Below are 144,179 nucleotides of genomic sequence, written 5' to 3'. Positions count from 1 at the left end.
AAGGACTGAATAACATGTTTGTGTACATTTATTTTACAACGCTCACGCAGCATGTTAGGCAGAAGAGGCATTTACGGCTTCATATCATCAATGAGCTGGGCATATTTAAGATACATATTTTAAAAATAAATGTCAGATTTGACTTTTCATAGCAGGTTAGGAGAATTAACGTAGAATGTTAGGAATATTGTGTTAATATTAGGGTTAGCTAAAATGACAAAAGCTGGATCCCTTCTAGCCGTACTGCAGGCCCGTACATTGTTTCACACAATATGATTGCAAACGTGAAGTTCATTGAAAGTCAGCTGCAGCAAAAAAAGAAAGATTGAAAAATTACATATATTAACGCATTTCTTTAGTTAAAAGAAAGGTGCCGCTGATAATACTGCCATCATCGTCGAGGCAGAGGGCACGATGGAGACGAGCCCAGACACAGGGTAATTCCACTGTAAAAAAAAAAATGAAATTCAGAGCTTTCTAATATCGCTCAGATATAGAACAGCCACTTCTAAACATACCTACTTTTAACTTAATTTTTGACTGATAAGTTTCTATGGGATAATAGCAGTAAGGTCAAATTCAATGTTTCATCAAATAATTGTTTATGTTTTGGTGACGGCCCCCCCCACCATCAACAATTCCACAACTACTACCTTATACACACAAGTGTAAAGGGATAAAGAATATGTACATAAAGATATATGAATGAGTGATGGTACAGAACGGCATAGGAAAGATGCAGTAGATGGTATTGAGTACAGTATATACATATACATATGAGATGAGTAATGTAGGGTATATAAACAAAGTGGCATAGTTTAAAGTGGCTAGTGATATATGTATTACATAAAGATGGCAAGATGCAGTAGATGATATAGAGTACAGTATATACATATACATATGAGATGAGTAATGTAGGGTATGTAAACATTAAATTAAGTTGCATTGTTTAAAGTGGCTAGTGATACATTTTTTCCATCAATTTCCATTATTAAAGTGGCTGGAGTTTAGTCAGTATGTTGGCAGCAGCCACTCAATGTTAGTGGTGGCTGTTTAACAGTCTGATGGCCTTGAGATAGAAGCTGTTTTTCATTCTCTCTGTCCCTGCTTTGATGCACCTGTACTGACCTCGCCTTCTGGAAGATAGCGGGGTGAACAGGCAGTGGCTCGGGTGGTTGTTGTCCTTGATGATCTTTATGGCCTCCCTGTGACATCGGGTGGTGTAGGTGTCCTGGAGGGCAGGTAGTTTGCCCCCGGTGATGCTTTGTGGTGCAGACCTCACTAACCTCTAGAGAGCCTTACGGTTGTCGGCGGAGCAGTTGCCGTACCAGGCGGTGATACAGCCCGACAGGAAGCTCTCGATTGTGCATCTGTAGAAGTTTGTGAGTGCTTTTGGTTACAAGCCAAATTTCTTCAGCCTCCTGAGGTTGAAGAGGCGCTGCTGCGCCTTCTTCACAACGTTGTCTGTGTGGGTGGACCAATTCAGTTTGTCCGTGATGTGTACGCCGAGGAACTTTAAACTTACTACCCTCTCCACTACTGTCCCGTCGATGTGGATAGGGGGGTGCTCCCACTGCTGTTTCCTGAAGTCCACATTCATCTCCTTTGTTTTGTTGACGTTGAGTGTGAGGTTATTTTCCTGACACCACGCTCAGAGGGCCCTCACCTCCTCCCTGTAGGTCGTCTCGTTGTTGTTGGTAATCAAGCCTACCACTGTAGTGTCGTCCGCAAACTTGATGATTGATTTGGAGGCGTGCATGGCCACGCAGTCGTGGGTGAACAGGGAGTACAGGAGAGGGCTACATTTAGAAATCTATGTTATTCAATTATTGCACCCACCACACTGCTCGAACGCGCCAACGAGCACCTGCATCGCCAAGGGCTAAAATAGAAGTCAGTTCTATTTCTGACACAGATCACGCTGCAAGTCCTGCCTCCAATGTGACGCTGCAAGTCCTGCCTCACATTGGTGCGGCTGGCTTCCGGGTTGGATGGCGCCGTGTTAAGAAGCAGTGCGGCTTGGTTGGGTTGTGTATCGGAGGACACATGACTTTCAACCTTCGTCTCTCCCGAGCCCGTACGGGAGTTGTAGCGATGAGACAAGACCAACCAAAAGTGGTTATCATGGAATAGGCTGAGGGTTCATCCACTGAAGTGAATACTTGCGTGTTGATCAGAGTGAGCAGGGCTTAAAGATCTGACAATGCTCTCTAGTTTACCTCAGACATTTCCTGTATCTCTATAGGGTCGACGATGGACAAATTCTTCACTGTTGTGACTGGGAATACTCTGGGGTCTCATGAGGAATTAATCAACCGTCTTGCTGCCAAAAGACACTTAACTGAAGTGACTTCACTAGAGGAGAGTGATGTCATCCTGGCTTTCTGTCCCATTGTCTCTCGTGCTGGGACTGATATTGAAGCAGCACTGCAGCAGATTCCAGGTAATCAATATCCATGAACATTGTCAAAACGTTAATGATTCATTAATCAGGTATGTTTACGTGATTATTGTTACTGTTATACCCTCTCTCTTGACAGCTGGTAAACCTGTCATTCTGGTAGTGCTGCATCACACCTTCAATCCAGACTACACTGTACCTGACAGTAGCAGACTAGTGACCAGAGGTGATGTAAAACTCACAGTGGACTGTCTCTTCCATGAGAACCAGGGACTACTGGAGTGTCCTCGCAATGAAGAAGCAATTCTAAAGATTCTGGACAGGCCAGATATACAGCCAAAGGTAGTTTCTGGTTCTTGTCAGCAAACAACTTATTATTAAATACAATACACATTCAAAAGCAGAGATTTGACACCAATTTTTTTTTTTTTTTTTTATGTGCTATTGTCTTTAATAATATTCATAATTTGAAAACTAGTATTTGAATAAATTATAATAAATGATTCATTGTTTTGGATGAATGAGTAACAACCTCTCCTTCTAGACAAGTAATCCTGCTGCTCCAGAGAAGACCAGACAGAGACCCCCTGCTGTTTCAAATCCACCTGAAGGTACAGTCAGCACATGGGGATTCATTTTGACACTTTATTTACACTATGCATTGTCCTTCAGTGCTCACTCACTGCTGTTTTTTTCTATTGTTTTTTAGATGCTGTTAACGATGCTGACGAACGTCCTCCAGGTCTCAAGATCTCTGGGATTACAAAGCCACCTAAACAGGTTGGCATGAAGGCTACAGCCATGTCCATTTTCTTCTAGGCATTCTGTTGATATTTGATAACTAATAGAGTTACCTCATAACATATCGACATTAGAAATCACATTGAATGACACATAAATGTCTGCTTGTGGCAATTTATTTTGGACTTTTGAAATGAATATTCCCCCCCCAACAATTAACACAGGGTCTTTTCTATTATTTTTTAAAAGGAAACTAAACTTTTCTTTCTGTTGCAGCAGGACTATCCAACAAGTAAGTAGTGTTATAAATGTAACATTAATATAATATGTTGCACAATAAATAGGTGTCATAGGGCCTTTTGAAACAGTTATCTACTGTCAAGCAGGGTGTTCCCTTCAAGGTAATCAATATCCATGAAACCATGTTAAAAGTGGTTATCATGGAATAAGCTGAGGGTTCATCCACTGAAGTGAATACTTGTGTGTTGATCAGAGTGAGCAGGGCTTAAAGATCTGACAATCCTCTCTAGTTTACCTCAGAAATTTCTTGTATCTTTATAGGGTCGACGATGGACAAATTCCTCACTGTTGTGACTGGGAATACTCTGGGGTCTCATGAGGAATTAATTCATTGTCTCGCTGCCAAAAGACACTTAACTGAAGTGACGTCACTAGAGGAGAGTGATGTCATCCTGGCTTTCTGTCCCATTGTCTATTGTGCTTGGACTGATATTGAAGTAGCACTGCAGCAGATTCCAGGTAATCAATATCCATGAAGAACATTGTCAAAACGTGAATGATTCATTAATCAGGTATGTTTACGTGATTATTGTTACTGTTATACCCTCTCTCTTGACAGCTGGTAAACCTGTCATCCTGGTAGTGCTGCATCATACCTTCGATCCAGACTACACTGTACCTGACAGTAGCAGACTAGTGACCAGAGGTGATGTAATACTCACAGTGGACTGTCTCTTCCATGAGAGCCAGAGACGACAGGAGTGTCCTCGATATGAAGAAGCAATTGAAAAGATTCTAAAGGCTCTTGACAAAGGTCCTGAGGTAAAGCATCAATGTATCTACTTACCTTCTAAAATAAGGGTTCAATAATATAAAAGTAAAAATCAATACCTTCATTGTGAAGGATGGAAAATCTGTGTGGGTGGGGTTTAGACTTTTGGGACTCTTCCATAGGTTCCATTATGCAGACCAAGCTAAATGAAGAAGGAAAACAAATAGGAGTTGACGATATAATGTGAAAACATGTCCTTTTTGTGTTTGTTTGTTTTTTACAGAACAAAGATCAGTGGGCCAGACTGGTATGCCAATACTTTGTAAATTACACATTTCTAAATAACATATTATACTGTATTGACCCATTTTCATATAACTAACTTTGAGAAATGTGTTCTGTATGTTAATGATTCATAAAAATGTTTGTACTGAAAGTAAAACTAATATACAGATGTAAGCCTAGATAAGTAGTGCAGATATAAAACTCAACTTATTTGGCATCTTTCTAATACATGATTTTCTTATCTTTCTCCAGAGGAAGATTCTCTGGATCTGCGGTGTTATTGGTGTAGGCTGGGGCATATACACTTCTTATAGAAGGATTAAAGAAATATGCTTTCACTTTTTGCAATAAAACGGTTCCAATCTAAGGTAATTACACAGCTGTAAGAGGAGTGCCAGTTGTATTTCACATCAGATATCAATTTTCCAATGTGATATCCTTGAAAAATAATAAAGGAAGATAGAGGACCAGCGAATTGCTTTGTGTCATCTTTCCCACCAACACAGACACAAATGATAAAATAAAATAAAATTGTATCAAATAAAATAAAATGTTATTTGTCACATGCACCGAACACAACAGGTGTAGTAGACCTTACAGTGAAATGCTTACTTACAAGCCCTTAACCAACAATGCAGTTAAAAAAAGAAAAAGGTGTTAAGTTAAAAAATAGATTCAGTTGAAGTCGGAAGTTTACATACACTTAGGTTGGAATCATTAAAACTCATTTTTCAACCACTCCACAAATTTCTTGTTAACAAACGATAGTTTTGGCAAGTCAGTTAGGACATCTACTTTGTCAGTGACAACAATTTATTATTTCTATGTTTATTTATTTATTTAACTTAAAATTCACTGTATCACAATTCCAGTGGGTGAGAAGTTTACATACACTAAGCTGACTGTGCCTTTAAACAACATAAAAAATCCAGAAAACAATTTCATGGCTTTAGAAGCTTCTGATACGCTAACTGACATCATTTGAGTCAATTGGAGGTGTACCTGTGGATGTTTCCTCCTTCCTCTGACATGCCTAGTATAGAGGTCCTGGATGGCAGGAATCTTGGCCCCAGTGATGTACTGGGCCGTACGCACTACCCTCTGTAGTGCCTTGCGGACTCCATAATTCTTAAATTAAATTAAGAAGTTTGGAACCTCCAAGGCTCTTCCGAGAGCTGGCCGAAGGGCCAAACTGAGCAATTGGGGGAGAAGGGCCTTGGTCAGGGAGGTGACCAAGAACCTGACGGTCACTCTGACCGAGAACGGGTGTACAATGCTTTAAGGAAGTGGAGCCAAGTATCCATTATCTCTCATGTAAGCTTGCCACCCATTTAGGAGAAGCAAGCAGCTCTTTGTGTAAGAAGTATACAATGACTGTGTACGAATCAAACTTTGAGTTTCCTCTCCGATTTATCCCGAGTGTGATCTCCCTTGCAATTGCTTGAACAAACTCTTATTAACTGGATAATGAGCTCTGCCTGGTCCTTGATACGAGATTTCCTCAACAATGTTTACTATGTTACGTCTAGTCTATGAGACCAGGCTGATTCATTTGCTCTACTAAGTTACGTGTGGCAGTGCTGGCACCTTTCCATCCTTCCCTGCTCCTTCAGTAATCAAGGTACAGGCCTAGTCCTACAAGCTAGCCACCTTGCTTTTTGGTTGTGTCCATTGTGTGGCTCTCACTAACTCTGTTGTATCAAACAAAATAAACATGTTATTGGTCACATGCACACATTTAGCAGATGCTATTGTGGGTGTAGCGAAATGCTTGTGTTCCTAGCTTCAACAGTGCAGTAGTATCTAACAATACAGAAACATCTAAAAGTAAAGGAAAATATAAGAAATATATGAATATTAGATTGAGCAATGTTGGAGTGGCATTGACTAAAATACAGTAGAATAGAATACAGTGTTTACATGAGATGAGTAAAGCAGTATGTAAACATTATTAAAGTGACTAGTGTTCCATTATTAAAGTGGTCAGTGATTCCAAGTCTATGTTTATGGGGCAGGGTTGCGTAACCTGCTTCATCACTAGCCAATGCCGGTTAGTGATGGCTATTTAACAGTCGGATGGCCTTGAGATAGAAGCTGTTTTTCAGTCTCTCGGTCCCAGCTTTCATGCACCTGTACTGACCTCACCTTCTGGATGATAGTGTTTCCCAACTCCAGTTCTCAAGTATCCCCAACAGCACACATTGTTGGTGAAGCACCGGACAAACTCACTTGATTCAACTCATTGAGGGCTTGATGATCAGTTGACCAGTTGAGTCAGGTGTGCTTGTCCGGGGCAACAAGAATGTGTGCTGTTGGGGGTACTGGAGGACTGGAGTTGGGAGTCACTGCTCTAACATAAGAGGTTAGTCAAATAAATCAGTGATGTGACTGACGGGGAGTAGAAATTCTTAATCTAGTCCGAAATATTTCCCCTGAGGGGCAAGAAGTTATGGCAACAAAGAGGAGGAGAGATACCTTCCACTGTTCTGTTCTAGCCACAACATGCTCTTCCCCACACACACACACACTCTCACACACATTCCTTGCTGCTGCAGACCTTAGCCTGATTCCCAGTCTGTTTGTGCCATCCTGCCAACTCCTTGTCACTCACGGTGATGCCAATGGTTTGGCTTGACAATGACAGCAATGGAGTTGGCTACAGACACCTAGCCAACTCACACTGCATTACAAACACACACATTAACACCCCCCCCCCCCGCCCTCTTGGCCCTCCTCATGGTGGACTACCACCTGGCTATCTTCATCACTGTGATGCTGGTCAGGAAACTCGTGTGGACCAGAGTGTCAGAGGTACTACACCTTCTATGTATCTCTCTCTCGCTTTATCTGTCGCTATGGGTCAGGAGACTCGTTATTACATTTGAAAGGACAAAAAAAGCTATTACATTATTGGCAGTTATTACATTATGGACTACTCTATAATGGAGCTAAGATTGTCCACTCCTTGTCAGTCATCAGTCTTTTACATCTTGTTTAAATGCCAGTAGATTACCTAATGACATATACACTGAGTATACCAAACATTAGGAACATCTTCATAATATTGAGTTGCACCCCCTCCCCCCACACCTTTCGCCCTCGGAACAGCCTCAATTCGTCGATGTATGGCCTCTACAAGGTGTCGAAAATGTTCCACAGGGATGCTGGCCCATGTTGACTCCAATGCTTCCCACAGTTATGTCGAGTTGGCTGGTGCACCATTCTTGATACACACAGGAAACTGTTCAGTGTGAAAAATCCAGAAGCGTTGCAGTTCTTGACACAAACCAGTGCGCTTAGCACCTACTATCATACCCTGTTCAAAGGTACTTTATTTAAAAAATATATATATATTTAAACTTTATTTAAAACTTATTCGGGATCGGTGGCTTCCCATGTGATGGTTGAGCTAATGTAGGCTAATGCGATTAGCATGAGCATTATGCATGAGCAACAAGAACATTTCCCAGGACATAGACATATCTGAAATTCTTGTTAATCTAACTGCACTGTCAAATTTATAGTAGCAATTACAGTGAAAGAATACCATGCTATTGTTTGAGGAGAGTGCACAATTTTGAACTTGAAAAGTTATTAAACAAATTAGGCACATTTGGGCAGTCTTGATACAAAATCTTGAACAGAAATGCAATGGTTCATTGGATCAGTCTTAAACGTTGCACATACACTGCTGCCATCTAATGGCCAGAATCTAAATTGCACCAGATCTAATGTGTTATATTCTCCAACATTCCTTTCACATTTCCACAAACTTCAAAGTGTTTCTTTTAAAAATGGTACCAAGAATATGCATATCCTTGCTTCAGGTCCTGAGCTACAGACAGTTAGATTTGGATATGTCTTTCTAGGCGAATATTGAAAAAGAAGTGTCCGATCCTTAAAAGTTAAATTCAGTTAAAACAAATCCTTATATACAATGAATGCCTACCCTGGCCAAACACCCTAACGCGGACGAGGCTAGGCCAATTGTGAGCCACCCTATGAGACTCCTGATCACGGCCGGTTGTGATAAAGCTTGGGATCGAACCAGGGTCTGTAGTGACCCCGCTAGCACTGAGATGCAGTGCCTTAGACCGCTGCGCAACTCGAGAGCATAAAGATGCACTATGCAGAAATCTTTCTGCCATTTCCTGGTTGCTAAAATGTACCATATATACCAAATATATTTTCCATAACCAAAAATATTGTACTTTCAGCTGTTTGAAGCTGGTTTACAAAACCAAAAGTATAAGACGCAAAAACGAAACTTAAGCACGGGAAGCATAGATATAACATTTCTATGTGAATTTAGTTGGGTCGCCCAAAAAGTGACATACACTACATGGCCAAAAGTATGTGGACAACCCTTAAAATTAGTGGATTTGGCTATTTCAGCCAAACCTGTTGTTGACAGATGTATAAAATCGAGCACACAGCCATGCAATCTCCTTAGCCAAACATTGGCACTAGAATGGCCTTACTGAGCTCAGTGACTTTCAACGTGGCACTGTCACAGGATGCCACCTTAGCAACAAGTCAGTTTGTGAAATTTCTGCACATCTAGAGCTGCACTAGACAACTGTATGTGCTGTTATTGTGAAGTGGAAACGTCTAGGAGCAACAACGGCTCAGCTGTGAAGTGGTAAGCCACACAAGCTCACAGAACGGTACCGCCAAGTGCTGAAAGGTGTCGCGCGTAAAAATGGTCTCTCCTCGGTTGCAACATTCCCTACAGAGTTCCAAACGGCCTCTGGAAGCAACATCAGCACAAGAACTGTTCGTCGGGAGCGTCATGAAATGGGTTTCTATGGCCGAGCAGCCGCACACAAGCCTAAGATCACCATGGGCTATGCCAAGCGTTAGCTGGAGTGGTGTAAAGCTCACCGCCATTGGACTCTGGAGCAGTGGAAACGCGCTCTCTGGAGTGATGTACCACGCTTCACCATCTGGTAGTCCTACAGACAAATCTGGGTTTGGCGGATGCCAGGAGAACGCTACCTGCCTGAATGCATAGTGCCAACTGTAAAGTTTGGTGGAGGATAAATAATGGTCTGGGGCTGTTTTTCATGGTTCGGGCTAGGCCACTTAGTCAGTGATGTAAAGTACTTAAGTAGAAATACTTGAAAGGACTACTTAAGTAGTTTTCTGTACTTTCCTTTATTTATATTTGACAACATTTACTTTACTACATTCCTAAAGAAAATGATGTACTTTCTACTTCATACATTTCCCCTGACAGCCAAAAGTACTCGTTACATTTTGAATGCTTAGCAGGACAGGAAAATGGTCTAATTCACACACATCAAGAGAACATTCCTGGTCATCCATACTGCCTCTGATCTGGCAAACTCAAACACATGCTTCGTTTGTAAATGATGTCTGAGTGTTGGAGCGAATCCCTTGGCTATCTGTACATAAAACAAATAAGAACATGGTGCCGTTTGGTTTGCATAATATAAGGAATTTGAATTGATTTATACTTTTACTTTTGACACTCAATATATTTTAGCTTTATTTCCTTCGTTTTGTCATTATTTAGTATGGTCAGGGCGTGAGTTGGGGTGGGCAGTCTATGTTTGTTTTTCTATGATTTGGGGATGTCTATGTTTCGGGGGGGGCAACTCCATATTAATGTCCATGATTTGGAATGAGATGTTTGACGAGCGGGTGTCCACATACTTTTGGTAATGTAGTGTATTTCAGCTCTAAATATTTTGTCTTGCCCATTCACCCTCTGAATGGCACACACACAATCCATGTCTCAAGGATTAAAAATCCTTCTTTAACCTGTTTCCTCCCATTCATCTACACTGAAGTAGTTTAACAAGTGATGTCAATAAGGGATCATAGCTGTCACCTGGATTCACCTAGTGACTCTATGTCATGGAAAGAGCAGGTGTTTTTAAAGTTTAGTTCCATATGACAAAAGTTTGCCAAAGGAGAGCTAAACTATCACTTCAATCCAGGCTCCAACAAGGAACTTCACTGCAGTAAAAAAACACAGGCCAGACTCCAGCCTGGCATTGGCTGGACTTCGAACCAGTCCTGCAGGTCTCTAAGTTCTCTGTGTACCATGATCCCTGGTGCTCTCTAAGTAATGATCTCACACACAGTGAATCTGTTCCTTGGCCAGTCAGTGTATAATGGCTAATCCCATACACACACTGACAGTTTGGCACACGCTCAAAGAAACACCAATCCCAGGTAGCCATTTCCAATAATACGAAATCACTGACAAAGTGGAGTAATACTGGCAACATAATGTAATATACATTGAAATGGACTGGATTTATGTCTCTTTCATCTGAGAGTGGAGGACTGCCGTACCTGAGTTGGTAAACACAAATTGTGGTAGGGCAAGAGCACAGAGGCATCCTATGAGATGTGACATGTGTTTGAATTATTTTGTACAAAATGAATCCCATCATTCTCCTTTTTTTGATGTAATCACTGATCTGACATGAGTTTACTGGTGGATTTACTGGTGTAAGCCATGAAATGAACACCTATCCAATTATGTTATACATACATACAGTACCATTCAAAAGTTTGGAAACACCTACTCGTTTTTCTTTATTTTTACAATTTTCTACATTGTAAAATAATCCAAACCCAATGTATCACTGCTTGGATTCAAGTGACACTGACAGAAGATCGACTAGGGGTATTTAATTGCCACTGGTTTAGACCTGCTGACACATTGGCTAAAATGACTGCTGACTACTGTAGTTTTACTGCAACATTTATGGACTATTGTAGTTTTACCTCCCTAATTTTTCTCTTTTTCCAAATGTTGCAATTGACTGGTTGGTATCTCTGCTTGGATTCAAACGTCCTGCTACAAACGGTTGAGATATGAAGGAAGGTATTGCACTGATGTGTATTTGTATTTTATTGACAGGCCAGGGGTGATCCATAGATCAGGGCGGGGTGATAAATAATTGCCTACTCGACATCCTGCTCTGCAACATCATTGAAAACAACCCCCATCTAAGCAAAAATAAAAATAAACGACAGGGTAAATATAAAGAAATATGTAGGCTTACATTTAACTTATTCTACTGTGGGCTACTGCTTATTATTGTAGTTGCACGAAAGTGAACATTTTAGATTGCTCCATATTTCCAAATGGTTTATGTTATGCAGTATATTGTGTAAATAACAAAATGTTCCTATTACATAAAACAGAGGCATATATTTGAGGTTGATATATACCGTGCTCGACTCTCACAACACAAAGAAGCGATTCTGGAGAGGATGTTGCACAGAGGTCCAACGTGAGAGAACACTTGTGTTTCTGGGAAAGAGACCAGATGACATTAACATCATAGTTTTGTGTACAATGTGATCAGATGTAATACATGATACAGTATAAATACTACTCTGAAATTCTTCACTGTAACAACTGGGAATACTGGGATGTCTCATGAGGACTTTACAGGGTGTCTCATTACAGGAAGAGGTTTAACTGAAGTGACTATGGAAGAGAATGATGTTATCCTGGCTTTCTGTTTCATCGTCTGTCATGCTGGGAGTGATATTGAAGTAGCACTGCAGCAGATTCCAGGATTTCAATATGAATGCTTGTCCTAGATTTAAGGATCTGATACTTACTCCTTTCAAACCACATGTACTGCAACCTACACTCCTTTCAAACCACATGTACTGCAACCTACACTCCTTTCAAACCACATGTACTGCAACCTACACTCCTTTCAAACCACATGTACTGCACTCCTTAACACAATAATTCTGTACCTTAATATATTGTAATTATCTGTTTTCCTGAATGATTTATTGTTCTTGTCTGTCCCTCACTCTCTTGACAGCTGGTAAACCTGTCATCCTGGTAGTGCTGCATCATACCTTCAATCCAGACTACACTGTATCTAACAGTAGCAGACTAGTGACCAGAGGTGATGTAATACTCACAGTGGACTGTCTCTTTCATGAGAGCCAGGGACTACAGGAGTGTCATTGCATTGAAAAGTAGTCAAAAAGATTCTGAAGAGGTTCAACATATAACCAAAGGTAAGCCATTTCACTTGTATTCCACATGATGGCGATAGAGTTGAATACTGGTGTATACTTATTGTTGACACAAGAGACACATTCTCATTGTTTTCCATACAAACATTCACATGTTACCTACCCTCTTTTCAGAAGAATCTGCTGCTCAGCTGCTGTGCCTGTTGATGTTGCTGTTCCACTGACAATGATATAATCACTCGCCTTGTGAATCAAGATGACTGACACTGGATTATACACCAGTTGCGGTCAGAGCTGTTTATGATGAGGGAGGAGGATTTTTTGTTGTTGTAATGAGCATGGCCTTATTTCTATTACAGCATATTCCATTCATATTCCATTCACCCAGCTCAATGTAACGTCGATAGGTTTAGGCTACAACATTATCCTCAAATGTTCCATATACCGTACCCATCATGAGGTTGTTATAACCAAGCCTGTATGAAAGTTTACAACGTAGCTGCACACAGGTCAAGAGAAAATGTTGAGGTGACAGACAGTGACATATTCAATACCGCCGTGCACACTTTTTCCTGCATCTAGAGTTTTTATTGGACAAATTCAGGTATGTTTATCCCTGTTTCGTTCCATTTGCTTCTGTTTAAGAAGTGTTTTTCAACAGAGTCGGCGGAATGAATACACCCCTAATCACGTGTAAACAGTTCACTCACCTTTTCTCTTAATTTGTGGACTTCAATGCATCAGCAGTATGTGACTAGGCAAAATAAAAATTCAACCCAAACCATATCCTAAGCGCTACACACAGTCTACATGTCACACCCTGATCTAATTCAACTGTCTTTGTGATTGTCTCCACCCCCCTCCAGGTGTCGTCCATCTTCCCCATTATCCCCTGTGTATTTACACTTGTGTTCTCTGTTTATCTGTTGCCAGTTCATTTTGTTTTGTCAAGCCGACCAGTGGTTTTCCCTCTGTTCCTGTCTCTCGATTGTTCCTGTTTTCTAGTTTTCCCAGTTTTGACCTTTTCTGCCTGCCCTCACCCTGAGACTGCCTGCTGTCCTGTACCTTTGCCCCACCTATCTGGATTACTGACCTCTGCCTGCCTGCACCTTTGCCCCACCTATCTGGATTACTGACCCCTGCCTGCCCTTGACCTGTCTTTTGCCTGCCCCTGTTGGATCAATAAACTGTTGTTATTTTGATGTTGTCTGCATCTGGGTCTTACGTGAAACGTGATACTACATCGTTGCTAGCATATTAGCAAAAGTAACGTCCTAGTCAACATAGCTAATAGAACCAACGCGTTAGTAAACCCCTTACAATCATGCAGTAACCTTACAGTCATTAAGCAGTATAGCAGTTACACCAGCGGACCCCGGTGGAAATAAATGAATAAAACCAAAAGCTTAACTTGACTTGGAAGAGTTCCAACATAGCATCCCTCTTGCAACATGTCAGTTCATGTTGCAAGAGCTCTGGTAGGTTGGAGCACGTCCTCCGGAAGTTGTCATAATTACTGTGGAAGTCTATTGAAGGGGGTGAGAACCAAGAGCCACCTAGGTTTTGTATTGAAGTCAGTGTACCAAGAGGAGGACGGAAGCTAGCTGTCCTCCGGCTACACCATGCTGCTACCCTGCAGAGTGCTGTTGAGGCTACTGTCGACCTTCATTGCAAAACAGTGTGTTTAAATAAATTATTTGGTGACGGGAATATATTTACTTTCGTTTTCTAAAAAGGATAACTTAAATGTCTGACCATTTAAAAAAAAAACGAAATTCACTAGGGAGGATAGTCCTCCCCTTCCTTCTCTGAGGAGCCTCCACTGTATACATATAGTTTACACTACAGTTTGGACTGCAGTTGAACAGATACTAAACACTATCCTGACAATGACATATTTCATCGAGCACGACATCGACTGAAGCTATATTATATCAACTGAAATGAAGGAATTTGATATGTATATGATATGTATATTTTGTGACATTGAGACATTAGGGGGGGGGGGGTGATGGGCACAAATACTCTAAAATATTTGCATTGACAATCAAAAAGCTAGTATAAGCTATTTGAAAGCAACCTGTTTACACATGCACATGGAGGGCATCAGACACATGTGAATCATTACATAAATTTGGTAAAAAAATTAGAAATGTTGACATATCAGTTATATTCTTGCAGGGCTCAACCCTCACAACAGGATTGCTCTTAATGTAAGGCAATAGCATTGTAAGGTCAATGACTAAATTAAGCAGATTTTTTTGGTCACCATGGGAGTTGCTGTGTATACAGCAATATACAATATATATACAGAACATAAAACAATCTGTTTTGTCAGAAGCAGTTTGGACGTATCCTATTTTATATATAATGTAAATCCACGTGATATACTGACCCTTTTAGTTTCACTTTCTTATTATAAGAATTCAGTGAGTTCAGAGAATATTTCAAGAGTGAAAGTAAATGCTTCGACAGACACGGTGCAGAAGCAGGTTCGTTATTTCATTGAATCTCTTTTCATGAATGCAATGTTCAAATTGTTATTGCTTTGTCTATCTTGATGGGCTCATTGACATTAACAGCATTTAGAAGTTCAGTATGCACCTTGATGTTCTGCGGTAATGCACACTGTATCGGACAAACTGTCATTTGAGCGTCTTGCTTGTGTTCTCACGCATCTGCTTTTGTATTACATTGAAAATCAGATGATCTTTGTGAGGCAGCGTCAATTAAAATTGAAAATGGGCAACAAGGTAAAGAATAGGACAAAAAAATCATTAATAATAACCAGATAAATGTTAACTTTGAATAATGTTTCGAACCAGCACTTAAAGTAGACCTATGTATTTCTCTTTCCAAGGTAAACTGTCTGCCACCTGCAGATGCAGATGCACCCCAAGGTAAGCTGAAGGACTATGCATGTGACACCTTCACAATCTTACCTTATTAATGCAATGAGAAAATCCAGAAACACTTGGAGGATAGTGGAAGTTGAAAAAAGTGTTTCTTTACTGTTTCAGCACATAGCCTTCCACAGGAATTTACAGATGGATTTTATATCCTATTTAAAAATGGTTGGCCAATGGGGTGATACTGATGGTTTATTGGCACGGGTGGTTTGTTTACATAGCAGGTTATAATGACTAAAGTAGCAGGTTAGGAGAATTAACGTGGCAGCGGTGGCAGACTTACCATTTCATACTGACCAAACCTGAGGTGCTCGTGGGTATATGCTCTTAAAAACCAATGAGGCGATGGGAGAGGCCGGACTTGCAGCGGGTTGAGCGTCACAAATATAACCTACTTCTTAGCCTGGACACGCAGACGCTCGCGTGCAGTGTGGGTGCAAGGACTGAATAACATGTTTGTGTACATTTATTTTGCAACGCTCACGCAGCATGTTAGGAAGAAGATGCATTTGCCTCAGGCTTCACATCATCAATGAGCTGGGCATATTTAAGATACATATTTTAAAAATAAATGTCAGATTTTCGTAGCAGGTTAGGAGAATTAACGTAGAATGTTAGGAATATTGGGTTAATGTTAGGGTTAGCTAAAATGACAAAAGCTGGATCTCTTCTAGCCGTACTGCAGGCCCGTGCATTGTTTCACACAATATGATTGCAAACGTGACGTTCATTGAAAGTCAGCTGCAGCAAAAAAAGAAAGATTGAACAATTACATAAATTAACGCATTTCTTTAGTTAAAAGAAAGGTGCCGCTGATAATACTGCCATCATCGTCGAGGCAGAGGGCACGATGGAGACGAGCCCAGACACAGGGTGATTCCACTGTAAAAAAAAAAATGAAATTCAGAGCTTTCTTATATCGCTCAGATATAGAACAGACACTTCTAAACATACCTACTTTTAACTTAATTTTTGACTGATAAGTTTCTATGGGATAATAGCAGTAAGGTCAAATTCAATGTTTCATCAAATAATTGTTTATGTTTTGGTGACGGCCCCCATCAACAATTCCACAACTACTACCTTATACACACAAGTGTAAAGGGATAAAGAATATGTACATAAAGATATATGAATGAGTGATGGTACAGAACGGCATAGGAAAGATGCAGTAGATGGTATTGAGTACAGTATATACATATACATATGAGATGAGTAATGTAGGGTATATAAACAAAGTGGCATAGTTTAAAGTGGCTAGTGATATATGTATTACATAAAGATGGCAAGATGCAGTAGATGATATAGAGTACAGTATATACATATACATATGAGATGAGTAATGTAGGGTATGTAAACATTATATTAAGTTGCATTGTTTAAAGTGGCTAGTGATACATTTTTTCCATCAACAGGAGAGGGCTACATTTAGAAATCTATGTTATTCAATTATTGCACCCACCACACTGCTCGCACGCGCCAATGAGCGCCTGCATCGCCAAGGGCTAAAATAGAAGTCAGTTCTATTTCTGACACAGATCACGCTGCAAGTCCTGCCTCCAATGTGACGCTGCAAGTCCTGCCTCACATTGGTGCGGCTGGCTTCCGGGTTGGATGGCGCCGTGTTAAGAAGCAGTGCGGCTTGGTTGGGTTGTGTATCGGAGGACACATGACTTTCAACCTTTGTCTCTCCCGAGCCCGTACGGGAGTTGTAGCGATGAGACAAGACCAACCAAAAGTGGTTATCATGGAATAGGCTGAGGGTTCATCCACTGAAGTGAATACTTGCGTGTTGATCAGAGTGAGCAGGGCTTAAAGATCTGACAATGCTTGCTAGTTTACCTCAGACATTTCCTGTATCTCTATAGGGTCGACGATGGACACATTCTTCACCGTTGTGACTGGGAATACTCTGGGGTCTCATGAGGAATTAATCAACTGTCTCGCTGCCAAAAGACACGTAACTGAAGTGACTTCACTAGAGGAGAGTGATGTCATCCTGGCTTTCTGTTCCATTGTCTCTCGTGCTGGGACTGATATTGAAGCAGCACTGCAGCAGATTCCAGGTAATCAATATCCATGAACATTGTCAAAACGTTAATGATTCATTAATCAGCTATGTTTACGTGATTATTGTTACTGTTATACCCTCTCTCTTGACAGCTGGTAAACCTGTCATTCTGGTAGTGCTGCATCACACCTTCAATCCAGACTACACTGTACCTGACAGTAGCAGACTAGTGACCAGAGGTGATGTAATACTCACAGTGGACTGTCTCTTCCATGAGAACCAGGGACTACTGAAGTGTCCTCGCAATGAAGAAGCAATTCTAAAGATTCTGAACAGGCCAGAAATACAGCCAAAGGTAGTTTCTGGTTCTTGTCAGCAAACAACTTATTATTAAATACAATACACATTCAAAAGCAGAGATTTGACACCAAAAACATTTTATTTTTACTGTGCTATTGTCTTTAATAATATTCATAATTTGAAAACTAGTATTTGAATAAATTATAATAAATGATTCATTGTTTTGGATGAATGGATAACAACCTCTCCTTCTAGACAAATAATCCTGCTGCTCCAGAGAAGACCAGGCAGAGACCCCCTGCTGTTTCAAATCCACCTGAAGGTACAGTCAGCACATAGGGATTCATTTTGACACTTTATTTACACTATGCATTGTCCTTCAGTGCTCACTCACTGCTGTTTTTTTCTATTGTTTTTTAGATGCTGTTAACGATGCTGACAAACGTCCTCCAGGTCTCAAGATCTCTGGGATTACAAAGCAACCTAAACAGGTTGGCATGAAGGCTACAGCTATGTCCATTTTCTTCTAGGCATTCTGTTGATATTTGATAACTAATAGAGTTACCTCATAACATATCGACATTAGAAATCACATTGAATGACACATAACAGTCTGCTTGTGGCAATTATATTGGACTTTTGAAATGAATATTCCCCCCCCCCAACAATTAACACAGGGTCTTTTCTATTATCTTGTCGGCAAACAACTTATTATTAAATACAATACACATTGTTCAAAGACATTTTGTGACATTTTGAAGAAGCTTGACATACTTCCTGAGGTATTGTATGATTTACAATCACAATTTTAAGTGTTTTAATTCAGTACTGTGTCACTTTGTAGATAATGTACCAGAGAAACTAATACAGTATATATTTTTTTTCAGACTAAAAAGATAGCAGGAGCCAATAGGGCTCAGGAGAGGCAAACTGTACAGCCAATGGTAGTTTATTCTATATTCTACATTTACTCTACACTTGTATTTTTATTAGTAATATGAAGATTATATTTTTCAAGTTATAAACTAGAAATCAAATCAAATATTTGTGTTACTCTAAACAGATATCTAATTCTTTCCAAATGAAGTTGAGATGCAATATGTTAATCTCTTCTCAGGAGACAAGCTGTTGTGACATTTTCTGTTGCGGTTTTCTCACCTCAAGAGTATGTCCTACAGAGGGCCAGAACAATCCCCTTATCCAAGATGAGAGGACAAGAATCTAATTGAAAAGGTATAAGATAAAGAAGCGTATGAACAGTATTGCATAAATACTGACATTGCATAAATACTGATTCATTCTGATACTTTCCATGTTTCACTGAGCACCACATACATTGTGTGATCCTTTTGCAATGCATCCAATGACTATGACTGTAATCAATTGCAGGAAGTACATTTTCTGACGATTTTTTTTTTTTTTACATTTTAGGGGGAATAGACACATGAATCTCAATCATCACTATAACATGTAGTGGTATATGCTCTTTCCAAGTCGTGTACCTGTATATTTACTGTATGTGTAGGCCGCGGATACAACATCAAACAAAAACAAGAAATGTGTGCTTAAAATACAATTTATACATTGATAATGACTGAGATGGTTATACCTGTGATAAAACAATATATTCAATAGTATAAACTGGGTAGTTTGGCTCCTGGATGAAGATTAGCTGAAAACTGTTGTATATGAGACATTTGTGCCACATTCACGTGCTGGTCGGAACTCGGAAATGTCCGTTTGCTAATTGGTTGAATGCGGCACGTGTACCGACTAGCACATGAACGCTGCCTATAAACCTGGTAGTCTGGGTCCTGGATGCTGATTTGTTTAAAGCTGCGGTATATCAGACAATATACCATGGGTATGACATAGAATTACTTGTTTACTGTTCTAATTATGTTGGTAACCAGTTTATAATGGCAATATTGCCCCTTGAGGGTTTGTGGTATGTGGCCAATATACCACAGCTAAGGGCTGTATCCAGGCACTCCACTTTGCTCTTTGCCTAAAAACAGCCCCCATGCTGCGTTCATGACCAAGTTGGAAATTACCACATACAACTGGGAAAAATCCACCTGAACGGCCCTCCAACTGGTCATTACTAGTGTGAAACTCATCCATCATCCTGATCTCCACTTTCTCCCACATGCTGGCCACCTCTGATATCACCTACTAAAGAAATTACCTCTATAAAAGCATTTTCAACAGTTATATGCAAAAACAAAAGTATTTATTTACAGTAATATGTTTACGAGCATGATAGCTGTACTTTTAGTTGATAGGTTACACAGCTCGTTGGCCATTAGCCAATCAGCGTTTCTAAACGAGTTCAAAGCACGTGAATGTATCACTGGTAAATTCCCACCTCCATCTTGGTTATGAAGGCAGCATCAGTTGTGGTGTATTGGCCACATACCACCACCCCCCCCCCCCCAGCCCTTATTGTTTAAATAATATACTGAACATGCCTTAGACATGCCTTAAACATTACTTTGTCTAATATACGAGCCAATGAACTCACAAATGCATGTAGATACTTTTTGTTAAACCAATTAATACTTGCATTGTGTCAAGCTATTTAACCTTTACTTTGTCAGAAAATGGTGTATTGTTGTGACAATAATGACCTGCTGTGCAAGAAACCAATAAAAACGAATAAATAAAGGAGGCTATTTATTTTGTCAGAGCCATAGAGACGCTTGGCTGATTGTGAGTTGAACGTTATCCCCCGCCAACCAACGGGCTGGGCTGTTATAGCCTGACACTTTCACTTTCTGATTACTAGAAATCAGGAGGACGTTTCAAGAGTGAAAATACCGACACAGAAGTGTTTACATAAATTAAGATTATATTACTTTTGATCTGGTATTTGACGAACCTATCGTCCAAAAGTGATTGTGACTACGAATTGGTCCACTTAATTTGTGTATATTATTCTAGTTTGGGCAACCGATAGTGCAGCTCTAGCGCCCATGCACTGTCGTCTTTTTAGGCTTGATATGCATTTTGTCAAGGTGTGTCAGGCAGGATAAAGAAAGTGCATATTGTTGAGGATATTATATATATAGAGAGAGGGATGCTCTGACAGAGAGGAACTGGTCTGCATCATTACAGCTCACTATTTGCCAGAAATGGTTTGTGCAGCTAAAACAGAATAATAAAAGACAATCATGCCAGTTTGATACAGGTGCAACATGTAGTGAGTAGGAGAGTGAAATAGAATATCACCAAATACCCCACTACAGGCAAGTAACACACAACTGAAGCTGTACTCATGAAAGCTAATTTGATAAATGGGGTGAAATAACACAGACTGTGTCATTAAGGGGGTTAAGCACAAGCTAGTCTTTGAAGTTGTGGAGTTGGATCAAAACCCACTACTCTCTGGTTGTACGTGTGAGCACTTAGGACTCGTAACTCACAATTCCAGCCGAGCTAAACAAAGTGGAGCAGTGCCCCAAAGAGCTGCTGAGCGAATATCATGACGTGTTCAATGATCTAGTGGAGTCTGTGCTTGGAGATGTCCTCTTCCAGTCTGGTCTCATAGACTAGACATAACGTCGTAAACGTACATCTTGGAGACTCAAATTAGTGCAACACGCCACGGAGGGGATGGACAGTAGACACACAGCGTCTGATGTCGCACAGACTCAAGTCATTGCTGCCGGTGGCACCCAACCTGCTGAAGACCTCTTAGGTTTTGGTTGTCACCAGTAGCTATGTGTGGGTAAAATCACTGGGAAGCAGTATTTGAGGTGTCACTACAGATGCGGGTTCGATCCCAGGCTGTGTCACAACCGGCCATGACCGGGAGACCCATAGGGTGGCGCACAATTGGCCCAGCGTCGTTCAGGTTAGGGGAGGGTTTGGCCGGGGTGGCTTTACTTGGCACATTGTGCTCTAGCGACTCCTTGTGGTGGGCCGGGCACCTGCAGGCTGACTTCGGTTGTCTGTTGAATGGTGCTTCCTCCCACACATTGGTGCAGCTGGCTTCCGGGTTAAGCGGGCGGGTGTTAAGAAGCGCGGTTTGGCGGGTCATGTTACTCGACCTTCACCTCCCGAACCTGTTGGGGAGTTGCAGCAATGAGACAAGATCTCATATCACTAAATGGGGGTAAAAAAATATAGAGATATTTTCGGATCTCTGTGTTTCATAATTTTCCTTCAATTCGCAAGAGGGTGAATGTATCTCACCAGAGAAAGCATCAGAGCGAGCGAAACAAAAATGTGCTAATCAGCGTTGAGCTAAACTGAGTGAGTTCAACTGTGAATGGTCCTGCCGAAAAAATCTAAGTCTAAAGGGAAGCCAGCTTGGATTTGGCGTCTCTCCTATCAAATCGCTTTGAGAGCATACTTCAATAACAGGAACAACTTGAATTGTTGCATCTCATTGTGTTGTTGTCCACCGGTGGCTAGCTAGCTAAAATTGGCTCTTTCCTGTATCGACATAGGAAAGTGGTGATCCTAACTGACCTAAAACAGGGAATTTTTACTAGGATTAAATGTCAGGAATTGTGAAAAATTTAGTTTAAATGTATTTGGCTAAGGTGTATGTAAACTTCCGACTTCAACTGTATATGAGAATGCCATTCCTTGACTTCAGCTCAGTATTCAACACCATAGTGCCCTCAAAGCTCATCACTAAGCTGAGGACCCTGGGACTAAACACCTCCCTCTGCAACTTGATCCTGGACTTCCTGACGGGCCAACAATCTGGTTCTTGGTCACCTCCCTGACCAAGGCCCTTCTCCACTGATTACTCAGTTTGACCGGACGGCCAGCTCCAGGAAGAGTCTTGGTGGTTCCAAACTTCTTCCATTTAAGAATGATGGAGGCCACTGTGTTCTTTGGGACCGTCAATGCTGCAGACATGTTTTGGTCCCCTTCCCCAAATCTGTGCCTCGACACAATCCTGTCTTGGAGCTCTACGGACAATTCCTTTGACCTCATGGCTTGTTTTTTTCGCGGACATGCATGATCCCCATTGTTCCTGTGGCAGTGCCCTTCCCCGTTCATGCCTTAGATAGTTGACCATTAGGGTCAGAGTTGATTAGGGAGGCCACCGCTCCTCTGGGCATGGTGACGCAGGGGGGTCACAAGGAGAGAATTAGTTTCTTTCTTATTGACTCTCCTGCGTTTCCCATTGTGCTAGGCCTACCCTGGTTAGCTTGTCATGACCCCACTGTTTCTTGGCAACAGAGGGCTCTCACGGGGTGGTCGTGAGAGTGCACGGGGAGGTGTTTAGGGGTTTCCGTTGGTGCTACTACAGTGGAAAGTCCAGACCAGGTCTCCACCGTGCGCATTCCCCCCGGGGTTTTGGTAAGGTAGCGGCTCACATTACCTCACTGCTGAAGGGGGGCCCGGTACGTTTGCAGTGGTCGGCTGAGGCGAACAGGGCTTTTGGTCACCTGAGTGCTCTGTTTACCTCGGCTCCCGTGCCGGCTCATTTGGATCCCTCTTTGGAGTTCATAGTGAAGGTGGACGCGTCCGAGGCTGGGATAGGAGCTGTGTTCTCTCAGCGCTCGGGTACGCCACCGAAGCTCCGCCCCTGTGCCTTCTTCCCGAAGAAGCTCAGCCCGGCGGAGCGAAACTATGACGTGGGGGACCGGGAGCTGTTGGCTGTCGTCGAGGCCATGAAGACGTCCCGTCTGCTGTTCGTGACCGGTTGATCTATTGTGCCCACACATCACCCTCCTCTGGTCATCCAGGCATCGGTTGGACGGTGCGCTGTCTGACTGGGAAGTACTGGTGGTCCACTTTGGCTAAGGACGTGTGGGTTTATGTTTCCTCCTGCTCGGTGTAAGGCTCCTAGGCAGAGGTAAGCTACACCCCTTACCTGTTCCACAACGGCCATGGTCACACCTGTCAATCGATTTCCTGACCGATCTTCCCCCATCACAGGGAAACACTACAATCCTGGTTGTTGTGGATCGTTTTTCTAAGTACTGCCGTCTCCTTCCTCTGCACGGTCTCCCTACGGCCCTAGAGACTGCGGAAGCCTTGTTTACGCACATCTTCCGGCACTATGGGGTGCCTGATGATATAGTGTCCAGGCAATAGGACCTCAGAAACCTACCCACATCCTGGTTAACTCTCTCCACCTGCCCGTTACTCTCGGGGTGAAAACCCGAGGTAAGTCTGATCGAGACCCCCAGACGTTCCATGAACGCCCTCCAGACCCTCGAAGTGAACTGGGGGCCCCGATCAGAGACGATGTCCTCTGGCACCCCGTAGTACCGGAAGACGTGGGAGAATATAGCCTCCGCAGTCTGTAGGGCTGTAGGGAGACCGGGCAACGGGAGGAGACGGCAGGACTTAGAGAACCGATCCACAATAACCAAAACCGTAGTGTTCCCCTGAGACGGGGGGAGATCGGTCAAAAAATCTACTGATAGGTGAGACCATGGCCGTTGTGGAACGGGGAGGGGTTGTAACTTCCCTCTAGGAAGGTGCCTAGGAGCCTTACTCTGGGCGCACACCGAACAGGAAGAGACATAAACCCTAACGTCCCTAGCCAAGGTGGGCCACCAATACTTCTCCCGGAGGCCCCACACTGTTCTCGCCACCCCAGGGTGACCCGAGGAGGGTAGGGTGTGAGCCCACCGAATCAGTTGGTCCCGAACACCAAGCGGCACGTACTTCCGCCCAGCCGAACACTGAGGAGGCATAGGTAACGCCCGCTCGATGTTTGAGTCCACCTCCCATACCACTGGTGCCATCAGCCTCGAGGCGGGAAGGATGGGAGTAGACTCGGTGGACCGATCCTCTGTGTCATAAAGGCGGGACAGGGCGTCAGCCTTTACGTTCTGGGAGCCTGGTCTATACGACAGAGTAAACCGGAATCGGGTGAAGAACATGGCCCACCTTGCCTAACGTGGATTCAGTCTCCTAGCTGCCCGAATATACTCCAGATTCTGGTGGTCGGTTCAGATGAGAAAGGGGTGCTTAGCCCCCTCAAGCCAGTGTCTCCACACCTTCAGAGCCCTGACCACCACTAACAACTCCCGGTCTCCCACATCATAGTTACGCTCCCCTGGACTGAGTTTCCACGAAAAGAAAGCGCAGGGGCAGAGTTTTGGTGGCATACCCAAGCGCTGTGATAGCACGGCACCCACCCCAGCCTCGGACGAGTCCACCTCCACTATGAATGCTAGAGAGGGGTCCGGGTGCGCCAACACGGGTGCATCCGTAAACAGCGCCTTCAACCTATTGAAGGCTCTGTCCGCCTCTGCTGACCACCGCAAACGCACCGGGCCCCCCTTCAGCAGTGAGGTAATGGGAGCCGCTACCTGGCCAAAACCCTGGATAAACCTCCAGTAGTAATTGGCAAACCCCAAAAACTGCTTCACCCAAAAACCGCTTCACCGCCAATTACGCACGGCCTTAATGCGGTCACACTCCATCACCACCTCTGAGGTGGAAATGCGATATCCCAGGAAGGAGACGGTTCATTTGGAGAACACACACTTCTCAGCCTTGACCTATAGGTCATGCTCCAGCAGTCTACCAAGCACCTTGCGTACCAGAGACACATGCGCGGCGCGGGTGGCGGAATAGATCAGAATATCATCGATATAAACAACCACGGCCTGCCTGTGCAGGTCCCTGAGAATCTCGTCTACAAAGGATTGAAAGACGGCTGGAGCATTCTTTAACCCATACGGCACGATGAGGTACTCATAGTGGCCCGATGTGGTACTAAATGCGGTTTTCCACTCGTCTACATCCCGAATACGCACCAGACTATACGCGCTCCTGAGATCCAGTCTTGTGAAGAACTGTGCTCCGTGAAATGATTCCACCGCCATAGCGATGAGAGGTAGTGGGTAACTAAACCCCACTGTGATGGCATTTAGACCTCTATAAACAATGCACGGACGCAGACCTCCCTCCTTTTTCTTCACAAAAAAGAAACTCGAGGAGACGGGTGAGATGGGGGGCTGAATGTACCCCTGTCCCAGAGACTCCGTGACATATGTCTCCATAGCCAACGTCTCTTCCTGGGACAATGGGTACACGTGACTCTTGGGAAGCGCAGCGTTTACCTGGAGATCTATCGCACAATCCCCTCCCGGTCGATGAGGTGGTAATTTAGTCACTTTCTTTTTACTGAAAGCGATTGCCAAATCGGCATATTCGGGGGGGATGCGCACCGTGGAACCCTGGTCTGGACTCTCCACCGATGTGGCACTGATGGAAACTCCCAGACACCTTCCAGAACACTCCTCTGACCACCCCTGGAGAACCCCCTGTCTCCACGAAATCTTAGGATTGTGACTAGCCAGCCAGGGAATCCCCAGAACCACTGGAAATGCAGGCGAATCCATAATGAAGAGACGTATCCGCTCCCTATGATTCCCCTGCGTCAGCATGTCCAGTGGAACCGTGGCCTCCCTGACCAACCCTGACCCTAATGGCCGGCTATCTAGGGAGTGCACGGGGAAGGGAGAATCTATCGACACGAGCGGAACACCCAGCTTGATGGCGAGTCCGCGATCCATAAAGTTCCCAGCTGCACCTGAATTGACTAGCACCTTATGCTGGGAAGAGGGGAGAAAATCAAGGAAAAAAATCAAGACAAATATGTGACCAACTGGGTGAGTTTGGTGCTTACTCACCTGGGGTGACCGAGAAGCGTTCCGCCTGCCATCTCGACTCCCAGACGGCCCCCCCCAGCACTGATCGGCCGTGTGTCCTCTCCGACCCCAGCTGGTGCAGGGGGAGCCTCCTCCTCTGGTACCCCTCGGCACGGCCCCTCCCAATTCCATCGGAATGGGAGCGGGGGCGCTGGGTGGTGGAACGCACAGGACCCTCTCCGAACGCCCGCGGGCAGCCAACAGATTGTCCAGCCGGATAGACATGTCAATAAGTTAATCTAGTGAGAGAGCAGTGTCCCGACACACTAGCTCCCTGCGGACATCCTCCCGGAGACTACACCGGCAGTGGTCTATAAGGGCCCTGTCGTTCCACCCAGACCCAGCAGCCAACGTCCGGAACTCCAAGGCGTAATCCTGGGCGCTCCTCTTCTTCCTCTCCTCTTCTCTTCTGCCTAAGGTGGAACAGTCACTCTCCCGCCGCTCGGCCCTCTGGAGGGTGGTCAAACACGGCACGAAAGCAGCGGGTGAATTCCGGGTAGTGCTCGTTCGCTGAGTCTGCGTTTGCCCACTCCAGAGCACGATCAGTCAGGCAGGAGACGAGGACACTCACCCTCTCCGCTCCCGAGGGAGTGGGTCTCACGGTCGCCAGGTACAGTTCTAGTTGGAGTAAGAACCCCTGAAACCCCGCATCCGCTCCATCATAATCCCTCAGGAGCGCAAGACGGAGAGCGCTGGAGCCGGTGAATGGGGAGAGAGGAGAAGGGGAATCCTGAGCTGGGGAAACCGAAGGTGGAGAGAGTAGACCACTCCTCTCCCATCGGTCCATTCTCTCCATCATCTGGTCCATGGCGGATCCGATGGAGGACGGTGGTGTGGTGGAGGACACGTTCCTCCATCGATAGGAGGGGGTTGGCAGCTGCTCCTGCTTACTCCATTCTTAATGGTGCGGGATTCTGTAATGCCCGGGGTGTAGTGGAGGAAAAAGTCAGACGCAGGAGACAGAGAGTTCAGAGTAGCGCTACTTCTTTATTCACCACAGTTGAAAATGACGCCACTCAAAACAAATGCCCCAAAGCACAGGGGAACTAAACAGTCCCAAAAATAATTCACATACACGAACAACCGTGACTTACAGGCGTGTACATGAGTACACATAAAACAATCCCGCACACCCAGCAGGCGGGGCCGGCTGGATAATAAAGCCCAACTAATTATCCTAACTAAAAACAGGTGTAACTAATGAACAGACAAGGAGGGAGGAGGGGGAAGAAAAGATCAGTGGCAGCTAGTAGGCCGGTGAAAACGACCGCTGATCGCAGTCGTGACAGTATGTTAATCTCTTCTCAGGAGACAAGCTGTTGTGACATTTTCCTCAACAACCACTGTTGCTGTTTTCTCCCCTCAATAGCATGTATAATTGGAAATTAATATTTGTCATGTTATAAACTAGAAATCAAATGTTTTTGTTGCTCTAAAAAGATATCTAATTCTTTTCAAATAAGAAATGTGTGCTTAAAATACAATTTATACATTGATAATGACTGAGATGGTTATACCTGTGATAAAACAAAACAATATATTCAATATTATTATAAACAGGGTAGTTTAGCTCCTGGATGGTGATTGGCTGAAAGCTGTGGTATATGAGACATTTTTTGCTGTGTTCACGTGCTGGACACAGAGATGACTGGTGATGAACTGGAGATGCCGAAGCCCACTGATGCCAAGGCAGTACAGAACGAACAAAACAATATATTCAATATTATAAACCGGGTAGTTTGGCTCCAAGATGTTGCTTGCCTCAAACCTTTTTGCAGCGTTCACGTGCTGGTCGGAACTCGGAAATGTACGACATGCTAACTGGTTGAATGCGACACGTGTAAAGACAATATATCACGGCTAAGGGCTGTATCCAGACACTTCACATTTTCAACAGTTCACATTTTCACATTTCCAGACATTTTCAAAAGTTATATGCAAAAACAAAACTATTTATTTATAGTAATATGTTTACGAGCATGATAGCTGTACTTTTAGTTGATAGGTTACACAGCTCGTTGGCCATTAGCCAATCAGCGTTTCTAAACTAGTTCAAAGCACGTGAATGCATCACCGGTAAATTCCCCCCTCCATCTTGGTTATGAAGGCAGCATCAGCTGTGGTGTATTGGCCACATACCACACCCCCCCAGCCCTTATTGTTTAAATAATACACTGAACTTGCCTTAGACATGCCTTAAACATTACTTTATCTAATATACGAGCCAATGAACTCACAAATGCATGTATATTATTTTTGTTAAACCAATTAATACTTGCATTGTGTCAAGCTATTTGACCTTTACTTTGTCAGAAAATGGTGTATTGTTGTGACAATAATGACCTGCTGTGCAAGAAACCAATAAAAACGAATAAATAAAGGAGGCTATTTATTTTGTCAGAGCCATAGAGACGCTTGGCTGATTGTGAGTTGAACGTTATCCCTCACCAACCAACGGGCTGGGCTGTTATAGCCTGACACTTTCACTTTCTGATTACTAGAAATCAGGAGGACGTTTCAAGAGTGAAAATACCGACACAGAAGTGTTTACATAAATTAAGATTATATTAATTTTGATCTGGTATTTGACGAACCTCTCGTCCAAAAGTGATTGTGACTAGTTTGTTTATTATCTGTGTTGGTTGACGTCGTGACAGTATTATGCGGTAAGTAGACTACGAATTGGTCATCTTAATTTGTGTATATTTTTCTAGTTTGGGCAGCGGATAGTGCATGGGCGCTAGATCTGCACTATCGTCTGTCTAGGCTTGATATGCATTTTGTCAAGGTGTGTCAGGCAGGATAAAGAAAGTGCATGTTGTGGAGGATATTATATATATATATATATATAGAGAGAGAGATGCTCTGACAGAGAGGAACTGGCCTGCATCATTACAGCTCACTCAGTGCCAGAAATGGTTTTTGCAACTAAAACAGAATAATAAAAGACAATAATGCCAGTTTGATACAGGTGCAACATGTAGTGAGTAGGAGAGTGAAATAGAATATCACCAAATACCCCACTACAGGGAAGTAACACACAACTGAAGCTGTACTCAGGAGAGCTAATTTGATAAATGGGGTGAAATAACACAGACTGTGTCATTAAGGGGGTTAAGCACAAGCTAGTCTTTGAAGTTGTGGAGTTGGATCAAAACCCACTACTCTGGTTGTACGTGTGAGCACGTAGGACTCGTAACTCACAATTCCAGCCGAGCTAAACAAAGTGAAGCAGTGCCCCAAAGAGCTGCTGAGCGAATATCATGACGTGTTCAATGGTCTATTGGAGTCTGTGCTTGGAGATGTCCTCTTCCAGTCTGGTCTCATAGACTAGACATAACATCGTAAATGTACATCTTGGAGACTCAAATTAGTAATGTTATGTTTGGTATGGTTACATAAAACAGATGGCTACTTAGGGTGGTTTGTCGGGGTCGAACGTATAAGGCGAACGTCTAGCAACTCAAAGGTTGCGATTTGGAATCTCATCACGGACAACTGTAGCTAATTAGCAGCTTTTCATCTACTTACTACTTTTTAGCTACTCTGCAACTCATTAGCATGTTAGCTAACCCTTCTTCTAACCCTGATTCCGGAAATGTTGAGCCGAATAAATGCAAGACACATTGGCGGGGAGGCACGCTATAGACAGGCAAGGGACAAACTTTTCTGGTCGAACATGAGAGAGGAATCAAGGACATGTATCCAACTGCTCAGCCTGTAATGAATATGCACGAGCACAGCAAAACGAATCAATGATTTCACATAACATCCCAGAGTGCCCATGGCAAACAGTGAGCATGGACCTTTTTACGTATATAGGAAAGGACTTCCTGATTATGGTTGATCATTACGCAGATTACTGGGAGGTGTAGCCACTGCCTGACGTGTCAGCTGACATGGTCGTCACATTCTGCAAAGTGGGGAGGAGGGGGGGCTATGAGGCAGAGCCAGCTGCCAAGAGAGTGAAAGACCTATGCAAGAGGGCAAAGCTAGACAGTATGGATGTATGGGCAGCAACACTGCAGTGGTGCAACACGCCACGGAGGGGATGGACAGTAGACACGCACAGCGTCTGATGTCGCGCAGACTCAAGTCATTGCTGCCGGTGGCACCCAACCTGCTGAAGACCTCTTAGGTTTTGGTTGTCTCCAGTGTGGGTAAAATCACTGGAAGCAGTATTTGAGGTGTCACTACAGATGCGGGTTCGATCCCAGGCTGTGTCACAACCGGCCGTGACCGGGAGTCCCATAGGGTGGCGCACAATTGGCCCAGCGTCGTTCAGGTTAGGAGAGGGTTTGGCCGGGGTGGCTTTACTTGGCACATTGTGCTCTAGCGACTCCTTGTGGTGGGCAGGGCACCTGCAGGCTGACTCGGTTGTCTGTTGAATGGTGCTTCCTCCCACACATTGGTGCAGCTGGCTTCCGGGTTAAGCGGGCGGGTGTTAAGAAGCGCGGTTTGGCGGGTCATGTTACTCGACCTTCACCTCCCGAACCTGTTGGGGAGTTGCAGCAATGAGATCTCATATCACACAATGGGGGTCAAAAAATATAGAGATATTTTCGGATCTCTGTGTTTCATAATTTTCCTTCAATTCGCAAGAGGGTGAATATATCTCACCAGAGAAAGCATCAGAGCGAGCGAAACAAAAATGTGCTAATCAGCGTTGAGCTAAACTGAGTGAGTTCAACTGTGAATGGTCCTGCCGAAAAAATCTAAGTCTAAAGGGAAGCCAGCTTGGATTTGGCGTCTCTCCTATCAAATCGCTTTGAGAGCATACTTCAATAACAGGAACAACTTGAATTGTTGCATCTCATTGTGTTGTTGTCCACCGGTGGCTAGCTAGCTAAAATTGGCTCTTTCCTGTATCGACATAATTTAAAAGGCCACTCTGCAAGGAAGAAGCCACTGCTCCAAAACCGTCATAACAAAGCCAGACTACGGTTCGCAACTGCACATCGGGACAAAGATCGTACTATTTGGAAAAATGTCCTCTGGTCTGATGAAACAAAAATAGAACTGTTTGGTCATAACGACCATCTTTATGTTTGGAGGAAAAAGCAGGAGGCTTGCAAGCCGAAAAACACCATCCCAACTGTGAACCACGGGGGTGGCAGCATCATCTTGTGGGGATCTTTGCTGCAGGAGGGACTGGTGCACTTCACAAAGTAGATGGTATCATGAGGTAGGAAAGTGGTGATCCTAACTGACCTAAAACAGGGAATTGTTACTAGGATTAAATGTCAGGAATTGTGAAAAATGTAGTTTAAATGTATTTGGCTAAGGTGTATGTAAACTTCCGACTTCAACTGTATATGAGAATGCCATTCATTGACTTCAGCTCAGTATTCAACACCATAGTGCCCTCAAAGCTCATCACTAAGCTGAGGACCCTGGGACTAAACACTTCCCTCTGCAACTTGATCCTGGACTTCCTGACGGGCCAACAATCTGGTTCTTGGTCACCTCCCTGACCAAGGCCCTTCTCCACTAATTACTCAGTTTGACCGGACGGCCAGCTCCAGGAAGAGTCTTGGTGGTTCCAAACTTCTTCCATTTAAGAATGATGGAGGCCACTGTGTTCTTGGGGACCTTCAATGCTGCAGACATGTTTTGGTCCCCTTCCCCATATCTGTGCCTCGACACAATCCTGTCTTGGAGCTCTACGGACAATTCCTTTGACCTCATGGCTTGGTTTTTGCGTGGACATGCATGATCCCCATTGTTCCTGTGGCAGTGCCCTTCCCCGTTCATGCATTAAATAGTCGACCATTAGGGTCAGAGTTGATTAGGGAGGCCACCGCTCCTCTGGGCATGGTGACGCAGGGGGGTCACAAGGAGAGAATTAGTCTCTTTCTTATTGACTCTCCTGCATTTCCCATTGTGCTAGGCCTACCCTGGTTAGCTTGTCATGACCCCACTGTTTCTTGGCAACAGAGGGCTCTCACGGGGTGGTCGCGAGAGTGCACAGGGAGGTGTTTAGGGGTTTCCGTTGGTGCTACTACGGTGGAAAGTCCAGACCAGGTCTCCACCGTGCGCATTCCCCCTGAATATGCCGATTTGGCTCTTCTCCAAAAAGAAGGCGACTCAATTACCACCCCATCGACGGGGCGTTTGTGCGATAAATCTCCTGGTAGACGCTGCACTTCCCAGGAGTCACGTGTATCCCCTCTCACAGGCGGAGACGGAGGCTATGGAAACATATGTCTCCGAATCTCTGCGTCGGGTACATTCGGGCCTCCACTTCACCCGCCTCCTCAAGTTTATTTTTTGTGAAGAAGAAGGAGCGCGGTCTGCGCCCGTGTATTGACCATCGAGGTCTGAACCAGATCACTGTGAGGTATAGTTACCCGCTACCGCTCATAGCCGCAGCAATTGAGTCAATGCACGGGGTGCGCTTCTTCACTTAAATAGATCTCAGGAGCGCTTACAACCTGGTGCGTATCCGGGAGGGAGACGAGTGGAAGATGGCTTTCAGTACCACCTCAGGGCACTATGAGTACCTCGTCATGCCGTACGGGTTGATGAATGCTCCATCAGTCTTCCAAGCCTTTGTAGACAAGATTTTCAGGGAACTGCACGGGCAGGGTGTAGTGGTGTATATTGATGACATTCTGATATACTTGAGCATGTGTCCCTGTTGCGCAGGGTGCTTGGTCGTCTGTTGGAGCATGACCTGGACGTCAAGGCTGAGAAATGCCTGTTCTTCCAACAGTCCGTCTGCTTCCTAGGGTACCGCATTTCTTCCTCAGGGGTGGAGATGTAGAGTGACCGCATTTCAGCCGTGTGTAATTGTCCGACTCCCACCACTGTAAAGGATGTGCAGCGGTTCTTAGGGTTTTCCAACTACTACCGGGGTTTTGGTAAGGTCAGAGGTGATGATGGAGTGTGATGGAGTGTGACCGCATTAAGGCTGTGCGTAATTGGCGGTGAAGCGGTTTTTGGGTGAAGCGGTTATTGGGGTTTGCCAATTACTACTGGAGATTTATCCAGGGTTTTGGCCAGGTAGCACTCCCATTACCTCACTGCTGAAGGGGGGACCGGTACATTTGCAGTGGTCGGCTGAGGCGAACAGGGCTTTTGGTCACCTGAGTGCTCTGTTTACCTCGGCTCCCGTGCCGGCTCATTTGGATCCCTCTTTGGAGTTCATAGTGAAGGTGGACGCGTCCGAGGCTGGGATAGGAGCTGTGCTCTCTCAGCGCTCGGGTAAGCCACCGAAGCTCCGCCCCTGTGCCTTCTTCCCGAAGAAGCTCAGCCCGGCGGAGCGAAACTATGACGTGGGGGACCGGGAGCTGTTGGCTGTCGTCAAGGCCATGAAGGCGTGGAGACATTGGCTTGAGGGGGCTAAACACCCTTTTCTCATCTGGACTGACCACCTCAATCTGGAGTACATCGGGGCAGCGAGGAGACTGAACCCTCGCCAGGCCAGGTGGGCCATGTTTTTCATCCGTTTTGTGTTCACCCTTCCTACAGACCAAGCTCCCAGAACGTGAAGGCAGACGCATTGTCCCGGCTGTATGACACAGAGGAGCGGCCCATGGATTCCACTCCCCGCCTCCTGCCTGGTGGTTCCGGTTGTGTGGGAGTTGGACGCAGACATTGAGCAAGCGTTACGTGCAGAGCCCACTCCCGTCCAGTGTCCCGCTGGGCGTCTGTACGTCCCGTCTGCTGTTCGTGACCGGTTGATCTATTGGGCCCACACGTCACCCTCCTCTGGTCATCCAGGCATCGGTTGGACGGTGCGCTGTCTGACTGGGAAGTACTGGTGGTCCACTTTGGCTAAGGACGTGTGGGTTTATGTTTCCTCCTGCTCAGTGTGCGCCCAGTGTAAGGCTCCTAGGCACCTGCCCAGAGGTAAGCTACACCCCTTACCTGTTCCACAACAGCCATGGTCACACCTGTCAATCGATTTCCTGACCGATCTTCCCCCATCACAGGGAAACACTACAATCCTGGTTGTTGTGGATCGTTTTTCTAAGTACTGCCGTCTCCTTCCTCTGCCCGGTCTCCCTACGGCCCTAGAGACTGCGGAAGCCTTGTTTACGCACGTCTTCCGGCACTATGGGGTGCCTGATGATATAGTGTCCAGGCAATAGGACCTCAGAAACCTACCCACATCCTGGTTAACTCTCTCCACCTGCCCATTACTCTCGGGGTGAAAACCCGAGGTAAGTCTGATCGAGACCCCCAGACGTTCCATGAACGCCCTCCAGACCCTCGAAGTGAACTGGGGGCCCCGATCAGAGACGATGTCCTCTGGCACCCCGTAGTACAGGAAGACGTGGGAGAATATAGCCTCCGCAGTCTGTAGGGCTGTAGGGAGACCGGGCAACGGGAGGAAACGGCAGGACTTAGAGAACCGATCAGCAATAACCAAAACCGTAGTGTTCCCCTGAGATGGGGGGAGATCGGTCAAAAAATCTACTGATAGGTGAGACCATGGCCATTGTGGAACGGGGAGGGGTTGTAACTTCCCTCTAGGAAGGTGCCGAGGAGCCTTACTCTGGGCGCACACCGAACAGGAAGAGACATAAACCCTAACGTCCCTAGCCAAGGTGGGCCACCAATACTTCTCCCGGAGGCCCCACACTGTCCTCACCACCCCAGGGTGACCCGAGGAGGGTAGGGTGTGAGCCCACCGAATCAGTTGGTCCCGAACACCAAGCGGCACGTACTTCCGCCCAGCCGAACACTGAGGAGGCATAGGCTCTGCCCGTAACGCCCGCTCGATGTTTGAGTCCACCTCCCATACCACTGGTGCCATCAGCCTCGAGGCGGGAAGGATGGGAGTAGACTCGGTGGACCGATCCTCTGTGTCATAAAGGTGGGACAGTGCGTCAGCCTTTACGTTCTGGGAGCCTGGTCTATACGACAGAGTAAACCGGAATCGGGTGAAGAACATGGCCCACCTTGCCTAACGTGGATTCAGTCTCCTAGCTGCCCGAATATACTCCAGATTCTGGTGGTCGGTTCAGATGAGAAAGGGGTGCTTAGCCCCCTCAAGCCAGTGTCTCCACACCTTCAGAGCCCTGACCACTGCTAACAACTCCCGGTCTCCCACATCATAGTTACGCTCCCCTGGACTGAGTTTCCTCGAAAAGAAAGCGCAGGGTCGGAGTTTTGGTGGCATACCCGAGCGCTGTGATAGCACGGCACCCACCCCAGCCTCGGACGCGTCCACCTCCACTATGAATGCTAGAGAGGGGTCCGGGTGCGCCAACACGGGTGCATCCGTAAACAGCGCCTTCAACCTATTGAAAGCTCTGTCCGCCTCTGCTGACCAACGCAAACGCACCGGGCCCCCCTTCAGCAGTGAGGTAATGGGAGTGCTACCTGGCCAAAACCCTGGATAAATCTCCAGTAGTAATTGGCAAACCCCAATAACCGCTTCACCCAAAAACCGCTTCACCGCCAATTACGCACAGCCTTAATGCGGTCACACTCCATCACCACCTCTGAGGTGGAAATGCGATAACCCAGGAAGGAGACGGTTCATTTGGAGAACACACACTTCTCAGCCTTGACGTATAGGTCATGCTCCAGCAGTCTCCCGAGCACCTTGCGTACCAGAGACACATGCGCGGCGCGGGTGGCGGAATAGATCAGAATATCATCTATATAAACAACCACGGCCTGCCTGTGCAGGTCCCTGAGAATCTCGTCTACAAAGGATTGAAAGACGTCTGGAAAATTCTTTAACCCATACGGCACGATGAGGTACTCATAGTGGCCCGATGTGGTACTAAATGCGGTTTTCCACTCGTCTACATCCCGAATACGCACCAGACTATACGCGCTCCTGAGATCCAGTTTTGTGAAGAACTGTGCTCCGTGAAATGATTCCACCGCCATAGCGATGAGAGGTAGTGGGTAACTAAACCCCACTGTGATGGCATTTAGACCTCTATAATCAATGCACGGACGCAGACCTCCCTCCTTTTTCTTCACAAAAAATAAACTCAAGGAGACGGGTGAGATGGGGGGCTGAATGTACCCCTGTCCCAGAGACTCCGTGACATATGTCTCCATAGCCAACGTCTCCTCCTGGGACAATGGGTACACGTGGCTCTTGGGAAGCGCAGCGTTTACCTGGAGATCTATCGCACAATCCCCTCCCGGTCGATTAGGTGGTAATTTAGTCACTTTCTTTTTACTGAAAGCGATTGCCAAATCGGCATATTCGGGGGGGATGCGCACCGTGGAACCCTGGTCTGGACTCTCCACCGATGTGGCACTGATGGAAACTCCCAGACACCTTCCAGAACACTCCTCTGACCACCCCTGGAGAACCCCCTGTCTCCACGAAATATTAGGATTGTGACTAGCCAGCCAGGGAATCCCCAGAACCACTGGAAACGCAGGCGAATCCATGATGAAGAGACTTATCCGCTCCCTATGATTCCCCTGCGTCAGCATGTCAGTGGAACCGTGGCCTCCCTGACCAACCCTGACCCTAATGGCCGGCTATCTAGGGAGTGCACGGGGAAGAGAGAATCTATCGACACGAGCGGAACACCCAGCTTGATCCATAAAGTTCCCAGCTGCACCTGAATTAACTAGCGCCCTATGCTGGGAAGAGGGGAGAAAATCAAAGAAAAAAATCAAGACAAACATGTGACCAACAGGGGGTTCTGGGTGAGTTTGGTGCTTACTCACCTGGGGTGACCGAGAAGCGTTCCGCCGGCCATCTCGACTCCCAGACGGCCCCCCCCAGCACCGATCGGCCGTGTGTCCTCTCCGACCCCAGCTGGTGCAGGGGGAGCCTCCTCCTCTGGTACCCCTCGGCACGGCCCCTCCCAACTCCATTGGAATGGGAGCGGGGGCGCTGGGTGGTGGAACGCACAGGACCCTCTCCGAACGCCCGCGGGCAGCCAGCAGATTGTCCAGCCGGATAGACATGTCAATAAGTTCATCTAGGGAGAGAGCAGTGTCCCGACACACTAGCTCCCTGCGGACGTCCTCCCGGAGACTACACCGGCAGTGGTCTATAAGGGCCCTGTCGTTTCACCCAGACCCAGCAGCCAACGTCCGGAACTCCAAGGCGTAATCCTGGGCGCTCCTCTTCTTCCTCTCCTCTTCTCTTCTGCCTAAGGTGGAACAGTCACTCTCCCGCCGCTCGGCCCTCTGGAGGGTGGTCAAACACGGCACGAAAGCAGCGGGTGAATTCCGGGTGGTGCTCCTTCGCTGAGTCTGCTTTTGCCCACTCCAGAGCACGATCCGTCAGGCAGGAGACGAGGACACTCACCCTCTCCACTCCCGAGGGAGTGGGTCTCACGGTCACCAGGTACAGTTCTAGTTGGAGTAAGAACCCCTGACACCCCGCATCCGCTCCATCATAATCCCTCAGGAGCGCAAGACGGAGAGCGCTGGAGCCGGGGGATGGGGAGAGAGGAGAAGGGGAATCCTGAGCTGGGGAAACCGAAGGTGGAGAGAGGATACCACTCCTCTCCCATCGGTCCATTCTCTCCATCATCTGGTCCATGGCGGATCCGATGGAGGACGGTGGTGTGGTGGAGGACACGTTCCTCCATCGATAGGAGGGGGTTGGCAGCTGCTCCTGCTTACTCCATTCTTAATGGTGCGGGATTCTGTAATGCCCGGGGTGTAGTGGGGGAAAAAGTCAGACGCAGGAGACAGAGAGTTCAGAGTAGCGCTACTTCTTTATTCACCACAGTTGAAAATGACGCCACTCAAAACAAATGCCCCAAAGCACAGGGGAACTAAACAGTCCCAAAAATAATTCACATACACGAACAACCGTGACTTACAGGCGTGTACACGAGTACACATAAAACAATCCCGCACACCCAGCAGGCGGGGCCGGCTGGATAATAAAGCCCAACTAATTATCCTAACTAAAAACAGGTGTAACTAATGAACAGACAAGGAGGGAGGAGGGGGAAGAAAAGATCAGTGGCAGCTAGTAGGCCGGTGAAAACGACCGCTGATCGCCACCCGAACAGGAAGGGGAGCCACCTTCGGTAGGAGTCGTGACAGTATGTTAATCTCTTCTCAGGAGACAAGCTGTTGTGACATTTTCCTCAACAACCACTGTTGCTGTTTTCTCCCCTCAATAGCATGTATAATTAGAAATTAATATTTGTCATGTTATAAACTAGAAATCAAATGTTTTTGTTGCTCTAAAAAGATATCTAATTCTTTTCAAATAAGAAATGTGTGCTTAAAATACAATTTATACATTGATAATGACTGAGATGGTTATACCTGTGATAAAACAAAACAATATATTCAATATTATTATAAACCGGGTAGTTTAGCTCCTGGATGGTGATTGGCTGAAAGCTGTGGTATATGAGACATTTTTGCTGTGTTCACGTGCTGGACACAGAGATGACTGGGGATGAACTGGAGATGCCAAAGCCCACTGATGCCAAGGCAGTACAGAACGAACAAAACAATATATTCAATATTATAAACCGGGTAGTTTGGCTCCAAGATGTTGATTGCGTCAAACATTTTTGCAGCGTTCACGTGCTGGTCGGAACTCGGAAATGTACGACATGCTAACTGGTTGAATGCGACACGTGTAAAGACAATATATCACGGCTAAGGGCTGTATCCAGACACTTCACATTTTCACATTTCCAGACATTTTCAAAAGTTATATGCAAAAACAAAACTGTTTATTTATAGTAATATGTTTACGAGCATGATAGCTGTACTTTTAGTTGATAGGTTACACAGCTCGTTGGCCATTAGCCAATCAGCGTTTCTAAACTAGTTCAAAGCACGTGAATGCATCACCGGTAAATTCCCCCCTCCATCTTGGTTATGAAGGCAGCATCAGCTGTGGTGTATTGGCCACATACCACACCCCCCCAGCCCTTATTGTTTAAATAATATACTGAACATGCCTTAGACATGCCTTAAACATTACTTTATCTAATATACGAGCCAATGAACTCACAAATTCATGTAGATTATTTTTGTTAAACCAATTAATACTTGCATTGTGTCAAGCTATTTGACCTTTACTTTGTCAGAAATTGGTGTATTGTTGTGACAATAATGACCTGCTGTGCAAGAAACCAATAAAAACGAATAAATAAAGGAGGCTATTTATTTTGTCAGAGCCATAGAGACGCTTGGCTGATTGTGAGTTGAACGTTATCCCTCACCAACCAACGGGCTGGGCTGTTATAGCCTGACACTTTCACTTTCTGATTACTAGAAATCAGGAGGATGTTTCAAGAGTGAAAATACCGACACAGAAGTGTTTACATAAATTAAGATTATATTACTTTTGATCTGGTATTTGACGAACCTCTCGTCCAAAAGTGATTGTGACTAGTTTGTTTATTATCTGTGTTGGTTGACGTCGTGACAGTATTATGCGGTAAGTAGACTACGAATTGGTCATCTTAATTTGTGTATATTTTTCTAGTTTGGGCAGCGGATAGTGCATGGGCGCTAGATCTGCACTATCGTCTATCTAGGCTTGATATGCATTTTGTCAAGGTGTGTCAGGCAGGATAAAGTAAGTGCATGTTGTGGAGGATATTATATACAGTGCCTTGCGAAAGTATTCGGCCCCCTTGAACTTTGCGACCTTTTGCCACATTTCAGGCTTCAAACATAATTTTTTTTGTGAAGAATCAACAACAAGTGGGACACAATCATGAAGTGGAACAACATTTATTGGATATTTCAAACTTTTTTAACAAATCAAAAACTGAAAAATTGGGCGTGCAAAATTATGCAGCCCCTTTACTTTCAGTGCAGCAAACTCTCTCCAGAAGTTCAGTGAGGATCTCTGAATGATCCAATGTTGACCTAAACGACTAATGATGATAAATACAATCCACCTGTGTGTAATCAAGTATCCGTATAAATGCACCTGCACTGTGATAGTCTCAGAGGTCCGTTAAAAGCGCAGAGAGCATCATGAAGAAAAAGGAACACACCAGGCAGGTCCGAGATACTGTTGTGAAGAAATGTAAAGCCGGATTTGGATACAAAAAGATTTCCCAAGCTTTAAACATCCCAAGGAGCACTGTGCAAGCAATAATATTGAAATGGAAGGAGTATCAGACCACTGCAAATCTACCAAGACCTGGCCGTCCCTCTAAACTTTCAGCTCATACAAGGAGAAGAATGATCAGAGATGCAGCCAAGAGGCCCATGATCACTCTGGATGAACTGCAGAGATCTACAGCTGAGGTGGGAGACTCTGTCCATAGGACAACAATCAGTCGTATATTGCACAAATCTGGCCTTTATGGAAGAGTGGCAAGAAGAAAGCCATTTCTTAAAGATATCCATAAAAATTGTCGTTTAAAGTTTGCCACAAGCCACCTGGGAGACACACCAAACATGTGGAAGAAGGTGCTCTGGTCAGATGAAACCAAAATTGAACTTTTTGGCAACAATGCAAAACGTTATGTTTGGCGTAAAAGCAACACAGCTGAACACACCATCCCCACTGTCAAACATGGTGGTGGCAGCATCATGGTTTGGGCCTGCTTTTCTTCAGCAGGGACAGGGAAGATGGTTAAAATTGATGGGAAGATGGATGGAGCCAAATACAGGACCATTCTGGAAGAAAACCTGATGGAGTCTGCAAAAGACCTGAGACTGGGACGGAGATTTGTTTTCCAACAAGACAATGATCCAAAACATAAAGCAAAATCTACAATGGAATGGTTCAAAAATAAACATATCCAGGTGTTAGAATGGCCAAGTCAAAGTCCAGACCTGAATCCAATCGAGAATCTGTGGAAAGAACTGAAAACTGCTGTTCACAAATGCTCTCCATCCAACCTCACTGAGCTCGAGCTGTTGCAAGGAGGAATGGGAAAAAATGTCAGTCTCTCGATGTGCAAAACTGATAGAGACATACCCCAAGCGACTTACAGCTGTAATCGCAGCAAAAGGTGGCGCTACAAAGTATTAACTTAAGGGGGCTGAATAATTTTGCACGCCCAATTTTTCAGTTTTTGATTTGTTAAAAAAGTTTGAAATATCCAATAAATGTCGTTCCACTCATGATTGTGTCCCACTTGTTGTTGATTCTTCACAAAAAAATACAGTTTTATATCTTTATGTTTGAAGCCTGAAATGTGGCAAAAGGTCGCAAAGTTCAAGGGGGCCGAATACTTTCACAAGGCACTGTGTGTATATATATATATATATATATATAGAGAGAGAGAGAGAGAGGGATGCTCTGACAGAGAGGAACTGGCCTGCATCATTACAGCTCACTCAGTGCCAGAAATGGTTTTTGCAACTAAAACAGAATAATAAAAGACAATAATGCCAGTTTGATACAGGTGCAACATGTAGTGAGTAGGAGAGTGAAATAGAATATCACCAAATACCCCACTACAGGCAAGTAACACACAACTGAAGCTGTACTCAGGAGAGCTAATTTGATAAATGGGGTGAAATAACACAGACTGTGTCATTAAGGGGGTTAAGCACAAGCTAGTCTTTGAAGTTGTGGAGTTGGATCAAAACCCACTACTCTCTGGTTTTACGTGTGAGCACTTAGGACTCGTAACTCACAATTCCAGCCGAGCTAAACAAAGTGGAGCAGTGCCCCAAAGAGCTGCTGAGCGAATATCATGACGTGTTCAATGGTCTATTGGAGTCTGTGCTTGGAGATGTCCTTTTCCAGTCTGGTCTCATAGACTAGACATAACATCGTAAATGTACATCTTGGAGACTCAAATTAGTAATGTTACATTTGGTATGGTTACATAAAACAGATGGCTACTTAGGGTGGTTTGTCGGGGTCAAACGTATAAGGCGAACGTCTAGCAACTCAAAGGTTGCGATTTGGAATCTCATCACGGACAACTGTAGCTAATTAGCAGCTTTTCATCTACTTACTACTTTTTAGCTACTCTGCAACTCATTAGCATGTTAGCTAACCCTTCTTCTAACCCTGATTCCGGAAATGTTGAGCCGAATAAATGCAAGACACATTGGCGGGGAGGCACGCTATAGACAGGCAAGGGACACACTTTTCTGGTCGAACATGAGAGAGGAATCAAGGACATGTATCCAACTGCTCAGCCTGTAATGAATATGCACGAGCACAGCAAAACAAATCAATAATTTCACATAACATCCCAGAGTGCCCATGGCAAACAGTGAGCATGGACCTTTTTACGTATATAGGAAAGGACTTCCTGATTATGGTTGATCATTACGCAGATTACTGGGAGGTGGAGCCACTGCCAGACGTGTCAGCTGACATGGTCGTCACATTCTGCAAAGTGGGGCGGAGGGGGGCTATGAGGCAGAGCCAGCTGCCAAGAGAGTGAAAGACCTACGCAAGAGGGCAAAGCTAGACAGTATGGATGTATGGTCAGCTATACTGCAGTGGTGCAACACGCCACGGAGGGGATGGACAGTAGACACGCACAGCGTCTGATGTCGCGCAGACTCAAGTCATTGCTGCCGGTGGCACCCAACCTGCTGAAGACCTCTTAGGTTCTGGTTGTCACCAGTGTGGGTAAAATCACTGGGAAACAGTATTTGAGGCGTCACTACAGATGCGGGTTCGATCCCAGGCTGTGTCACAACCGGCCGTGACCGGGAGTCCCATAGGGTGGCGCACAATTGGCCCAGCGTCGTTCAGGTTAGTGGAGGGTTTGGCCGGGGTGGCTTTACTTGGCTCATTGTGCTCTAGCGACTCCTTGTGGTGGGCCGGTCACCTGCAGGCTGACTTCAATTGTCTGTTGAATGGTGCTTCCTCCCACACATTGGTGCAGCTGGCTTCTGGGTTAAGCGGGCGGGTGTTAAGAAGCGCGGTTTGGCGGGTCATGTTTCGGAGGACGCATTACTCGACCTTCACCTCCCGAACCTGTTGGGGAGTTGCAGTAATGAGACACTAAATGGGGGTAAACATATATATAGATATTTTTCGGATCTCTGTTTTTCATAATTTCCTTCAATTTTTTTAATTTTAAATTTCACCTTTATTTAACCAGGTAGGCAAGTTGAGAACAAGTTCTCATTTACAATTGCGACCTGGCCAAGATAAAGCAAAGCAGTTCGACACATACAACGACACAGAGTTACACATGGAGTAAAACAAAATAACAGTCAATAATACAGTATAAACAAGCCTATATACGATGTGAGCAAATGAGGTGAGATAAGGGAGGTAAAGGCAAAAAAAGGCCATGGTGGCAAAGTAAATACAATATAGCAAGTTAAACACTGGAATGGTAGATTTGCAGTGGAAGAATGTGCAAAGTAGAAATAAAAAGAATGGGGTGTAAAGGAGCAAAATAAATAAATAAATTAATTAAATACAGTAGGGAAAGAGGTAGTTGTTTGGGCTAAATTATAGGTGGGCTATGTACAGGTGCAGTAATCTGCGAGCTGCTCTGACAGTTGGTGCTTAAAGCTAGTTAGGGAGATAAGTGTTTCCAGTTTCAGAGATTTTTGTAGTTTGTTCCAGTCATTGGCAGCAGAGAACTGGAAGGAGAGGCGGCCAAAGAAAGAATTGGTTTTGGGGGTGACTAGAGAGATATACCTGCTGGAGCGTGTGCTACAGGTGGGAGATGCTATGGTGACCAGCGAGCTGAGATAAGGGGGGACTTTACCTAGCAGGGTCTTGTAGATTCGCAAGAGGGTGAATATATCTCACCAGAGAAAGTATCAGAGAGCGCAAAACAAAAATGTGCTAATCAGCGTTGAGCTAAACTGAGTGAGTTCAACTGTGATTGGTCCTGGCGAAAAAATCTAAGTCTAAAGGGAAGCCAGCTTGGATTTGGCGTCTCTCCTATCAAATCGCTTTGAGAGCATACGTCATTAACAGGAACAACTTGAATTGTTGCATCTCATTGTGTTGTTGTCCATCGGTGGCTAGCTAGCTAAAATTGGCTCTTTCCTAAATTAGCCATGGATGGATATAGGAATTTGGACGTGTGGTTTTACTTAATTCTCCGTACTGGCCAATGATTTTAAGAGCGATTCTGATCCAAACATTTCTCTACAAGTTGGGTGAGTCAGCATGCGTTTCTACTTTCACAAAGGCGCATGCACACACGCAAACAAAAATCAGAACCATGGACAGCCACATCATATTTAGCTTATGTTTATTGGACTTAATCGTTTTGGGTATCATTCAGTTGTCACTATTAGACTAAGCAGAGGTGATTTGACGATGTTGAAGTTGAGTTGAAATGGTGCTGGAATAGTGGAGGCATCTCCTGTTTTCTTTGTGACTTGTGGTAACTCTCTGTGGTTTTAAATCAACAGTTGTTTATTGGTCTGAAAATGTTAGAAACATTGACTTCCTTAACCATGCTGTAGGTCATGTAGGTCTGTAGGTCTGTTACATGCAATATGCGTCATGGATTTCCCCAGTCAGAGGTTGCTGTTTTGTGATAAAACCAAGGTTTTGTTAATGTATTCTGCCACTGTGTCTTCTTATTGTCTCGGCCTTTAGGCCTATATATCACACTCGCAAGGCATATAAATTAACAGCAAACAACGCAATTATCACAGCACATACAGTGTAGGATGTAATATGGCTTTTCTGGTGAGGGGGGTGGCTTGGCTTCCCCAGTGAACTTATCCACACACCGCTACTGTTAATTCATATGCCTTGCGACCGTGATACCTGGTGTGCATCTGCGTAGTGGTTGTCTGTCACGACCAACCAAAAGCACTATTTTATACTGGTATTTAACTTTTGTTTCTGCCTTCTCGTCGTTAAAGCTAGTATAGGAGGGAAATGATGCCACAATCTATGTCATTAAGTGTTTCAGTAACAGGCAATCCTTTGTGTCTCTGCAGTGTCAGTATTTGACGTCCCACTCAGCCAACACTCATCTAAACAGTGACTGTTTCTCCGTGGGTCTTACCTGGCAGCGTAATAAAGGTTGATAAACAGCAGCAGGTGAGATTATATTTCTCATTTTTGCATCCACTCATGACTCTTACCTTGCCCTAATCAGTGAATTTGTTATTTGATTGCCCAGGCTTATTGAATTATGAAAAATGTTGATAAATGTACCTTTTTACAGCAAGGAACAGCAAGGAAAATGTATTCTCTGGGCACAATGTATTTTCTATCTGAAAGTGTTGTGACGTTGTATCAGAATAGGCCTACCGTCCTGAATCTGTTATCTTTTCAGGATCAGAGCAGAGGACAGCAAATCCTGTTTCCCTACAGCAGCATCAGTGTGACAAGTATGAGTCAGGTAACTACAATGAAATGATACAGTTAGCAGCTGTGTAAGCCTGTGAACAATGTTTTGTACTAATAAATAGTTTATAATTCTCTTCCTCCTAGGCAAGGACAATGAGTTTTGAAAAGCCAAACAGGAGCCTCTCACCAGATGCAGCATGTGCCCTTACAAGTAAGCAAAGATTTACATGATCTGGGTCCCAATTAACTTGTGGTAACCACCGGTTGTAGGATATCAAAGAGTCTGAGAGCAGTAGGCTATTGCAATAATCTTATATTTATTTAACACATCTACATTTCAAGGGAAGGGGAACAATGGGCATCTTGGCAAAAAGGAAGTGTCTGAAAAGGTTAGGTCGACTAGCTATCAGTTTTCAATGGTCGTGGTGCTGTCCATGGTGCTAAATGTTTGTGCGCCGGTATAGAGAGCAATCGTAATGGCGTCTTTTTGTAGGCATTAACTCCGCCATCGTTCGTTGGACAAAGCTTATTGGGAAATAAATAGAGTTTTTGTAGGCATTTTGAATAAAAGCTGAAATAAGGTCTGTGGTAAACACAGACCAGGAGATCTTCTACATTCATACAAAATATCTCCTAAGCCTGTGTTAACCTCAGACTTTGTTTACGGCGTTTATCCCAAAACCCTATTCTTTCCCCATTAATTTACCTGTTAGGAATGGCTGAACGAACCAGAGATAACTCATTTCAGTATTTTAGGACTTCAAGCGGGCGAGCTCTATATTCCTGTAGTTTGCGCTGTTGTGGTGCTGAACATTTGTGCATCAGTAGAATAGTGTCCCCAATTGGTCAATTTCACCGCAATATCACCAGGAATTAACAAAGAGTTCCGCTATCTCCAACTTTTTGCATCGCTCTGTTCGCCAAACTTATCTATCCGTGCTCATTTTGGCGAGATCCACTTTCCTTTCATTGAAAATGAATGGGCTCCGTCATGTTGTCAGTGCACGTCCATGTTAGTGGACATTGCCTGTAAGGGCACAATAAGGGATTCAAACAGGCTAGTTAGATGTCTTTATTGTAGCTGCGACTTCTACAGTACAATTTAAGTTTGCCTACAACACTGCCATTTATGGACCAGGCTAGCTGTAAGACACTTTTGAATATGCTAATGTAGTAACTGAGGTGTCACAGTTGCTTAACCCTATACTTAAATCACATGTTTATTATTCTATAGAGTGGAGGACGGAGACATTCTTCACCATTGTGACTGGGAATACTCTGCGGTCTCATGAGGAAATCAATCGCTGTCTCACTGCAAAAGGTTTAACTGAGGTGACGTCACTAGAGGAGAGTGATGTCATCCTGGCTTTCTGTCCCATTGTCTCTCGTGCTGGAACTGATGTTGAAGCAGCACTGCAGAAGATTCCAGGTAATCTTGGCACCCAGAACCAAGTGTACTGTAACAATCAGTCACCAGAGACTATTTCCAGGCGATCAATAATTCATAAAGGAACTTCTCAAAAAGTGACATCTAATTCCAAAAGCTCTTATCTGTCCCTCATTCTCTTGACAGCTGGTAAACCTGTCATCCTGGTAGTGCTGCATCACACCTTCGATCCAGAGTACACTGTATCAAACAGTAGCAGACTAGTGACCAGCGGTGATGTAATACTCACAGTGGACTGTCTCTTCCATGAGAACCAGGGACTACTGGAGTGTCCTCGCAATGAAGACGCAATTAGAAAGATTCTGGGCAGGCCAGAAATACAGCCAAAGGTAGTTCACCTTCATTCAATATGATAATTTAGATAAAGAGGAACATTGTGTCCCCAATTAATACAAATGGGAAAAAGTGAGCTTGAGTTGAGATTAGTAACGTCTAGGGAAATAACACGTAGTTGTAATACTCCTCATGCACACTGACCTGTATGTGTACTGTGTATTTTAACTCTGGTGCAGAATGATGAGGGCTGGGAACTAATCGAAAAAGAAGAAGCCAGTGATGCCCCTGAGCAGGAAAACCTAGTGGTATGTCGTCTCATTTCAGACTTTGCCACTTGGTCAAAATACGAATGACAGGTCAGAGCAGAGGGAGGTGGTCAGAGCAGAGGGGATCAAATCCTGTTTCCTTACAGCAGCATCAGTGTGACAATACAAATATGTTTCAGGTAACTACAATTAAATGATAGTTAGCAGCTGTATAAGCCTGTGAACAGTAATAAATAGCCTATCAATCTCTTCCTCTTAGGCAAGGACAATGAGTTTGGAAGAGCAAATCAGGGGCCTCTCACCAGTTGCAGCATCTGCCCTTGCAAGTAAGTTATCTCCCTGAGCTTTATGCAGTTGTTGTTAACTGTCCTCCTAATAACATCATATTTGTTTTCAGGAGCTGGAATTAAAAAGGACATTGATATTCAAGAGTTAACAAGAGATGATCTGAAGGAACTTCTGCCAGGCCTTGAGCATTTCAAACTTAGGAAGAAGATCAGTGAACTTCTAACCCAATCTAAACAGGTTGGTATAGTCCCAAAAGCTTCTATGGTTACTGTACCACTTTGTGGGATCATTCAGTATAGTTAATAGAATGAAGGTTTTTGATTCATTGTACATTTCCATTGTATGTACTAATCCCCCCATGTTTTCTGTTATTTTTGTTTCTTAGGACACAGCTAAACCTATCGATTTCATTCTTAACGAGTTTAGGGAGTTCCTTCCAGCTGTTGTCATGAAGAGTAAGTCCCTTTTCAAGGACTTTCAGCATAGCTGTCACCCAATACATTTGTGGTGTCTCTTTGGTTGTAATTGTATGCACTGGTCACTTTCTCCTTACAGATGCACTTGTTCCTGGGGGAGTGTTACATGGCTACATCCCTATTCTTAAAGATTTGAAGAAGCAGCTGGCCAAAGCCCTGCACTTCATTCAGGAACACGTTGAACTGCTTGAGAGCTACAATAAAGAAGAGCCCATGGAGGCTGAGGGCAATGCTGTGTCCCCATCAGCTGACTCTGCTATAGCAGGAAACCAGCTATCCAATGTTGCAGGTAAATGACATAACTGCTGTCTGTGTTGGTTGCAGAACAGTGGGTCTCATCCCTCATGAATCAAAAGACATAGATAATGTTATACAAAATGTTGAGAAATTAAACATTCAAGACATTCACTATTGGGACTTTAATGGAGCCCGAACAGTCTTTTCTTAGCCTAAAATTACTCTGTTAACAGCCAAAATGTACATTATTTCCAGTACATAAGCAATCTGTTGAAGGCGCTTTACCTTAAACATGGCATGTTTTTCTTCAAACATAAGAATTGTATAATGTTAAACCCTTTTACAGCTGGCAAAGCCAACCACAATGACTTGTACAGACTCACAACAATGTGCTGCAAAAACACTGGACTTGAATTCATAGTACTTTGTTGTCCTCAGCCTTAGGTGCTGTAGAGGTCCACACCAAACGACCAAGAACAGATCTGCCCACCAGTGGTAAAACTTCAAGGAACCCCCACCTCATACTTCAGGAGCAGCTGGAATAACATATGCTTCTCCAAGTACCACTGGTAGTGTGCAGTTCAGGTCGCGAGGCAAACTGGAGACCTCAAAATCATGCTCTCCGTACACTTCAGGAGCAGCTGATATTGAGCCATCTGCAACATCCTACAAAGGCCATTATCAAAGCCTAAACACTGTTCAATATAATTCATTTATAAGTCAAAAAATGATGTATCAATCACAGATAGCCCCTTTACGGAATTGGAAACAATGTGATGAGAATTTGATTTCAATTGCTACTTTCAGATAGGTCCTCATCAGTACCTGGTAACATCCAGGCCCCAAAAGAAAAATAAGGAAAATAACCTGGAAGTTGGAATTTTTTCAGCAGATATGTAACAAAACATTTGCCGGTTGAGATTCTTGAGATATGCTTTGTACTAATCGAAAACAATTTGTTCATGCATTTCCTGTCAGTCAATCTAATTGGCATAAATCCCTCCTTACCTCTCCACTCTGATAGCTGATGTGTGATGAGCTTTCTAGTGTGAAATGTCTGCAATGGAAATCCACCACTTTGCTTTTGTTTGCAACATCTTGGGGATATACTGTATGTAGTGTTGTCATTTAAATATGTTTTGTTTCAAGAAGTTAAAGTCTATTCCCAAGTGTGTGGAAAAACCCTGAACGCTCACCTTGCACTCATGAAACAAGTGGAGGATCTGGGACTTAAACGAAAGGAGACCAGTGTAGAGGACTGCCAAGTCATAATGGTCTTCTGTCCTGTTACATCTCGTGTGGGAACTGACATTGAGGCTGCCATGAGCCAAGTTCCAGGTAGGAAAGCCTTTTGGGATTACACCATGAAAGCAAAAGATTTCTAGACCGAATACAATTGTCAATACTACTTCTATCATGGGATTTCATTTTACTCAACAGGATGTGTTGGTCCATGTTGTAGAACAACCTTTTGTCTAATGATTTTTTGGGTGGAAGTACTTTTCTAAAGCTTGCATCATTTTGTCACTCAACAGGTAACACAGATGCCATTCTAGTGGTGATGCACCATACTTTTGATCGCTACTTTGTCACAGACCAGAGATCTGCATCTCACTACAACAACGTAGTAGAGAAAGTTAATGTTCTCTTCCATGACTCTGTGGGACTTCTGCATTGTAAAACAAATGATATTGCAGTGACTCTCATACATAAGGCCTTACTGAAATACAACAGCAGTCCTTAGACATTAAGCGCCCCATTGTGGCAACACAAAGTGTTTGAAGTCTGTAACAAGATTACAACGCCACCAACATTATTTAAAAACCTACATTTCGACAACTTCCACCCAGGGCGTTGGTGACTCATTCTAGTTTAGAAGAAAGCTTATCACAATCTGTGTAGTGAGCCAAATTAAATATTATCTTGATTCTCAATAAGTACAAAACTAGACTTCTCTCTGTAGAACCTCTGTTGTGAGGGAATCTTTGAAGATAAGATCCCTCATATGTATTTGTGAATTTCAGCTTGTTCTACTTTTAGTATTAGAAGCACTTATAGTTTGTTTCCTACTGTTACATTATGCCTCAATCATGAGAATGTGTTTATGAATGTTTAATCTTATTCTATGAGAATAAATCAAGTACAAGTGTTGCATAAAATATTGAATAACTTAATGATATAAGATTTTTTCTCAACTCTTCTGATATCAATAGACTTACTCATTTGTGTTGAGGAATTTCTGTCTCTGCAGATAGACTAATAATCTATTCCAAAGCTAAAATAAAGAGTGCACACGCAACATTGATTGGAACAAGTCTCAAATATTTAATATTTATCACAACACTAAGAACGTAATTGATTATAAAAAATTCTGCTGATATCAATATAAAAGATGCATAGCGGCATTCATTTCTAAACATCCTTCAAGCAATACTTTTGCATTTATAGTCACACAAAGTGATTTAGAATCACTTTTCTCTTGCCTTAAGTCTTTCCATCACAAAGTAAAGACAGGCTTTATTGACAAAACAGCAGTTTTGTCAACTGATGTAAAACCTGCTGTTAATAAAGGACACCATGATCAAAATGTCATAAGCCCACCAGGCCACAAGAACAACACTTTAGTGTCAAAACAGTCCATGTTGGTGCTACAGGCCCATGGTAAAGTAGATGAGAATGCATGTTCTTATTTCCAATGGAAGTAAGGCCATGTCCCATGATCCATCCAGTAACCGTGTCATGACACAGTGCAGATCATTGATAAATATATTATGATATTTCATGTTTCACAAATGTAATGTGTTTATAGGGACAGGCTTTACAGGAGATTGTCCTCAAATCTTCTCCCTCAACAGGAATTGGTCTGCAACCTGTTAACGTGTGCAATATGCTTAAGTGTGAGAAAACATCCTTTTACACTTTGGTATGAATCACATGAGCATTTGTCCTCATAGGACACTAGAACTACTGCCACATGCTGGAAAATATAGGCCATTAACAGTATATCACTGTTCTTTAATATATTTAACTCCTGTCTCATCACCACCACTGGTTTTATGCCCATTAGACAGTATCATATCCCTATGTCACAAGAAACCAACTGTCTTGAATTCACAATAGCTTTACAATTCTCTGACACACACATGGCATTTATCCCAGTTAACTCAACCTAGACAATCAACCATGTGATAAGTCTTGTGAATGTTAACTGGAAAGCCATGGTTAATATACTCCAAATAACACAAAAATATATACAGTACCAGTCAAAAGTTTGGACACACCTACTCATTCAAGGGTTTTTACTATTTTCTACATAGTTTTTTCAGTAATCACTATTACTCTACAAAACAGAATCATATAGTAACCAAAAAAACAAATACAAATATATTTTATTTTTGCACACTTTTGGCATTCTCTCAACTAGCTTAATGAGGTAGTCACCTGGAATGCATTTCAATTAAACAGGCATGTTTTGTTAAAAGTTAAATTGTGGAATTTTATTGTGACAAGGTATACAGAAGATGGTCTTCTACCAAATATGGCTAAGTCAAATAAGCAAATAGAATCAACAGTCCATTATAACTTTAAGAAATGAAGGTCAGTCAATCCGGAAAAATTCAAGAACTTTGAAAGTTTCTTCAAGTGCAGTCGCAAAAACCGTCAAGCGCTATGATGAAACTGACTCTAATGAGGACTGCCACAGGAAAGGAAGACCCAGAGTTACCTCCACTGCAGAGGATAAGTTTATTAGAGTTAACTGCATCTCAGATTGCATTCCAAATAAATGCTTCAGAATTCAAGTAACAGACATCTCAACATCAACTGTTCAGAAGTGACTGTCAATCAGGCCATCATAGTCAAATTGCTGCAAAGAAATCATTACTAAAAGGACACCAATAATAAGAAGAGACTTGCTTGGGACAAGAAACACGAGCAATGAACATTAGACTGTTGGAAATCTGTCCTTTGGTCTGATGAGTCCAAATTTGAGAGTATTGGTTCCAACCACCGTGTCTTTGTGAGACGCAGAGTAAGTGAACGGATGATCGCCGCATGTGTAGTTCCCACTGTGAAGCATGGAGGAGGAGTTGTGACGGTGTGGGGGTGCGGTGTGGGGGAGACACTGATTAATTTAGAATTCAAGGCACACTTAACCAAGATGGCTACCGTAGCATTCTGCAGCGATATGCCATCCCATCTGATTTGCGCTTAGTGGGAGTATCTTTTGTTTTTTAACAGGACAATGACTCAAAACACTGTGTAAGGGCTATTTGACCAAGAAGGAGAGTGATGGAGTGCTGCATCATATGACCTGGATTCCACAATCCCCCGACCTCAATCAAATTGAGATAGTTTGGGATGAGTCGGACCGCTGAGTGAAGGAAAAGCAGCCAACAAGTGCTAAGCATATGTTGGAACTCCTTTTTTTTAACATTTTTTATTTTACTAGGCAAGTCAGTTAAGAACAAATTCTTATTTTCAATGACGGCCTAGGAACAGTGGGTTAACTGCTTGTTCAGGGGCAGAACGACAGATTTTTACCTTGTCAGCTTGGGGATTTTAACTTGCAACCTTTCAGTTACTAGTCCAAGCTCTAACCACTAGGCTACCCTGCCGCCCAATCCTTCAAGACTGTTGGAAAACAATTCCAGGTGAAGCTGGTTGAATGCCAAGAGTGTGCAAAGCTGTCATCAAGGCAAAGGGTGGCTACTTTGAAGAATCTAAAACATAAAATATTTTTATATATATATATATATATATATATATATATATATATATTTTGTTTCTACATGATTCCATATGTATTATTTCCTAGTTTTGATGTCTTCACTATTTTTCTACAATGTAGAAAATAGTAAAAATAAAGATAAACCCTTGAATGAGTAGGTGTTCTAAAACTTTGGACCGGTAATGAATATACAGACATACTCTGGTTCGGGGGAGAGACGGGCAAAAAAGTGCCATTCATATACATTAAATTAACAGCAGAGAAAGTCTGGCTAGGGTCAACATCCCTCCCCTTATAGTCCACACCCTCTGTAACCCTGATGCTGTAGCCCTGCTATTGGCCCTCTGCGGTGTCCGTCACTGGCTTGGTCGGTTGAGGCGGCCCCTCCAGTAGTTGTTATAGGCCTCCTGGAACATGTTCTTGCAGCCGAGCTTGGCGTCGAGGCGGGAGCAGATGAGGAAGGAGCCGCCCATCTTGCGGTGGAGAGAGTAGGTCTCCTCGGGAGGCGGGGTGAGGCGCTGCTTCAGCATCACGGGGATCAGGTTGTGGATGCGCTCCGTGGTGCTCTGGGCTCCGAAGTTAAAAGGCTCCATAGAGGCAAAGGCCTCGCCCAGAATCATCACCGCGTCCACATGGGCGTTCACCATGGACTGAGGGAGGGGACGGACAGAACATACTCAGAGAGTAATAACCTGTATGTGTTTGTGTGTTTTTTAGTGGGTTCAGGGGGAGCCATTGTAATTAAGTTATGGGTATTCACTACTCAGTTTATGCCATGGAGTAATGAAGAGCCTTCTCAATTCATTGTCTACGACAAAATAAACTAGTACGTGGCATTGTTGATTCATGTGTTGAGAACGAATGAATTGACTCACCTTTGACTCATAACCTGTGAGGAACTTGAGATCTACTGATCTTCTCCGAACGCCCTCTCTGTCTCCCTCTGCTGCTGACTTGATGAGCTGATTAAAACAATGAATGTCACACACACGTCAAATAAATCATTTTGATCGGCTATGTTTTGTTGTGGGATAAAGCCTAATAGCTTACCTCGATGTAGATGTCAGTGAAGTCCTCACTAAATCCTCTCGTGGCTCCGAAATCCAACAGTGCAACCTATGGATGGAACAGAAGTCATGTTTAGTCATTCAACAACATGGTGCTACTGGAGGTGGCTACTGTATAGGCTTGGCAGGCTCTACAGAAGACACCAAGAAGACCCATTTAAACAGAGACAACCTTTAGGAGGGTCATCAACATTAGTTACAGGACTCTAATGATGAAACTGATAACAAGAGTTAAAAAACTCACCCTGTGTGTCTGTGGGTCGTAGAAGAAGTTGGACCAGTTGGGGTCAGTCTGCATGTATCTGAACTCAAACAGCTCCCTTAAACAAAGTTTCAGGATATTCTCACATATCTGACACACACACACACACACACACACACACACACACACACACACACACACCAAGAAAGAGGCAGAGAGAAAGAAAGATACTTTAAGAACACACATTTTTCAGTCTGCAATTTCACCACCAAGGGGCAGTAATACACTGTAGCAGGTGCTTTGAGTTCTGTAGTGGCGTTTGTCTTACACATCAAAACAAGCTTGGGCAAGCAGAAAGCACACATCAAAATCCACAAGTACACAACGTACAATAAGTAAATACCAAAATACATAATGGTGGCCTTTGTTAATGAACACAGGTGCAGCATACAGTGACCTCGTTCTTGAGCTCCTGGGAGAGTTGTTCAGCCTGGTCCAGAGGGAAGCCTGGGACCAGCTCTGTGGTGAGGACGGCGTTGCTGCTCAGCTCGTCTATTACATCTGGCACGTAGAAGAACGGGTGGTCTTTCAGCAGCTCCCTGTACCAATCACATAACCATCATCAGACGCAGGAACACCACAACACACAGCTTTGAAAACTCAGCTCTTAAGACTAAATGGGAGTATATGTGCAGTATTTATGTCATGACAATTCACAGGATATTTCCAGTGTTTCAAAAATGGCATTATGTTACTGTATGAATTTATAATAACACGGTATGATCTTCTGTTCAAACTCCACAGATGTGTCAGTGAGTGACCTCTGCAACAACTCATCTCCACAATCCCTCAAATAATGCTCCCGTGTCTACACTCTAGCTGTACAAATCACTGTTTAATACTGTATGAACATGTATAGAAGGGAGAGTGTCCACCGGTCATGGTCAAGGTGAAAAAGCATGTCATCCACAGCTGGTGCGTACTGTATGTAACAGGAGCCTCCTCTCTGGACACAAATCGTATCGCTCACCCTCACCCTGCCTGCCAACAAACCTGGGGATCATGGAGCGGGGACAGGGGGCATGAGGACAGGGTATGGAGAGGGGGTGCTTGTTGTCTCCTTGTATTATGTCCAGATCGGCTATATTTAAATGCTGGCTGTAGACGAATGATGCACTTTTATATCAAAGTCATCCAACCAACACTCCCCAAAGGGCTGGAGTGGCTATTCGTAGACCCTACAGGCTACAGTACATTTCCTGATCTGGAGTCATACAATGATATGCTGTGTTGTCCTCCCACCACGATCTGGAAAAGTCACTGTGTTTAAGAGATTCATTTACCTTGGCCCCCTTGGGATTTATGGATTTACTAAGTGCTCACTAAAAAGCCACTGCTTGAGTCATCACAAATTCCTATTGCTTGTCTACATCCAAAAGATAAAGCCACATTCCCCCCCTTCATTTCTGGAGCTTGCTGTGACGATTAGATGATGAAAATAGTTACGGGGGAGGTGGTCTTTAAGAGAAAGCTCATCTGGTTGTTTTGATCACTCACTGGAATTTCTTGGCACATTTGGCCTCTCTTATGTAATCACATTCCAGTGCCAGCTCTCTGCTCATCACCTCAATCAGATGCTCAGGGAAGAGACCTGCACAAGATGTTAACAGAGGGAGAAAGAGCGAGAGAGATATAGAGAAACAGATGGATTATGGTTGACTGAGGCCTAGAGGGATGTGTGCTCGGATCATTCCCAGAGAACAGTGGAGGCCCAGACGGATGGGTATTGGACACCATCATGTCATGCATCTTGGACCAAACAGTCAAATTGCGAGAATTCCGATCGCTGCCGGTGGTGCGGAATCAGCTTGTTGACTATATTTGCCTGTTTTTTTGTGTACCATTCACGTGGCTAAGTCACTACTGGCAATATCAACGGCGATGGTAGACTATAGCTACATATATTTGGGGGAGCAGTAACAGTGAATGGGCATTCCCCCTTTCTCGTTATATTGGACATTTTACAGCTCCCGTGAAAAGTTTGGCTGTGCGTTAAACCCTCTGTAGTCTACATGGTCTTAGGACTAATATGCCCACGGGGAGCAATTATGGGAACTGTATTTAGATATAGCCTGATCTGAACAAGTTGTTTTGTTTTAGTCAAATTATTAACTGTCTTTTTAGGGCTTATCTTTCGTGAATTTTATCTTGCTCAGTAATGGTGGGAACTCCTTCAGGACGGTTGGAAAAGCATTCCAGAGGAAGATGGTTGAGAGAATGCCAAGTGTGCAAAGCTGTCATCAAGGCAAAGGGTGGCTACTTTGAAGAATCTCAAATATAAAAATATATTTTTATTTGTTTAATACTTTTTTGGTTACTACATGATTCCATATGGGTTATTTAATAGTTTTGATGTCTTCACTATTACTCTACAATGTAGAAAATAATAAATAAAGAAAAACCCTAGAATGAGTAGGTTTGTCCACATTTTTGACTGGTACTGCATATCCATATTTAAGCCAAGCATATTTAGCAAATATGGGATAGGCCTAGATTTTGTTTCTGTAGGCTATTTAACAAACTAGGCTATAACGGACTAACATTCAAATTGTAGCAGATGACAACATAATACATAAAAGACCGTAAATACACAACTTGAACCAACCACATATTTATCAATGGAGCACGTTATGATTGCCCAGTGAAGAGGGTCAAGCCTCAACATGCCTTCAACTTGTCTTCATCAAAACCCAGCAATTTCACGCCAGCTACTGTGCCCATTATTCTGGTTGCAAAAATAGCAAAAATATTTTACACACTCCAACCCTATAGCGCTACCGCCTGCTCTTATATTTACCATTGCGTTAGGGTTGTTAAAATAGAGCCCCGTATGTGTGTGAACAGGATCAAAGCAGGATCAGAGTGTGTGCTTACAGGGAGGGGGGCAGTATATTCCCCACGTTATGTTGTGCTGCATGTGTGATTTACGCTAAGTCATAAATGTGATTACTACACCATGCTACAAATAAAAAACATAAAATAAAAATCGAATTCTACAAAACAAATCTGAAATCCGTTCAGGGATCATCACCTTCAGGCAGTGCGTTGCTCATGGTGAGGAGAGTCATTAGGTTGTTGATGTCACTGTCGATGCTTTTAGCCACTCCGGGGTACTGCATGGGACAAACAGAGCAGGAGAAACAGCATGACAAAACAACCATGTTTACAGGTTTGACTCCCTGACACCAAAAACTGTGAAAACACTGCCATGATAAGGGACACCATAGTGCCCTCAAAGCTCATATCTAAGCTAAGGACCCTGGGACTAAATACCTCCTGCAACTGGATCCTGGACTTCCTGACGCCCCCCCCCCCAGGTGGGAATAACATATCTGCCACGCTGATCCACAACACGGGGCCCCCTCAGGCGTGTGTGCTCAGTCCCGTCCTGTACTCCCTGTTCACTCATGACTGCAAGGCCAGGCAAACTCCAACACCATCATCAAGTTTGCCGATGACACAACAGCAGTAGGCCTGATCACCGACAACGGTGAGAGAACCTACAGGGAGGTCAGAGACCTGGTCGTGTTGTGCCAGGACAACAACCTCTCAATGTGGTCAAGACAAAAGAAGATAATTGTGGACTACAGGAAAAGGAGGACTGAGCACGCCCCCATTCTCATCGACAGGGCTGTAGTGGAAAAGGTTGAGAGCTTCAAGTTCCTTGGTGCCCACATCACCAACATGGTCCAAGAACACCAAGACAGTTGTGAAGAGGGCACAACAAAACCTATTCTACCTCAGGAGACTGAAAAGATTTGGCATGGGTTCTCAGATCCTTAAAAGGTTCTACAACTGCACCATCGAGAGCACTGATTGCATTACTGCCTGGTTTGGCAACTGCTTAGCCTCTGACCGCAAGGCACTACAGAGGGTAGTGCGTACAGCCCATTACATCACTGGGGCCAAGCTTCCTGCCATCCAGGACCTCTATATCAGGCGGTGTCAGAGGAAGGTCCTAAAATTTGTCAAAGACTCCAGCCACCCAAGTCAGACTGTCCTCACTGCTACTGCACTGAAAGCAGTACCGGAGTGCCAAGTCAAGGTCCAAAAGGCTCCTTAACAGCTTCTACCCCCAAGCCATAAGACTCCTGAAAAGCTAATCAAGGGCTACCCAGACCCCTCTTTTATGCTGCTACTACTCTCTGTTTATAATCTATGCATAGTCACTAACTTTACCTACATATATATATATATATATATATATTATATATATATATAACCTCAATTACCCAGTGCCCCCGCACATTGACTCTGTACCGGTACTCCCTGTACATAGCCGCGCTTGTTAATTTACTGCTGCTGTTGAATTATTTGTTAATTTTATATATATATTTTTTAAACTTCTTAAAGCATTGTTGGATAAGGGATTGTAATTAAGCATTTCTCTGTAAGGTCTACACCCGTTGTATTCGGGGCATGTGACAAATACAATCGAATTTGAAATGCTAATGAGACAGGAATTTAAACTTCTGAAAAGCACTAAGAGCCACATCTATATACAAGTTTGGAGATACATCTCTACAGTTTATGACAACAGACAACAGAGCTTACTCTAAAGCATTTTAAGGTAAACAATACAGAGTTGACACACAACACATGTGATTCAAAAAGGTCATGTTTTATCTTTTCAAGGAAAGACGAACATTGCCTTAAATGGAGCCACGGGAACAGCAGAATAACAAAACAGATTGTTAATGCTGCTGGTCACTGCTGATATTTGTTCGCTCATTCAACATCGGTCATTTCTACACTTTGGACAATTACGTCAATGCAGCAGACGAGGCCTTTAAAGTAAAAACAGAGGATATGAAATGCCTATACCGTGATGTAAGGTTTGTTCAGGAGGGTGCAACATCACAGAATGTTCAGATCTAGAAATATACTGGTGTAAAACACAGCATCCTCCTGAATGACTCCCAGGTCTCCATCTCACCTGGATCTTCATGGCCACCTCCCTGCCGTCCTTCATCTTAGCCAGGTGGACCTGTCCGATGGAGGCCGCAGCAAACGGACGCTCCTCAAACGAATCCAGCTTGTCCCTCCAGTTAGGGCCCAGGTCGTTGTTGATGGACTTCTACCGAGGGAAAGGGACACGGATACCTAATGGCAGCTCCCTCAACAGTGTATCACTGCAATGGGCTATAGCCTTCAATGATGGTACCTTATTAGAAGACTAATAGGTATCTGTTATTCACTTTCATTGTCTTATCATGACTGACTGACTAATTCATGACTCAAAGAGCAGCTTGGCACAATTTGTTTTTCTAGTACTCCCCTTTATAGCCAGGGGCTACAGGGCTAGTGACGAGGGGATTTAAGAGTAGGTTATTAAAAGGTGAGACATTACCGTCATCTGCTTGATGGGCATGAAGTCTGCACTCTGTCTCACACGCTCAAATATCTTGGCCAGCTGGGGGTTGATGAAGGCATCATCTGAAACACAGAAGACAGGGAGATGGCAGTGAATGGCTGATTGACGTACAACAGCCAGAACAAAACATGAGGAGACAAGCCATCTTGTCAACCTGTTCATTACACTATGCACCAACACAGGACAGGAAATGACAGGTCTTAATCACAATGCCTTGTTCAGTTAAAAATGACCAACTAATATAAATAAAATCTAAGGCCTTGGTACCTCTGGGCACTTAGAGTTTATCACAATTTACAGGTCCTTGCCAGTGTTCACTAAATGTCTCTGGGAGACCAAGATGTTTGGCACAGCAACCACCTTCACATACCTGAAGCTGGCAGTGCCGTAAAAGGGCCCTTAGATTTGTTATAGCAACAGAGGTGTCTGTGCATGTTAAACAAAACAAAGTGGTGTGAGGCGCGCTGCAGGGCATTGTGGGTAAGATCTACAACAGTACAAACATTCCGACAACAAGTGGGGAAGAAGCACTGGAGGAGAACAGCAGCAAAACACATGACTGAGGTCAGAGGAAGAGATCCAGATCCAGCTGATTGTGAGTGAGGGTGACTTTACTTGGTATTTAGGCTTAGTTTGGCAGAACAAAAATCTATTACCTGAATCACATCAATCAGCCTGTTTTCTGAACTGAGAATTACAGAAGTGATTTTACCAGTCTTACTTTAAATTACAGTGATTATTATGGATGTTTATCGTGACTTATCTGTTTATCATTTATCTGTTATGATCAGACAGCCATTGAGTAAAATCATTAAAGAGATTCTCTGGTGCTCTTGTATACTTTTTAGCCAGTAGTTCTGAAAGTAGGCAAAAGTGGTCCCCTAAAATTGCATACGCGTCACATATGTGCACCAGGTCATTGTGCTCTCTCTGTGTGCGCATCTTGCTAGCTGTCATTCAAACGGCGAGGGGCTGAAGCTCATTGGCTAGAACTCAAATTGCTAGGGGGCTGGCCCATGTTGGGGAAAATGGCGCACCACAGCGTACAGAAAACAGTCACTTTCAAACTAGGGATTTAGTGGCTAAATAAGGTAAGAAAGTAATTCTGCTCATAGATTTTAAACCTCCAGCCCAAAGCAGGAGGTTTAAGTAAATACTTAGTCGCCGCCAAAGTTCCAGAATATGTCTTTAACCCTTTACACATGTAGAAATGGACTATTATGGATAGGGCCAAATTGAAATGATTCTAACAGAAGAAGTATAAAAAGCATATGCATGACCATGGTAGCAAATGAAAGAACACTTCATGGGGAAATGTTTAGGCCGACGGTGAGGACAAAACAGTTCATCTGGCATAAGACTGAATCCAAACACTAAACCGTTGATTTCATGTGCATTTCACATTTACTGTACATTTCCCAGCAATGTATACTCTGGACACATTCAGTAACGTAACAATATTCCTGGGAATTTTGGGGTAGGTGCAACAAAATAAGATTTTATAAGAAGAAGGGTTTGAGTGAGAGGTCTAACTGGTGTCTCCAAGTGGCCACAAACACACACCTCTCCAAACTGTGCACAGTTCCTAAGTAATTTCAATGCACATTTATGACTCAAAGAAGAGTCTTCAAATATACGGTGCTTTGTTGAGCTCTCCTAGCTTTGTCGTTGGAACACAGCCCTGCGTCCCCACCATCACACAATGACTGTTATTTACACAATGCAAAAATGTCCCATTATAAATCTCAATCTGAGTCAGGTGGACATCATTTGAAAGTTTGTCCTATCGCCAACGTGACTAGCTAAGTTATAAAATACGAACTTACAGTGTTAGGCTTTCACAAGGCACTTCAGACAGATTGTAATTTTGGTGCACTGTAAATTATATGAGTTTTCAATTATGGAAATGTGAAGACGCACATTTATGGGTGTGTGGTTTCCTTGCAGGGCATCAAATCGGTATTTATTATAATCCTCAACGTCTCATCTTTCAGAACACATGGACTCCTCTCGAATTACAGCATTTCCTACACTCCGACAACAAAAAGTACAAAAGTAACCCAATTAGCAGGAGGGATGGGGCATCTTTTTGTTGCGCTTGGTACACACGTTTAGAATGGCTGTCAGTTGAACCCCATACAGCGCTGTAAAGCGAATAGCCTGAGCTCTGATGTCATATATAGTACGTTACTGTACAGCCACTGCCTTCCAATTGAGGCGCTTATCAATTACCAAAATCTGCCATTTTCAATCCGTATACGGGATGACAGGGGCTGTGAGTGTAGGGCTACCCCATCAATTTAATGCTGTTTTACCCTGTCTTACTTGACCTAAATAATAGAAGTAGCAGCCGCATTTCTATTCAATGTGCTGAAAAGAAAAGGCTAGGACCCATCCAAGAGAACCACCAACTTCTAGATAGGACACTGTATACCCAGGTGAACATTACAGTACAACTAGGTGGCCACATATTTGAAGCTGGAACAGTTAATGGTGAAACTGCCACGTCCGTTTGCAATATTACAACAAACTGTTTTTCCTGTTCGGACTTCATTGCACAAGTGATAGAAGAGCCGAAAAAAAAGCTGTGAAATGCACAGGAAACTGTTGAGCGTGAAAAACCCAGCAGCGTTGCAGTTCTTGACAGAAACCGGTGCGCCTGGCACCTACTACCGCACACCTTTCAAAGGCACTTAAATCTTGTCTTGCCGATACACCCTCTGAATGGCACACACACAATCCATGTCTCAGGGCTTAAAAATCCTTCTTCAACCTGCATCCTCCCCTTCGTCTACACTGATTGAAGTGGGATTCAACAAAATCTATCAATAAGGGATCATAGCTTTCACTTGGTCAGTCCATGTCATGGAAAGCACAGGTGTTCATAATGTTTTGTACACTCGCGTGTACGTCACAAGTTGATAACAAGAACTGAAATTCTACGACTAAATCTATTTCTAAGATTCTGCATACAGTTAAGAGCTACCCGTATGCAACACCTTCCTAGAATACCAAGCCAGTTTGAAAACCAGTTGTGTCTAAAAACAGCAGAGGACACTTTCTTAGTCACCTCTGTTTACATAGGGAAATATCAACAAGCAGCGATTCTGGAGCTTTGGTAGAGACCGGCCACTTCAAAACACAAAAGGTTGCAGTTCTAACATGGCTGGTGGCTTATTGTGAGCCCTGGCTATGCCTTGGCTGTTGCTGTCCCACAATGGTACATTTGTTATGTGTCACACAATTGACATGACAACGGCAGGAGAATGCCTGTGCATCGAGTTGCATTAATCCTATGCTGTGCCCTGTGGCGCTGTTTACTAGCTGGAGCAGTTGGGAATTAAGGATGGGCATGTGTTGTTGTGAGCCGACCTGATGTGAACTAGGCGATGCAGGAAGAGATGCCAGAGGGGCAGAAATAACTCCTGTCTCCGTCACATACTAATCTACAGAGGCTGGATTAAGGCCTCACGGTATCAACCCAGTGGAGGTTATGAAGATGACTCAAGACTGCCCTGACACTAGGGGAAAGGGTCATGAAGCCTGCCATGCTGCAGCACAGTAGACGTCGCTGGTGTGGGCAGTAAAAAGACGGAATGGAAAAGCCACAAACAACTAACCAGAGGTCAACAGAGCAGCATAGAGGGGTGACTGGGGTCGCAAAGGGAGAGAATGTTTGGAGAACAGAGAAGGTGCTACTGGAGGTGTGTATTACAATATAAGCCAGTTGTCACCTTGAATGCTGAGCATCTGGCCCAGTTTCAGTGCGGCTCCGCGGACCTTACACAGCGTCCTGACGATCCGCTCTGCGTTAGCCTCTGACAGGAACGGACTGGAGTCCAGAACGGCCTTCTTGTCAGCTGAGGGGAGAAACAACAGTCAGCTCTATGCTAAACTCTGAGGTTGGCATGGAAAATGTGATTTTCCTGGCGAGAGGTAAACTAAATGTTGAATCTCATGGGTTTAGTGGATAGGTAGTACAGGTATGGCTTAAGAGAGATAACTCTTTAATAAATGATATGTAACTCGAGTTGGGATCATTTGAGGTAAAGGTGGCCAGCTGTTAAGTCAAAACAGTGATATGATAACTCCTGACTGAGAAGGCCTAACGCAGTGAGAGAACAGTGAGAAGGGTCACTTCCACACTACTGACACTCAACACATGGTGTAGAACACCAGCGCTCTTCCTCACACCCTGTCTAGAGCACCCCATTCCCATAGTAAAAATGTGTTTACTAGAAGACTGCGGAGGCCTGACATGTGAATGTCTTCCCTGGCTATACAGTAGTGTGTACGTCAATGTGTATGTGTTCTATATTCCTGGGTTTGTTGGTGTAGTGTAGTCTCTGATGAAGTCATTAGGCTCCATGTGTGGCGTCTACACTTGGGATCACCGTACTCCTCCCTCCCCCTGGACGAAGATACACCAGGGCACAGCCTGGAAACAAACCAGCTTAAAGCCTACCCACATTCCATACATTTAACAAAAAAAAATACTTTTCATAAATGAGGCATTTTCATAAACCAGTGAGCTAAACAATCAGACAAGGAATCTGGTCTCTCTAGGTCAGGGCAGCCCAATTCCGGTCCTCGAGGGCCGAAACGTTGTTTTTGTTTCTACCTGGTAGTTACAGTAACTGCACACACCTGGTGTCCCAGGTCTGCATTAGTCTCTGATTTGGAGGGTGACAACCAGAAGTGTTTCGGCCCTCCAGGACCCGAATTGGGCAGCCCTGCTCTAGGTAGTGCTTTGGTACCAGCACCAGTCGGTCTGGTTTGAAGCCCCCAGACACCCTCCAGCAGAGAAAGAGGACCGCCAGGCAGCCCAGGTAGAGGGGGGGGGGGGGGTCAGTGGGCCACACTGATGTCAGCAGTCAGACTAAGGCGTTAGGAGCAGAAGGAGATTTAAAAAGGACTGTTAATGTATCTTGAACCAAGATTACCTCAGCCACAGTACTGCTGTTACGTCATATCCCCCAGGACAGTCTTGATTAGCATAACGTCAGACCCCCAGTAGATCTGCTCTGATGACCAACTATACTCTACCACTACATACTCACTTTGTATTGTGCAGCAATTATGCTCATTTGAGAATGATGTGTACTTGTATACCACCTATGACTTTATTTGTACTTGACCCTGGTTTTCTCCCTAATTTCGATCTGGTCTCAACGCTCAACTCCCCAACGGGCTCGGGAGGCGAAGGTCGAGTCATGTGTCCTCCGAAACATACCCTCCAAACCCGCCCGTTTAACCCAGAAGCACCAAAGTGTCAGAGAAAACACCGGAGGAGTCGCTAGAGTGCAATGAGCCAAGTAAAGCCCCCCTGGCCAAATCTTCCCCTAACCCGGACGATGCTGGGCCAAAAGTTCACCGCCCGGTTGTAATACTTCCAGGGATCGAACCTGGGTTTGTAGTGATGCCTCTAGCACTGTGATGAAGTAGCTTAGATCGCTGCGCCACTCAGGACGCCCTTATTTCTGATCCATGGATTAAAGTTGGAGCTTCATTCACAGCCCTAGATTCAATGTATTTGTCTTTCTCCCAGGGTATTAAGGAGACAATGGCCATGTGAATGGCTGTATAGTCGCCCCTGCTCTAGATTGGACTGCCACACCACCTCCAGCGGTTCAGCCGTGGCATGGCGGAAAACTAATTGAAGAGTGCGCTGGAAAGGTCAGCTCAATAAACGGCCCTCTCCAATTCTTCCCCCGACAGCAGCAGAGGGTAATATCACAGAGGGCAGTTTCATTAAGGGCCCTTTGTAAGCGCTAAGACCACCCATACCTCAACCTAACTATAGCAGAGTCAAAGAACTACAGCCTAGTGTTTTCAGCTACGCTGAATGACGAATGATTGATTTTGATATGAATTATTATGCCTCTCTGCATGTCTGTATAGGTTCATCATCATATCATGCACTTGTCCATTGCATGCTAATTGAAAGGTTGTCATTCCTAGACAGGTTACATCCTGCAGGGGCATTGTGTGCATGTTACTGCTGGGTTAAGTGTCTAGTATGCGAGTGTGCATGCATGTACACGTAATGTCAAACATAAGCCCGCTTCCAGTTACCGTAGGAAACCGCTTATGTTAAACAGTTACCGTTATCCTCACTTGGCCTCATACTCTTCTTGGCTACCTCAGCCAGCGCTCCGAAGCCCAGTCCTACAGCCAGACCTGTGAGGACACAACACACCAGCGTTATGACATCCTGTCATAACATGCTGTTAAGCTCTGGGTCGTTCAGTAGGGTACAAGGTTATGGAACGTTCAGATAGAAATACATTGTGTAGAACAGACATGGTTCTCTGTCATGAAGCGTAAGGAATTGTTCCAGCTCTATTCATGGCCTTTATATCGACAACGTTCAGATTATTGTGCCCCCCCCCAAAAAAAGGTTAATAAAGCCAAGTTTTACATTCTTAAAATATTGCACAGTATAGCCCATTGGGTAAATTGCCTCGCCTAGCCTTTTGCTTTCCCCATGACACATCAGTCAGGTCAAATCAGTTCCTGATAGCTCTAGGAACAGTCATTTATGCCAGGCTAGTTTATTTAAGACAGACGCAGTTCAGTCTTTTATTTACAGACAGATGTTAATAACAGAACCGACGAGACGGTCTCTGACCGTTTTCTATTTTGTCATTTCAATAACTTAATTTCAATAAAAACCTTGAACCCACCTGTCCCTGCCGGGGCCTCGAGGAGTACCAATAGCCAGCAGTCTAATAACAAGAAAAGCCTGGCCTCATTGGACCCCCTTCGTACGAATGTAACTTGGTTGTGTTTATAAAAAGGTGTTAGGTAACATTAGAATACGAAATGTAAATGTCTGAAAGAACATAACCCTTTCAATAGTTTGTTACTGTGGGCTATATGCAAAATTATTGGATATATATACATTTTTAAAGGAATTTCAAGTATAAAAGCCATTATATTCGTGGAGTGCCTTTATTACAACTATGAAACAAAAAACATGTGCATTGAAACACAGTAACAGCATATTTTTTTAGAATGACTAAACAAATAAAAATACCCACGCAACAGTCACTAAAGAAAATATCAGCAGCATAAACATCAGCATAGGCTCCTAGCGTGCTTGTGAATAGTGAAATCTGCACAAAAGCAAGAATGGCATTGAATGGCAGTGAAGAAAAAAGCCTATTATTGGTCACATTATTTGTGGCCTCACTCGTGCTGACACTATGGTGTGCGTCTTCGCGCAACAGTTAGTACAAGGGATAACGGCTAAATGAGATCTAACAGTCACCCCAAATCTTTGTCACCTTCACTTGATCACAACACTTCCCACAAAACAACTCGCTTGCAGCCGAAATAGGTGTCGTAGGTTTTGTTCCGAGTGCATCTGCCCAGCTTGCAGTTTCTCCTCCCCAGTCTCTCCTGCTCATGGTGTTGTCCATGCACTGCCTGAACAACACTTGTGCGTTGAGAGCAGCCAAGTCAAGCATGTTGTAAAACACAGCAACAGGCCAGTGTGTTGGATTGATAGCAGAGAATTACAACACTGACTGGATCATAGTTCTCTACTTGTGACGATGCAAGAATCTGGGCACAGAAGAGCAATGTGTCACCGTACTGAGAATATGAGGGGCATCCAGACCTGCAGCGCAGAATTAAGATCACACCTAAATGGCACATTCCATGGAATGTACGGGAAATGTTATTCAAGTAATGCACCCAAAACAACATTCAATAGTGCCGAGCTCGGCACATTTTCGGCCACAAACCGCATGGCACAGAAACAAAAACAAGCTTGATCAGACATTACAGCCGTACAGTAGCGTGTTACATAACTCTACATTTGGAGGAAAATGTGGGGAAATACTGTTAACTTAATGTGGCCGATGAGCTGTTTGCTCCCTTTGAACCAGTGACCTTAGAAATCCAAAACAAGCCCAGTCTTTTCCCCTCTGTTAGGGAGAATTCTAGGTCATATCCTGCCAATGATTAAACTACCAGGCTGTTTTCCACAACACCAGGAGAAAGCCTTATCAGTTAGTCAGCCAACCATGCAGCCACACCTGTGGTTCAAAACACCATGTGTATTGTATTCCTCGTCAATGATTAAGAGGCACTTCCTACACTGGTTAGATCTAGGGCTGGGAAATGTGAGGGACCTTGCGATACGACACTCACGATATTTAGGTGCCGATACGATATGCATTGTGATTCTCAAGATTCTATATGTATTGCGATTCAATTCTGCGATTTTATGTTCCAAACATATTACTCACTATATGTCTGCTTCAGAGAGACGAGACAGTACGAGAAAAGGAGTTTTGCTCAGTCAGGGAAATAAAATAAAAAGTGCTGAAAACAGGTTGGCTCACTACTTAAAAAAATGAAGAACAAGCTACAGGATGAAACAATTTTATGTAGGTACAGCAGACTATCGCGACTGTATTTACACTGAGTGTACAAAACATTAAGAACACCTGCTCTTTCCATGACAGACTGACTCGGTGAATCCAGGTGAAAGCAATGATTCCTTATTTATGTCACTTGTGAAATCCACTTCAAAATCAGTGTAGATGAAGGGGAGGAGACAGGTTAAAGTTTTTGTTAAATCTTGAGACAATTGAGACATGGATTGTGTATGTGTGCCATTCAGAGGGTGAATGGGCAAGAAAAAATATTTAAAATGCCTTTGAACGGGTATGGTAGTAGGTGCCAGATGTAGGGCTGTAGTGGTGGCCATATTACCGCCACACCAGAGTCACGAGTCATGACTGCAGTCAAATTCCCTGTGACTGCTGGTCATGGTGATCAACTCCAACTGGTGTGCTAATTCCAGCACGGTGGAAGTGCGAACCACTGTTCACCCGTCTTGGAATACCTGATGGTTGAATGCCGACCCTTCTACCTCCCAAGGGAGTTTTCAGCAGTTATCGTGACTGCTGTACACATTCTACCTCATGAAAATAAAGATAACTAGCTGGTGCTTAACGAACTGTACAAGATTATAAACCAGCAGGAAACCCTACACCCAGAGGCTGCCTTTCTGTCTGCCAGGGGTTGGCTCTTAACTAAAGAGCAGGGCTACCGCACACGGAGCTATCGCAGACAACCCTGATGCTATGGCTGAAGACAGGAATAAGTACAAGGAGGCCCGCTTTGACCTCCGCAGTGTCAAGGACAGTATAAGAATAAGGTGGAATCATATTACACAAGCTCTGCCGCCTGCGGCAGGGGCAACAGTCCATTATGGATTACAAAGGAAGACCCCATCCGTGACCTCCCCAACGATGCCCCTCTACCATACGAACTCAATGCATTTTAAGCACGCTTTGACAACAACATCGAGCCGGGTGTGAGGGGCGTCACCGACCCAGAGGACTGGGTGATCTCGCTCGCAGAGGCTGACGTGAGAATAGTCTTTAAATCAGGTCAACACCTGCAAGGCCAAGGGCCCCGGCGGTATTCCAGGGCTTGTTCTCAAAGCATGTGCAGAACAGCTGGCAGACATATTAACGTCATTTTCAACATCCCCTTGTCTCAGTCTGTAGTCGCCACATGTTTTTAGATGACCACAATCATTCCTGAGAACTCGAAGACTTCATGCCACAATGATTACCGCCCTGTAGCACTCAGTTCTGTAATCATGAAGTGCTTTGAGAGGCTGGTTGTGGCACACATTAACGCCATCTCAGCCACCCTAGAATCACTTCAATTTGCATACCGCCCCAACAGATCCATAGATAACGCAATCTCAATTTCTCTCCACCTACATAAGAGGAATACCTATGTGAGAATGCTGCTCATTGATTACAGCTCAGGGTTCAATACCATTGTTCCTTCCAAGCTCGTCACCCAGGTTATGACTCTGAACACCTCCCTCAGCAACTGGATCCTGGACTTCCTGACGAGCCGACCCCAGGTGGTGAGGGTTGGCAACATCACCACCACGCTGACCCTTAACACAGGGGCCCCACCGGGGTGTGCCTAGTCCCCTCCTGTATGTCCTGTTCACCCAGGACTGTGTGGCCACGCACGACTCCAACACTATTATCAAGTTTGCTGACGACACGACGGCGGTAGACCTGATCACCAGCGACATTAAAGTCAGCCTACAGGGAAGAGGTCAGTGACCTGTCACCGTGGGGGGGGGCATACCCCACCCAGATTGACGTGGCGACAGTGGAGCAGGTAGACAGCATCAAGTTCCTCGTGTCCAAATCACTAGACTTAAAAATGGTACAACCCAACACACACACACACGTGAAGGTGCGACAGTGCCTCTTCCCCCTCAGGAGGTTGAAAAAGTTTGGCATGGGCCCTCTCAACCTGAAAAGGTTCTACAGCTGTACCATTGACAGCAATATTGACTGACTGCATCACTGCTTGGTATGGAAATAGCACCACCCTCAATCGCATGGCGCTACATGCGATTGAAGATTGTACTAGGCTGTCCGCACATCACTGGGGCTGAGCTCCCTGCCAGACTCCAGCCATTTACTATTTTCTCTGCTGCCGCACGGCAATAAGTAGAAGTTCTTATTCCTTGTGAGGGGGGTTTTGTAATACATTGTTATTTATTATTGCATTGTTGGGTTTAAAGTTTGCAAGAAAGACATTTCACTGTACTTGTGCATGTGACATTAAAACTCAAAACTCAATCCAGATTATAGTGTAAAATAGCTGCCTACCTGTTGGCTTTTGGTCATTGTAGCCTTTCTTTTACATTTCACTTTTAAATTCTGTCATTTTAATTCAGTCTTCCATTGATTAGATATCCCCTACATTTGTTACGCAAGCATGCCAGGAGCACCGATGTGTCAAAAACCGCAATGCTGCTTGGTTTTTCACGCTCAACAGTTTCCTGTGTGTATCAAGAATGGTCCACCACCCAAAACATATTCAGCCAACTTGACAACTGTGGGAAGCATTGGAGTCAACATTGGCCAGTTTCCCTGTGGAACGCTTTCGACACCTTGTAGAGTCCATGCCCCCCGACGAATTGAGGATGTGCGGAGGACAAATGGGACGGGGTGATGCAACTGAATATTAGGAAGGTGTTCCTAATGTTTGGTATATGAGACACACATATTCAATATTTTTTTATTTATTTGTACTATTTTCTACAGTGAAGAAATAGTGAAGACAACACTATGAAATAGATTGCTCAAAGTTGTCACAATTTGCCTTGGTGACAGCTTTGCACCCATTTGGTATTCTCGCAACCAGCTTAATGAGGAATGCTTTTCCAACAGTATTGAAAGAGTTCCCACATATGCTGAGCACTTGATGGCTGCTTTTCCTTCACTCTGCCGTCCAACTAATCCCAAACCATCTCAATTGGGTTGAGTTCAGGTGATTGTGGAGGCCAGGTAATCTGATGTAGCACACCATCACTCTCCTTCTTGGTCAAATAGACCTTACACAGCCTGGAGTTGTGTTTTGGGTCATTACCATGTTGAAAAACAAATGAGTGGGACTAAGCACAAACCAGATAGGACGGTGTATCGCTGCAGAATGCTGTGGTAGCCATGCTGGTTAAATGTGCCTTGAATTCAAAATAAAATAACTGACCGTGTCACCAGCAAATCAACCCCACACCTCCTCCTCCATGCTTCACGGTAGGAAGCAGAGATCATCTGTTCACCTACTCTGCGTCACAAAGACACGGCGGTTGGAACCAAAACTCTCAAATTTGGACTCAGACCAAAGGACAGATTTCCACCAGTCTAATGTCCATTGATCGTGTTTCTTGGCCCAAGCAAGTCTCTTCTTATTAGCGTCCTTTAGTAGTGGTTTCTTTTCAGCAATTCGACCATGAAGGCCTGATTCACGCAGTCTCATCTGAACAGTTGATGTTGAGATGTCTGTTACTTGAACTCTGAAGCATATATTTCTGAGGCTGGTAAGTCAAATGTATACTCTGCAGCAGAGGTAACTCTGGGTCTTCCTTTCCTGTGGCGGTCCTCATGAGACACAGCTCCATCATAGCGCTTGATGGTTTTTGCAATTGCACTTGAAGAAACGTTCGAAGTTCTTGACATTTTCCGGATTTACTGACCTTATCTTATAGTAATGATGGACTGTCGTTTCTCTTTGCTTATTTGAGCTGTTCTTACCATAATATGGACTTGGGTCTTTTACCAAGTAGGGCTTTCTTCTGTATACCACCCCAACCTTGTCACAACACAACTAATTGGTTCAAACACATTGAGGAAAGAAATTCCACAAATTAACAAGGTACACCTTTTAATTGAAAAGCATTCCAGTTGACTACCTCATGAAGCTGGTTGAGAGAAGGCCAAGAGTGTGCAAAGATTATCAAATCAAACCGTCACATGCGCCAAATGCTTACTTACAAGCCTTTAACCAACAATGCAGTTCAAGAAAGTCAAATTATTTTACCAAATAAACGAAAGTAAAAAATTATAGGCTATACACGGGGGGTACCGAGTCAATGTGCGGGGGTACAGATTAGTTGAGGTAATTTGTACATGTGGGTAGGGGTAAAGTGACTATGCACAGATAATAAACAGTGAGTAGCAACAGTGTAAAAACAATGTGGGGGGGGGGGGGGGGGTATATGCAAATAGTCTAGGTGGCCAGTTGATTAATTGTTCAGTAGTCTTATGGCTTGGGGATAGATGCTGTTAAGGAGCCTTTTGGTCCTAGACTTGGCACTCTGGTATCGCTTGCCATGCGGAGAGAAGAGTCTATGACTTGAGTGACTAGAGTCTGACAATTCTTTGGTCCTTCCTCTGACACCGCCTAGTATAGAGGTCCTGGATGGCAGGAAGCTTGGCCCCAGTGATGTACTGGGCCATACGCACTACCCCCTATTTAGCTCGTCTGGTAGGCTGGCGTCACTGGGCAGCTCGCGGCTGAGTATCCTTTTGTAGTCTAATAGTTTTCAATCCCTGCCACATCCGACTAGTGTCAGAGCCGGTGTAGTAGGATTCGAACTTAATCCTGTATTGACGCTTCCTGTTTGATGGCTCGTCTGATTTCTTATAAGCATCCGGATTAGTGACCCACTCCTTGAAAGCAGCAGCTATAGCCATCCGCTCAATGCGGATGTTGCCTGTAATCCATGGCTTCTGGTTGGGATATGTAGGTACGGTCACTGTGGGGACGACGTCGTCGATGCACTTATTGATGAAGCCAATGACTGAAGTGGTATACTGAATGCCACACACACACAGTTTGGGGTCACTTAGAAATGTCCTTGCTTTCCATAATGAAAACATACATGAAATGAGTTGCAAAATGAATAAGAAATGTAGTCAAGACGTTGACAAGGTTAAAAATGATTTTTTAATTTAAATAGTTGTGTCCTTCAAACGTTGCTTTTGTCAAAGAATCCTCCATTTGCAGCAATTACAGCCTTGCAGACCTTTGGCATTCTAGATGTCAATTTGTTGAGGTAATCTGAAGAGATTTCACCCCATGCTTCCCGAAGCACCTCCCACAAGTTGGATTGGCTTGATGGGCTCTTCTTACGTACCATATGGTCAAGCGGCTCCAACAACAGCTCAATATGGTTGCGATCCGGTGACTGTGCTGGCCTCTCCATTATAGACAGAATACCAGCTGACTGCTTCTTCCCTAAATGGTTATTGAAACATTTGGAGCTGTGCTTTGGGTCATTGTCCTGTTGTAGGAGGAAATTGGCTCCAATTAAGCGCCGTCCACAGGGTATGGCATAGCGTTGCAAAATGGAGTGATGGCCTTCCTTCTTCAAGATCCCTTTTACCCTGTACAAATCTCCCACTTTACCACCAAAGAACCCCCAGACCATCACATTGCCTCCACCATGCTTGACAGATGGTGTCAAGCACTCCTCCAGCATCTTTTCATTTTTTCTGCATCTCACGAATGTTCTTCTTTGTGATCTGAACACCTCTAATCTACGTTTCTGTCTATAACACTTTTTTACAATCTTCCTCTGTCCAATCTCTGTACTTTTGCCCATCTTATTTCTTTTTTTTCATTGGACAGTATGAGATATGGCTTTTTCTTTGCAACTCTGAGACAGGTGTTTGCGGGGTACTATTTAATGAAGCTGCCAATCGAGGACTTCTGAGGCGTCTGTTTCTCAAACTAGACACTAATGTACTGGTCCTCCTGCTCAGTTGTGCGCCGGGGCCTCCCGCTCTTTTGTTCTGGTTAGAGCCAGTTTGCTCTGTTCTGTGAAGGGAGTAGAACACGGCGTTGTACGAGATCTTCAGTTTCTTGGCAATTTCTCGCATGGAATAGCCTTCATTTCTCAGAACAAGAATAGACTGACGAGTTTCAGAAGAAAGTTCTTTGTTTCTGGCCATTTAGAGCCTGTAATCGAACCCACAAATGCTGATGCTCCAGATACTCAACTAGTCTAAAGGCCAGTTTTATTGCTTCTTTAAAATCAGCACAAAAGTTTTCAGCTGTGCTAACATAATTGCAAGAGGGTTTTCTAATGATCAATTAGCCTTTTTAAAATGATAAACTTGGATTAGCTAACACAACGTGCCATTGGAAAACAGGAGTGATGGCTGCTGATTATGGGCCTCCATACGGCTAGATATTCCATTAAAGAACAGCCGTTTCCAGCTACAATAGTCATTTAGAACATTCATCTCTGCACCGTATTTCTGATCAATTTGATGTTATTTTAAAATGGACAAAACATTTGCTTTTCTTTAAAAAATAAGGACATTTCTAAGTGACCCCAAACTTTTGAACAGTAGTATATGTGCACACATACCACTTTTTTTGTGTTGTTTACAAATAGATAGTCAAATATCAATTTATATTTTTTTAAATGGAAAAAATGTGCAAAATGTAACTATCGATTTCCGCCCCACCATCACTAGTGAGATCCCAAAGGGTTGTTCACAGGACAGTTAGCAGGGTGCATATCAATCAAATGTATTTATAAAGAACTTTTTACGTCAGCCGATGTCACACAATGTATGTACACAACTAAGTACTAAATAAACCAAATCTGGTTTTAGATCATTTTTAACTCTGAAAAGGGTTTAGTAATTGATTTCTTCACTAACTTTACATTGCCCTCTAAATAAATTCAAGCCAAAGCTACAACACATTCAAAAAGCATCACCATGATATGTGGATATCGGTTTGTTTTTTTACACCCATTTGAACCCCTCAGTATTAAGCCTTCCTGGTTAAACAGCATCCAATCAATGATTTCTACACTTCATGGGCAGTAGCTGACTAAGTCCTTCTGCCAGCCAAGTCTCAGTGAAGGCACAGAGGTTACACCTCTGTCATCTCCAGACACTGTCACACACAGCACTCACTGCTTCACACCCCCAAGTTAGGTTAGGACAAAGCAGTGGGACACACCATACCAGGAAGCTGCTGGCTCACCTGGATATCAACTTACAGAAATAGGGAATTGTGTTTATGGGGGGGAAAAAAAATAGATGGCTTGTTTTGGAGATGACAATAATACCAGGGGTTTTCATAAAAAGACAACCGGTTAGACACATTTTGAACTTCATGGTATGCTAACATCCGTGGTAAGACTACAACAACAAACAGCTCTACATGGAAGCATGTGTACCTGTCAAAGGGAACTGAAACCCAGAGAGCATGGTGTTAACTTATGTATCCATGTTCCAACCCAGAATAACAACCAGGAGAGAGCAGAACAGGAAACATGCATGGCTAGGCATTCCCTCGCATCGGTACACCGACTTCAGGAACTGGATAGCCTGTCAGAAACTCGATCTCAACGTGAGACCAATTTATGTTCAATCCTCAGGGGACAGCACATCACTTTTCCCCTGTAGGAGAGGGCCCTGGGGGGGGGGCTACTAGGTATCCCCCTGAGCCAAGTTGGGGAGGGAGAGCAAACCAATAGGGTCCCGGGGTGCTGGACCGGCAGGTGTCTGTCGAGACTCACATTACTCCAATGCCACCAAACCTGGCAACCCTAACTTCCAGCTGAAGGACGGTATTGACCGATCAATACTGTCCCCACCCCAAACCTCCCATGAAAGAGAGAGAATGCCAGAGCTGGCCCTGTAATATATAAAGATGGGTTCTCCTTAGTGGCTTTGCTCTCACTTGTGTATCAGCTCGCTGCGCAGATCTGATAACCTTTCAAAACAGTGACAAAACATGCAGCATGCTGACAGCGACAGGTGGCCCATGCTGGGGCAGGGCCGCGCCGTCCCGTCAGTCCAGGTCCCAGAGAACAGCAGGACCAGATCTCAGACTGTCTCTTTTACCAAGACGCTGCCTCCGTAAACTCAGCCTGTGTTTCTCTGAGACGGCAGCAGTTGACTGGCTTTACGAGTTAAGAACTCCAAAGTAACTAAATCTGTAGTCTGCTCTGCAGGCCTACTACTGGTCAAAGTGCAGATTAACCTCCAGGACTCAATCTGACCATGTGGCCGTCAAGGGGAGAGGAGATCTCACTCACGGGATGAAGACACACGGGCCACCTTTCACCCACTGGCCTGCAATTTACAGGCAGTAGATATATCAAGTTGAGGATAAACAGACACTAGGGTTGTGTTAGGCAGACACTGACAGGGAACATGGGGGCATGTGGGTGGGACACTTTGGTACACGGGTGGCTTGAGAAGGGGACATAATAGGGTAATAAATAAAAACACAGGCTCTATTTCTAGATATTGACACTGGTTACAGCAATAGTTGTCGCTGAAAGTTTTGGCAGAAGAGTAGGTTTGCCTCGTGTGGATAGGTGGCATACGACTTCCCATTTAATGGGATGTGGATGAAATGGGGGATTAAAAAGGTGAGCTCAAGCCAGAAACAGTAGAATAGAGCGCTGTGTGTGTCAGAGCCTGATGTGAATATTGATGTGGTGTCCTCAACAAGTTAAAAAGGATCAAGTTCTTAATACTTATCGCAATGTAATAAAGGAGGGATCTTACTGATCCAATCACATTTTCAGTACTTTCCCGACACGAACATAAACAATATAATACATTTGTAATGGTAGCCTTTTGTGCACTTCAACGTCAGACAGAGCAATAATAAAACAACATATTAGAAACCAAAATAATGTACAGCCTTACCTCCAAAATTAGCCAGTCTCCCTAACCGGGTCACTGGTACCTTTCTCTCTCGTGCCCTTTCACTGAGCTACAACAGAGAGAGAACAGCATAATGGTAGACAAGATACACACACAGCACATCTCTGAGCCACAGGTACCAGTGAGAGAATGTGTAGACGTACCATTTGTTTGTGTGGTTTCTCATTCCTCTTGGCTTCTCTGGCCTTCTCTATGTCCTCGGCCGTGAGGCCCCCAACCCCCGAGCCGTCCTGATGATAGGAGCGGTAGGAGCTATAGGATAGGTAGGAACGGATCTGTCCTGAGAACTGGCTGCTGGGGTCCTTGTAGCCCTCAAACAGCTTGGATTTGACTGAGGCCTGGCCGTTGTATGTCCCGCAGTTCGTGCTGTCTTTGGTCCACATCCCCTCTGAGGAGACGCCTTGTCCCTCTTCTCTGAACCCTGGCTCTACGTGTTCCCCACTGTCCATGCTGCTCCCCTCTGCTTCGGAGAAGTCATACTTACTGTCTATGTCTGCTGGGAAGTTGTCAGACACGCTTTGCTGCTGCCCACCAAACTCCTGGAACAGATATACAGATGTGGAAGGGCAATGAGGAGCTGGGGTTTCACTGGAGCGTCCGAACCAGGAAAAACTCATGGCCCGAGATATTTTCCATGTCAGGTCATGCGGTCAGAAAAAAAAGGGGAAAAAAAAACAATTCTTGGCCCTAACCAAGGGCCACCTTATTGATCCGCCTCAAGTCAAACTGTATTTACATCCACAGCAGGCCACTCTTAGTGGCAGCTTTGTTCTCTACTATTGGACTATTCCTACGCTGTGAAAACAAATAGGAGCCAGCTGTACAGACCGTAACTCAGCCATGATAAGACCACAAAGCTCTATGAATCAATCTTTTGTTGAGCTCACACAAAATTAGATTAGGCAAAAAGAAAGGCTAGGAAGCTATGACACCGAAGCTCCGTCACCCATTTTACATCTGGCCATTGGTGGTGTTGTCTGACAATGAAAAATACAATCTTTGGCCACTACCCCCATAGAAGAGCCCCGTTCATCTCTCGCTTTACCCACCTGCATCTTCTGCATGGCTACTCCCAGGCTCTGCTCTGCAGTCATCTGCATGCTCTGGGCCATGGCCTGGGCTCCTCCAATACGCAGTGTGCTGGCCTGAGTGTCTATTACCGCCTGGCTCAGCTTGGCCAAGCCACGCATCACCAACATCATGTCGCCTGCCATGGTGGGTCTCCCTCACACCTAGAACACAGATGTGGAAAGAAATCATATTTTTGAGGGTTCGGAGTTACATACCAAAGTCGACTGTATGTACATACAACATAGCCGGAGGCTAGATGTACTGAAAGTAGGCCTAGTCGTGCTGTAACTGTGTATAATCTAAGAAACCTTCAAAAGAACGAATGTCATTTCAATAGTGAACATAAGTGTGACAAAGGGAAAGGACATGAATCATACTGGTGAAATAAGAACTGGCTACAGTCACCAATGGCCTATTGGAGAATTTGAAAGTCACAACACTATAGGCCATTGGCTGAGGTTTAAGTCTCGCAGGCTAGTGGCCAGCTATCCACTCAGCACTGCAGTCAGTCAACAACTAGAGAGTACCTGGCCGGGCAGGCAGAAAAACACAGCTGTTATCAAGGATCACCGTGGCCATGACAAGCTCGTAAAGGTTAAACACGTTTTCAATCTGAGACATGGAGACAAACCTTTAAGTAACAACACACGGGCTACACCGGGAATCAGAAGGTGTTACGTTACAACAAACATGAGCATGTCTCTACTAAACATTCTCTGGAAGGAAAACGGGAAGGCTTGGCACAAAAAGTATCCTTGCCTGGCTTTCGATGCAGGACTTTGATAGTATCCACTGCTGGTCAGTTATTTTTTTGCTATAATCCTGTGCCATACTCACAAGTTCCTTGCATCAGTAAGTGACTGAGAAAGGCCACTGAAATGTGGCTTTTACAACTAGATTATCTGGCCTTTTCAAATCTCATCGTTTTAAAATTACATAACTGGGCTGGCCTTAACTTCTTATGGCTGCAGGGGCAGTATTGAGTAGCTTGGATGAAAGGTGCCCAGAGTAAACGGCCTGTTCCTCAGTCCCAGTTGCTAATATATGCATATTATTATTAGTATTGGATAGAAAACACTGAAGTTTCTAAAAGTGTTTGAATGATGTCTGTGAGTATAACAGAACTCATATGGCAGGCAAAAACCTGAGAAGAAAACCAAACAGGAAGTGAGAAATCTGAGGTTGGTCAATTTTCAACCCAGGCCCTATTGAATTCACAGTGGGATATGGATGAAGTTGCACTTCCTAGGGCTTCAACCGTCTTTAGAAACTTGAATGACGCTTCTGTGTTGTGGGGCTGAATAAGAGATGAATTAGTCAGGTTACTGGCAGAGAGCCAGACAAGTAGACAATGGACCTGATCGGACAGCTCAGAGCCTCTGCTCTTTTCTGTCCATAAGAAACAATTGGATTAGTGGAAGAGGCAGGGCAGGCCAGGAACAAGGAAGAAGGGTGTGGTCAGTAGGGCATCCCCCGAGGCTGAATGCCCTAAGGTTTTTATCAGAACGGTTGTAGGTTAGTTTCGCCTTTTTGCTTTTCCCGACATGAGTTTGTGGTGTTTTGTTTTATGGCAGAGAGCCATTGCCTGGTCACGGGAAATATAACTTTTTGAAGTTTTTGCCCGAAGTTATGCTAGACCTGCATGAGCGTTTGGATATGTGTACCTAACGCCCTAACAAAAGTATCTACTTGGACATAAATGAATGGACATTATCGAACAAATCAATAATTTATTGTGGAACTACGATTACTGGGAGCATTCTGATGAAGATCAAAGGTAAGGGAATATTTATAATGTGATTTCTGGTTTGTGTTGACTCCAAAATGGCAGATACTTTTATTTATTTTCTGAGCGTCTCAGATTATTGCATGGTTTGCTTTTTCTGTAAAGTTTTTTTGAAATCTGACAGCGGTTGCATTAAGGAGAGGTATATCTACATTTCCATGTATATAACTTGTATTATCATCTACATTTATGATGAGCATTTCTGTAAAATGATGTGGCCCTCTGCAATATCACTGGATGTTTTTGGATCTAGTGAATGTAACGCACCAATGTAAACTCAGATTTTTTTATAGAAATATGAACTTTATCAAACAAAACATACATGTATTGTGTAACATGAAGTCATATTATGAGGGTCATCTGATGAAAATCAAAGGTTAGTGAATAATTTTATCTCTATTTGCACTTTTTGTGACTCCTCTCTTTGGCTGGAAAAATGGCTGAATTATTCTGTGAGTTGGTGGTCACCTAACAATCGTTTGTAGTGCTTTCGCTGTAAAGCCTTTTTGAAAATCGGACACTGTGGTGGGATTAATAACAAGATTACCTTTAAAACGGTATAAGATACATGTATGTTTGAGGAATGTTAATTATGAGATCTCTTGTTTTGAATTTGGAGCCCTGCACTTTCACTGGCTGTTGTCATATCATCCCGTTAACGGGATTGCAGCCCTAAGAAGTTTTAACCAAACCCAATCAAAATACGTCTACCAGGTAATACCAGGACATAATTCAAGGATTTCAGTCATATTGATCAATGGCATGGGTCTAAAATGCTAGGCTGAACTGGGACACTCAGTCCAGTCCTGTGATTCACTTTCCCTGGCTGGTGATGAGGGGACAGTGGACGCTGAGTGAGGGCAGAATCACATAGGATTTCAAATGAACAGAGGAGTTAAGCTAGTCAAAAGGATGGATTGTTTGCGCTTGGTGACAGCTTGGCCATCCTGGGACTCAAGAGGGCTTTAGAATTAGCCTATGTTCGGAAGTAGAACCAAGCAGGCTGCTTACTCACTGTGAGGAAACACAAAGGTCCCCTTAAAAAAAATTGCATGACTTAATGTTAGTAATGGCTTGTATGGTTATTCATAGCTGGTGGTGAATTCAAATCAAGCAACGATATCTTGCGCATAGCCTTCTTCCCAGACACCATTTATGGGTCTGATATTCTCTTTACAAACCAGGGTGCATAGAAATCAGTAAATTGTGTCACAGAGCCATGGATCAAATGGTTCTTCATATATTAGAGAAAACACTAACTTCAAGGCCGTCCTCGCTTGAAACAAGGTCACCGTAACGTTGTCTCATTTATTTGGCAACAGAGTAACAACTGCATACTAGCCAGCCAGACTACCCCTGTATTCACACCACACATAGTGCCTTCAGAAAGCATTCATAGCCCTAGACTTATTCCACATTGTTGTGTTACAGCCTGAATTCAAAATGGATTAAATAGATTTTTCCTGCCACCCAATCTACACACAATAGCCCATAATAAAGTGAAAACATATGAAGACATTTTTGCAAAGTTATTTCAAATGAAGTACAGAAATATCTAATTCACATACAGTACCAGTCAAAAGTTTGGACACACCTACTCATTCCCGGGTTCTTCTTTATTTTTTACCATTTTCTTCATTGTAGAATAATAGTGAAGAGATCATAGGAAATTACTGTAACCAAAGTAACAAACAGTAAAGATTAAAAATTAACAGTAAATCTACTACAAGTGATATGTAAAGGCCAATTAATATACACTAACAATCAAACGCAAACAATTCACACAATGAAGTTATGAAACACTGACTGTGCACAAATTGGCAGGAGCGCCCATTCTGGAGAGATTAGCGTATTGTCAATGGTCAATCCGACTTCGATTTGGCCTCTGCATGCCCCGCAATTGCTTCACACCCTCAATATGGAGCCTCAGACCACATTTTCGGATCAAGCATAAATTGGCTTTTAGTCAATGGATTAGTTCACTGAGATAGATAGATTTTGCGCCCATCTATCAATTACTGCTTGACTAAAACAATCTTGGTCGACCAACAGCCTAACGACCAAACAATCGAACAGTTGGCTAATTGGGGTCAGTCATAGAAGAAACTACAAGCTGTTTTGCCGAAATCTGTAATGACTGAAGGAATTTCAAGAGTTACCATACTCGGTCACAGTGACGGCTCTCGTACTTCTATAGGTTAGTATCGATGTTCAGTAGTACAATGTAGAAGGTTTTATAGAAGGGCTTTGTAAACAGGCCTCAACAGAATGCAATGATTTGACATACGCAACATCAGAGGGCCTGACTACTTTCTAATAGAGAATTCAGGGAGAGTGCAAAACCTGTCGCCCGTAATAAAACGAAGTGTGCTGTGGTAAACTGCAGCCAACGGCTTTAATGCAGTGGCAGCTGCATTCCTGTAGATGATGTTGCCATAGTCTACAGCCGGTAGGAACATCAACTGAATGATTTGCTTTCTATTAAGCGAGAGACTCGTGTTTTTTTTATTTAAAAAAATGTAATAGAAAATGTATTGTCTATCCAAATGCCCAGATATTTGTAAGCAGGGACACAATCAATTTGGGCACTAGCCAAGGTAAAGATGCCTAAATCTTTAGCCATTCAATGTTCATTTAAGGTCAATTAATGTTTTTTGTAAGACGATGAAAGCAGTCTGTAGGTCAGACAGAGCCTGATCCACATGCACTTTGGTATTCAGAGAAGGAATTTGTTTGTGTCAATGGGCGATACCATGCCAGTGTAGATGAAAAATGTGTGTCGGATCTCAGATTGGTTATGGTAATTCTCACAGAAACATCATTGGGAGGAAGGATGTTTGAAATGCTTCAAGTTTGTATCTCAAATAGTTCTTAAAAATCTTAATTAAAGTGGCCATTTTTAGACCTATACATGCCTCCTGTAAATCCCTATGATCCGTGAATGAAACACACAATATCTTGGTGTCATACTCCATATAGTGTGCTCTAACATGTAGAGTATGTCTAGATTCTGAAATACAATCTCACATGAATTGATTCAACATTAATATGAATATTTAAAAAAAATTACCCTTTTTGATCTTGTTAATTTTAAGACGTAACAATTAGTGATGCAATGATATGACATTTTTGGCCGATATCCAATATTTTCCTTGCCCCCCCCAAAAATCGATACTGATAACCGATATTTCAAATTTTAGTGGCCTTTGAAGTATTCTAGTTCAGTTAAATAGGTAACACACACGGACGCAGCGGTCTAAGGCACCACATCTCAGTGCAAGAGGAGTCACTACTTTCTCTGGTTCGAATCCAGACTATCACATCCAGCCGTGATTGGGACTCCCATAGGGCGGCGGACAATTGGCCCAGCGTCGTCTGGGTTTGGCCGTCATTGTAAGTAAGAATTTGTTCTAAACTGACTAGCCTAGTTAAATAAAGGTTACACACACACCAAAAAGTTATTTTGTTGGCATTTACGTATGTCCCCATTACCATTCAAACATATTCAAAGCCTATTTCTTTCACTTACTTGCTGTGCTGTTTTGTTGTTCATTTGTTCAGTCGTTTCATCCTCAACCAGGATTTCTATGGAATGCCATTTGGGTCTTTACATGTTAAAAGAATATACTATTTGAAGTGTCAATTAAGCTTGTTGACCAATCAGGACCTGAATATGACTGCACGTCACATAATTTAACGCGTTCATTAAATTTTTACGTAGTTATTACACAATCTGACTGTCGGCTGACTTCCGGCGCCGACAGAGATGGCCGCCTCGCTTCGCGTTCCTAGGAAACTATGCAGTTTTTTTTTTTTTACGTGTTATTTCTTACATTAGTACCCCAGGTCATCTTAGGTTTCATTACATACAGTCGAGAAGAACTACTGAATATAAGATCAGCATCAACTTCAGTACGACCAAGAATATGTTTTTCGCGACGCGGATCCTGTGTTCTGCCTTACGAACAGGACAACGGAGTGGATCCTATGCAGCGACCCAAAAAAACGACTCCGAAAGAGAGGGAAACGAGGCGGTCTACTGGTCAGACTCCGGAGACGGGCACAGCGCGCACCACTCCCTAGCATTCTTCTTGCCAATGTCCAGTCTCTTGACAACAAGGTTGATGAAATCCGAGCAAGGGTAGCATTCCAGAGGGACATCAGAGACTGTAACGTTCTTTGCTTCACGGAAACGTGGCTTACTGGAGAGACGCAATCCGAAGCGGTGCAGCCAACAGGTTTCTCCACGCATCGCGCAGACAGGAAAAAACATCTTTCTGGTAAAAAGAGGGGCGGGGGCGTATGCCTTATGACTAACGTGACATGGTGCGATGAAAGAAACATACAGGAACTCAAATCCTTCTGTTCACCTGATTTAGAATTCCTCACAATCAAATGTAGACCGCATTATCTACCAAGAGAATTCTCTTCGATTATAATCACAGCCGTATATATCCCCCCCCAAGCAGACACATCGATGGCTCTGAACAAACTTTATTTAACTCTCTGCAAACTGGAAACAATTTATCCGGAGGCTGCATTCATTGTAGCTGGGGATTTTAACAAGGCTAATCTGAAAACAAGACTCCCCAAATTTTATCAGCATAGACCATTGTTACTCTAACTTCCGCGACGCATATAAGGCCTTGCCCCGCCCCCCTTTCGGAAAAGCTGACCACGACTCCATTTTGTTGATCCCTGCCTACAGACAGAAACTTCCCACGCTGAGGTCTGTCCAACGCTGGTCCGACCAAGCTGACTCCACACTCCAAGACTGCTTCCACACGTGGACTGGGAGATGTTTCGTATTGCGTCAGATAACAACATTGACGAATACGCATTCGGTGTGCGAGTTCATTAGAACGTGCGTTGAAGATGTCGTTCCCATAGCAACGATTAAAACATTCCCTAACCAAAAGATTGATGGCAGCATTCGTGTGAAACTGAAAGCGCGAACCACTGCTTTTTCAGGGCAAGGTGTCTGGTAACATTACAAACAGTGCAGCTATTTGCTATCAAACAAGCTAAGCGCCAGTACAGAGACAAAGTAGAATCTCAATTCAATCAGACACAAGAGGCATGTGGCAGGGTCTACAGTCAATCACGGACTACAGGAAGAAACCCAGCCCAGTCACGGACCAGGATGTCTTGCTCCCAGGCAGACTAAATAACTTTTTTGCCCGCTTTGAGGACAATACAGTGCCACTGACACGGCCTGCAACGAAAACATGCGGTCTCTCCTTCACTGCAGCCGAGGTGAGTAAGACCGTGTTAACCCTCGCAAGGCTGCAGGCCCAGATGGCATCCCCAGCCGCGCCCTCAGAGCATGCGCAGACCAGCTGGCCGGTGTGTTTACGGACTATACCAGTCTGCTGTTCCCACATGCTTCAAGAGGGCCACCATTGTTCCTGTTCCCAAGAAAGCTAAGGTAACTGAGCTAAATGACTACCGCCCCGTAGCACTCACATCCGTCATCATGAAGTGCTTTGAGAGACTAGTCAAGGACCATATCACCTCCACCCTACCTGACACCCTAGACCCACTCCAATTTGCTTACCGCCCAAATAGGTCCACAGACGATGCAATCTCAACCACACTGCACACTGCCCTAACCCATCTGGACAAGAGGAATACCTATGTGAGAAATCGACTACAGCTCGGCATTCAACACCATAGTTCCAAGCTCGTCATCAAGCTCGAGACCCTGGGTCTCGACCCCGCCCTGTGCAACTGGGTACTGGACTTCCTGACGGGCCGCCCCCAGGTGGTGAGGGTAGGCAACAACATCTCCTCCCCGCTGATCCTCAACACTGGGGCCCCACAAGGTTGCGTTCTGAGCCCTCTCCTGTACTCCCTGTTCACCCACGACTGCGTGGCCACGCACGTCCCCATTACCATTCAAACATATTCAAAGCCTATTTCTTTCACTTACTTGCTGTGCTGTTTTGTTGTTCATTTGTTCAGTCGTTTCATCCTCAACCAGGATTTCTATGGAATGCCATTTGGGTCTTTACATGTTAAAAGAATATACTATTTGAAGTGTCAATTAAGCTTGTTGACCAATCAGGACCTGAATATGACTGCACGTCACATAATTTAACGCGTTCATTAAATTTTTACGTAGTTATTACACAATCACTCGTATTTCATATGTCACGATTCATCGATACGTATGATGCTGGTAAAGTTGTCTCGTGCACCTACAGTGCTAGTCATTACAAAAAGCTAGCTAGCTCATGGATGCAAACAATGTTCTTCCCCAAAAATATAGCAAAACGACAATCTGTTTCAGTTAGCTAGCTAAGTAGCTATGTGTCATCATCGAAAATAACCCTAATTTATAAGACCGTTCTTATTTGATTAATGGTGGTCGGACCCATCTATGTAAAGCAAGCAATAATACGGATTAGCCATAACAGTGGACTTTGCGGGTAGCCTTCAAAATAAAAATATGGCATAATTCTACTATTGGTATTATTTTGCATCACTGCATACTTTTACTTTGAAGGCAAACCGCAAATTCCACTATTGTGCCTAGCTTCACAACACATTACTCAGTCCGGTCGAGCCTCTCTAACCAGATGAAGCTAGCTGGCTGCTTATAACTTTAGCTTTGGCCAACAGGGTTAAGTAGCTGGCTAGCTATTGATTTTCATGAACTGAAGTTTCAATAGGCGAACAACAAGTGGTAACCTAGCTAATACTTACTCACAAGGATTCCTAAATCACTGCTAAGAATAATGAAAATTACTGCAGTTTCTATTGGTCATTGTTTTCAGGCTGGTTGTATTGGTGCTAGCTAGGTACCAAGCTAAAGCTAACTACCCCAGAAGTTGGGGTCGAACAAATGCTTTATTACCAACGCGGTATTGAAAACCCATCGTTTCTGGCCTGTGTTGGCTTCTTCTCAGACTTCTTTGTACAGCTTTGACAGTGCTAAATCGGTATTGAAAAATCATAATCGGTCAACCTCTACCTTCTAGGCAGAGTTGCAAAGAAAAAGCCATCTCTGACTGGCCAATAAAAAAGATTAAGATGGAAAAAACAACAGACAGTGAACGGAGGAACTCTGCCTAGTTGGCCAGCATCCCGGAGTGGCCTCTTCACAGTTGACGTGGAGACTGGTGTTTTGCGGGTACTAATTAATGAAGCTGCCAGTTGAGGACTTGTGAGGTGTCTGTTTCTCAAACTAGACACTAATGTACTCGTCTGCTTGCTCAGTTGTGCGCCGGGGCCTCCCACTCCTCTTTCTATTCTGGTTAGAGACAGTTTTTACTGTTCTGTGAAGGGCGTAGTACAGAGCGTTGTAAGAGATCTTCAGTTTCGTGGCAATTTCTTGCATGGAATAGCCTTCATTTCACAGAACAAGAATAGACTGACGAGTTTCAGAAGAAAGTTCTTTGTTTCTGGCCATTTAGAGCCTGTAATCGAACCCACAAATGCTGATGCTCCAGATACTCATCTAGTCTGAAGGCCAGTTTTATTGCTTCTTTAAATCAGGACAACAGTCTTCAGCTGTGCTAACATAATTGCAAAAGGGTTTTCTAATGATCAATTAGACTTTTAAAATTATACTCTTGGATTAGCTAACACAACGTGCCATTGGAACACAGGAGTGATGGTTGCTGATAATGGGCCTCTGTACGCCTATGTAGATCTTCCATTAAAAATCTGCCGTTTCCAGCTACAATAGTTATTTACAACATTAACAATGTCTACACTGTATTTCTGATCAATTTGATGTTATTTTAAATGGACCTTTTTTTTGTTGCTTTTCTTTCAAAAACAGTGTATACCAAAACGGTGTGTGTTATATAGGTATGCTCATCAGCTTTGACATTGGTTTTGCACATTGGCACACCGATGTTGACATTTTTATCTAATATCGGCCGATTCAGATACGTTCACCAATATATCATGCATCCCTAGTAACAATATACTCTACAAGTACCTACAATTTCCAGTGGGCTTGCTGCTATTTCTGAAGTTCTGATAAATTTTATGAGCACCCACAATACAGTGAATGGGAAAATGGATTCAAAGCAAACTGCCTTTGCTGATTTGCTGAATGAGCAATCCGAAAAGGAGGGCTGTGAGTGGTTAATGACCTATAATGTCAATTTCTATGTATAAAATGGGTCCTAGTTTGAAGAGTATATTTTCAGACCCTTTGTGTTCACTGACATTCGGATAAGCTGTCCAGCTACTCTGATAAAACGTAGCTAATGTCATCTAGCTATGTCACGTTTCAAGGCAGCAGAGTTTACTCAACTCCCCGTTATAGCTATACATCCTGTATGGAAGATATCCATATTACAGGGAACTAAACTAGAAAGTTAAGGCATATTTTTTTTTTTAGATATCCAAACGTCTAAAAAGAAGCCAAATAAAAAAAAAGGTTAATTTTGAGATATTCATTTATTCAACATGAAATATTAATGTGAATAGATTCTGAAATACAACTTGACATTCTCAATTTTTTGGGAGCACACAATAAGAGTATAATGACACCAAGATGTCTGTATCATGTACAGACCATAGGGTTTTACAGGAGGCATGAAGGCTTATAGGTCTAAAAATGGCCACTTCATCATAATTTTCTCAAAAATTGTTTATGACACAAACGTAAAAATTATGTATGTCAAACATCCTTCCACCAAATGAAGTTCCTATGTGAAAATTGCCAGAACAACCGGATACCAAAAATATTCCATCTACGCTGGTGTATAATTGCTCCAATCTCTTGCAAAACATTAGAATATTACCAAGGCACAGTTTATTATGAAATTGAGGATCTAAACTAACTGAAGATATTTTTTCGCAGTAGAAAAAGTTATTCTCCATGTGTGCAGTTCATATTCACCTGCACTACTATCCAAATTTACAGTGCATTTGGAAATTATTCAGACCCTTTTTCCACATATTAATATGTTGCAGCCTTATCCGATAACTGTTTAAATATTAAAAAATATAATATTTACATAACTATTGAATAACCTTTTACTCAGTACTTTGTTGAAGCATCTCTGGCAGCGATTACAGCCTAGAGTCTTCCTGGGTATGATGCTACAAGCTTGGCATACCTGTATTTGGGGAGTTTCTCCCATTCTTCTCTGCAGATCCTCTCAAGCTCTGTCAGGTTGGATGGGGAGCATCACTGCACAGGTATTTTCAGGTCTCTCCAGATATGTTAGATCAGGTTCAAGTCCGGGCTCTGGCTGGGCCACTCAAGGACATTGAGACTTGTCCCGAAGCCAATCCTGTGTTGTCTTGGCTGTGTTCTTAGGGTCGTTTTCCTGTTGGAAGGTGAACCTTTGCCCCAGTCTGAGGTCCTGAGCGCTCTAGAGCAGATTTTCATCAAGAATCTCTCTGTACATTGCACCGTTCATCTTTCCCTCAATCCTGACTCGTCTCCCAGTCCTGCCACTGAAAAAACATCCCCACAGCATGATGCTGCCACCACCATGCTTCACCGTAGAAATGGTGCCAGGTTTCCTCCAGATGTGACACTTGGCAGTTAGGTCAAAGAGTTCCATCTTGGTTTCATCAGACCAGAGAATCTTGTTTCTCATGGTCAGAGTCATTTAGATGCCTTTTGGCAAACTCCAAGCGGGCTGTCATGTGCCTTTTACTGAGGAGTGGCCACTATCATAAAGGCCTGAATGGTGGAGTGCTGTAGAGATGGTTGTCCTTCTGGAAGGTCATCTCATCTCCACAGAGGAGTTTGTGGTCACCTCCCTGACCAAGGCCCTTCTCCCGATTGCTCAGTTTAGCCAGCGGCTTCCTCTAGGAAGAGTCTTGGTGGCTCCAAACTTATTCCATTTAAGAATGATGGAGGCCACTAATTACATTTTTTCATACCCTTCCCCAGATCTGTGCCTCGACACAATCCTGTCTCTGAGCTCTACAGACAATTCCTTCGACCTTATGGCTTGGTTTTTTGTCTGACATGAACTGACAACTGGGGGACCTTAGACAGGTGTGTGCTTTTCCAAATCATGTCCAATCAATTGAATTCACCACAGGTCAACTCCAATCAAGTTGTAGAAACATCTCAAGGATGATCATGGGATAACAGGAAAATTGTGAGCTCAATTTACAGTCTCAAAGGGTCAGAATACTTATGTAAATAAGGTATCTGTTTGTTATACATTTCACTTTGTGTGTGTGAAAAATGAGGAAAATAATTTAATCCATTTTTAGAACAAGGCTGTAATGTAACAAAATGTGGAAAAAGCCAACGGGTCTGATTTTTTTCCGAATGCACTGTAACTCACCACAATTTTCCTATTGTTCCTGCCAATCTAGGAACCCACGTGCTGCCTAGCTCTGCACATCAACAATGCCCTCTTCACCAAAATCAACGTGAGACATTTCCTCTGCAGCTATGACTGGATATGATTGCACTAGGTCACTGCTTGCTCTATTGGTCACATTGATGAAAGCAAAAGTTGATAAGAATACTTGCCAGAAAAGTTACAAACCATTCAAATAATGCAGAAGTTAACCCAATCAAGCAAACTGTCTGCTTTGCAGTACGCCATTTACAGCCTGTAACGTTACTGTACGATTCAATGTCTTATCATAAGTCATGCAGCCACAAAACTGTCAAGTATAGGACTTGAACAACTCAGCAGGCCATAAACAGAGCCTCACACTGTACCGAGTAATTGCATAGCAGCCTATCCACCTCATTTCAGTAACACAGTAAAGGACAAACTGTAATAATACAAATAATAAGGTAAAGCAGCCCATTAGCAGACACACTTGTAGGTATCCTCCGCTTTGAAAATAACCAGGCATGTGGTGTGCATGTGTCACAGCTGTCGCTGGTACAGAATTGTGTTTACGGGCCAGCAAGCGCCTCTTCTAGCCCTTCGTGACCGTTGAGAGCTTTGTCCTTCAGGCAAAACTACCAACACAGTGGAAACGATTCTTCTTCATGTTCACTCTGCCCATTTACTTTCTCAAAATACAGACGTCATTCACTTCTACAAGCTGATTTAAATATGCGGAAATTAGCATTTATGAATTACCTATCGTTGGCTAAATGTCACGCCAGATAGCAGATCATGCATGCACGTGAAAGTTTGATGCCTGTAGTTACAGGTTGTATTGCTTCTATTTTTTGTAAGATTTATACTGCATCATGAGTTAAAATGTTTGGATTTCATCAGATTTGCATTCAATCTCGGTGCAATGTCAGTAAACTAACTAACTACACTTTTCAGACATGCTGTATTCACTGACATTCGGATAGCTATCCAGCTAGTTACTCTGACAACATTAACGTTAGCCATAGTTTAGCTAGGTCACGTTAAGGCAGATGAGACGCATCGTTTTTTCACCAATGCACTGCCCAAATTGTCAAACCAGGAAGAATCAATATGTATTAATTCCATTATTCCAAGCACCATACTTGTCATAAAACAAAAAACCCACTTACCGCCAGTAATTACGAATGTTTGGATTTATTTTCAATGCTATGCAGCCTCGTCCCCTAACAGTGTGTCGTCCTCCACCATGAGGTCAACGCTGTTTACCAACTCAGAACCGTGATTGTCAAAGGCATTTTACCCCGCCTCTGAACATCTTCTATTGGTCGTGTCCTGAGCGAGGCGGTCTGTTTTGGAGAGGTGGTGGCTGAATACTGATCCCTCATTGGTCAATTGTCAAAGAAAAGGTTGTACTCTCCAATGAAAAGTCAGATTCCTGTTATAAGGGCGGTTTTAGCTGTGGTTTCCACTAGCTCGCACAGCCAGAACCTCGAAATTGGCTATATCGTGAAAATGTATGAAAAAAAGAGACTAGGGTTGGCCATAAAGTTAGCAGTGGTTAAGGTTAGATTTAAAATAAATGTTTAAGAACAGAAAGAACAGGGATTATGAGATTGTGGCTGTGGTAACTAGTGACGACCCTTATAAATAAGCTACATTGTAAAAATGTACAACATTGTGTACATGAGAATCCACGACTTGAATAGTGTGATATTTAAAACAATAGCTAGGCCTGCTCTATCATGTGTCAAAAAGTCCCAGTTCACAAACTAAATGTGGCTAATAGAGAGTAACAAGTCAAAGACGATCAGGTACTCTTATTAGTTATATTACAGAAATATCGTAGTAGAGCATAAAATTATATACCTGGTTGGTTAGTGATTTTTTTAAATATAATTTCAAAGAGACAGGTGTTTTATGTGCATTTTTACTGCCACCTACTAGTATTTTTTCAAAAGTTTTCCTCTTATAAAAACGTTTACACATTTGCTGTACCAATATCAGTCACGCGATGGCGTACGTGACTGGCAAATTACATCACCTGTGGAAAATATAGGCGAGCGAGAAAGGACTTGAATAATTTATGAAAGTGGATTACACTTTTTCATTTGTTTGACCTCACTTCTCATTCAGTTCATATTTGTATGTAGTATATTTATAGTGTTGCATCATCTGTATCTTTTTTTATGCAGTAGCCATAACAGTTTATTGATAACCATATTGATAACCAACATGTTGATTGATAACAATATTGATCATATGAAATTATATCAGTCAGGTAGTTGAGAAATGAAATCACAGGCCCTCTCCTGGCATCTAATTTCTTTATTAGATCATTCACAGGATAAAGTCACCCTCCATGACATATATTGATAAAAATAGACTTAAATGAGAGACCATGTACAGTGCACTTTACTTGACATTTGACAAATGTATAACCACCAACATCTGCATAGGTCAGGGATGGATATAGATTTTTCTTACTACCTCAGTAAACAACAGATCTGGGTAGTGCCTCGCAGCCATAGTTTTTCCATGTGATTGGTCTTTATTGACACACAGGGCTATTATCTCAAAGTTCACCTCAGGATTTCCCTCCTTATGGGGTCTAGAAAGTACTCATGATGTTGATGTCCGTGTATGACAGACACACCCATTATACAGTTAATTTCTGACTACTTGTAAGGTAAACATGACACAGACTCAGTTGTAGGGAACACTGAGGTTACACATACACGCACACACGCACACACACACACACACACACACACACACACACACACACACACACACACACACACACACACAAACAGGTACATATGCAAACATTCACCCCCCTTTTGTTTTACTATCCTTGTGGTGGACCAATCAATTGATTCCCATTCAAATCTTATTTTCCTTACCCCTAACCCTAAACCTAACCCTAAACCTAATTGTGACCCTAACCTTAAACCTAACCCCTAAGCCTAAAATATCCTTTTTCCTTGTGGGAACTGTTGAAATGTCCCCACTTGTCCAAATGTTTTCTTGTTCTACTATCCTTGTGAGGACTTTTTGTCTCAAGGACAGTAAAACCACACACACACACACACACACACACACACACACACACACACACACACACATATGCAAACATTCACCCCCCCCTCCCCCAAAATTATCCAGTGTTTATATGCTGTGTTTTAATACAATCTTTCTGTCTTAGCAACAGAGACTACTATTATTAAGCTGTTTCACTGAAGTAAACACCACGGTAGATCTGTGACTATGTGTCTAAAGCTTGTGTAAATCTTCCCCCTTTATTAACTTCATAAAAGTGTCTGAGTTGTGTGGGGCTGCACGCTGGACATTGTGCATTAACAGACATGGTTAAATGCTGATAACACTAAAATGGTCAAACATGAGGCAATCATTTTAATTTGAGGGCCACAATGACCTAACCTGGTCTGAAATCTCAAGGGACTGGAAAGTAAATTTTCATACCAACTATCAGGGAACCAGGCTCATTCAAATCAGAAAGGCCACTAGCATTTTCCATCCAGTTTAGTATGCCAGCTGACACACTTCCCTCCCTTCTACTAAATGGTCATTGGTCATTGGTTTGTCCGCTGATCTACACAATCATGAGCTAGAATTTTAATGGGTGAGTAATGACTGCTTTACAGCAAATGACTGATTGAATTTACGAAATAGATAAGTTAGTATGTGAATTTCACAGAGATCTGTTTCACACTCATTCTGCACAATGCTGTTTGAAGGGTCATACAGAGGCTTCCAAAAAGGTTCAAATGGTTATTGATATCACATTGAGTAACATAAATTATAAATTAATTATAAATTATTCAAATAACAATTGTGAGAAAAATGTTTTACAACTTGCCTACAAGACAGCAATGTATAATTATTAATGTATGGTCTGATTTGGTTGATAAGGGCCATTAGGGAAATTAACACTTTCCCCTAGAGCCATGTAAATAGCAATATGCTAAAGATATGCTAAGAGCAGGGGCAGGAAGTGATAGTCTCAAGTAAAAAAAGGCAAATATTTACTGTAGGTAGTCCTATAATATTATATAATATTTCTTCAATGAAACGTTTGCTTTAAAATCTAGAATAAAGTATATAAAACACTGTTTGATTGAACAGTGATCAATTATCCATAAAGTTATAAAATGTCGTTGTAGTGACAGGTAGCATTTCACCTTTTGCGCGGTTTGTGGCTTTGTGGCTATACAATGCAGAACAAACATGCAGAATGTGATGTGACTATAATATCAGATCACTAATATTACTAAAATGTTATATTGTTTTCCATCGTTCATTATTATGATCCTGGGTTTATTGAATACATTTCACTCCAATTAAGTTTTATTATGTGATGACCCAATCCAGATGCACTAGCCCAGCCAAAAACACAACCCAAAACAACGTCGGTTACGTCTCAACCTAAGGCTGTATGCGTATCAAGCATTTTTCTTCCCTGCTAGGCAATTGGGAGAAAAGCTGTTTGTTGCGTAGTAATGACTGTCTGTGTCTACTTCCTTCCTGCTTTTTGTAGTAGCCTACACTAAGCAAACAACAGCCTAGTAGTCTACTACGCCGAAGCGAGGTGTTGAAGAACTCAAAGGGTCATAAGAGCAAGTATTTTGGACACGCAGCGGGAGAAAAAGTTAATTTCTGGGAGAACTGGCCTTCCTTTTGCCTGTCCGGAAATAAGAAGATTGCGTGTTGTGTGAAGTTCGCTCAACAGGTATTGAATGTTCTGAGACGCGCTGGATAGCACTTTGTGCTGTACACATTCTCATCGGCTTTGATGGTTGGTCGGACAGCCACCCGTTCGATATTTCAGAACTCATAGAGGGGTTTCTATTAGGACGAGGTGTCTGTTAGTACAAGGTAAGACACTCATCTCCAATGAGTCTGTTTGGTGTCTTTTTTAAACTTTCCAAGCAAATTGTCGGAATGAATTGAATTGCGTTGGTAAAAGCTATTTAGATAAAACGTTCTTTATATAACAGCGTTTTAGCCTTTATTTACAACCACGCTGCTCACCAAGATAGAAATGTGAAAAATGAACAAGTGATATGAGGTACTGTTGTATTTAGCTATTGACAACAAGGGAAAAAACGAACAGTTTTTGTTGTTACAATGTATCAACAATTTTGGAACTCTGTTACAACAACTGTAAGGATATAGCCCAGATACTGCTGATGATAATGATCATAATAATATCATTAATAATAACAATAATACATATATTTATTATTATTGCTATTGTATCAAAGAAGGTCAGAGAAAATATTACTAATGATAGTTGAGGCTTATAAACTACTGCACTTTTTCTCTTGGTTTCTTCTTGTTATTAGATGAGCTAAACTATTGATGTGGATTTGCTAAAGAATGTCATGATGGTTATGATCCAAACCCAGTAAGCATTTTATAACAATGGCAAGTTGAGCTTGCAGTAAAGCTCACATGCAGCTATAGATTACCACGTGTTTGACAGAGATATGTAGTTATTGTACTGGAGATAATCTGCTTTATGTCATATGAACCAATTATTGTCAAAGTTAAACAATATATATAAATTAAACAAAACAAACTTGTAAATCGTTGAATATTAGTTCAATCAAGTCCCAAATGAAATACAGCCACCGCAGTCCATTTATTGTACGGACTCGATTTATCTTTGGCAAATCCTCATGTTTTTTTTTTATTTTCTTTGCTTTGTTTGCATATGTATTATTATTTTTTGCCCGGTCATACAAAGAGAGACAATAATTTGAGTTAGTCAATGCTGACTAAGTTCCAGGGAGGTGATGGAGAGTTCATGGGAACCATCACATGTTCTACTCCCTCTATAGAGGCTGGAAGTGCTACTTTGCCTCTGAGAGGTGTGGGTCTGACTGGGAGAGAAAGACGCTAAGTAGTTGGTCAGAATTTGACCTGTCCCCAGGCACCTGGCCAGAGGCACAGGGGTGTCCCTGTGAATGCCTGTTAAATAAATGTAACCTTTATTTCTCTAGGCAAGTCAGTTAAGAACAAATTCTTATTTACAATGACGGCCTGCCGGGGAACAGTGGGTTAACTGCTTTGTTCAGGGGCAGAACGACAGGTTTTGACCTTGTCAGCTCGGGGAGTCAAACCAGCAACCTTTCGGTTACTGGCCCAACACTCCAACCACAAGGCTACCTGGCTGACATCTCCTGCCTGGCTCTCCTCCTCCTCTCTGCCTCCAATTAGTGGGGACTGGGGAGGCTTGTGTGGGGAGCCACACTGCAGCTGTAATTCAAGCATTATGCCACATGTTAACCAACATTTCAGTTTGAGGTGAACAGTAGTATTTTCTATATATTTTCTATTTTCTATTGTTGTTCCATGGTGTGTCAGTGTAACAATATAGATCTACTGTGGGCTTGTGCAGAATATAGACAGGGGTGCCATTTTCAAAGCAACTAAAACTCATTTAGAACCATTCATAGGAAAATCCAAAGCCCAACTCTGTCTGGTAAAGTATACAGGGAATAATTTTGAAATGTTAAGTCAATGTCTTGTTTGTGTAACATACATTCAGCAGGGATGATGCTTTTCTGGGTTCTGATCCAGGGTGCCCTTTAAACAATACTTCTTAAATGTCTTGCATCAGCTCTTTTCCCTTAAAAGGGAATACTTGATGTGTTATTCTCTCCCTGCCCCCTGAAACACTAATCTTGCAGTATTTCATATAAATGTAGCTTATACTTCATCTTTCCTTCTGTCTTTTATGTTTATTATGATTCACGTATTTTCCAGAGACTCTAGTCACTGCAGTTAACCTACAGTAACAGTATCCCACTAGACAAACACTGGTTGAATCAATGTTGTTTCCACGTCATTTCAATGTAATTACGTTGAACCAACGTGGAATAGACGTTGAATTGACATCTTTGCCCAGTGGGATATTTGTTTCTAGATCCCTACATTTGAGCTCAGTCACAATATGCTTACTCACTCTCAAAATAGCCTACAAGCCTTGTTATGGGATTATTTATTTTGACTGTTTTGTGTCACAGGTTAACTAAACCAACGTTATGTGATATAAAGATTCAGGAATGCAGTCTGAAAGTATTACGCTATTAATCACATTTCTGTCTCACTGAAGCATAGACATAAATGGCCGTGTACATGTTCTCCTTCAGAAGCATATGTTTTAGGTATTTGGAATACACTCTGTATTTTGTCCAGCAGAAGACTTAAAACTGTATTTCCTCAAACGCTGCTGGACCTCATTCGCAGACAAAATGTGGGGGCTGCCCTAGATTAAAAAGAAAACTGAGTAGACAAGCACGTCATCAAAGAGCAAGGCCAAATAGCCGTATCATTCCATTTCAGGAACATGTAGTTTACGGTAGAGAGCTACAGTGAATCTCTCTCTAAGACTAATGGCAACATGTATATCTATTCTTGTGTCTCATTACCTACAGTAGATTTTAAGTAACAAAAGTTAAACTCTGGGTATTTTCTTAGCTAGAGAAAAAGCAAACACATTACTATTTCATGCAACATTGATTTGTTTCTTGTATAGGCAAGTAATCCGCCTTGCCTTGGGAAGGAATGCTACCTTTGTGAGGGATTTGCTGGGTCATATTTTTAGAACAAAATGAAAGCTACACACTCATTAGTCCACACTCCACAGTGTGGGAAATAAGCTTTATTCTCATTAAAATGCAAGTCATATAATTTCAGCCTTTATTGAAGCTTTTACTGACTATGTTTTGTTTTTCCTCTCCAACAACTCTCCTCCATAGAAGATTCAGCAGGAAATTCCACCTCTCTTTTCACATACCCCACCAAATGCTATGGTGGTGTGTAGATGCCAGAACACCAACCAGGACTAGAGCTAGATGGGAGAACATACTGACAGTACGAGTCTGATACTATGGCTGCTTATGCCCTGAGCAGTCTGATTATGATGAATAGCAACAATCTGAAGAGTGAGAGCAGCCCTCGGACTGGGAGGCCTGTGCTCCCTGTGCCAGACCGCTCCACCTACTGCCAACTCCTGGTGACTGGGGGCCCCTACAGCCCTGGCAGCCTGAGTCCTGGCTCCCCTGGGGGCTCCTTCGTCTTTCCCCCCTCTCCAGGCCCCAGCAGCCCCAGGGCCCGCTCCCCTTGCCGCCACCCTGATACCCTGGGGGTGATTGTGGGCAACCGTGTCCGCCGACTCAGCAGCAACGGAGATGATGAGGCCCCAAACGGGGAGGTGAAGCGCACAGTGCAGCTCCTGCAGATCCACCGGGAGCTCCTGAATGTGGAGGTCAACAAGAAGGTGGGTCTGTTCGAGGCCCAGATCTCTGGCCTGCGCACCCAGGTTCAGAACGCTGAGATCCAGCGCAGTCCTAGGGCCCCGCGCAGAACCGTGCCAGCCTCCCAGGCCAGTCAGCCCACACAGGTGCCCACACTCAACCCCCCACAGAGAGACTGCTCTCCAAGCATTCCCAAGGAACTCCAGAATGGGAAATTGTGTCTCCGCTCGGAGCAGGGAGTAACGGGGAATGGCAGAATAGAAAATAGCACGGCTGACCCAAATACAGAACAGGGAAGTCTGCTTGTGAAGAAATCAGCAGGAACTTGGTCCCAAGCTGACAGTTCAGCAAGCAGTCACTCCCCAAGTTCACTGAGGATTGGCAGCTTCTTGGCAGGCAGTGACAGTGAGCACCCTGTGGAGAGGGCCCAGACCTGCCTGACAAAGGCAGGAACGGAGCCAATGGAAACCCAGCTGCAAGCAGCCTCGGCATGGGCTGACAGAGAGGGGAGCTGCCCAGAGGTGGGGACCACCATCCCAGCCGTCATAGTAACGGACCACGGGATGGAGGCCCAGGGAGAAGGCTGTGATCTGAGCAGCGAGCCCCAGCACAGCCCCAGATCATCCCGAGCCCTGAGGAAGCTGTCCTCCTCCTCAGCCTCTTCCACAGGCTTCTCCTCCTCCTGGGAGGAATCAGAGGACGACATCTCCAGCGACCCGGAGAGAGCCGAGGGACTGTCACCTGCCCTCCTTAACACCCAGCAGAAAGCTGTGAGTAACTCATTTTTATTAAGGAACAAACTCATTCATTATTTAGTCTGTCACTAATCAATGTATCTTCTCTTTCACATTGAATGGGTAGATAGATAGAAATCTAATTTTACCCAAAACATTTGGTTTATTGTTGAATGAAATAGGGACTGAAGTTAATAATTCAAGTTTTAAGAAAGCTTTTTAGGTAATTGGGAAATTCTGTTTTGACACATTTAAGTGGCATATGTAGGTCCGTGACACTCCCATCTCTAAATTAACTTGTAAGTTTGCTAGAGGGCCTCTCTTCCTCAAGTTCTTTGTCACACGGCGCTCTTGCAACAAACCGATCCGCTTCCTCCCTGAATAACGGTTGACATTCTCACTAACAAAGGTACTTCTGTGTCCCGTTGTCAACCTCAGAGACTATGACTCTGACCGCTGTTGGACGTTCTTCAAAGAGAAGGCTTCTGGCGTGGTTTATATATGAGGAGATGTGTATACAGGTGTAGGATCTTCATATGACCAGTTTCTCACAGCAGGAAAATAATCCTGCAGCAACAGGAAATGCAAATTATTGTGTGGATTATAATTAATGGCCATTTTTGTGGGTGTTGACACATTTTCAGTTAGGGCAAATAAAGTCTGAAATATTTAGGGGAAATTACAAACTTTAGAAGCATTTTAAACCTAAAATACATTACAAGTTGGCATTTCCTACTGTTCAGGAAATTTCTTGCAACAACAGGATGATCCATTTAAGATCTTACATCTGTACGTTAAGGGAAGAGTTTGCTTTAAAACAATGCACCAGGATTTGCTTACCCTAAGTGTTAGGACCAATAAATGTAAATAGTGGTGAGTGTGCTACTGCTGGGTGGTCTGAGATATTAATTACAATATACCTCGGAAATCATCTGTGAGAATTTGTCATCTCATTAAAACCTCCTTGGCCTGTCTACGTCTGACTCTGACCTTATGTCTGAGATGCGTCACTGATTACCGCCATCACAGTGTTGTGTTGCTGGGTTGCAGCTGGAGCACACACACAGACACAGGCCTCCAGTGGCAGACTAAAGTGGCAGGATGAGGATAATGTGCTCAACATGCTGTACGGGACGTGTGCCAGGAGATCCATGTAATGTCTTGTCTGGGATAAACAAGTAAATCAGAGGGAGAAAACACTTCATTGTGCCCATCTGGGCTGACCATAGCAAACAAAATAAATATATGAATGCAGAGCACAGCCGCAAGGCCTAGATGGCCCAGATAGCCTTGAAGTTAAGTGAATGGAACTGTGCTGGTTTTGTGAAGGCTGTTTACACTGTAATTGATTTGCTTTGGAGAGGAATGTGTTGCTTTTATGTATCCATGACAGGGAGGCAGTCCTCTTTTACTGGCCTATGTCTGAGGAAAGTGTGAATCCCAGAAAAAGAGAAAATACACTTAGCAAGCTACTTGATGATGATCGATGGCAGAACCATTACCCAGGAGACCTCTGCTTATTATTGAGCGATATTATCTTGACCTTAATGATACACTGATCTGTAATTGATATATTGCAGTGAACTCAGATTGGTGGTTAAGGTGTTTGGAGTGCAGACAGGAGAAATTGACCCAGCTGGAAAGGGCATATTTTATTTTATAATGCCATTTTTTGCTACTTTCCAATTAGTTCAAGTTAACTGGGTATAAATAGTAGGTTTCTGGAGTCTATTGGCTATAGTTTATACTTACTTTTCACAGTATTCTCTTATAAGGAATTAGTTATATGTGGGTCGTTTCACCAATTAGGTGCCTTTGGAGTAGTGTAACTTGTTGAGATTGTTTTTGTTGCTTTATTTCACCTAATTTTAACATTCAGTCATAAAAAGCACGTTCCCATCTCAAGAGGTCAAAAAATATATACTATAGTAACTGCCTATTAAGTGCCAATTAAAGTTGACCATAACAGGTTTGACTAGTTCCTCTTAAATCATCCATAAATCCCCTTGTGACAGGGGAAATGGAAGCTTATTTTGTGCAACAGGGATGGGCAATTGAATGCAAGCGTCACAACAAAATGTTGATCGTTAAAACATTTCTAGCCTTTCTTATCTATGGGTAACAGGATTACTGTGTTATGTTCAAACCGCTCAGGTTTCCACCACAAAACACCAGAAAATGTCCAAAAAGAGTAGAACCAGCTCACCTGCTTTTATACTGTGATTTGACTATTAGATGTTCAATGTTTCTTTTGAAAAACAAACATTTAAAAAGGAATAGTTTCACCATATTAAAACGAGAGTTCAGTTCATGTAACAAGGTTGACCTTGGAATGAGGGACAGGTTTTTTTTTTTCCAACTTTAAAATCAATCAGTAATAACATTAAATACATAATCATCTTTGGAAATGACTTTGTCAAAGCAGCAAAATAACTAGGGCTTTACAGTCATGGTGAAAACTTGGATAAATGTTGGGGTCAAGATCATAAAGTCACAGAGGATGCAGAGTGACATGTCAAAAAGCTGCATTTTGGAACTCTAGCAAGTCTATTCATATAGAAAATCTGACTTATTGAATTGACCATGTGGTCTATATTAAATGTAGACTCGGCGAAATTACGTTGCCATGTGCAGCACCGAAGATATTGAGATGAGCGAGACGGAAGACTTTGCTCTCACACATTGTATCTGCACGTGTATGGGTTCTCTTCACATTGTTCCAGCGTGGTAGCCACGGAGACGTTAAACCTCGCGCTTCAACACCTTAAGTTGTTGTGGAAATTGACATTATGAATGTCCCTAGGCAGGTAGTATTGTTTACACACAGACCTTCTAAGCACTTCAACATGTTCTAGCATCTGCCCCCTTCCTTTCTTAGTCACAGCAGTAGATTACACCAAAGTGATGGCAAATACCTTAAGTACAATACCAAACCATAGCCATGGGAAGTAGGGTGCTGATTGTGCTGCAGAATCCCCAGAATTTTTAATTTGTATTTTACATACAGTGGGGAGAACAAGTATTTGATACACTGCAGATTTTGCAGGTTTTCCTACTTACAAAGCATGTTGAGGTCTGTCATTTTTATCATAGATACACTTCAACTGTGAGAGACGGAATCTAAAACAAAAATCCAGAAAATCACATTGTATGATTTTTAAGTAATTAATTTGCATTTTATGATGAGGTGCGCATTCACAAAAAAAGGACTATTGCTCCAACGTGTACCTAACCATAAACATCAATGCCTTTCTTAAAATCAATACACAAGTATATATTTTTAAACTTGCATATTTAGTTAATATTGCCTGCTAACATGAATTTCCTTTAACTAGGTAAATTGTGTCACTTCTCTTGCAACAGAGTCAGGGTATATGCAGCAGTTTGGGCCGCCTGGCTCGTTGCGAACTGTGTGAAGACTATTTCTTCCTAACAAAGACAGTCAACTTCGCCAAACGGGAGATGATTTAACAAAAGCGAATTTGCGAAAAAAGCACAATCGTTGCACGACTGTACCTAACCATAAACATCAATGCCTTTCTTAAAATCAATATACAGAAGTATATATTTTTAAACCTGCATATTTATCTAAAAGAAATCCAGGTTAGCAGGCAATATTAACCAGGTGAAATTGTGTCACTTCTCTTGCGTTCATTGCACGCTGAGTCAGGGTATTTGCAACAGTTTGGGCCGCCTGGCTCGTTGCGAACTAATTAATTATGACATAACATTGAAGGAACAGCAATATTTAGACTTATGGATGCCACCCGTTAGATAAAATACGGAACGGTTCCGTATTTCACTGAAATAATAAACGTTTTGTTTTCGAAATGATCGTTTCTGGATTCGACCATATTAATGACCAAAGGCTCATATTTCTGTGTGTTATTATGTTATAATTAAGTCTATGATTTGATATTTGATAGAGCAGTCTGACTGAGCGATGGTAGGCAGCAGCAGGCTCGTAAGCATTTATTCAAATAGCCAACAGCTCTTCGCAATGCTTCAAGCCTATCAACTCCCGAGATTAGGCTGGTGTAACCGATGTGAAATGGCTAGCTAGTTAGCGGGGTGCACGTAAATAGCGTTTCAAACGTCACTCGCTCTGAGACTTGGAGTAGTTGTTTCCCTTGGTCTGCATAGGTAATGCTGCTTCGAGGGTGGCTGTTGTCGATGTGTTCCTGGTTCGAGCCCAGGTAGGGGCGAGGAGAGGGACGGAGGCTATACTGTTACACTGGCAATACTAAAGTGCCTATAAGAACATCCAATAGTCAAAATGAAATACAAATTGTATAGAGAGAAATAGTCCTATAAATACAATATAAACTACAACCTAAAACCTCTTATCTTGGAATATTGAAGTCTCATGTTAAAAGGAACCACCAGCTTTCATATGTTCTCATGTTCTGAGCAAGGAACTTAAACGTTAGCTTTTTTTATATGGCACATATTGTACTTTTACTTTCTTCTCCAACACTTAACGAGCATTAAAACCAAATTGAACATGTTTCAGTATTTATTTGAGGCTAAATTGATTTTATTGATGTATTATATTAAGTTAAAATAAGTTTTCATTCAGTATTGAATAATTGCCATTATTACCTAAGTATGATTCTCAATCAGAGACAACTAATGACACCTGCCTCTGATTGAGAACCATACAAATTTAAATAAAAAAATTGTCCGATTAATCAGTATCGGCTTTTTTTGGGGGTCCCCCAATAATCGGCATCGGCATTGAAAAATCATAATCGGTCGACCTCTAGTACGGTTGCATTTTGGCTTTGTTTAGATGGATGAAACCAGTGGGCAGCATACAGACACCACCGGCTACAGACCTGCCTTAGAACTACACAGCTGCAAGTAAGATCTATTTGTTTAGATGATGGAGCGCAAAATATATGTAAATGACGTCATCATTTCCTCAATCAACGTTTGTACCGACAGCCTATTGAATAATCACGGCTCCCCAACCCTGTTCCTGGCGTGCTAACGTCCTGTAGAATTTCACTCCAACCCCAGTTGGAACTAACCCGATTCATTTGATAAACCAGCTAATTATTAGAATCGGGTGCGCTAGATTAGGGTTGGAATGAAAACCTACAGGATGGTAGCTCTCCAGGAACAAGGTTGGAGAGCCCTGTAGAAAACATGTATAAAATGCATCCTCCAATTGCAACGTCTGCCAATGCTCACACATATTGTCTCAAGAAAATGTTGTACAGTGCATAGCAAAACATTCTAAAAACCTGTTTTGCTTTGTCATTATGGGGTAGTGTGTGTAGATTGCTGAGGGAAAATGTATTTAATCCATTTTAGAATAAGGCTGTAATGTAACAAAACTTGGAAAAAAAGTGTGTGAATACTTTCCGAAGGCACAGTGTTTTTAGTACCCTCCAACGCCAAGTTAGGCATACCTCATTTCAAAATAGGCCATCATCACTGTCAATCATGAATGATAATGATTTACGTTTTACCGGTGAAACTGCATCTGCATGCCAATCATTTGATTGATCTCAATCAGTTTCATGCATTTCGATCTTCTTGAATTGCTGTTTCATGAGCGAATTAGAGCAGATGATGTTAACAAACTATTAAGCGTTCTTGTATTTTGTTTCAATCAAAGCATAATGTATATCCTGCATAGTGGCTCTGAGTTTTGGCACGTGATCATTTTTTGGGGACTATTCAGCTTCAGCTAACCATCCTAAAATGTCATTAGAAATGAGGTGTTTTGGTGGAACAGTAATGTTATAGGCCTGCTATGCTGTTCGGTTCTGTTATATTAAATTCTAATTCATCGTAATGTGATCTTGCAAGACATTGCTTCAGCTTTGATCTAACTTTACTAAACGAGCACCATTGTGAGAAGTGATTATCTTCTGTAATAATGATAATAATAATTATAATAATAATAATAATAAGTGATGAGGGCTATTAGGTGGAGACAACAGATCTTGATGAGTGTTATTTTACACGATTGGAGCACCCATCGTGGTTCTAAAAGGACTGCATTATGTACACTTTGATTTGATTAGCTTGAACACATGGTTACAATATACCCGATTACAGAATAAAAGAAAACAGAGGGCTGAACTATGAATTCATATAATTTATTTGCAGATATTTAATCATCAAATCAATGGATGAACATAAGTATTGACCATAAATCGTTACTACGTAGAATTGCAAGAAAATTTGTTTTAAAACAGCCATAAAATGTAAAGACCGCAGCCGGACAGGAGAAGCAGGTACGGGGAGTCAAACGTTTATTCAGGAACAGACAAAGAACATGACAGGAGCAGCGTCAGCACACGGGTAAACAAGGACATATGACAAACATCAATCCCGAAGCAGGGAACAGAGCTAGGGAACAGACAGATATAGTGAAGGCAATAACACAAGTAATAGAGCTGAGTCCGATGAGTGCAGATGCCCATGACAGGGATAGGCAGGTGTGCGTACTGATGGTGAGTCGATTGCGTAATCCTCGGGAGCCTGGTGCCCTCGAGCGCCAGGGGGAGGAAGAGCGGGAACAGGCATGACAATAAAATCAAGCTTTTGGTGTGGTGTATTCATGCATCCCAATAAACTAGAACCTAAAAGCATTATTACCTCCAACTTGGCCCAATTCATGTTTTCAATTTCCCACCCTGACATAGCCTACCTTAACGGGCCCTGCGTCTCAACCAATAGTCAATATAGGTTAAAGATCCAAAGCAGAGCTACAGCAACTTGGGCTTTACAGTTGCCACTCTGGTTTGCGTGTCCTCTGCAGAATGGTGCAGCTGTAACCAAATGGTCACATATCGTTCTGGGTTCCACTGCGCAAGAGCAGATCGTTGGAGTTTTATAAACATCAAGGCAGACAGGTGATTTTTTTCTTCTTTTTTTCTATACGTTCTGAAGTTGGCAAGTCTCCAATGGGCCTCTGCATTGCACACATGTAGCCTACAGTTATTCATAATTCACCATAAGGAAGGGAAGAAACCACTATTTACCTACCTCTAGGCTGCTGTAGTCTACATATTTATTTGGTTTGTCATTGTATCGTTTTTCATGAAATTTGTGGTAATTAAATATAATTTATTTAGAATTTATCCCCCCAAAATGTCATGCTCTCTCACGCTCCCCCAGCACTACGTATCTGATTACTTGTGAAGCTAAGGCAGCTGCACTGCACTATTTCATCAATAAAAATATATATTTTGGGGGGAGAAAATTATTTGTCGCGAGCCCCCTTCCCCCCTCCCCGCAAATAAAATCGCAGCACCCCCGACCCTGAACTACTTCCCGTGGCTATGCACCAAACCTATTGTAAGATGCCTCTTTAGTCAGGAGCCGTCTGCTCTGCCTCCAATGAAGTTTCCTAATCCCAACAACAAAAATAAAGCAAGTTTATCACTAAACAGTATCAGTCAAAAGTTTGGACATACCTAGTACTCATTCCAGGGTTTTTCTTTATTTTTTACTATTTTCTACTTTGTAGAATAATAGTGAAGACATCAAAACTATGAAATAACATATATGTAATAATTTGGTAACAAAAAAAGTGTTAAACAAATCAAAATATATTTTATATTTGAGATTCTTCAAAGTAGCCACCCTTTGCCTTGATATAGTAGGTTTGTCCAAACTTTTGACTGGTACCGTATATATGGCCTATTATATATTTGTTACTAAATAATCATTATAGCTCTATTGTTTATATTATCAAGCATTCAGATGGCTTTTTATAGTCTGGATGCAAATCTAATGCTTTAGCCAAGTTCTTTGTCATGGGTTATTGAGCTTATTAGGAAGGGGTTCTCTGGGCTGCGGGCACTGTGACACCCATCTGGAACCATGTCACGGTGGTGTCTCCTTTTCCTGTGTCGACCAGAGGAGGGAAGAGCCCTGCGCGCTTCAGCACAGTGTAGCCTTGCTAGAACTGCAGTGCAGATGATGCAGGCTTGCGGTTGCCTGTTGCAACAGGCACAATAACAAGTGCCCAGGGGAGCTGCTGTCTACAATGTGGTGCAGTCAGGTGTTTCTCTAGCGTTGTCAAAAAGTTGTGCGGTGGTTCAATAACATTAGTCATTAGTTGGACTGACTGTTGCAGTCCAACTAGCTCCCTGTTGTCCGAATTATCTATCTAAAATATTATTACTCACGTGATAGAATATATACATATTTGAATGATATCTTTGTCTTGGGCTGTGGCCAGTTGTTTTTTTCTAACATCCTGCTTGATATTTTTCTGTGAATTGAAGTTCACGTCAAGTCCAGGGATAGTCCTGCATGGCCAGACTCAGGAAGACTGAAGATCCAGGGGTTCCCCATTGGAAACCCCATGGAGCGTTATCTGTTGTTTTTGCAGTTTGTTGTTGTTCTTGTTGTTGATGATGCATGGGATGGCAGTTTAAAGGGCTGGGTAGCTAATGAGGCTGCATTTAGTGATGGCAGCTTCCTGTCTCCAACAGGAAGGATGAAGGGGGCTTATCACAACCACATGGCTGGACATGCTGTTGTGGTGCCTGGGCAACAGGATGTGATGTGTTATGGTGCCTGGGTTAATAGCAGAATGGTGACACTCACTCAACACAGCTGGGTAACACTTCAGACGAGTTCTAATGAGAGAGATTGACACCTTTTTTATATTATTGTTGTTGTGCTTTCCCTTGAACTCAGCAGTGATGTGAACCAAATACGCACACACACATTTCACACACCCACATATACCCCAAAAGCGAACTTTAATTTAGGTGAAGGATCTTGAGGGTTCAGAGCAATGGAAAAAGTAACACCCCTGTGGTAGCCTGTTGCCTGGGAGACCATGTGACGTCAAGCGAGGCCTGCTTCAAACAGCTGGGTTCTGTGTGCGTGTGTGTGTGTGTGTGTGTGTTTGTGTGCGTGTGTGTGTGTGTGTGTGTGTGAGAGAGAGAGAGAGAGAGAGAAGTGCTGCTAGGAGGGAGGGACCCGCTTTCTTATGCATGAGACAGGAAGTGCAACAATTTTTACATTCCCCCTCTTTTAGGTTGTATGAGGCTGACCCTAATACTCCATGGCAGAGCAGAGAGCTTAGCCTGGCTGGTTGGGTACCCACTAAAGGGAAAGTATCAGTGGACTCCTAATCAGTGTTTTTGTTTGCTATCTCACTCTGTCGAGATAGAACGACAATTGCATTTCTCAAGTGGCGTGTTGGCGGTTGTACTCTACTTATAGTAGTGGAGATTCCTTACTAGTTCTATATCTATGCCCATTGTGTTATGAATGGTTTGTGAGTAATTGCCACTCAATCAACAACCTTGTGTTTAGAATTGCTAAACCTGTTGGATCCCCTTGTATAGCTGATGCTGCCTGCCACACAATTACCTACAGTGACATGTTGAACTCTAGTAAATAAGCAGAGAGGTGTTGCTTTGATGCTCTCTGCATAGATGTCTTCCTTTAAGGTGATTCATAGAAGTTGATTCACAGCCTCTCCTTTTATGTCTATAAACCACCTCCCATCTTACTAGCACAGTATACTATACAGATACAGGATCTTAATTTGACCGGTTTCTTGTAGCAGGAAAATAATCCTGCAGCAACAGGAAATGTGGATTATTGTGTGGATTATAATCAATGGACATTTTTAAAGGGATTGATACATTTTTTTTGTCTGAAATGTTGAAGTGGAAATTACAAACTTTATAAACCTTTTTAAAACGTGATACACTACAAGTTAGCCTTTCCTGACAACAAGGTGATCAAATTAAGATCCTACATCTGTAGGTATAGTAGATGAATCTTATCCCTGGTGCTAGCTCACTGGAATGTCTAAATCTCACTGTTATTGAAGGAACAGCAATGGTGTGCATCAAACAACTCTCATTACATTGAAGCAAGTCATTTACCCAGCATGGGACCAAAGTAGGACATTGAGTCCTCTAGTCTAGTCTATTGTGTGAGTGTATTCACTCTAGGATTGTTATTTACACGTTTCCACATGTCTACATGTCTCAGGGTATCAGCATAATAAAGAGAAGGCATGATGTCAGAAGAGGCCTGTTAAAGGATTCCCTTGTTTATGGCCCATTGCCAGTAGCTAGGTCCCTGTCTGTCTGTGTAGCTAGGTCTCTGTCCGTCTGTCTGTCCTGCTTCTGTATGGTTACTGCTGTGATGCTGCTGTGGGAAGACTAAAGCTGGATGAGCTTAGGTCACATTCTCAGGCTTTGCACATGGTTAGTATATAGGATGCAGAGTTATAACACGTTCACTGTTATTACATTCTTCAGAACCTTTCACCTGAGGATTAGAGATGAAAGTATACTTAAGTGAATTCGTTCCTCATTTAGTAGAAGAGTGGTGAGATCAATACCATACAGTAATATGACAGAAACCTTTTGCGTGTTTGAAGAGTGCCTGGATGGACGTGAACTTTTTTCAGATAAAGGTCAGACAGACATATACATAGATCTTATTGGCCAGTGGAAAGTGTCTTATCTTCACAAGATCTATCTTTTTTTGTCACTCGATATTTTTTTTGTCGCAGATGTGGAAAATACTGTCGCCACCAACAAGCCCCCACCACTTTCCTGTCTCTCTGACAGAGGTTCCTCTTCAGGGGTTAAAAACCACTTCCTCCCTGTGCTCGGCGCTGTGCTCAGTGGAAACTTTAACAACACCAATGAGGTGGAGGAGTCGCTGAAGAGCGGCATCCCTTTCCTCCTGCTCAATATAGAACGCTGCCTGGGTCTATTTTATCAGAACAATAGCACGACGCAATGAGGTTACGTGCTCTCCCCACGATTACGGTTCTGCCTCTTCCGGTCCCCAACTAACAAACCCGCTGGGGCTTTTGATAACATGCTTGTAGAATGGCTGGAATGGAGATAGAGGGATGGACGGATGAGAGAGGGGTAGAGAAAGAGAGTGATCTTCTGGCCCATGGCTGTCCTGAGAAGAGTAGCTGAAGATGTTTCACACCCAAAACAATTTAGTCAGGGCCCCTGTATACACTGGATGCCAAAACATAGGTTAATTCACTACAAATAAATGTCTTGCAGTATAATAGGGTGTATGACATGTATTCACTGGAGACATATATTCACTGGGATGGACTATGTTGAGAACGGCCGTAAACAAATCCCATCCCGTCATGGCTGTGGTTTATTCATAGTAGGATGGCACAGTCATACAGGATTAAGGGGAGAAGGGAGGATCTGTGGGCCTTTTATGATGGATGAAGACTGTTGTTGAGAGGTGATACTGAGAATGTGCCCGTGGCCTCTGCCCTGCTGTGATGTTTGTTTTGTTATGTTCTATTTTGACTATTTACCTCCAGCACTGGCCATGTGATTCTCATCACTGAGCCAGTCCATTAGATTACTGTGACTGATGCATTGAGGAGCACTTCATATCCCAATTAAAGTGATAAAATCCAAATGCCATGAGGTCGACTACAAATCACCAGATCTTTCTGTACTGAGGATGTGATTGAGGAACAAAGGACACAGTGTATGTATTTGGAAGCACAAAGTCAAAGGCCCTGAACGAAATGAGCAAAATCTACTTTTGAACAACAACTATCTACATCTACTATCTCCCGAAAAGAAAATTAATGCTGCTTGCCTGCTGTGCTAGGATGAGGGTTGCAAAGCTACCGGTAATTTACTCAAGTTACCGGAATCTTCTGTAATTTTGGTAATTAACAGAAAAATCTATAGCAATATATTGTAATTTTGGTAATTTATACTTGAATAACTTAACTTTTTTTAAAAATGATTCATAAATAGTATTATTATTTTTTCATCTGTGTCCATATTGTCCTTGCGTTTCTAGTAGATAGACCATATGGTTCAAGAGAAAATAGCCTAATTAATGATGAAAACATCTAATCAACACTGACTTAATTTTAAATAAACTCTTCCACTACTGACTTTTTTCACAACTGCCACCAGTTTGAAGCCAAGACATTGATAGCAAATACATATTGACAGGGGTGCAACTTTGGTTTTAGAAGTGGGGAGGGCATTTTTTAAAAGATTTTTTATTTAACCTTTATTTAACTAGATACAGTGCATTCGGAAAGTATTCAGACCGCTTGACTTTTTCCATATTTGGTTACATTACAGCCTTATTCTAAAATTTATTAAACAATAACCCATAATGACAAAGTGAAAACAGGTTTTTAGAAATTGTAGCAAATGTATTAAATATAAAAAAAACATCAGATTTACATAAGTATTCAGACCCTTTACTCAGTACCTGGAGGACCTTTGGCAGTGATCACAGCCTTGAGTCTTCTTGGTTATTGTTGGGGGGAATCTAAAGCTAATTTCCTGCATTTCTACACAATCCAATATGACCCATTGCCCTTCTAGCCGTCTCTATTTAAAACAACAAAAAGTAAGCAAAAATGCCCCCAGTCACCAAGCTAGGTAAGATATCATTGTTAAATATGTTTCTTGTGGGAAGCTCCTACAGACCACCAAGTGCTAACAGTCAGTAGCTGGATAATGTGTGAAATGCTTATGTTAATGTATGTGATACAGTATGTGGTATACTTTCTGGGTGATTTAAATATTGAATGCCTTTCATCAAGCTGCCCACTCAAGAAAAGCTTCAAACTGTAAGCAGTGCCTGCAACCTGGTTCAGGCTATCAGTCAACCTACCAGTGTAGTTACAAAAAGCACATTAATTAAATCATCAAGATGTATTGATCACATCTTTACTATTGCTGCAGAAATTTTCTTTAAAGCAGTATCCAAATCCATCGGATGTAGGAAAACCAAAGTTCCAAAGGCTGGGCCTAATATAATGTATAAGAGGTATGTAATGTAGTGATTCCTATGTTGCTAATGTAAATAATATTTGTTGGTTTGTGGTGTGTAATGAGGAGCAACCAGATGCTCCAGTTGACACGTTATGAAATTGCTTATTCCAGTTACTAATAAGCATGCACCCATTAATGACTGTAAAAACTGTTAAATTCCCGTGTATTAATGAGGATTTGAAGGAAAAAAATGATGGCTGCACAACCGATTGGCAAATGGACTGCAAACTGAGAAAACATGTGACTAAACTGAATAAAAAGAAGAAGAATCTATACTATGAAAAATGTATAAATGATATAAAGAATGGCAGTACAAAGCTTTGGAGCACTTTAAATGACATTTTGGGAAAAAAGGCAAACTCAGCTCCATCATTCATTGAATCAGATGGCTCATTCATCACAAATCCCACTGATGTTGTCAATTATTTTAATTATTTTTTCATTGGCAAGATTATCAAATGTAGGCATGAATGGCCAGCAACAAACGCTGACACTACACATCCAAGTACTGGAAATGAAATTGATGATATAAAGATTGTGGGAGCTGTTTTGTTACACTTCAGTCCAGCTTTTGACATGATCGATCATAATGCAGGAAAAACGTATGTGTTATGGATTTACACTCCCTGCTATATTGTGGATAAAGAGTTACCTTGTCTCGCCTGCTCCCGCTCTCCCTCCCTGGCACTCGAGGGCACCCGGCTACCCTTCTTTACACGCACCTGTCGCCATCATTACGTGCAGCAGCGCTCATTGGACTCACCTGGACTCCTTCACTTTGTTGATTACCCCCTGTATATCTGTCTGTTCCTCTAGGGTCTTCCCTGCGTCCGCATTAATTGTTGTTATGTGTTCCTGTCTAGACGCTGTTCCTGTTCCGTTTCATGTCCGTCAGCTATTAAACCTTCACTCCCTATACCTGCTTCTCATCTCCTGCGTCGATCCTTACATACCTGTCTAACAGAACACATAGGGTGTTCTTTAATGGAAGCCTTTCCAACATAATCCAGGTAGAATCAGGAATTCCCCAGGGCAGTTGTCTAGGCCCTTTTTTCAATCTTTAATTTTGAGTAAAGCCAGTGTGTCTATGTATGCGGATGACTAAACACTATATACATCAGTTACTACAGTGAGTTAAATCACTGCACACTTAAAGTTAGTTTCAGAATGGGTGTCAAGAAATAAGTTAGTTCTAAATATTTCAAAAACTTAAAGCATTGTATTTGGGACAAATCATTCACTAAATCCTAAATCTAAGCTAAATATTTTAATATATAATGTGGAAATTGAGCATGTTGAGGTGACTAAACTGCTTGGAGTAACCCTGGATTGTAAACTGTCAAGGTCAAAACATTTTGATACATTAGTGGCTAAGATGGGGAGAAGTCTGTCCGTAATAAAGCGCCGCTCTGCCTTTTTTTCACAATCCCCAAGTCAAGAACAGACGATGGGATATGCACAGTACTACATAGAGCCATGGCTACATGGAACTCTATTCCACAGCAGGTAACTGACACAGGTAACTGATAAAAAACAGATACAAATACACCTTATGGAACAGCAGAGACACACACAGACACAGGCTTACACACACACACATGATAAGACACATACTCTGCACACACGTACACATTGAGTTTGTATTGTAGATATGTGATAGTAGAGTAGTGGCCTGAGGGAACGCACTTAATGTGTTGTGAAAAGTGTTATGTCATGTAGTATTTTATTTTTTTATATATAACTGACTTAATGTTGCTGGAACCCAAATAAAAATAAGAATGAACAAGATCAAAGCTAATTCAATAATCGATATTGTGTTGCACCTTTAACAAATACCCTAACAAATGAACAAATCAAGTACAAAGACTTTTGATTGTCTTTATTAGTAAGACATCCTCTATATCAAATTTCCACCAGACCTCCCAGACAGCCCGAGCCGCCTGCATACCCGACCCCCACCAATCTAATCAATACCTCAACTCTCTCTCAACAAAATCCCCCCCCCCCCCCCCACACCTTTTTTAAAAGAATCCCAAGGGAAAGGTTTGGAAACAAAAGTAAAAAATAATAATAACACATTAACACACACAATTAATATCATAGGCCTAATAGTATTGTAGAGCTCTTTTTACTTGCACACAATATAGCTGGGTCGCCCCGTCCTACCCCTAAGGGTCCACCATCCTGCACTGCACTGCCCCAAACCCAACACACCCTCTCAGCTTTAGGATCTTAGTGAAACATTCATTATTGGTTTTGGGTGTGTTATGCCAAGGCCAGAGTGACAACCCACAGGACGGCAGACCCCCAGGGCCAGGACCAAGCAGCCCAGCAGCTAGGGATTGCCTAAATAGGTATCTCCCCTGACGTGGGCATGTTTTTTAATACAGACTCATTTTGTCGTACTGTTATTCCATATAAGGCATCCAGACCTTATGAAAGTTGCCCAGTATACCCCTAATCTTGTAATAAATCAAATCTAGCGATACATAACTTGACATTTCTGCCATCCTTTGTGACATTGTGGGAGGATAACCAACCTTCCAATTAATGGCAATGCATTTCTTAGATGCTTGGTTACACAGTTTCGTTTGATAACAGTCTCCAGTATCAACAAAAACAGGGAGAAGGGAGAATCTGTAGACATGCAGCCAGCCTTCACAAGACCATAGCATATGCAAATATGTCCCCTTTTGTGTTTTACACCTCCAGCAGAGGAAGTACATTTCTGAGTGCATGTTATTCAGATACACTGGCATATAGTACGTTCTATGGAGGGTCTTAAACTGCAGTCATTCATCATCATCAATAGCTTCTACCAGGTCTTCCTCACATTTTTGTTTTACATGCTTTGTGTCATTGGAAAAAGCATCTATCAACCCTTGATACCGTTTGGAAATCAATTTGAGGTTTTTCAGGCTGCCTTAAAATGGTTTCAATCTTTGAAACATCTGGCTTGTAAAGTGTTTGCTGCACAGAGAGAATAAAGTGCATCTGCAAAAATTCCCCTCAGCTTCGTCACAGACTGGTCTTCCCTGGCTGCCTGTCCCTGCTGAGACTCATCACCATCTGGTCCTCCTAAGATGAGGCATGACAAATAATTAATAGTTGTATAATTTAAATGACCATTATTCCCAGATCCAAGACTGTAGCTTTAAGCTAATGTACTGTAGCTAGTGTGGGGTCTACCAATCAACTCAAGATGGAAGTTTGTATCATTCACTGATTGTTAATATACTGCAAAATTCAACTGAGCTCCGTAGATTCGTCTTCCCTGGCTGTCTAACCCTGCTGGGACACCTGTCGCCATCTGATCCTGCTAAGACATGATGATCATAGTGTTGTGTACCGACGGTGCACCATGACAGTGAAGCCTGTAGAGTTGTTGATTACAGTGTCAGTGTGAAAAGTAGGCAATTAGCTAGGGAAACGGACAAATTAATAATTTTACATTGCTATACTGACTCTAATGAACTCACATTGCACAAAAGAATTATAATCGGTCTTCAATCATTTGGCCGCTGGTTTCATCGTTTGATTCAGGTCTAGTATGAATGAGGCAAAAATAATAACGTTACCTACTTTTGGCCAGCTCACTCTCTAATGGTACATCAACTGGCGAAAGCTAGCTAAGTTAATTTACTTCTGTTGAAATGGGACAGAAAGGCTACAAAATATTTCCATACAAACAACAGCTGTTAGGTAGCAATAATAGCCACCTCATATCATTATCTGAAAGATAGCTACAGGCTAGAGCTGAACTGGCTGTGGTAGCTACTAGCTAGCTAATTCACCTCAGTCGAGAGGGGATGAAACATTAGTAAGCTAATGTTACATGTCAGTTACACATCTAGCTCAGCACTGAGAATAAACACTAGTTGATTTTTCCTCTGTTAAGTTAATTAAACAGTGGTTTCCTTGCCAGCTACATCAGTCAACTAAAGAGTAGCCAGTTTCTGCTCTGCTTGCTTTTACAACTCTGAGAAAAGCGCAACACACACACAGACATCAGCTGCCTCTGTTCATCTCTCCCATGCTAGTCTTATGCGCCAGCCTGTCTGCACGCTGTGTGGTGTCCGAGCGGTCCTAAATCCAGCCTCCAAACTTTCTACCCAACCGCTCTAAGGTGCCCACATGGTCCTAAAGCACACCAACACCGTTTTTAGTATAACAGTGCAATGATAAAATAGAGCGGGACAAAAATGCAATTTCTGAATGTGCATGGGGTGTGGGGTATGTCCCCAGAGAAAGTTGCGCCCCTGCATATTGACATAGTAAAATAAATACAAGTGTAAAAGTGTAAAAAAAAGGATATTTAATGCTGAAACCTTCATATTAAACACCAATGGTATTCACTAAGTTGATTATTTATATTTAGGAGAATGTTTTACAGCTTTGTCATTCTTTTTAAAAATGTTTAATGATCTTATTTAATTATGTGATAATGCCACACAGAGGGCCAAAGATAATTACAGTGATAGTTTGAAGTACCACTGGATGTCTTGTGATAGAGTCTTGTGATAGATGTCTTGTGATGGATGTCTTGTGATGGAGTCCTTGAAAGTTACCAAAATTCTGGTAGTTCACTGGTAAACTTTGAAAGTTTCCATATACCATATATTCCATATATATAAGTTTCCAATATACCCTCGCTTTGCAACCCTAACTAGGATGCAATGGCAACTTGCTTATACCTCTATTTACGCCTGGCACTAGGTGAGGGATTGTTTACCCAGGGTGCATTGCTGCAGCGTGGTGGATATGGTAGTAGGAAAGTATTGTGGTTTCACATGGTGCTAGCTGTGCTGTACTGCACTGAGCAGACTCTTTCTTACCTGTTATCTGACTGTGAGGTTGGCTCCAATGTTTGTCCTGTCTGTGAAATGAAGAGTTTAGATGTACAGACAGAAACTTGGGCTCATCAAATCATTCAAACCACATCACCGGGAGCCACGATCTGGAAGTGAATGTTGTGTGTAACATTTCTGCTTTGAGAGCACAAAGCAGGTTGAGAAAATAGAGAGAATGTATGCATAGGAGTTGCAAATGAGTTGAAGGACAATTTGCCCATAACCTTAACATTTAACTAACTTAGTTTGATTATGACCAATGCCCACAACTGTGACGTTGTCAAAGATACCCAATGATGTAGACTCAACTCATCTGAATACCTGGTGTTTGGCCTGGTACGACCTTATGTCTTTAACTAAAGAAATCTATTCAACCTCTGTCGAATTTAGTAGATCATTTGCGTATGTAAAACTGCCTCAATAATGTAATTGAAACAGATTGATACAGCAGAAACTACTCAGTAGTATAGTCATGTAAATCTGTCTCTGAGTCTGCATGCAAATACCTGATTATCATGTGGTACGAGATCAAACCTTTTTCAGCTCTGCCTAATGACAGAGAGTGCATGGCCTCTAATGTCTGTGGACACTGGTTCATTATGTAATGCAAATAATACACAAGTATTCCATCAAAGATTAAATGTTGCTAGAAAGTAAACAATATATTCCATAAATAGGCCACAATATGCTATGATGGAAGTTGTTCCAATAAAGAAATTCCAGATTTCACTTGAATTGACAATTCTGTCAGATTTTGCCTCAAAACACCGCTCTCCAGTGCTTGGCTTGGCTGCCAGAGTGGGTATAAGGAGAGGTATATTATGTTCTTCCTACATTTTGATCTTAGAGGAGATAATTATTTAGTCCAGAGAGGAGCAGTAGAGTTGGGGGAATCCATCATTCCAGGAATACAGGAAAAGGAAGTCTCACAGGGACAACTCACCCAAAATACGTCACACCGCTGCAGTGACCTCAGATCCTCTCTGAAGACAACCCCAGAGACTACTCAGGAAAGGAGGTTATGTAAATAGCCTATATATTATGGACTGCATTTGTCCTCTCTCTCTCTCTCTCTCAAAAATGTATTCTAGTACTGTAGTTAGCTAAACCATATGCTGTATCTGGATTATAAGAGCCATGCTAACAGAATCACTGTGTGTTTTATGGATTTAATGGCAGTTATAATATCTGGATATGAAAATAAACAACGATAACACAGCTCTTTTACTACCAAGTGTTTGCCAAGTATAAATACACTGACATTGGACAGAGCTGTGATTCTGTATGTTCACTGTGAGTTGTTGAGTGTTGGTCGGGGTGTTTGTCTGTCCGTTTGTTTGTCCCACCCTGTCCTGATGTGTGTCTAACATGCTGCAACCTGAGCAAACTCGTGTCTATGCCGTTCCCACATGTTTGTGATTTGTGTGTTTGAGGAACTGGTGATTTGCATGGGCGAGCAGGACACACAGACTCAGCCCGGCCACAGGCAGCAGGGCCGTGTGGACGGACGCCGGGTGGCCTCTCAAGTGCTCACTCTCAAAGTCATACCAGCTCATTTGCATGGCCCTGATTTTGTTTTTCCAAGGTGGCTTTGTGAAACAAATGAGCCATAAGCCTGGTTGTCCTGCCCCTGTGAAGACTCTGATCATAGCAGGCAGCTATATCTGGAGAAACAGAGTGCAGCATCCATCCATCTGTCACCATGTCGTCTTTTGTCTCTCACATGTGGAGCCTGATTGTCCCTATGCTGGGTGTTGTCTCAGCATCTATCCTCCTCTTCCTCAGACAGCTGCAGGTACTGTAACAAAAACATGCTTTGGCTTTAGAGGTTAGATTCTACTGAAGTTATAGCGGTTTCCTGCTACTGTATAAAGAGGTGTTATTCTCATTTATTAAACCATTACCATTACAATGATGTCTTCTATATGGGTCTTATCTCTGTCCTGATAAAACGTTATCATGGTTTGAAAGTTATGTTGAGTGGTCATTGTAAAAGGAATTCAGTGACAAGTACCTCAAATTTGAATTGTAAAGTGCTTTTAGATATGAAGAAATGCGTTATGACTGCTTATATTTATATTTAAATCCGCTATGCATTGTTGTGCATGTGCTCTCATTTATTCAGCATGGAAAATATTGAATTAATAAATGCATAACAATTATCTGTCACAAACTTCCATTCATTCTTTTGACCACCCATCTTGACTTGACCTCCTCCCTCCTCATCCTCCCTCTTCCTTCCCTCCATCCCTCCATAGCAGTCACTCCAGTCAGTTCCTGTCTCAGACTCTTCCTGCATCCTCTGTTTCCCAAGTCTCCACCTCATCTCCATGGCTCCACTGCTTCTTCCAGACTCTGACTTGTTTCATTCCGTCTCTCCAGTCTGTGAGGGGACTGTCGGTTTACTTTCTCTCCCCGCTCCTCTCCCCCCTTCCCCTGCACCCTTCATGTTGACTCTGTGCTGTGGCCGGTCTGTGATAGTAATAAAAACTTCTTTTTTTTTTAAATACACATATATATATATGAATTTTTTTTATACTGTATGTATATTTATTAAGCCATTACACATTTATTCAAGCCATTACACATTTCATAATTCACAATTTCAGACAAGCTCATGGATATTTTTACACTGCTCAGAGGCAGTGCTTCTCAATCCTGGTCCCGGAGACCCAAAGGGTCACTAAACACTAATGTGTTTTTAATAACTCCCAACCATACCCCAAGCCACCGCGGCCTGGTCGGTTCTGTTTCCCATCAGCCACCTTGATACAGACCAGAACCCCTAGTGTCTGAGCTGAGCTGTGAGAAATGTAGATGAGTCACTCACTCTCCTTTCATCTGAACACACATAAATATGACAGAACACAGAGATACTTTCTCTTTTAAACCGTTAACTCAAAGGGCGAATGGTTTCACAATTTTCCAACACTAATGATGGATTGGGTTTTTTAAGGGATATCTTTTGAACAGAACTAGGTGGAGCCATTATATTGTAGTCGCAACTTACTGTAGCTACACTACTTTCTCACTATGGATGGAGTAGCACCAGGAAAGCAAGTGCTTATCTGATTATACGTCGGATGTGTGTATACATGTGCATGAAAAAGATGACGCTCCAGTGGATAGCAGCCATTTTACAATCTCCTGACCAATTCTGCTATTTTGTGTGTTTTTTTTAAGCTGATCTTTTTTTGGACATAATGTCTCCGCCATCATTTTCTATGACCGAAAACAGCTTCCGAACATCAGAACAGTGATCACTAACCTCAATTTGGATGGAAATTTCTACTTCAACGAGTTGCCAGCTCTGGATGTTCTGCTGACTACCGACCAGGCCATTATCCCCGGAACTCAAATGAGGATGCTACGGCGAAAGAGAGGCAAACGAGCTGGCATTCTGATAAGACTTCGTTGGCGAGCAAATAAACCGCCTCTACCCTTCGTTCTATTGACAAGCGTACAATCACTAGAGAACAAACTAGAAGAGCTCCGCTCAAGACTGTCCTATTAACGGGACCTGAAAAACGGTAATATTTTATGTTTCTCCGAGTCGTGGCTGAACAAGGACATGGACAATATACACTGAGTGTACAAAACATTAAGAACTCTGCTCTTTCCATGACATAGACTGACCAGGTGAATCCCGGTGAAAGCTATGATCCCTTATTGATGTCACTTGTTATTTTTCGTAGCTGTCTATTTACCACCACAAACCGATGCTGACACTAAAACCGCACTCAAGGAGCTGTATAGGGCCATAAGCAAACAAGAAAATGCACATCTGGAGGCATCGCTTCCCATGGCCAGTGATTTTAATGCAGGGAAACTGAAATCCACATTTTTACCAGAATGTCACCTGTGCAACTAGAGGCGACAAAACTCTTCATTACCTTTACTCCACACACAGAAATGCATACAAGACTCTCCCTCGCCCCCTCTCTTTGGAAAATCTGACCATAACTTTATCCTCCTGATTCCTTCCTACAAGCAAAATCTCAAACAGGAAGTACCAGTGTCGCTCTCCGATGAAAAGGATGCTATGCTACCGGACTGTTTCGCTAGCACAGACTAGAATATGTTCCATCTGATAACATTGAGGAGTTTACAACATCAGTCACTGGTTTGATTAATAAGTATATTGACAATGTCACCCCAACAGTGGCAGCACTTACGTACATATCCCATCCAGAAGCCATGGATTACATTCAAGAAGCGGGACACTAATCCAGACTCTTATAAGAAATCCTGCTACGACTGTCAATTAGCCATCAAACAGCCAAAGCATCAATATAGGACTAAGATCGAATTCTACTATGCCGGCTCTGATGCTCATCGGATGTGGCATGGTTTGCAAACTATCACAGATTGCAAAGGGAAATCTAGCCGCGAGCTGCCCAGTGATGCAAGCCTACCAAATAAGCTAAATGCTTTCTATGCTTGCTTCATGGCAAGCAACACTGAACCATGCATGAGAGCACCAGCTGTTCCAGACGGCTGTGTGATCTCACTCTCCGCAACTGATGTACATTCACAAGGCCACGGGGCCAGAAGGATTATCAGGACTTGTACTCAGAGTATGTGCTGTCCAGCTGGCAACATGTCTCCAGTTTCAACTGTTCTGCCTTATTATTATTTGACCATGCTGGTCATTTATGAACATTTGAACATCTTGGCCATGTTCTGTTATAATCTCCACCCGGCACAGCCAGAAGAGGACTGGCCACCCCACATATGCTCTCTCTAATTCTCTCTTTCTTTCTCTCTCTCGGAGGACCTGAGCCCTAGGACCATGCCCCAGGAATACCTGACATGATGACTCCTTGCTGTCCCCAGTCCACCTGACCATGCTGCTGCTCCAGTTTCAACTGTTCTCCCTTATTATTATTATTCGACCATGCTGGTCATTTATGAACATTTGAACATCTTGGCCATGTTCTGTTATAATCTCCACCCGGCACAGCCAGAAGAGGACTGACTGGCCACCCCACATAGCCTGGTTCCTCTCTAGGTTTCTTCCTAGGTTTTGGCCTTTCTAGGGAGTTTTTCCTAGCCACCGTGCTTCTACACCTGCATTGCTTGCTGTTTGGGGTTTTAGGCTGGGTTTCTGAACAGCACTTTGAGATATCAGCTGATGTATGAAGGGCTATATAAATAAATCTGATTTGATTCACTGACATTTTAAACCTCTCCCTGACCTGGTCTATAATATCTACATGTTTCAAGCAGACCACCATAGTTCCTGTGCCCAAGAACGCCAAGGTAACATGTCTAAAAGACTATCGCTCACATCTGTAGCCATGAAATGCTTTGAAAGGCTGGTCATGGCTCACATCAACACCATCATGCCAGACACCCTGGACCCACTCCAATTAGCATACCGACCCAACAGATCCCCACATGACGCAATCTCTATTGCACTCCACCCTGCCCTCTCCCTCCTGGACAAGAGGAACACCTATGTGATAATGCTGTTCATTGACTACAGCTTAGCGTGCAACACCATAGTGTCCTCCAAGCTCATCACTAAACTTAGGACCCTGGGATTGAACACCTCCCTCTGCAACTGGATGCTGGACTTCCTGACGGGCAAACCTCCCGTGGTGAGGGTAGGCAACAACACATCCACCACTCTGACCCTCAACATGGGGGCGGATCGAGAACTTCATGTTCCTCTGTGTCCACCTCACAAAGGAATAGGGCTAGGGCTGACCCCATATATTAGTTGACTGGTCGATTGTTTGGTCGATAGGCTGTTGGTTGATCGAAATAGATTTTGTTTTATGTCACACGAGACACCTGTCTGATTCGGCATCTGTCTCAGTGGACAGTCCAAGAAGGGGAGTGTGGTTAAGATGCACAAGGTGTGTCTCTCTCCAGAATGCACTCTCTCCTGCCACTTTGTGCACATTCATTGTTTCATAACTTCATTGTGTGAATTGTTTTTGTCCTTTGATTGTTAGTGTCTATCAATTCCCCATTACATTTATCACCAGTAGTACGTTTATCGTTAATCCCCATCATTTCTAATCTACAATGTTTGTTTGGTTACGGTAATTTCTGTTAATGCATCCAGTATATTATTATTACATTCGTTTACCGTTCTCATTGTCGGGGTGGACATGTGAGAACTTGTGAGAAACAAGTTTTGGTTTATTTCATTCCATTTATTCATTGCATTTTGTTTGGAGTGCTCCTGTCTATGTTGAGTAAGGACACACCTGATTACACATAGAAGTTGGCCTAGGCTACCTGGCCTGCGCGCAAATGTATAAATGTATTTGAAAAACATTTGCAGGTCTCTCCCTTTCGATAACCATCGAGCCTCGGCATGAAAGGTAAAAATGTGATGCTCTAATCCAGTGGAAATGTCATAAAATACATTATTACTTTTTATCCCTTGCGTTAATACAGCTGTGTCTGTCCGGAGCTCACTGGTCAAAATTCTGAGGGCCCAGAATAGTTAATGCAATGTTTCTAGTTTGCTAGCTTCAGCTTCGGGTTGGACCCAGTTGATACAAGGTTTCTAGTTTGCTAGCTTGACCTTCAGGTCGGACCCCGTTGATAGTTGATACAATGTTTCTAGTTTGCTAGCTTGAGCTTCAGGTCGGACCCAGTTGATAGTTGATACAAGGTTTCTAGTTTGCTAGCTTGCGCTTCAGGTCGGACCCAGTTGATAGTTGATACAATGTTTCTAGTTTGCTAGCTTGAGCTTCGGGTTGGACCCAGTTGATAGTTGATACAAGGTTTCTAGTTTGCTAGCTTGAGCTTCAGGTCGGACCCCGTTGATAGTTGATACAAGGTTTCTAGTTTGCTAGCTTGAGCTTCAGGTCGGACCCAGTTGATAGTTGATACAAGGTTTCTAGTTTGCTAGCTTGCGCTTCAGGTCGGGCCCAGTTGATAGTTGATACAATGTTTCTAGTTTGCTAGCTTGAGCTTACAAGGTTTCTAGTTTGCGCTTGACCCAGTTGATAGTTGATACAATGTTTCTAGTTTGCTAGCTTGAGCTTCGGGTCGGACCCAGTTGATAGTTGATACAAGGTTTCTAGTTTGCTAGCTTGAGCTTCGGGTCGGACCCTGTTGATAGTTGATACAATGTTTCAAGTTCATTGCAGACACGCCAAGCGTTGCCAATGTGATTTATAGGATATTAATTTGTGTCAGGAAATGTTCTACCTACAATGTTTTTATTTGTTGGCCGGGGGGGGCTTAACTTGGGTCTGGCGACTCCTTGTGACGGGCCGGGAGCCTGCAGGCTTACTTTAGTCATCAGTTGAACGGTGTTTCCTTAGACACATTGGTGCCACTGGCCTCCGGTTTAAGCTGGTGGGTGTTAAGGAGCGCGGTTTGGTGGGTTATTTACGAAGCATGTGACAAATAAAATGTCATTTAGATTTTACTGCATTTATGAGTGCAGTTGATAGTTGATACAAGGTTATATCTGGCGTGTGGTATCCTCTGTGGAAATGGGTGTGATGCTATTACTACATAATAATACTTGCACTGCTTACTTTTTTTTAGACAGAGTAACGTCAGGAAAGCATTAAAGCATGTGGTCATCTAATTGTGTCATTGATGTATGTATTCTTGTAGGCTGTCGGTGTGTGATTGGGCTGTATCTCTAATGTTTGTCATGTGAGGGTGTGGTTGTTTTGCTTTTATGATCGTGGGTAGCATAGAAACACAAACAGACGTAAAGGGAAAGCTCACACTCAGTCCTGTCCCTGGTGCTGCTGTTATCTGATGGTCTGGCTCTGCCTCTCCCTGAGCGCCACCGCTACGCAGCTGACCCCTGGTTCAGTCAGTTTCCACCACGTGAAACAGTGTGTGTGTGTGTGTGTGTGTGTGTGTGTGAATGAGAGTGAGTGAATGTGAGAGAGAGAGAGAGAAAGAGCACTCATATTTGTGTGGTCACGCACTCATGTGTATATGTGTGTGAACCAACCGCTAGCCTCCCTGATATTCTCTTACATCTACTGTGAAGAGCAGTATGAGTGGATCCCCCCACCATTGGAGCACAGCTCAAGTGATGGAAAAAACTCCAGTGCCTTTTATAAACTTCTTAATGTAACTTAATCTACTTACTGAAAACAGATATTTCCATCTGGGTGCACGTGCACTGTTCAAAGATAGTCATATACCTTGTCATCACATCTAGATATACAGTGGGGCAAAAAAGTATTTAGTCAGCCACCAATTGTGCAAGTTCTCCCACTTAAAAAGATGAGAGAGGCCTGTAATTTTCATCATAGGTACACTTCAACTATGACAGACAAAATTAGAAAAAAAATCCAGAAAATCACATTGTAGGATTTTTTATGAATTTATTTGCAAATTATGGTGGAAAATAAGTATTTCGTCAATTACAAAAGTTTATCTCAATACTTTGTTATATACCCTTTGTTGGCAATGACAGAGGCCAAACATTTTCTGTAAGTCTTCACAAGGTTTTCACACACTGTTGCTGGTATTGTGGCCCATTCCTCCATGCAGATCTCCTCTAGAGCAGTGATGTTTTGGGGCTGTGGCTGGCAACACGGACTTTCAACTCCCTCCAAAGATTTTCTATGGGGTTGAGATCTGGAGACTGGCTAGGCCACTCCAGGACCTTGAAATGCTTCTTACGAAGCCACTCCTTCATTGCCCGGGCGGTGTGTTTGGGATCATTGTCATGCTGAAAGACCCAGCTACGTTTCAACTTCAATGCCCTTGCTGATGGAAGGAGGTTTTCACTCAAAATCTCACGATACATGGCCCCATTCATTCTTTCCTTTACACGGATCAGTCGTCCTGGTCCCTTTTGCAGAAAAACAGCCCCAAAGCATGATGTTTCCACCCCCATGCTTCACAGTAGGTATGGTGTTCTTTGGATGCAACTCAGCATTCTTTGTCCTCCAAACATGACGAGTTGAGTTTTTACCAAAAAGTTCCCATTTTGGTTTCATCTGACCATATGACATTCTCCCAATCTTCTTCTGGATCATCCAAATGCTCTCTAGCAAACTTCAGACGGGCCTGGACATGTACTGGCTTAAGCAGGGGGGCACGTCTGGCACTGCAGGATTTGAGTCCCTGGTGGCGTAGTGTGTTACTGATGATTGGCTTTGTTACTTTGGTCCCAGCTCTCTGCAGGTCATTCACTAGGTCCCCCCGTGTGGTTCTGGGATTTTTGCTCACCGTTTTTGTGATAATTTTGATCCCATGGAGTGAGATCTTGCGTGGAGCCCCAGATCGAGGGAGATTATCAGTGGTCTTGTATGTCTTCCATTTCCTAATAATTGCTCCCACAGTTGATTTCTTCAAACCAAGCTGCTTACCTATTGCATATTCAGTCTTCCCAGCCTGATGCAGGTCTACAATTTTGTTTCTCGTGTCCTTTGACAGCTCTTTGGTCTTGGCCATAGTGGAGTTTGGAGTGTGACTGTTTGAGGTTGTGGACAGGTGTCTTTTATACTGATAACAAGTTCAAACAGGTGCCATTAATACAGGTAACGAGTGGAGGACAGAGGAGCCTCTTAAAGAAAAAGTTACAGGTCTGTGAGAGCCAGAAATCTTGCTTGTTTGTAGGTGACCAAATACTTATTTTCCACCATAATTTGCAAATAAATTCATAAAAAATCCTAGAATGTGATTTTCTGGATTTTTTCCCCCTCATTTTGTCTGTCATAGTTGAAGTGTACCTATGATGAACATTACCTCTCTCCTCTTTTTAAGTGGGAGAACTTGCACAATTGGTGGCTGACTAAATACTTTTCTGCCCCACTGTACATTGTTCCCTGAATGGGAAGTTGCTTTGTCATTGTTTTTTCAAAGTCAGACGAGATAATTTAAACATGGCAAGTATAGCCAGTCAACTGAGAGAAAATAAACCAAATATCTCTTAATTATGTGGAGTAAGATTTCCCAGCAATTATTTAAGTGCTGAAGTGCGTTTTAATGGTCTTAACTCTTAAGAGCTGCTCTTAAACATCTCACTGTGTTTGCCAGAACAGCTGTTGTTTGTGCGTTCGTCCTTGCTTTTGTATGTGTGTGTGTGAGTCACTGAGTTCAAAGTGCACCCTGGCTCAGTGTGGGAGAGCACCCTGAATGATGTGTGTTAGCTCAAAATGTGTCTTGGAGAGCACTCTGCTGGCTCTGGTGCTTGGGGGGAGGGGGGGTAAAGGCTTCCCTGGCCTTGGGCCGAGAGAGACCAGAGTGCTGTTGTCGGTTGGTGGCTAAGGGAAACCCCACATCCATCCGAGGTGGAGATCAGCTAGCGGAGTGAAGAATGCACTGGCCATGCCAAAACGGAAAATTAAAGAGAGCTCTCTCAGGGACGTCCAGTGAGGGGGGAATAACATAATGTTACCCATCGGCAGAGCACAGCGACTAGGCTGGAACTCATCCTGAAAAACACACTCTGCCGTTAACTGTTATACGTGGGGCTCATAATGCCTTGGCGCCGACCCTTTGCACTTAGTTAGATTGAGACCATCCTAATGATTTGGTAACAGCAGCAGCAGACTCCTTAAACCTCTTCTCTGTACATTTTTAACCATGTTATGACCTTAGAGTCCTTTGTGAACAAGGCATGCAACACACAAGAAGGTTGTCATTTACCAACACCAGATAGCATGTAAGCACGTCATAAGCAATGGCAAACTGCAACATTTTCTCTCATCTTCATGGCAAAATGTGTTGAATTGCAGGAAGTTAGCTTTAAAACTGCAAAATGTTCAGTGTCATGGCAAAATGTATAAAATAGCATTACAAATCTGCATATTTTTCTCTCTGTCCATGGCAAAATGTGTTGAAATGTGGAAGTTAGCGGTTTCCCCCCCCAAAAATGGTTTTGTTTAGTCACGGCTGTTGAAGGCGGAGGACCAAGGTGCAGCGTTGTGAGCGTACATGTTCTCTTTATTTGGAAAATGACACCAAACAAAACAATAAAAACAAACCGTGAAGCTAAAGGCTATGTGCCCTAAACAAAGTCAACTACCCACAAACACAGGTGGGAAAAAGGGCAGCCTAAGTATGGTTCTCAATCAGAGACAACGATAGACAGCTGTCCCTGATTGAGAACTCTACCCGGCCAAAACATAGAACTACACAACATAGAACATAGCATACCCACCCCAACTCACGCCCTGACCAAACCAAAATAGAGACATAAAAAGGATCTCTAAGGTCAGGGCGTGACATGTTGTTGTTGGTTTTTGGGTTGGGGGGCCCCGTGGTGGTAGGTGTTCCCCAGAACAGAGCAAGGACAAGGTAACAGGAAGATGGCTTTTAATGCCACATGGTACTATTCATGGCTGGAATATTAACAAAGCCAGGACTCACCAATTGTTTTGTATACAGACACTTTTCACTACCCAATGTCCCTCCATCTGCCTTCAAATGATCCTAGAATCGTCCCTGATTTCAGTGTGCTGCTAAGCCTCACCCAAAGCAGCACTTGCCATGCAGTCAGATGTGTATGTCAGTCACCTTTAGAGCACAGCCTGGAACCAGTTACATATACCCTCAAGCTTCAGTAGCAGTAAGTGAAATATTACTCCTGGACTAATTTACAGATTCAATGGAGACTCTCCCTGACTCTCTCTTTCTCTCTCTAACAGGCATTCATTCAGTCCCCAGTCCAGCTCAGACCACACTGAACCCTGAGGTGTCCCAATGCCATAATGACCATAATATGTACATAGGATATCGTCTACTAAGTTGATCATATAGTTGAAGTCAGAAGTTTACATACACTTAGGTTGAAGTCATTAAAACTAGTTTTTCAACCACTCCACAAATTTCTTGTTAACAAACTATAGTTTTGGCAAGTCAGTTAGGACATCTACTTGTGCATGACACAAGTAATTTTTCCAACAATTGTTTACAGAGATATTATTTCACTTATAATTCCCTGTATCACTATTCCAGTAGGTCAGAAGTTTACATACACTAAGTATGTCAGTGACTTTAAACAGCTTGGACAATTTCAGAAAATGATGTCATGGCTTTAGAAGCTTCTGATAGGCTAGTCAATTGGAGGTGTACCTGTGGATGTATTTCAAGGACTACCTTCAAACTCAGTGCCTCTTTGCTTGACATCATGGGAAAATCAAAAGATATCAGCCAAGACCTCAGAAAAAAAATTGTAGACCTCCACAAGTCTGGTTCATCCTTGGGAACAATTTCCAAATGCCTGAAGGTACCACGTTCATCTTTACAAACAATAGTATGCAAGTATAAACACCAAGGGACCATGCAGCGGTCATACCGCTCAGGAAGGAGACGCGTTCTGTCTCCTAGAGATGAAAGTACTTTGGTGCGAAAAGTGCAAATCAATCCCAGAACAACAACAAAGGACCTTGTGAAGATGCTGGAGGAAACAGGTACAAAAGTATCTACAGTAAAACGAGAAGAAGCCACTGCCCCAAAACCGCCATAAAAAAGCCAGGCTACGGTTTGCAACTGCACATGGGTACAAAGATTGTACTTTTTGGAGAAATATCCTCTGGTCTGATGAAACAAAAATAGAACTTGGGTCTTCCAAATGGATAATGACCCCAAGCATACTTCCAAAGTTGTGGCAAAATGGCTTCAGGACAACAAAGTCAAGGTATTGGAGTAGCCATCACCAAGTCCTGACCTCAATCCTATAGAACCTTTGTGGGCAGAACTGAAAAAGCGTGTGCGAGCAAGGAGGCCTACAAACCTGACTCAGTTACACCAGCTCTGTCAGGAGGAATGGGCCAAAATTCACCCAACTTATTGTGGGATGGTTGTGGAAGGCTACCCGAAACGTTTGACCCAAGTTAAACAATTTAAAGGCAATGCTACCAAATACGAATTGAGTATATGTAAACTTCTGACCCACTGGCAATGTGATGAAAGAAATTAAAGCTGAAATAAATCATTCTCCCTACTATTATTCTGACATTTCACATTCTTAGAATAAAGTGATCCTAACTGACCTAAAACAGGGAATTTTTACTAGGATTAAATGTCAGGAATTGTGAAAAACGGAGTTTAAATGTATTTGGCTACGGTGTATGTAAACTTCCGACTTCAACTGTACATTGACTATCAAGTTTTGTAGTTTTCATAGTTTACAGGTGGAAGACATACACTTGGGGGGCTGAGAAAATATACCTTCCAGTATATTTAGAGTTGTGATATTCAGTCTAACAAACAGCTGTCATGTAAGACAATAGTTAAAAGGTGGCTTTTAGATACTTAACTTATTAAAGGGATATTCAATATTAAAGAAATTTTATTGTCAAACTCTAGAATTGCAGGAACTTTATGTATATATTCATGTGCATCATTATAATAAAACTGTCTTCATCTTTTGTGTCTTGATTTAAATAAATATGCATGTGTGCATCATTATAATACCTCAGTATTTTGTATCTTAATTTTTGCCTTGAAATACCTTCATTAATGATGGTGATGACTTATCCTTCCACTTATACTGTGTTTTTAAAATACCCCTCCATATATCCATCAAGAGAGGCGTCATAAGTCATGTCAAACTGTGTAGAATTGCAGGAAATGCATTTTAAAATGTCAAAACAAATTCTGGGGAATCCCCGGACACCCCTTCTACTGTTTGCCCTTCTCCCCTCCCAATATCTACACCATATTTTCGCCCTTGGTTTCTATTATTCCTGTGGTCTGTAATAATTATGTGGTGTATGCTAATATTAGTTAAGATGTGCGCCTGACTGTGACCATCTCTCGAGAGAAAAATTAGAGACTACATTAGTGATTGACAGGAAAAGGAGTCAAATGTTAAGTGTGGTGGGTTGGATTCTGAATAGATAATACATTAACAATGACATCCATGCACAACAGAGCACTGTTCTGTTTTTTTCTCTTGTAATACTACAGTGTTTGCTATGAAAACAGACTGAGTACTGTGCAAGGAACACAACACAGTGTAGGTTTACTCAAAGCGTCCTCTGTTTACCATCCATACAGCACAAGTCATGGAAGAAGATCAAGAACATGGTCCACTGGTCTCCGTTCGTCATGTCCTTCAAGAAGAAGTACCCTTGGATTCAGCTGGCGGGTCATGCAGGTAGGCCTTGACAACACTGCTTCCGGAATGTGGGGATTCTGGGATAAGGCTATGGATGGAATGTGTGTTTTGTGTTCCGCTCTCTTTCTCCCGGCTGGATTTGATACGCTACAGTGACCATTGTGTTTGGAATTCAAATATAGTCTCATGCTAAGCATCGGGGATAAACTTGTACATCATATATTCAAAGGCTCAGTACTACAATTCTGGCATAGCTAAAATTTACTTTAACTAGGCTACCTGTAATTGAATATTTCACTCAGAATCAGATAATACTTTTTCTTTAGCAATAGGACCAAGCAATGTAAACCAGGCCTACAACCTCTACTGTAGTTTGTCTAAATGTTTTTATTGCATGTAATGGTTCCTCTCAGGCAGTTTCAAGGCGGGGGCTAACGGGCGGATCCTGAAGAAGCACTGTGACTGTGAGCAGCGCTGCCTAGACTGGCTGATGAATGACGTGCTGCGGCCCTACGTACCGGCCTACCACGGAGACGTGGAGAAGGACGGGGAGAAGTACAACCAGATGGACGACCTGCTCTCTGAGTTCGACCTGCCCTGCGTCATGGACTGCAAGATGGGTGTCAGGTGAGTGTCGGACACTGGAATGACACACTTTCATAGGCAGGTGCATCTCTGCGTTGAAGTTGCAATTAGGCACAGATCTAATCTCAGTTAAACGACATGTTAACTCTCAGATCTCTTTGTTCCGGTTTGACAGGTTAGGGTAAGGTCCAATATTTAGTCAGGCAGACATCCATTAGGCCTAGCACCGAGGAATGACCATCATCCTCCCCTACAGTGAAGAGATCGTCCTGTAGCTAGCAGACAGCCTGTTGGGAAAGTATTGTGAATCCAATTCCATTCCTTTGGGTTAATTATTTGACTGCTGAACTCCACATATGTGTTACAGTTGTCAAACTCTCCCTTGTTAAGTTTGCATCAGATGTATACCATATATGGGTTATAATTGTTCTCTCCTTAGCCACTTTGTAATGTTATTAGTGACCAGTGAAGTATTGGAGTGTCTTCCGAGCCACTTTAAACTGTATGCTAACAGGTCAGGCCTGTTTTGATACAGTATCCTATATTGCTGAAATTAATAGCTGTGTTGCTCTCTCCCTCTCCTCTCTTTTCCTCTCTAGCACAGCTTTGTGTGCTAATGTGAACATTCTCTGGAAGGGCACTGCACTGCAGAGATGGACAGAGTTAGAGATAACCAGATGGCCACGATATTAGCAAATTATAAACCGGCCTGTCCAAACACAACAATGTGGTGCAGCTCTAACAGGCTAAAGCCTGGCCTGTTATTGAGGTAGCTGGCTGCTGCAACATGAATCAGAATTTGAATCTGCAAAGGAAAGGTTGAGAAAACAGAGGCCCTTATTCAGGGTTGAACTGAGGAAAAGGGAACCCCTCCTGTCTTCTAAAGTATGTTATGTGAAATAAACAGTTGCTCTTCTTCTTTCACATGTTGGCTCCTAGGATATGATCACTCACTATAGCCACGACAATACTGTCACAACTTTGTCAAACAAGAATTATCGTTATTGTATTGGACAATGTTTGTATTCCAAGATATAAAGAGTACAAATATCCTTTATATTGTCCCATAAAATGACATTTATTTTGTTGCTGGACTGGTAACACCATAAAACCATAAAATCCCATTCAACAAGTCAGTACCAAACAGATAGGAATGAGTGAGTAATCTCTTTTGCTTCTCTGTCCACCAAAGGACATACCTGGAAGAGGAGCTGGCCAAGGCCCGTAAAAAGCCCAGTCTAAGGAAGGACATGTACCAGAAGATGGTGGAGGTTGACCCCCTGGCGCCCACACCGGAGGAGCAGGAGCAGCAGGCGGTCACCAAGCCCCGCTACATGAAGTGGAGAGAGACCATCAGCTCCACCGCTACACTAGGCTTCCGCATCGAGGGCATCAAGGTGAGGACAGCTGGACTGCTGTGTGAATGGACACTACAATGCATTGTGATATACAGTAGAGTGATGCATCGTGATATACAGTAGAGTGATGCATCGTGATATACAGTAGAGTGATGCATCGTGATATACAGTAGAGTGATGCATTGTGATATACAGTAGAGTGATGCATCGTGATATACAGTAGAGTGATGCATCGTGATATACAGTAGAGTGATGCATCGTGATATACAGTAGAGTGATGCATCGTGATATACAGTAGAGTGATGCATCGTGATATACAGTAGAGTGATGCATCGTGATATACAGTAGAGTGATGCATTGTGATATACAGTAGAGTGATGCATCGTGATATACAGTAGAGTGATGCATCGTGATATACAGTAGAGTGATGCATCGTGATATACAGTAGAGTGATGCATCGTGATATACAGTAGAGTGATGCATCGTGATATACAGTAGAGTGATGCATCGTGATATACAGTAGAGTGATGCATTGTGATATACAGTAGAGTGATGCATCGTGATATACAGTAGAGTGATGCATCGTGATATACAGTAGAGTGATGCATCGTGATATACAGTAGAGTGATGCATTGTGATATACAGTAGAGTGATGCATCGTGATATACAGTAGAGTGATGCATCGTGATATACAGTAGAGTGATGCATCGTGATATACAGTAGAGTGATGCATCGTGAAATAGAGTAGAGTGATGCATCGTGATATACAGTAGAGTGATGCATTGTGATATACAGTAGAGTGATGCATCGTGATATACAGTAGAGTGATGCATCGTGAAATACAGTAGAGTGATGCATCGTGATATACAGTAGAGTGATGCATTGTGATATACAGTAGTGATGCATCGTGATATACAGTAAAATGATGCATTGTAACGTTTACATTTCAGTCATTTAGCAGACGCGCATATCCAAAGCAACTTATAGGAGCAATTAGGGTTAAGTGCCTTGGTCAAGGGCACATCGACAGATTTTCACCTTGTCACTCGGGTATTCAAACCAGCGACCTTTCAGTTACCTGCCCCATGCTCTTAACCGCTAGGCTACCTGCCATCATACTCTCGAAAACTCGCTTAACAGTCAAATGTTGAGAAGATTAAACACTATAGGGAAGATTACAAAATCCTGCATATGCCAGTCTGTACATTCGGTAGTTACTAGTCAAAATTATAAATGGTGAAAAAATATCACAAAATCTATCCATAAGGAAAAAAGTTAGAATGGGAAATCGAGAGTGTAATTCTGCTTGTAAGGGCTGACCATGATGCTCCTGCTTGGTTTGCGTACAGACAACCTGCAGTCGCCCCTTAATAACATTCCTCATACTGAGGTTTGCCAGGGCCAACAGGGGGGGATCCCTTCTCTTTAGTCTCAGTGTGTATAGGCTGTGTTGAGTGTTTTTGTCACACATAGGGCCTGCTTGTGACACTTCTATTGACAGTAACATCAGTTTCTGAAGCATCCCATTCACTCCCACACACCATCAGTCTCCTCCAAGCTGACATGAATAGATTCAGTGCAGCAGACATACAGACAGATGGTCTGATCGTGTGATTCTGCCTCAGTAAAGCTAAGCATACTAATAGTCTTATTTGTAAAAATCTGGGAGCAACAACAACAAAAAAGAGCATATCTGCAGCATATCCTTCCTAGGCAATTAGATTACATGAGGGTAGTCTAATTCCTCCTAAAGCCAAGAGGGAGACATGCTGGCCATGTTTGGGCCGTAACACCGTCTTCCAGAATGTGTCTCCTCTAATGAGGGCCTGTGGTTTGACTCTGGAGGGCTACAGACAGATGTGCTGGATGAATAGTTCAGACTGGACCGGCAGTGTAGGGAGCAGCGGCAGGGCTGTCCGGAGTTTTCCACTCCAACCATGTCCATAGATGGCCTCGGCCCGCGGGGCTCCTCTGGCTCTCTCTGTTGTCATGACATCAGGGGTTGCCCTCGGAGACTGTGTGTGGAATCAAAAGGCTCTCTGAGTTTTTTGAGTGCACACAGCTGCTATTGTGTCTGTTGGGTCCCAGCTCAATGCCCATATTATTGTCTGCTTGCATATTAATGTTTGACAGACACTCTTATCCACAGTTACAGTTAGTGCATTCATCTTAAGCTAGTTGAGACAACCAACTACATTATTTATATTTACAGTGCCTTGCGAAAGTATTCGGCCCCCTTGAACTTTGCGACCTTTTGCCACATTTCAGGCTTCAAACATAAAGATATAAAACTGTATTTTTTTGTGAAGAATCAACAACAAGCGGGACACAATCATGAAGTGGAACGACATTTATTGGATATTTCAAACTTTTTTAACAAATCAAAAACTGAAAAATTGGGCGTGCAAAATTATTCAGCCCCCTTAAGTTAATACTTTGTAGTGCCACCTTTTGCTGCGATTACAGCTGTAAGTCGCTTGGGGTATGTCTCTATCAGTTTTGCACATCGAGAGACTGACATTTTTTCCTATTCCTCCTTGCAAAACAGCTCGAGCTCAGTGAGGTTGGATGGAGAGCATTTGTGAACAGCAGTTTTCAGTTCTTTCCACAGATTCTCGATTGGATTCAGGTCTGGACTTTGACTTGGCCATTCTAACACCTGGATATGTTTATTTTTGAACCATTCCATTGTAGATTTTGCTTTATGTTTTGGATCATTGTCTTGTTGGAAGACAAATCTCCATCCCAGTCTCAGGTCTTTTGCAGACTCCATCAGGTTTTCTTCCAGAATGGTCCTGTATTTGGCTCCATCCAACTTCCCATCAATTTTAACCATCTTCCCTGTCCCTGCTGAAGAAAAGCAGTCCCAAACCATGATGCTGCCACCACCATGTTTGACAGTGGGGATGGTGTGTTCAGCTGTGTTGCTTTTACGCCAAACATAATGTTTTGCATTGTTGCTAAAAAGTTCAATTTTGGTTTCATCTGACCAGAGCACCTTCTTCCACATGTTTGGTGTGTCTCCCAGGTGGCTTGTGGCAAACTTTAAACAACACTTTTTATGGATCTTTAAGAAATGGCTTTCTTCTTGCCACTCTTCCATAAAGGCCAGATTTGTGCAATATACGACTGATTGTTGTCCTATGGACAGAGTCTCCCACCTCAGCTGTAGATCTCTGCAGTTCATCCAGAGTGATCATGGGCCTCTTGGCTGCATCTCTGATCAGTCTTCTCCTTGTATGAGCTGAAAGTTTAGAGGGACGGCCAGGTCTTGGTAGATTTGCAGTGGTCTGATACTCCTTCCATTTCAATATTATCGCTTGCATAGTGCTCCTTGGGATGTTTAAAGCTTGGTAAATATTTTTGTATCCAAATCCGGCTTTAAACTTCTTCACAACAGTATCTCGGACCTGCCTGGTGTGTTCCTTGTTCTTCATGATGCTCTCTGCGCTTTTAACGGACCTTTGAGACTATCACAGTGCAGGTGCATTTATACGGAGACTTGATTACACACAGGTGGATTGTATTTATCATCATTAGTCATTTAGGTCAACATTGGATCATTCAGAGATCCTCACTGAACTTCTGGAGAGAGTTTGCTGCACTGAAAGTAAAGGGGCTGAATAATTTTGCACGTCCAATTTTTCAGTTTTTGATTTGTTAAAAAAGTTTGAAATATCCAATAAATGTTGTTCCACTTCATGATTGTGTCCCACTTGTTGTTGATTCTTCACAAAAAAATACAGTTTTAAATCTTTATGTTTGAAGCCTGAAATGTGGCATAAGGTCGCAAAGTTCAAGGGGGCCGAATACTTTCGCAAGGCACTGTATATATATATATATACACAAAAGTGGGTGGACACCCCTTCAAATTAGTGGATTCGGCTATTTCAGCCACACCCGTTGATGACAGGTGTATAAAATAGAGCACACAGCCATGCAATCTTTATTGACAAACATTGGCAGTAGAATGGCCCGTACTGAAGAGCTCAGTGACTTTCAACGTGGCACCGTCATAGGATGCCACCTTTCCAACAAGTCAGTTTGTCAAACTTCTGCCCTGCTAGGGCTGCCCCGGTCAACTGTAAGTGCTGTTATTGTGAAGTGGAAACGTCTAGGAGCAACAAAGTCTCAGCCGCGAAGTGGTAGGCCGCACAAGCTCACAGAATGAGACCACTGAGTGCTGAAGCGTGTAGCATGTAAAAATCGTCTGTCCTCTGTTGCAACACTCACTACCAAGTTCCAAACTGCCTCTGGAAGCAACGGCAGCACAATAACTGTTAGTCGGGAGCTTAATGAAATGGGTTTCCATAGTGGAGCTGCCGCACACAAGCCTAAGATGACCTTTCACAATGCCAAGCGTCAGCTGGAGTGGTGCAAAGCTTGCCACCATGGGACTCTGGAGCAGGGGGAACGTTTTTTCTGGAGTGATGAATCACGCTTCACCATCTGGCAGTCCAACGGACAAATCTGAGTTTGGCGGATGCCAGGAGAACACTACCTACCCGAATGCATAGTGCCAACTGTAAAGTTTGGTGGAGGAGGATACTGGTCTGGGGCTGTTTTTCATGGTTCGGGCTATGCCACTTAGTTCCAGTGAATGGAAATCTTAACGCTACAGCATACAATGACATTCTAGACGATTCTGTGCTTCCAACTTTGTGGCAACAGTTTGGGGAAGGCTCTTTCCTGTTTCAGCATGACAATGCCCCCCATGCACAAAGCAAGGTCCATACAGAAATGGTTTGTCGAGATCGGTGTGGAAGAACTTGACTGCCCTGCACAGATCCTTGACCTCAACCCCATTGAACACCTTTGAGATGAATTGGAACGCCAGGCCTAATCGCCCAACATCAGTGCCCGACCTCACTAATGCTCTTGTGGCTGAGTGAAAGCAAGTCCCTGCAGCGATGTTCCAACGTCTAGTGGAGGCTGTCATAGCAGTAAAGGGGGGACCAACTTCATATTAGTGCCCATGATTTTGGAATGAGATGTTTGACAAGCAGGTGTCCATGGTCATGTAGTGTATCTACTGAGACAGTAAAGCACAGCGTTGTGGTTGTGTTTGAATATGTGCACATTAAGTATGTGCAGACGTGTCCTGCTGTCTAAGCAATATGATGCAAAACATTGGGCCACTTTCCTGTTTTGTTCACCTCTTTCAGCAGGGTTTTCCTGTGTAGAGAAATGCCTACAGTATGTAGAATGGTATAGTAAGTTCCACGTTATGGGTCTGACTTTTGAAGTTATTTTGCCTCCCCTTGAATGATAGAGGTCTCAGACATAATATAATGTTGGAGGCCCCATCCTCAGCTCTTTCTTTCCCTTCCTCTTTGCAGAAGGAAGACGGGACGGTAAACAGAGACTTTAAAAAGACCAGGAGCAGGGAGCAAGTGACAGAGGCATTCACTGACTTTGTCAAAGGAAACCAGAACATCCTGGTAAGTGTGTGTGTGTGAGCCTTTCAGTGTGTGCGTGTGTGCGTGTGTGCCTCCATCTATGTGTCTGTGAGCCAGAGCCCCCTACCTCTGTGACAGACCTCCTTCCCACTTCGCCACAGTCTAATTGCCTCTGGAGGGAGCTCCCATGGACTTCCCCCTCTCTAATGGCCCAAGAAGTGAGGTCATAGCCGGGGAGGCTGTGTGTGATGTGGGCCTCCCAGGGTTCTGGAAACAGGGCAGGGAAAGGGAAAGTAAAGAGAAAGGGGGATACCTAGTCAGTTGTACAACGGAATGCATTCAACTGAAATGTGTCTTCCGCATTTAATCCAACCCGAAACTAAACATTCAAAAAATATTTCCTCCATTCCATTCAAACAAGATTTCCTCCATTCCATTCCACATTGGTTTGTCATGTGTTTATCTGATACCACTAGGCTCAAGCCAAGGCTGGCAAGCCCAGCCAAACCCACTATCTCTGTCATTGTGTGGTGGGCCTTGGCCCCACTGTTGTGTACTTAACTGTCACTCATGTGTGGTCTTTATCTCTCTCTCTACTGAGCTGATCTGTTGGCCAATAAGGTTTGCACTATGGAGTTATCAAAATTCACACAATGGTCTGTTTATGAGTAACGTTGTGTAATGAATACAGATTTCAATTCAGTTCAATTTTGTGGTATTTCTAACATAGTTTGTACATGAAATAACACACTTTCACCTTGAGCCTTGAATTAATGAAAGCTTTCCCACATCTCCCTGGGTAGATTGAATAATACCTATTTTGTTCTCGCCTGTCTGTTTTCAGAACTGTTATCTGGACAGACTGAAGGAAATCATGAACACTCTGGAAATATCAACCTTCTTCAAGACCCACGAGGTAAACAAAATCTATTTTTGTCCTCCGCTGGTATTTTATCTACAGTTGTAACATTTGCTGAAATGAACGCATTTGAGATCCGCCCATATACCACTCAACTGATACAGGAGGCTACAATCTGGGCAGTGGAAATACATGAACAATGGCATCTATACAAACACCAACTAATCACAGGACATTGTTATTCCAAACAGGAAGCGTAGTCAGGCTCAGGCACGTGAACTGATAGGGCTCAACCGATGCCTGAGTACATGCCCTTTGCCCCCCAATGACAAAGTGCCCTTGTAGCTCGGTGGATTTAAGACATTTTATGTATTACTTTTTAATTACATTTAACGAATTGCACATCAAACTAGCTAATTTCATAAGCTCTCGAATATCAGAAAAGGTCCCCCTCCCCCTCCCCAAGAGCTCACTCGTCTGACTTGCATGCAGTGGCCATTGGCACCGGGCATGGAGACTTGAATACTGGTAGGAGGCTACTTTTGAGTTGGATCTGTCCTATGTGTCTCTGACTGTTAGTGACAAAGAATGGGGCATTTGCGCTGCTTCTTAGTAAGATGCAGATTTCCGCTGCAATTAAGTAAAAACAAGTTTGTTTCAATAGCATAGCTGACTATTACATCATCATTCACTCTGATCAGATGATATTTATTTAACTAGGCAAGTCAGTTAAGAACAAATTCTTATTTACAATGATGGCCGACACCGACCAAACCCTAACGACGCTGGGCCAATTGTGCACCATCCTATGGGACTCCCAATAACGGCCAGTTGTGATACAGCCTGGAATCAAACCAGGGTCTGTAGTGACGCCTCTAGCACTGAGATGATGTGCCTTAGACTGCTGCGCCACAAGGGAGGCCAAATAGGTAGACACTCTTCCCGATGTCAATCATCCCCCCAAAGTTCTTGGTGCTGTGGCGTTTCAGAGGAAATGTTGAGACACAGGCCCTTGAACAAACCTCCCAGGAATAACCTATGTATGTTAACCCCTCAGATATACCTACTGTATGTGAAACCAGTGGGTCTTTATAGTAACATTTGATCTAAACTCAGGAATAGCTGATCAATAAGGTTATTTGGACTCACATTTGACATCAACCATCTGTCCAGACATACTGTAGTAAGACCATAGAGATGTATAGAGATCGCAACTCTGTATCTGTGCCATTATGTTACATCTTTTGATGTTTGAAAAAAGTGTAAAGCTAATATTGTTGACTTACCCCTCAATGGCTACCTGCAGTGCTGGAGTCTTGAATCAAATCTTGATTTGTTGTGACCACTAGATGGCCGTCATAGCTTAAAGCTGTTAAACTAGGCAAACCAATTTGAAGAAGAAGACAAGGCACTGATCATTGGCTGATAGCTCAACCCATAGAAATCCCCACCCAGTCGACTACTTTAAAATGGAGGAAGCCCTCAATGGCTAAAACAGGTTATTTCCAAGTAATGAGCTCTGTACATCTCTATGAGTAAGACACACCTGTAAAATGTAATCATCTGGATTGCACTTGTACAGTATAATGTTTTTTCCCTGTCAATGCCTTAATGAGTATTTAACTACAGAAAGCATAGGATCATTAGATCAAATAAGCATCTGAACCTCCAAGTCATAAGGTAAAGTTTAACAGTAAAAAAAATGTGTACAGTGTAAGTACATTGAAGGATGTTGATTTAATGGGCAGTTATTTACTCAATGCCGATAACAACCTTTACATGATTATATGGCGATATAGACCATACAAAATTCTTCATTAGGCTTCTCCCTCTTTATTCTTAGATGGCTACCATACACACATTTCAACTACATTTTAAAATGATGTCTTAGCCTATTCTAAACAGGGGAAAAAGTGTTATTTTAACTGCTAGTTTATGTATTTGGTGCTGACAGAGATCTCAGTGTTTTGAGGGCTAAGATGGATCCCTCTCTCCTTCTCTTCTTCCCCAGGTGATTGGCAGCTCACTGCTGTTCGTCCACGATAAGCGGGAGCAGGCCAAGGTGTGGATGATAGACTTTGGGAAGACCACCCCTCTGCCTGAGGGACAGGTCCTGAGTCACAGAGCCACCTGGGAGGAAGGCAACCGTGAGGACGGCTACCTCTATGGCCTGGACCACCTTATAGACATTCTCACCCAAATGGTGGTGACCCCAGAGCCAGACTCACTCTGAGAGGACCGTCCTGTTACCTCTGTCAACCCCTCCCCACCTCGACCCTACCCCCCCTGACAGGACCACCACCTCGCACTACAGTGACGCCTCTGGTGTCCCCAAAAAGCTACCCCATCTCTCCGTCCCTTCCTTATTCCCCCTCTCCCTGGCCCCAGAAAACAAACTGTAACCACACAAGTGAAATGTGATCACTGTTTTGTGTAAACTTGTAGATTCTGTACATACTGCTGTACAGTGTGTTTCTGTTCTGATGAGACTATGGGTTAGGTTCTTTCTCTGCAGCTAGTCCCGTGACAAGCCTTCTTGAGATTTTAGTTGGTTTTGTTTAATGAGGGTTCTTTTTAAAAATTATTTTAGTATTAGCTAACATTGTAGAGCACTTCTTGCTTTCATAGAGGATTACATTTCTTATGAGTTACAACTTCTATGGTGCTTGGCCTTGTGGTGAAAGAGAGACAATTGAAATAGTTATATTCAGCAGTCGGGCACTTCCTGTGTTTTTAAACTAACATACAATTTAACATTGACAGAAAATGTTGAGGGTCAATATTACCCTTTTTAGCTGAAAGGATTGCCATATTCCATTTCCTTTATATGATTGTATTTGTGACCCCCTTTCCAGAATTCTCCAATGTTTATAATTAGTTTGTTTCTCATTGTGTTACAAAAGCTATTGTAATAGTGCACTTGAGACTGTGTGCCGTGATGTGCCTGTCTATATTCATTTCAGTGCCTTCAGAGTGAAAGTAGAGAAGGTTGCATGAGTAGATTGCCCTCCGATATGCACTAAGAACCTATTTTATTAAGGCTAATGTTGACATTCCTGGAATCAACCATTGAGGAGTGACTATCAGTTCAGAGGTAAATGTACATGAAGCAGAGGGAGTAGGCGACTGTCTGGTCTCTAACAGGAAGTAGCCCTTAACCAAGTGAGAATGAGTTTGCATTCTAAATATTCCAAGTTCTTCAGCCATTCAGAACACTTAAAAAAAACAGGTTTTATTCTCTTATTGTCATGATTCCCTTAGTCAGAGGTGGCATCACCTGTGATACTCTGTCATTAATGTATATGGCCTAGCATTGTACACCCATAATAATCACTGCTCTTGAATGAACCCATCCCATCCTGTTTTCCAAGGAACCTGTTCTTGAGGGGAGTTTGTTATTGTGCACAAGGCAGCTTGTGATTGCTGTTTGCATGGCTATTTGCTATTCAAATCTACCATTCCTGCCTCTTGCCCAAACATCCTGAGGTGGCAAACAAAGCTAATGGGATTTCTGTCTATTGGCTAGCAGGTTTATGAACAGGGAGACACTGTCATCATTGTCTGATTGTATTGAATTAGCATTAAGTCATGTTTTGGTGACAATCACACACGCATGACATGGACCATAGAAAGAGTGACTGACATTGTATGGTATTTTTTTTTAAATGGCAGTTAATACCATTTTTTATATGTTGTTTAGCTTACGTTAATCATTTAATAGTAATTTCCCTTTAATAGCCATATTAGATACGATATTCTCAGTTATGAGAGTGAAGTGAGGGTGTCCTTGTTTTGTAATGACTGCTCTCTCACCTTTATCTGAGGGACTGAGAGGGGTGTGGTGTGGTGTGTTAGAATGGCAAATATAATGTCCCAAGGAAACAGGGCTCACTTCTCCAAGGCCTTCAATTGGTTGAGGCAGATGATCCTAGCAGGACAAAATAGACAAATAGTTTTGACCAATACTCTAGGTGTCAAACTTGTCTTGTCTTTGAGTGCCATCAAACTACTTTACCGATGTAGCAGGGATAACCATCAACTTGACACTTAAAAAAAGGAATTCAGTTGGTAAATTGAGAGTGAAACTATAGGCCTACTGCATTAGACCAGAAAGCACAGACATAAAGAGTGGAGTGCCCTCTGCTGTTACTGAATTGTATTACACTGAGCAGCATAAAACAAATGACATGGGTGTATTTTACAGAAACACATTTTGACTTTGATTTAAAAATGTTGCCTTCATTCTCTTACTTCAATATTTCTGGAGTACCTTCTTTCAAATCCCTACTTTGTCAATGTGCTTGTAGTTTTTGTGTAGTCTCTTAGAATGATGTACTCATGACCATATTTATTTCTTTGTGACACTTGCACAAGAACACTAAATGTAGCTAGCTGCATGTGATTTTATTTTTTTTACAATCCTGTCATTTTGTTTAAACTCAGTCATGATATAATAATTGAGTAGGTCACTGTAACATAGGCCCGACTCACTGCTTCTTACAATGTATAAATCATACTGTATGTTTTAGAGATGAACAAGAAGTCTGTCTTCTGTGCACTCTACCAGGTGTTCTTTGTGCCTATGATCTGTGAGACCTAGTTTCGGGCTATGCTGGCCACGGAGTGGTTGGTTAACGTGGAGATTGTCATAGCAATGTCATCTGTCATCCCGGTCCAGGTTGACATGATTGTGTCCTTCGTCTCCTAGCCTTGTGCTGTGACACTGTGGGGATGTTGTGATTGATATACACACACACTGTGCCCCTAGGTCCTCTGGTCATTGTGCTGTCATTACCCATGGATCTTCTTATGTAAATCATGCCATCATGTCAATACTGCAAGCAAAACTACCCACTGGGCACACACTGGTTGAATCAACTTTGTTTCCACGTCATTTCAATTAAATTACGTTGAACCAACGTGGAATAGACGTTGAATTGACATCTGCCCAGTGGGTATGCTTGGCTGTACAATTTTACCGTAGTAAATTTGAACGGAGTGGTTTAAATGCTACCACTTGTTTGTGGCTTTTATTTCAATGTACTGCTGCTCTCTGTCTCGGTTACGGCACATGTAAATTTAGTTATTCCACATGGATTTCTTGTCAAGCACTTTTCACACAACCCGTTCTTAATGAATCTTTACACCATGTCATGTGTGGGACAAATCTCCCTAGCCCCGTTTATACCTGATTCTAACTTGCGTCCTGCCTGGATCTTGTCCACATTCTGATTGTGTGCAAATTTTTAGACAGGTGTGGACAATC

General features: G+C 43.0%; 5 protein-coding genes across 20 annotated transcripts in view; 4 read left to right on the top strand and 1 right to left on the bottom strand.

Annotated features, from left to right (window-relative positions):
• LOC139407148 (uncharacterized) overlaps positions 1–4,912 on the top strand; it is a 21,156-nt gene extending 16,244 nt beyond the window's left edge. Inside the window, exons 8-16 of the mRNA XM_071150632.1 lie at positions 2,246–2,443; positions 2,541–2,743; positions 2,946–3,012; positions 3,111–3,181; positions 3,392–3,434; positions 3,704–3,901; positions 4,002–4,204; positions 4,438–4,461; positions 4,692–4,912. Coding sequence (XP_071006733.1) covers positions 2,246–2,443; positions 2,541–2,743; positions 2,946–3,012; positions 3,111–3,181; positions 3,392–3,434; positions 3,704–3,901; positions 4,002–4,204; positions 4,438–4,461; positions 4,692–4,790 — 1,106 coding nt within the window. The 3' untranslated portion in view covers positions 4,791–4,912. The remainder of the gene's footprint in view (positions 1–2,245; positions 2,444–2,540; positions 2,744–2,945; positions 3,013–3,110; positions 3,182–3,391; positions 3,435–3,703; positions 3,902–4,001; positions 4,205–4,437; positions 4,462–4,691) is intronic.
• Positions 4,913–14,883: 9,971 nt separating this feature from the next.
• On the top strand, positions 14,884–20,315 carry LOC139407151 (uncharacterized). The gene is made up of 10 exons (XM_071150641.1): positions 14,884–14,920; positions 15,134–15,181; positions 15,289–15,328; positions 17,206–17,403; positions 17,501–17,703; positions 17,904–17,970; positions 18,069–18,139; positions 18,536–18,592; positions 18,766–18,881; positions 19,080–20,315. The coding sequence occupies exons 2-9, from the start codon at positions 15,134–15,136 to the stop codon at positions 18,871–18,873; spliced, it is 792 nt and encodes a 263-aa protein (XP_071006742.1). The 5' UTR covers positions 14,884–14,920; the 3' UTR covers positions 18,874–18,881; positions 19,080–20,315.
• An 8,377-nt stretch (positions 20,316–28,692) lies between these two features.
• Positions 28,693–51,001, top strand: LOC139407149 (uncharacterized). Of its 13 annotated transcripts, none has more exons than XR_011634070.1 (14): positions 39,478–39,644; positions 45,065–45,167; positions 45,412–45,471; positions 45,564–45,630; positions 46,654–46,848; positions 46,993–47,195; positions 47,379–47,447; positions 47,668–47,734; positions 47,806–47,933; positions 48,082–48,151; positions 48,252–48,461; positions 48,848–49,083; positions 49,217–49,747; positions 49,945–50,720. XR_011634070.1 is itself a non-coding variant. In XM_071150633.1 (12 exons), the coding sequence occupies exons 3-12, from the start codon at positions 45,463–45,465 to the stop codon at positions 48,952–48,954; spliced, it is 1,125 nt and encodes a 374-aa protein (XP_071006734.1). In that variant the 5' UTR covers positions 28,693–28,953; positions 45,065–45,167; positions 45,406–45,462; the 3' UTR covers positions 48,955–50,720. The 13 variants fall into 13 exon arrangements, 7 of the variants coding, with proteins under 7 accessions (XP_071006734.1, XP_071006737.1, XP_071006739.1 ...); XR_011634068.1 differs by having other exon boundaries at positions 45,407–45,471; XR_011634069.1 differs by lacking the exon at positions 39,478–39,644 and adding an exon at positions 28,693–28,953 and having other exon boundaries at positions 45,406–45,471; positions 48,848–49,747; positions 49,945–50,689.
• On the bottom strand, positions 50,711–91,298 carry LOC139407147 (atypical kinase COQ8A, mitochondrial-like). Of its 3 annotated transcripts, none has more exons than XM_071150629.1 (15): positions 91,196–91,298; positions 77,942–78,124; positions 77,036–77,431; positions 76,875–76,941; positions 65,947–66,021; positions 63,576–63,701; positions 59,818–59,903; positions 59,404–59,544; positions 57,499–57,580; positions 55,965–56,058; positions 54,865–55,006; positions 54,450–54,557; positions 54,189–54,254; positions 54,014–54,100; positions 50,711–53,788 (listed from the first exon to the last, which is right to left on the bottom strand). In XM_071150629.1, exons 2-15 carry the CDS (start codon positions 78,104–78,106, stop codon positions 53,495–53,497), a joined length of 1,929 nt encoding a protein of 642 aa, XP_071006730.1. In that variant the 5' UTR covers positions 78,107–78,124; positions 91,196–91,298; the 3' UTR covers positions 50,711–53,494. The 3 variants fall into 3 exon arrangements, with proteins under 3 accessions (XP_071006730.1, XP_071006731.1, XP_071006732.1); XM_071150630.1 differs by having other exon boundaries at positions 54,859–55,006; positions 65,959–66,021; positions 91,196–91,296; XM_071150631.1 differs by having other exon boundaries at positions 65,959–66,021; positions 91,196–91,296.
• A 3,179-nt stretch (positions 91,299–94,477) lies between these two features.
• On the top strand, positions 94,478–143,926 carry LOC139407146 (inositol-trisphosphate 3-kinase B). 2 transcript variants are annotated; one of them, XM_071150627.1, is made up of 8 exons: positions 94,478–94,922; positions 97,814–99,081; positions 130,652–130,751; positions 131,126–131,339; positions 132,490–132,694; positions 137,995–138,096; positions 138,899–138,970; positions 140,925–143,926. In XM_071150627.1, the coding sequence occupies exons 2-8, from the start codon at positions 97,945–97,947 to the stop codon at positions 141,144–141,146; spliced, it is 2,052 nt and encodes a 683-aa protein (XP_071006728.1). In that variant the 5' UTR covers positions 94,478–94,922; positions 97,814–97,944; the 3' UTR covers positions 141,147–143,926. The 2 variants fall into 2 exon arrangements, with proteins under 2 accessions (XP_071006728.1, XP_071006729.1); XM_071150628.1 differs by having other exon boundaries at positions 94,516–94,776.
• The last annotated feature ends 253 nt before the right edge of the window (positions 143,927–144,179 follow it).

Source organism: Oncorhynchus clarkii, chromosome 4 (assembly GCF_045791955.1).
Source record: "Oncorhynchus clarkii lewisi isolate Uvic-CL-2024 chromosome 4, UVic_Ocla_1.0, whole genome shotgun sequence".
Taxonomy (NCBI): domain Eukaryota; kingdom Metazoa; phylum Chordata; class Actinopteri; order Salmoniformes; family Salmonidae; genus Oncorhynchus; species Oncorhynchus clarkii.
The sequence above is the reverse complement of the archived record's forward strand: the minus strand, read 5'-3'. Positions and strand labels throughout refer to the sequence as shown.

Excerpts from the sequence above, each read along its gene's own strand:
- LOC139407151 (XM_071150641.1), top strand. The coding sequence starts at position 15,134 with ATGATCTTTGTGAGGCAGCGTCAATTAAAATTGAAAATGGGCAACAAG. Across the intron at positions 15,329-17,205 it reads AGATGCAGATGCACCCCAAG|GGTCGACGATGGACACATTC; the intron begins GTAAGCTGAAGG and ends GTATCTCTATAG. Across the intron at positions 18,593-18,765 it reads GGCAAACTGTACAGCCAATG|GAGACAAGCTGTTGTGACAT; the intron begins GTAGTTTATTCT and ends ATCTCTTCTCAG.
- LOC139407149 (XM_071150633.1), top strand. Across the intron at positions 47,735-47,805 it reads TGCAGCATCTGCCCTTGCAA|GAGCTGGAATTAAAAAGGAC; the intron begins GTAAGTTATCTC and ends ATTTGTTTTCAG. Across the intron at positions 47,934-48,081 it reads TTCTAACCCAATCTAAACAG|GACACAGCTAAACCTATCGA; the intron begins GTTGGTATAGTC and ends TTTGTTTCTTAG.
- LOC139407147 (XM_071150629.1), bottom strand. The coding sequence starts at position 78,106 with ATGGCAGGCGACATGATGTTGGTGATGCGTGGCTTGGCCAAGCTGAGC. Across the intron at positions 76,942-77,035 it reads AGAAACCACACAAACAAATG|CTCAGTGAAAGGGCACGAGA; the intron begins GTACGTCTACAC and ends TCTCTGTTGTAG. Across the intron at positions 53,789-54,013 it reads TCACAGGTTATGAGTCAAAG|TCCATGGTGAACGCCCATGT; the intron begins GTGAGTCAATTC and ends CCCCTCCCTCAG.
- LOC139407146 (XM_071150627.1), top strand. The coding sequence starts at position 97,945 with ATGGCTGCTTATGCCCTGAGCAGTCTGATTATGATGAATAGCAACAAT. Across the intron at positions 131,340-132,489 it reads GACTGCAAGATGGGTGTCAG|GACATACCTGGAAGAGGAGC; the intron begins GTGAGTGTCGGA and ends TGTCCACCAAAG. Across the intron at positions 138,971-140,924 it reads CCTTCTTCAAGACCCACGAG|GTGATTGGCAGCTCACTGCT; the intron begins GTAAACAAAATC and ends CTTCTTCCCCAG.